We start from the raw sequence: 140,549 nt of genomic DNA on the forward strand, positions 1-140,549 counted from the left end.
GACACCCCATAGAGAAATTAATCAGAAAGAAGGGGAATGAATCTAAAGAGTGAAAATTACAGACCCCATGACATCTACATCCATCTACTACACCCAGATGAACCAGTGTCCCAAAATTCAAGGATGTATTAAGATCCTTCTGAGAGATGGAAGGGGTTACGGAATTCAGCATACTATTATCAACATAAAATATAGTTATTTAAAAGGAAAGACCTCTCTTTGTTCAGCACTGAAGCTCCACAGAGAACACAATGTCTTTTAGAAGAAAGTACATTTGTTTTGCTCTGCAAACTGATGAAAAAGACTTCAAGCTAAAAGACAGCTCATATAGAGGCAGTATCAGTGTAACTTCAGTAAAACCACGCTGCTTTACCTTCAATAAGGACACAGACTAAGTATCTACATTTCTTCCATAAAGGGAAATCTCAGGAACTGTCTATGTTCAAAAAAAACAAACAAAAAAAAAAACCAACAAAAAAAAACCAACAAAAAACACACACACAACAAAACAACCATAACTGTGTGCCCTCACGTGTCAGTTCTTCCCCATTTGGTCTAATGATCTCAAAGCTTTTCAAAGCCAGAAGTATTCCAACATAAGGAATCCCCAAAACTGCTTTAAGGACATCCTGATTTCTCTTTATCCTTTAACCAGATACTCATCTGTCAGAATCCCTGCAAAGACATTTGCAGCATCAAATGGTGCTCTATAAGGGAAGGATTCTAAATGGTTCAACTAACAAATTTGGCTGAAATGGATTAATCTGGATAGAATGTGAAAGAAATAATCTTGGCTCTAAGCACACATTAGCTACTCTAGCTTTCGTAGACTTGAGCTATTAGCATGGAAATGGATTTAACCAGCAAGGAAAATTGCAAGACATGTACAAAAGTGAATGGCTTCTTTTAAACCACCATGCAGGTGTGCAGGTTTGCAACATCCTAACTAAATACCAGGGTTTAATTTTATAATCCTTGAGCAAAAGGACATGCAAGAAGAACCTCATGAACTCTTACAGACATTACTACATTTATGAAGCAATGCTCAGATTACAGTTTCCTCAAAAAGGATTTAGTAGAATAGGGTTTGAATTGCTATTTTCAAATTGGTTAGGCTTGCTTCAGGTAGACCTGAACTTGGAGTGGGGATCAGGGAGAGAAACATCCCTCCACAACACAGCATACAAAGTAAATATATCACTTTTCCCATAAAGTTCTATCACTTCAGGTGTTTGCAGATTAATGACTGAATCAACCATGCAAGTCTACTTATTTTACCAAAATGAAAACTTAACTTCATTTTAAATTGAAGCCCACTCCTTCTAGAGAGACATAGCAACCTTAAATCACTTTAAGGTAGACAGCAAAAATGCCTACAGAATAAACTGCTTCTATTCTCAAAACACAGCATTACTCCAATCTTGGCACTTCTGGGTCAGAGATCAGAACTGGGCCTTGAAAGATTATTAAACAAGTATTAAAGTAGAAGAGGACTATATTGCATGTTCTTGCTAGGAAGACTCATAGCTTCTGTCTCTCAAATGCTGTTTCTCTGAAGCAAGTGGCTGCACACTAGAAGACAGGAAATTGTAAGTTTAGTCAGCTGAGCCAAACTACATCATTTATTCAGAGTGAAAATACCTTCTCCCCTCCTGCTGTTGCAGACTGCTGAGATGAGGAGAATACAATGATCTCTTCAGAAAGGATGGTAATATCATAGTGAAGGTGGGAAGGGTCTTGTCTCATATTAAAGAATCCTGTTCATAGCCACACTCCAGTAAAAAAACTTAAAAATTATATCATGATAGACACTGCAACCAAATAGCAAGACAGATAGTGCTCCCATTAGTTGCTATCCATGCAACCCCACTACTTGGCAGTAACAGCTTTGGTAGAGTCCTAACTAGTTCACCTTTCTCACTTTCTCTCTCCAAATTCTCCTTCTGTTTCCTTAATTTTCACAACAGTTTCCTTACCTTTCTGCCACTGCATATGTAAAAGAACGAAAAACTCCCTGTGTTTTCCAGAAAAGCCACTCTGAGCCTCAGCTCATAAGGAGCCCCCTGCCTAAAGCATCCCCTAGAATCATAGAATAGGCCAAGCTGGAAGGGACCCATCAGTATCACTGCTCACAATATCAACTCCAGCCCAGTGCCCAAGCAGTCTCTGGTAACAACGCTACAAACTTAATTTAACAAATTTGTCTAAATCATAGAATCATTCAGGTTGGAAAAGACTTTTAAGATCATTCAGTCCAACCATTATCCAGCACTGCCAAGCCATGTCCTTAAGCACAACACCCACACATCTTCTGAACACCTCCAGGGGTGGTTACTCCACCATTTCCTTCAGCAGCTTGTTCCAGCCCTTCCTGGAAGAAATTTTCCTGATATCAAATCTAAACCTTCCCTGGCATAGTTTGTGGCAGTTTCCTCTCATCCCATTGCTGGTTGGAAGAAGAGGCCACCTTGCTACACCCTCCTTTCAGGCAGCTTTAGAGGGCTGTGAGGTCCCCCCAAGTCTCACTTTCTGCAGGTTAAACACCCCCAGTTCCTTCAGCTGCTCCCCATAACAATGGTACTCCAGACCCTTCTCCAGCTCCATTGCCTTCCTCTGGACTTGTTCCAGCACCTCAATGTCTGCACTGAAATAAGGGGTCTGGAACTGGACACCGAAGTTGGGGTGTGGCCTCACCAGTGCTGTGTGCAGGGGGACAATCACTGTCCTGGTCCTGTGGCCACACTAACCCAGTATAGGCCAGGGTGCCACTGGCCTTTTTGGCCACCTGCACACACTGCTGGCTCTCTCAACAGCACCCCAGATCCTTTGCCACTGTGCCATTTTCCAGCCACTCTGTCCCAGCCTGTAGCAGTGCAGGGGTTGTTGTGACCCCAGGGCAGGACCTGGCACCTCACCTTGTTGAGCCTCCTACATCTGGCCTTGGGCCCATCAATTCAGCCTTTCCAGAACCCTCTGTAGAGCCTCCCTACCATCCAGCAGATGAACACTCCCACTCAATTTGGTGTCATCAACAAGTTGACTGAGGATGCCCTCAATCCCCTCATCCTGAGGGTTGATAAGATGTTAAACCAAACTGGATCACTACTTACTAATAGATGAGACCGTTGACAGTAAAAATTCCTTTCAGCATTACAATGTGATAGACTTCCAACACCACCACCACTAGAATAGGAAACCACGTGAAAGCACCATGACTATGACCAAGACTTAATTTTTGTCCCAGGACTTAATTTTTCAAGGTGATGAAATACATCTTGGGCTGTGAAAACACCTGTGAGATCAAGGTATCCCTTTCTACCACTGCAGGGATAGCAATGTGCTTCCTGGCTACATCAAAGAAAGGAACAAGTCAAAAGTAGTGTTCAAGCAACATCAGTTAGTAAAAATATTTATGCTACAACTTCTGGGAGTTAAGAAACATTCCAGCTACATCCTAGAAATGTTATTAGGCTGTTTCTGTAAAAGATAGGCGGGGAAAGGATGAGAACACTTGTAACAAATGTTCATGACATATTAAGCCAAGATTATTATCTATGCTTAAATATTCTTTGGAGAATGTTGGTTTATTTACCTTATAAAAGGCTTACATGGACTAGATCTTAGTTCAGATCAGCACCACACATGTGAACACTCTGCAAAACATTAACTAAGTGAAATAAAGCAAGCTGGAAGCTTTCATATGTTTCTGACTTTGTATAATGATAGGTTTTTCTACGTCTCACTGGCTTACTCTTGCCATTTCCCCTGATTATTTTCCACTACAGCCTTACAAACCAATAGGCATTAGCTCATTGCTATATTCAATACTATTTGTTTCCTCTTTTTATGTTACCATCACAAGGACAGTGAGAGGAGAGCTATTCTCTCTACCTTTAAAAAGAAGTTCTGGTACCATGGGCACTTGCTGAATTGAAGTGCTTTTTGCCCTCAGCACATTAAGTCATTCCCTAATACAGTAGGCAAACCATAATTAAGATAAAGACTTAGGTGTATGAATAACTTTCACTATGCATTAGACTTCACTCAAGGGTTAATAATCTGCCCAGAGTTGAGGTCTGTGTGAAATGTCAGGATTTATCTGAAGCTATAAGGGTGTGGGGGGGTCTGGCCTAGCTTTCAACACCAGCAAATAAAACATTTTATTTTAACAAGATCTCAAAGCAGAGCAATGCAATGTTGTTGCTACCACAATTTTCTGCCTGAATGTGTGTCTGTGTGTACAATAAAATTAATCATTTTGCCCACATCAACTTACTTCAGGAATGTGACAATACCCAATTGTAAAAATATCAGTGAATTCCTACCTGAGGCAAGTTGAGGAGAATTCAGATTTGTTAGTGTTACAGAGATAGGGACCCTTTTCTCAGAAATGCATTTTTGTCCTGTAAATAACATTACTGTATTTGATTCAAGAACTTTTGGGCAGGTCGAGGCAATAATTCACTGGAAGCTGTGGGATGTGGTGTAGCTTCCAACAGCCAGAGTGAGGAACAAGGAGCCAAGACATACTCGCCTTGCTAACTCGTGTGCCTTTGCTTTTCCTCAGTTTACCCTCAATAGCACTCTTCTAATAATAGCTTGCTTTAATATTTGCAAAACATACTGAGCACGTGTCCTGAGCATAGAAATACAGACATAAATGATTTCACAGCAGGGTGCTCAGCTCTCAAAAGTATTTTGGCATGGCATGCAAACATGAGAAAAGGCTTAACTGAAAACTTCTCCTCAGACTAAATACTTCAGTTCAAATTAGCAATTTGCATTAGAATACTTCACACCCACTTCAGGCTAAGCTGTATTTCAAACTAACATAACTTTTTGCACTATGATGAGAATCAGAGGACTACAGTAGAAAGTACACACATCAGCACTTTCTTCTCTCTTCAAACACAGTGCATGCTTTGAAATGGCAACAAATAAGAACAGGTGTATTTTGTAAACAAATTTCTATATCAACTTTAAGACTACCCTGCAAAGTGATTAAAATATTCATCTTAGTTATTGTAAAGAGTAACAAATAATTTTTTTTTCAAAGGTATTAGGTTGATCAATTAGGCCTATTGCAGAAAGACTTGAATTAGTGTGATTAGTCTCAGCTACTTAAATTCAGAAGCAGATGCCTCACTTTGCAAGAGTGGTGATTAAAGGCTGCATTCACCAAAAAAATTGGATTACGCACACTTAAGACAATACCTACCATTTTTCAGCTCTCCCCCTCACAGCAGATGGCCCATACAATTACTGACTTCAAAAAAATTCTCACTAGAAGTCGTCCAAAGCTCCCCTCACTTTTTGAGACAAAGGTATGTGCAAGTCAAGACTGTTTTCAAATGGTCCCCTCATATTAAGACTTATCATGCAGATCAAGAAAACCATTCACACAGGGCTGTAAGTCAAAATACAGTGCCTGCACATTCCCAGAAGAGTCACCCATATGGCTACTAGCAGCAAGGGAGAGGCAGAATAATAACATAAGAGCCTTGGCAGCAAATAAAACCCACGTCTCACCCTCCTAGCGCTCCAGCCAGCACAAGCAAGTGAGAAAGCCAGGACTGAGAGATACAAAATGGCTCATTATCTACCCCAGAAGGCACAGCACTGCCAAGCCGCTCTTTATCAAGTCCTTAACAGGTGTAAAATTAGCACTTGTTATTAAAGACAATGGAGTTACATGTATTGCCAGCAGCTGAAGAAATGTGCTAGAATTGTTTTCACCTCCAGTTAATTCGGTACCATTCAATAATGTGCACGAAGCCCGTAAATTAGAGAAGTGCCTCCTGAAGCATGGCAGGGAGCTGAGACAGTGTGTGAGCATCCTTTCTAAAACACAGGTGATTTCCTGAATGAAGGACCAAATCCTCTTTTCATCAATACTGATGTAAGTTTAAACAAACTGCATTTACCTGAGCGTACTCTCAGGTAAACCTGTGCCAGCATAATCTGAAACCAGAATCTAGGGCTGTCAGAAATCCTCATAAGCAAATGCCAGGAGTGCTATTTTCAGCTTTTCTAACCCCACAGAGCACAGTCCAACTGGCTGCACTGATATTCTCTCTCCTCAGCTACTTACAATTCATTCCTGGGAATAAAGCAGAGAAAGGTGTTACTTACTGAGAAAAGCAAAACCCTATTTCAGATGTATCTCATTATAGGCAGATCTCATTATAGGCAGATGACCTCAGGTTTAGGACAAGAAGTCACTGAATCACTCAGAACTGTGTAGCTGCATTGTGTATTTTTCTGTTCTAATACCATGCTCAGCCCTGAAAGCAAATTATTTAGATACATACTGCACATAGGAATGCATCTAACTGCTGAGCCAAATTATTCAATAGCACTGCACATCTCACCACTCTCGCAGTAACTGGGAGAAGGGTTGGCCAACATCAAACAAATCTGACCAAGGACAGAAATCTCAGTGATAATTACATTCCCACAGGGTTTCATGAAAGCTGGCAGTGAGATAGAGGAGGAAATTAACTCCTCCACCAAGGGGAGGCAAGTCAGGCATCTCACTATCCCTGTGGCAGCAATTGGCCAGGCAGCCAGAACACAATTTGCTCTGCACCAGCCAAGGCACACGCTGCCTTTTGTCTGCTGGGACTGTCACTGGGAGCATGTCAGGAGATCAACTTTAGTAGGAGGTGTGGGAACCCAGGGTATTCCCCTGGCTTCCCTGGAGCCTGTACAGGGGGCTCAGAAGCCTTGGCAAGGTGCCAGAAATCTCTGTGAGTTCGATCTAAGTCCCTGGGAGAAATTACCATCTTTATATACAGAATTACAGAGTCACAGAAATAAGTAGAGTGTAAATTGATGTGTTAAAAGGTAGAAAAATAAGGTTTTAAAGATTGTTTACATTAAGGGGTTTTTGGACACAAGATGGAGGATTTGTGGCGTAGTAAGAAATTCTTCTTCTTCTTCATGGCATCCATCTTCTGGGTCGGGATGCCAACTCGGGATTGGTGAAGGGAAAACTGCTCGGTGTAAAGTGGGTATAAAGTATTGGTGATTAATTGTAAATAAAGTAGACGTAAATTAGAGTATAAAAGATAAGTCCTGCCCCGGAGGGCAGGAGAACAGCCTTGGATGAGTTGCAGAGTGGACCGCTGTAAGGTAGACAGAAAATTCCTTAGATAAAGAAGAATAAACGACCTTGGAAACCTCAAAACAACAGCTCTCGAGTCTTCTTTCGTGCCCTGCTGCGCCCTGCCTGCAAAATAAGAACTCTTAGACCACCCTTTACTGTACAGGTAAGCGACCTCAGACCATAAAAGAGGTCGCCGCCTGTCACAGGAGGAGTTTTTAAGTCCTTTACAAACCATGCTACTCTGCTCCTCCTGCCAGACACCATGCACAGCCTGAAGTGCAAACCATGGGACAAAGCTCTCTTGCTTTAATATTAATATTGAGGCTATTACTGGCATGTGTGGGAACGGTGCTGGTCTAGTGCAGAACAATCAACTCAGACTAATAGCCGCAGGTTCTCTTCTGCTCCAGTGTTCTGCAGTTCTGCTGTCATTTTATGATGCAGTCAGAACATGTCTGAAACACCCAGCATAAAAAGCAAACTGTTTCTATTCAAAGGCCGCTGGACAAGTTCAGGTTTGGACAAAATGGGTGCCTGTTTGCTAAGGTAAGAAACATCTTACCACTGTCCTTGCCTCATCATGAATCTTAGAGGAGGCAAAAATCAACATAAAGCAAATAAAAAGAGCAGTTTCTTTTTATACAGAGCAAATCTCCAGCTCTTGTTGGATTGATAGGTGTGGTGAGTCACCAGCATGTTGCCAGGGCTGTCAAGTTGTCAGTTTAGCTGGCTGCAGTACAAAGCTGAGTCCTTCCACATGGTCACCACTCCCCTCTCTGCGTGCAAATAAAGACTACAGCCTTTTCACTCCTTTTTCCAAATGCACAGGGAAATCTGTTATTTCTTCATCAGTCTCACATCCCCCTGGGCAATGGGAGTTCTCTTCCTCTGATGCATGTAAATGCTAACAAAACTCCTATCTTGACATTAAACGGTTTAAAACCTAGAAAACGGCAAATGAAGTGTAGCAATGACAAAATCTGGCAGGTTTCAGGTGGCCTACAGGGTTCTGCATGCTGGCACTGACATCTGTGACATTGCTAAACTAGACCTGGACTTCCCAAAGACTGGGATCTAGCAGGAGAGCTTGAGTTCTAGCCTGATTGCCACAGATATTTCTGTCAACCAGTGGAGCTGCTCGGTCATGCACTGACGCTCCCCAGCCTACGTGGGTGCACTTCAGAAAGGAAAAGGAGCAGCAAGTTCCTTAGAAGAGTCTGTGCCAGTGTGCTGTAGGCTGGCAAAACTCATCACTCATTCACTCTGGTAAGATGATAGCACAACAAAGGCAAGGCTGATGCAACACCTTTGTAAACACAGAGCCATGCTGGCTTTGTTGAAGTATTGCCACATTTTAAACCTACATATACACAAACAGCAGAACTACTGCAGTGTGTTGCTGGGCAGGCTGCATCTAAACCCCCTGCAAAGCATCAGGGGCTCTGTGCAAGCAGCAGCACAAGTGGCAGCCACTTGAAATGCATGCAACAACTTGCTGGAGTGCTACCAGCAGCTTTGCACCTCAGTTACCATCAGCTGGAAAACTATTAACCAGCTGCAGCCGTGCAAAGAGCAGAGAGAGGCTTTTGCCAGGGACAGGGAGGTAGGGCACTAGTGTTTCCAGAGGTTCCCAGTTGGTTTGCATACAGTGCTGTCAGACTGCTGTGCTCCTTCCCAGCCTGATTATTAACACTGCTAATGGGGAGAGGCCTTGGAGGACCAGAGCTGTAGGGCTGCATGCCGGGTGCACACGGAGCCAAGATTCCTGGCCATGTTCCCAACATATACAGACCTATCTACTACATTAATGGATTTTATAACATCAGCAATTCAAACAGCACATCCACACCGTGGAGGGGTTAATTTTACAAAAACTTTCAATCTTGTATTTACAATTTGCACACCTGTTGCTGTGGTAAACTAGTCAATGTGTTGTCAATATATTGGAAGACCTTCGATAGATTTCTTAGTTCTGATTTTGGAGGAAAAATAAGTGAGACATGTCATTGAAGTTTAATGCTTTGATGCTATTTCAGAGCTTGGTTTGTGTTGGGTCACCTGAATATCAAGGACAACCCCATTAAGTAACTTCATTACCATTTCACAACACCTAATAGTAAACTGCATTTACAATAGGGTTATTAGTAAAGAAGAGAAGGAAGAAAAGGGACATAGAGTTTAAACACTAAAGAGCTGGTCAGAGACCAAGTGAGGCATCCAAAGAGGCAAAGAATTGACAATGTCCTGCCAAACAAAACTGGGAAAAGGAGAAAACAGGGAAACCTTGTGTTTGCAAAAGTGCTTTAGAAAATTTCTACATCAAAGCCTGATGAATACACAGGGGAGTTGCGAATGATTTGGTTGGTGTGGGGCTGAGCAGAAATGTCAGCAAGGATATAAACAGGGGAGCAGTACACAGCTGCCCTCAATCTTCTCCACTCCTTTGTGCTTGCCCAGAATGCACAGCTTTGCAAAAAAGTGCACAATCCATGTACTGCATTTTCTTCCATTGTGGACATATTTGTATACAGTATTACATTTTCCTCCTTCTGTTTTCCTCCCCAAAAGCCAAATCAAATCTCTCCCTCATTTCCTGTTGCATAAGTAAATAACATTATCTTCACTTTGAAAACTGAGCAGTTTGAAAATGGCATCCCATTGAAGCCTGTCTGCAGGGTTTCAGCCACCACAGTTGAATATTTTACTCTGCATTCAGCAAAGAACATTGGAAGAGATGTATTTTTAAGAACTTTTATGTGCTCAGTATGAAGGCAAACACAGTAGTCCACTTTGTCCTTCCCTCTCGTTCCCTGTCTTTTTAGGCTAAAAAATTGTGTTTGTACAGCACTTAGCCCCATGAGACTGAAGCCTTTAGGTACAAATGTAACTCATTTAAATGGTAATATACAACAAAATGAGTGGCACTCTTCAAAACAAGCAGCATTTGTAAGCGTATCTCTGCCAGGTGCTGACAAATGGAAGGTCATGGTTGCAGGCAAAGAGAAAGGTCTCAGTGAGACAATATTTAAAAGTCAGTTTTTCCAGTCAAAGGCCAAACTTTAAAATGTCTGCTTATTTCTCTACTGCCTCTGCCCTGAAGCACTGTGCCTGCCTCCCAGAGAGCAGCACATGAGGGCTCCAGAGGTATTTCCTATACAAGGTCAGATCAATTAAAATGTGCTTTAAATAGAGTCACGTGAACCATGCAGGAACTCCACAGCCTGATTAGATCCCTGACACACTGAAGGGCAGAGTCTGAGACAATCTGCTGACCTCGGATAGGAAAGCCAGATAACAAGGAGGCAGGACCTGCATTTTCCTTACCCTTTTGCTCCTTCTGGTCATCTAATATTGCTTTAAAATACCAGAGATGCCAGGAGTTAACTAGTGACCAGGTTCTTTCCCTACTGAAGTCAACAGCAGAACTCCAAAACCAAGTCTTTCAAAAGTCAGGGACAGCTGCTGCTGTCCTTCTCCAGGCCTGATAGGAAGCTCCCAAAGAAACATTTATATTAAAGAAATAAATGAAGCAAAACCTTGGCAGGGTGAAGTTGTACTGGTTCATGCCAGGACCTGGGCTGTCCACTTGGAAGACAAAGCAAGCAAATAAAACCTGTCTCAGAGAGACCTCCTTCCAACCAAGATTTGAAAGGTCCTAGCCTTAAGAGAGAATATTAATATAAAAGTGCACCAAGTGAATTATGCTGCTAAGTGTTGTTGCAGTGGAGAGATGGCAGAAATGTTATTTGTGTTTGCTGTAAGAGCATCCCCTTTATTCTCCACCCCTCAGTGGGATGGAGTCTAGTGATACTTGTCCTTCTTCTCACATGGGGATCCCAGGAAAATACTAAAACCAGGAATTACCTGTCTCAAGCTAAATTCAGAAGCAAAACACATATAAACAAGGTTAAAAACAGGCTGCTGAGGGAGTGCATCACCTGGAGTCCCTCTGTGGGTTGCTCTGAAATATTCCCCTCCTCTTGGCTCCATGCTCCAGCTGTCCCACCCACCCCCTGCTTGTGGGGAGGCTCTTGGGGAGGGGAAACAAGGAGTGAAGCCATTGGCTTCCCTGTAAGCTGCTCTAAGGTCACCGTCGTGCCAAACACACCCCACCAGCCAGCAGCTCCCCTCAGGTCTGATAATAAATCTCTGAGCATTTACACTGTCAAGGGTTATGTCTTATTCTGTGTATTCCACAAATGTATTTCTGCAAGTCAAATGCTGCATGAAGCCGTGAGATGCTACATACAGGAGCAGCCTGGAAGGCAGTTTTGCTTTCCAATTTGTGCTTGTGATATCATTGCACATCAATATCTTTCCTTTCTCCTAAATACCACTGATAAATAAAATGTTTTTAGCAGGATTTTCATCTGGTGAAAGTCAGGGTAGCTCGACTGAACCACTGCTAAAAGAATTTACACCATCTGGAGCCCTGGAGCAAAAAAAAAAAAAAAAAAAAAATCCAAGTCAATGGGATATAAGCCAAAATTTGAGTGTTTTGCTGGATACAAACCATATTTACTTGCTTGCTTAAACAGGTGCCTAAGTGCTATAGTGAACTGGGTCCCAAATATGAAAGCATTTTTTATTTATGTCCACTTCTGCCAGCTTGGACATCTGATACAGAGGTCATCTTATAGCTAACATTTTTGTCTTAAACCCTGCCTATAGCCACACTATAGAACAGCTGCCTGTGGAGTTATGTTCCACACATAACTTTAAAAATAAAATGCAAGTGACTGGAAAAGGTGGGTTTATAACTAGAAAGAGAATATAAGGGTACCTTAAAATAGAAATAAATGAAACATTTTCTGCATGCTGAGAAAAGAACTCCCAATCTTATATTTCTACTGTATTCTCTTTTGGTACTGATGTTTCAATAGTGCAGTTACAGTGTCCTAGAAATGCCTTAGCTAGAAGTGGTTAGACCAGAAGCAATATATGGAAAAGGGTTTATACATACATTAAACAAGTTTCTGTCTATAAACCATCTTATTTCTGTATAGGGAACTATGTTTGCACTATCTGCTATTCCAAACACTTGTAGCAATGTCCCCAGCTGAAATCCCATCTCCCAGGAGTTTTATGTATTGAACCATGACCATTAAATAGGAAAAGGCGAAAGTAAGCTGGGAGGCCATGTCCACATCTCAAGTTCCTCCTCACTTTCTCCAGTCCCTGGTTACCAGATGAGAATCCTGCTTTCTCACTTGATTTCTGTTCCAGTCCATATTTTATCTCCTATTGAAATAGGCCTGACCACGTGGGTGTCCCTCACCTCTAGCCTCCTTGTGAAATCCAGTGAGATGTGAAGTTTAAAGAAAAGGGAATTTGTGTCCCTTAAATTTAATCCTTAAGCTTTGAATCACCATAGTACTGGTTCCAAAACACCCAGCAGCTGTCAATACTTTTATTTCCTGTTGTTGGGAAATAGGTGTGATGTGAGCTACTTGATAAACTGGGTCATCAAGGGACCTAGAAAGTGTTGCCCCAGCAAGAAGAAGGTGAAGGATTTAATGGGAAGAACTGCAAGCAAAGGAGAAAGAATTCTAGTGTGAACTATCCCTGCCAGAAGTTATTCAGGCAGCTCTCCAAAGCCAGTAGATTTCTAAAGTTTTATTTGGTACCCTAACAAACTCAACACAATCAGGTGTTTAAGTGTGCAATTTAATGGCTATTTTAAATCATCAAATTAAAATAGACAAGGAAGAAAAAAAGCACCTAGTAAAATTTTGAAATTATCTTCTGTAATCTGATATGATTAAGTCTTTGTAAAATAGACTCAAATAATAAACTAAGTATATATTTGTATAATTTTTAGCTGGACAGAACTGCAACAGTAAATGAAAAGATTATCTCAGATCTTGAGATATGAAAGATAATTTACTATCCCCAACTACCAATAAAGAACAGTATTTGCATAGGGAGAACTCTGTATTTAATTCATCAGTGCCTCACCTTATTTTGCATCTCAGGCTTGCTTTGTGCCACCAAGCCAGAGGCTGAATGCATTTCATATGCATATTATTGCCATGCTGACATGGAACTCAGTAGCCCTGAAATGTCTCATTTGTTTCTTTGTGGCAAACATAACCATAGTTAGAAACAAACGAGAAAATATCACAGGATTCAAGTGTGATCAGCAAACACTGTACAGGGGAATATTTAAACAAATTATCATGCTTATGAAGACTGGGATGGATGATTAGCAGCTTGATTTTTATTTCAGAGGATGATAGTAGTGCCAGGGTGGGGGAGAAACAATTAAGACCTCCAAGAAGATGAGGTGGCTGGCAAATAAATAAGAGAAACAAAACCCCTTGGGTCCATTCAAGATGTTGTTAGAGGCTACCTTGAAGAAGAGAGTGTGCCCAGCCCTGCTGTGCCCAGGGCTCAGAGGTACCCCAGGTCAACTCATCCTGCCACAGCAGCATTGAGATGTGCTTCTCCAGAGGACAGAGCAATGGCACCAGTGCAGAACTCACCACCAAGTGCAGAGCTCCTCATGAATACATTCTCTTTTTGCCATCATGTTTGTGGAGGTTTTCCCTTTTGCTAATAAATATTTGCTCCTCAGCATGCTGCTCCTTTTTTTATTTTGGTTGTTTTTATTTAGCTAATCCTTGCTCTGAAAAACCCACAATGTATTGAATCACTACATGGTTTTGAGTCTATATTTGAAGAACTGTGACTTTCTGCACACAGAAAGTAAATTTAGATGGAATTTACAAGTTAGTAAATATAGCTGGTATTCAAGGGTATCAGCAAAGGGATCCTCCAGAAATTCTAGATGCCATATTCCCTTGCCTACAACCAGACACAGTGCCAAGTATCAGTAAACAAATATGGTGCACTCTTTTCCAGGGATAAATCTGAGGGATAAAGAAGGGCACTCGGTAACCCATGCAGTCAAAAAGCTATTTAAGCATCAAACTCTGACTCTCCCACTTCTTCAGCTGCAGAATGAGGAGGAGGGAATTTACCCCACCTCACAGGCCTCTTGTGAGGGTAAGAAAACAGTGCATGGATGCCATGCTGTTAGACCTACTAAGGAGAGAGAAAGAGGGAGGGGAAACCTTCCCATTTATTGGCCTTTTGGCCAAATGGCTGGAAAACACTGGAGGTGGTGTCAGAAGAAGCACAAGCTTTACATCAGCCCTGCCTGGGGAGGCTCCAGCCTGCAGCAGGAGCTGAGGACCAGGCACAGCTGCTGTCCAGCCACAAACAACCACAAACAGCATCACAAACAGTGTGCAAACACAGCAGTGCCACACACAAATTAATGCAGCAGGTTGCCATCATGGACCTATGCAGCCCAGGGCTTGATTCCCCTTCCTTGTTTTTTCTTGTGGTTTCAGACCTATTTTTAATTGCTTTTTCTCATCAGGGAAAACAAGTATGTGAGCCATATGTGAGCCACAGGTCTTTGTTCTGTAAACTATCAAGTGCTAAGAGAATATAAGTATTATCACTGCTATTTATTTCACCCTTTGGTGTTTTGTCTCCCTTTCCTGATTGGTTTAGGATGACGAATGTCAGAACTCTGTTCCCAGTTATACACCTCTTGGGCAAAGAGACAGTGCAATGTGACATTTAACACAGTGTACCGAAGAATTCCTCCCTCTTCTGAAAATTAAAATCACATACAAAGCAAAAAGCACTGGTAACAATAGATGTATCTTTTATTCACAGATAAAAACTGAAGCAAGCTGTTATAATACATATTTATACAAAGGATTTGAAAAAACCATAAAAAGGAAGATGATTAGAAAATATGATTCATTATGAAATGTGGTATTACATACACTATTAAACCTTTTCAAAAGTATTTGTTTGGCAACAATTTATCAATAGTTTCCACACTTAAGTGGCCTCCTTCAAAAAAGCACAAATCTCATGCAGCATGTATAAACTTGATCCTGAGGGTTTGCCTTCCTTAGAAAAACTGTAAAAAGATATACTATTTGTCTTAAAAGTTCAAAATGCAAATGCTATATTTATAGTCAAAACTATATAAAAATATGGACCTAACTTAACATTTACAAAAACTTTTTGCTCCTTTTTTTTGCTTGTTTTATGGTTTTGGTAATAAACATAATTCTCAATTCCTGCAGTCAGAGAGGAAAAAAGAAAACCAAAACTAACCACAGTGCCCTTTGTAGACTTCCTCACATTAAGTTTACAACTCCAAAAGAGACCAGGTCTGTGAAAAGTGAGGTTAGTAACCAAGGAAGTAGGTAAGCAGTTAATATATATCTATATATGTATATATCAAATGGAAAACAAACATTTATTTTGATCTGAAAAAGTAATAATACAAAACCTGAAGGTAAAACAATCATCTCAAAATGCCATAATACTCCTTTTCAATAGATAAATGTTCATAAAAATATCTTGAACCCTAACCAAGAAAACAATTATAATACAATTTTAATTCTGCTACATAAAACAGCTTTTCTATGAAACAAGAAGGCAAGTTCAGGTATGAAAACATAATTTACTTATTGCTTTTGCTACAATGTTGTTTGTTTTTTTACATATAGTCATAAATACACTATACAGTATAAAATATTTCGTAGGAATACATTTTGTGATCTCCTTAGGTTTGCTGGCTTTAATTCTAGCACCAAATACAAAAATGAAAATCAAATGAACTTTAAAGGCACTTCCATTTCATGTTTGTTTGTTTGTTTGTTTTTTTAATTAACATCAGGGTTTGTACTAAGCTTCTTCACTTCCCTCTGGTAGAAGCAAGACTTGATCCTACTTTTATCTTTGTACAGCTCAGGTCACGTTGAGGCACCAAATGATTTATGAACATTCCCATTCCTCAGCTGTTTCTTTCTCTTACAACATTCATTGTTGCTTTTTAGTCTTCACCTTTCCTCCTTCACTTCCCAGCTACTTTATCCCTTTACTACTCCAGCTTCACTTCCTTCAGTCCCTTGAAAAACCTCTCTTCAAACCTCCACTTCCCTCGCTCCATCCTGCACATCGGTTATCCCGATATCGAAACACGTCACGATCATGATATGTGACTTGCACAGATTAACACACTGCTCCAGTTCTTCTGTCACTTGTTCCAGTGCCTCCAGGTACTCCTGTGACTCCTTATCAAGATCAGGATCCACTTCAACTGTCAGACAAAAAAGAACTGAGTAAGAGAAACAGCTTATCATAAAACATTATTCTATCACAAAGGAGCCAATATGGTAAAGTGTATTTTCTCTTGAACTAAGATTTTTTTTCCCCCCTTTGTTCAGCAGATGCAAAACTCTGCCTTGAGGCTTCAGTTATGCACAGCACTCAGTTTGGGAACAAATCTCATGCCTCAATTTCCCAGCTATAGCATAGATATGGAAACAATTTTTTTCTTCTTTGGAAAGACAAATAATAAAAGAGTATATATTTAATATTAAAAAACATCATATTTAATATTAACAGCACTATTTTGATGTTCTGGCTGGTTTGGGTGGTTTTTCTGTTCAAACAGCGTATTACAGAAACATGATTGAGTCATAGAGTATTTTAGGACTCAATTCAGCAACATATCAAGTGATTAAATTTTGCAGTGGGACTGCTGACATACTGAAAATCTGTTAGAGGCTGATGATACCACTGTTATTGCAAAATACTTACAGTCTTCTTTCCACTTGTTCGGATCCATCATCAACCTGCACTTCGTCTCTTCCAACTCTTCCTTCAAAAATTCGTGCTTTGCCTTTATTTCTCTGATTCGCTGCTGGCGCCTCTCCAGTATCTTCAGCTTGGTATGGAAATACATCAGACCCTTTTAAGACACAGAAAGACCATTCCATGAATTTTCCTGTTGTGAGCTGGCCCATAAGAGTCTGACAAAAATTGCTCCCAGCTCACTACTTGTAAGGGTGAGCAGGTGGGTTATTTTACTTGGTTGTGGAGTTGGTGGGGTTTTTATGGGTTTTTGGGGGGTCTTTTTATTTGAAGTTTACATTAATGGATTCTAATCTAGAGGAACTGCAAGCTACATCACTTGAGCATTTGTTGCACTTCTCTGAATTGGCAAACATCTCTTAATAAATTCTGAAATTCCTACTGTTTGTAAATTTTTTTTCCACTAGTAAAAATCATAAACACAGCCTAATGATAATGTCAGCGTTACAGTTAATAGCAAAACATGAATTCTTATTTTCTAAAAAGCATTCCTACCTTCTCAACATCCTGGAAAGGCTATTACAAAAGAAAGGGGAAAAAGGCATCAGTAGAACATAGAATTCTGGTCTCTAAAATAGAATTAGCTGAAGTGTTTTCCAATTACAAGTAAGTTAAACTCAGTATATCCCTGATTTAATAGAATCCTGTCATTTACATAAAGAGTTAATGACCCTGTTGTTGAGGGGGGCTGTAAGGTTCCACCAGCCAGGCTGGGATTATGAAGTCTTCCCATAATGTGTTCATTGGTAACTTCCATTTACACCATCAGTCATGTTAGCCACGATTAATTTTAGACAGTAATCATTTTTTCTGTGTTAAGGGTACCCCAACATATGAATTGTAAAATTAATAATTATAGTACTTTAATTGCACTCAATTTCCTGAACACCATTCTGGCATTCAAGCAAGGACTTTGTCTGTATATTGTAATTTAAGTTGTCTACAGTTGTAAAATATGTGCTGACCTCAGTTTCCTCTTGTCTGTGTCGCTGTAATCGTTCCACATCATCAATCTCATAAACTTTAATTTCAAATGGCTCTTTCAAAGTGCCTGGCAAAGGTGGTAGATCAACCCATTGGCCAGTGACACTGGGTTTTCTTCCTAAGGAAGCAGCATCTGGCAGTGGTGCAGGAATCAGTCTGCGACGCTGGAGACCTAAAATACAAAAACAAACATTTCTCAGGCTCTAAGAGACTAACATGCTGCAGAACTTACTGCAGTGAATTAAGGAAAGATCTAGGTTCTCAGCATACTTAGCAAGAAATGCTTTTCTTGATCTTTTCCTTTTATTAAAATACCCTCAGGCTGCTAACTGAGTTACTGCCTTGACAAAGTAGGTTTCACTTGGTTCCCAGATGGGAACAACAGCAGTTCCTCTCCCAAAGCAGATGTCTGAACATCAGTGCTTTATTATCTCCTTGCAGAAATATTTTGTCTGGATTGATTTTTCTTTGGTGGACTACAATGGTATTCATTACCTTGAAAAGGCAGTGAGATAGCGAATAATCTAAGAACTAATACTGATAATGGCTTACTCATCTGGAAATCTGCTCTTCCAGTTAAAGCCAAGCAAGGCTATCTAGGATCTCTGTCACTGTATTACATCTTTGCAAAGCTCAATCATTTCCCTCCAGAACTACTACTGCTATTTTAGGGTGCTAAATACCAGCAGTTTTCAGTGACTCTGTGGGACTGACAGGCATTCAGAAGGCACCAACCAAGCTGCAACTTGAGCACCTCTAACGTTGAGACGTCTCACACCTTTACACTAGCACCCAGAAGCTCAGTGCATGACAAAACTCAGCAATTCTGGGAGCCTTCAATAGAATACTAAGAGATTTTCCAAGAAAATCATACTGCTCCATTATGCTTCTGCTAGGGTTCAAGTTTCATGAAGCAGAGACTGAGTTATAGCCTCCAAAAATGCTGATGCTTTTGATTGCAAGAGTTGGCACTCTGGGGCCCAGAGGGGTGTTTTTGTGATTATTAAGTCTCTTACCATTCTCTAAAAACCTGACCTTTACAGTACAGTATGTCTGAAGCATAAGTACATGCAAAGAACTGGTCAGGCAACATTAACAAGCCTGCATTAACAATTCCTAAGAAGAGGAGGGATGAAAGCCACCAGAAACAAGCTGAAGTAATACAAGGTAGCAGTAAGTATAAGAAGGGTTTAAGTGACTGGTGACAATAAATTTAGTACTTAATTGCCTCTTCTTATTAAAAACTAACTCAGAGGTGAAGAGTCTTGTTTCTTCTGCTCTTACTAAAGGGAGCACATCAAACAAAGAACACAGCTCTGCTCAAAAGACAACGCTGCCAAAATAACTTCTGGGCTGAGACCTCTACAGGAGAGGTAAGTGCAAGTTAATTAAGACTGTCAGATAAGTCCTGTCATGAACTTCAACACAAAATGAAGACAAAATCCCAGCAGGCACCCCCAAAGCAAAACACCTCCGCTGATACCCCAAAAGTTACCTGCTTTATATATTCTTAAGAAAAACATCCCTCATTCTTAATTACATCCTTGCTGCTTTTTAAGTAACACGAACAAAACAGGAATGTTTTCAAAAGGGGAAGACTTTACTTCTACAAAACCGTTCTCACAAGCCCAATCCATTCAGCCTGAAACACCACTACAGTCCTGTGGGATGAAGACACACTCTAACCCTGATCCTGTAACTGCTTTGGTGACAGGAGATCCCTCTGAGGAGGACACCAAACAGATGTGGCCAAACACATGCAATAAGCAGGCAAACTTCATCTCCTACTGCACAAGCCAGTCAATGTCATTTCTCCAAGAAAGAAGTTATAAGAAGGATAAGGGGACAGGTTTACAGTGACATACATGGGAGTAGGATCTGTCCTTAAATCCAGAGACTCCAACAGAGTCTGGTGTCATATAAACTACTCCAACAATATCAAATAATGTGCAAAGATTACAGTTATTTTAGAACAATAATAGGTCTGAACCAAACATTTCTCATAAGAAATATTCAATGTATTTCCTGGTAAAACCGCATTTCATGCATAAAACACATTATTTTCTCAAAGTCTACAGCACTCCAAAGAAGTAATACATAATTTACTGATATAGAGCAATTACAACTGGAAAAAGAAATAGTTTGTCATTTTTAAAGACCTTATAAGTATTTCCTGGGGCAAAAACAAATACAAATCCATCAGTGGGTAATGCCTTCTCAATATGTGTGCAACTTATACAGCTGTTAATATTGATTTGTAGGAAAGGTTTAAGAGGCTGATATGCTATGGAAAGAGAAGTACAGCAAATGTTGCACTAAGTTTCAAAAATAATTTATCACTTGCTGAAGCAACTCAGTTTCCTTGATCAGAAAGCAACATGAGATCAATGGATCAACTTCATTCATTTGGTTTTACTGCCTGAACTGATCATCGTGGGTATCCTCCAGGGATTGCAGTAATTGCCACTTTCCAACCAGAAGTTCAGATCCAGCAGATTGCTGATTTTAGTTCCTACTGTTATTTCCAGCAGTCAGTATGCCCAGGTTGCTGAAGGAGGCTGCTGGTCATGATCTACATGGCACTGGTTGCCATGGATTCTTTACAATATCAACTTAGATCTGAGATCTCAACTTAGATCTGAGAAATGAACACTGTAGACCCAATCCTATGAGCCAGATTTTGAAGCTGACTACAAACACGCTTGGTTGCAGCTGCACTTACATGAGCAGCAGCAGCGAAAGCAATAAGGAAAGGCACCAGAGGGAAGGAAAGGCAACCTGGCTCCCACATGCCCACCTCTGCTTGGTGTGGTCACACACAATGAGCCAGAGCCGCCTCTTCCAACCAACGCTCCCAGTTTCCTACTGCTTATAGTGCCCATACACACCCCCTAAAATTTCTTAATATAAATATTATTAGAGTGCAATACAATAATGTTGTGATTAGCTGGTAGCATTAGCCTAAGAGTCACTGCATCTCAGGCACGTGCCCTACTGCTCCAAGCCTTGCCTTTGGGTAATCTAATGCACATTTGGCAATCCTCATTAACTCACAAATGCTCTTCTCCCCTCCTGGCCCATTCCTTTGTTTCTAAACTACAGTCCTAGCTGGTCTCTCTGGCATTCCCTCACAGACAAATAGCAGCAGAGCTCCTCCTTCCCTCACTGCCCTTCTCTCACCATTCTTCCAGGATCACTCAATCCTCACAAAAACTCACCAGCACTCACCCAGCACCTCACTTTTCCCTATACACCCTCTTATTTGGGCCACCCTGGTCCAGGTCCTGTTGAGGGATGAAGGAATGTCCCCCACCTGCCGGCAGCCACCTGCTGCACCCCAGGGCACCCACACCTCTCCTGCCCTCTCCACCACAGCACCTGTGTCACACCTGCAGCTTTGAAGTTAAATAAATGACAAGTAGCTGCTGTCACAGCAGTACACATGCACACACAAGCACATGCAGTCAGTTCACCTCTCTGCTTTCAGTTCCTCCACTCCTGTCTGTCAAAGATGCCCCAAAACGCCTCCATCCTCAGGACGCACTGGAGTACCAGCGAACACTTGGCCATCTGCCCCTTCATGTCTTACCTGTCGATCGTTTCTTGGGGGATTTAAGGCTCCTCATCCGACCCGGTGACGACATGCCGCTCTCGCTCATGGAGTCGTGTGCCGAGGAGGCGCTGCCGGTGGCCTCGCTGTCCCGAATCATGCTCTCATAGCCGCTGCTGCCCCCGCTGTGGTAGAACAGAGCCGTCCTCCCCATGGCTGGGGGCAGCTCCCCGCTCAGGACGCTGCTGTTGTCACTGCCGTGCCCGCTGCTGTAGCGCTGCGGCCGCCGCGGTGCCGTGATCTTGCTGTAGGGAGACGGCAGCACCGGCACCTGTGACTTCTCGTCGCTGAGGTTGATGCCGCTGTCGTTGCCGCTGTCAGAGTCGGTGGAGCCTCGGAAATGTCCCGCCTTGGCGGAGCCGCCCGACACCAGCTCGTTGACGCGGCTGTTGGCCGCCCTCATGGCCTGCTTGGTGCCCATGATGGTCCCGCGGCCTGGTTTGCCGCTGACAGGCTGCACTGCTCGGGGGGCTGCCTTCCCACCGGGGGCCACGCCAGAGCCCTTCCCTGCAGGCTGCGCCAGGGACTTCACAGAGGAGCTGAGAGACTTTGACCCGCTGGCAGAGAGGCCCCGGTTTTTATTCCCACTGGCTTGCACCTTCTGGTTAGCTGTGGGTTTTGCCTGGCTGTTTTTACCAGGGGCAGGGGTGGTGAAGGGCAGTGGCAAACCCATACTGGAAGGAACAGGAGGGACCCCCAGCCTGGGGACAGAGCGCCCTGCCCGGCTGCTGCCAGTGCTCCCGCTGTCCCTCACCATGCTGGCTTTGGATCCAACTGATGTCAGGCTGTCACACCTCTCCAGAGACATGTGGCTCCCGTATCGGTGCACAGTTTCACTCTTTGATGCCTTCACCTTTAAGCTAGATGTCATCTTGGGCAAAGAGTGGTCACCCTTCAAGTTCATTTTGCTGCTGGCACTTTCACTAAAGTAAGAGCCAGCTTTCAATCGCAAATCTGCTTCGTCTTCAGCCTTTGGCGTGGCAGCTCTGGCAAAGTCCAGGCCAGAGGCTTTCCCCCCACCGTTACCCAGACCAACAGGTTTCTGCTCCAGGCTCGATTTACGTACAGGAGGTGTTGGAGGTGTTGGCCCACCTGGTCTGGGCAACATGGTTGATTTCTGTGGCGTGTTCTTCTTTCCCAGGGACGATTTCAAGCTGCCCGTGACCAAGGGAGCATCTGAATTCCCTCGGGTGACAGACTCCGGCAAAGTACTGTTAGCGTGTGACACCGGCATCACTCCCAGCGTGGTGGCTCCTCTCTTCAGCTGTGGCATCTTCATCACAACTTCTGATTTCTTTGCAGCTCCGCTGGAGGATTTGCAGGCCATTTCACAACCATCCACAACCCTCTGCGAACAGGCGAGCATAGTCTGTGACTTTGTTGGCCTGGATGCTGTGCCAAAACACTGGGCAGCTTTTTCTGGCTGCTTCTCAGTACCAAATGTGTGAGGTTTTGGAGGCAGCAGTGACTCTGCAGGTTTTGCTTCCAAGTGATAATCGGAGCGTAACAGCCAAGGATCTTCAAATATACCATGTGGATTCTGCAGCTCTTTATAGCTGAGGACAGTATTATTGTGGATTGGAGAAGAGGTAGTTTTTGTTTTCCTAGGAAGACTAGAATGTATTGTTTCTATCACAGGCGCATCACGAGAATTACTAAATTTAATTTTTACTGGCTGATCAGTGACACAAAAAGCACTTTTTATCTGAGATGCTTTGGTAGTTTCAGAGGTTTGAGGGCTTTTGCCTGAGGAAAGCTTGCTGGAACTCAAGCTCTCACTCTCCAGCTCAGAGAAGCAAAATCCACTGTCATTCAGAGCACTTTTCAGGGGGACACATAAATGGGATGAGTCCAAACTGAAGGGTTCCTCAGAGTTATTACAGTTGTAAGATGACTGTGCGACAAAACTGTCACTGGACTGGGCTCCATCACTTTCAATTGTACAAATGCTGACTTCACTAAGCCATGAACTGATGGAGGAACGTCTGCTGCTGGTAAAGGGATCCTTAGCAAAGGGCACAACAATGTCAATATTTACACCAGTAGAAGTCTCCTGTGAGGTATAAGCATCAAACTCATCGTTTATGCTGCTGATAATACTGACCGGCCTTGAACCTGATGCAAGGGCCTGAAGGGAGCAGTCACTGTTAAAGCTAATGATACTGGAAGGTCTCCCATTATCCATAATTCCACTAATAGAGAGCTCTTCCACCACTGTGAAAACAAGCTCATCCTCTCCATTCAGCTCAACAGGCTGCTGCAAAGTCACTGTGGTGGTCAGTATATCCCGATCAAAACATTTCCCTCGGAATGCTGACCTGAAGCTGTGTACCTCTATCGCACCTGATGGACTCTGGGTGTTGCCACCAAAAAGGAATGTGCTTCCTAAAGGGTTCTCCTCAGGTTTGTTTCCCATCTGTTTGCTCATTCCCACAGGAGGAGTCCGAACTGTGTTGCTATTGTCCAGCTCCAAATTCTCAGCTTTGGGGCTTGGGGAGTGTTCTCTCTGCTGTGGAGGGGGAGGTGCTGGGCTTGGCAGGGGTCTCTTCACATACAAGGACTTTTCCTTAGTGACACATTCAGCTGTGGCCTTATTCTGCTCTGGATTTCTCAAAGGGCTACACCTTGAAGTCTGCAGGGAATCAGTGATTGTCTCTCTCTCCCCCTCTAGGATAGAGTCCATTATTTTGTTGTCAGCTCTGCTCTGCAGCTTGGAAAGCTCTGCTTTCAAGTGAGGTGTGCCATTTTCTTGACAGTTGCCATTGCTACCCCTCGGTGTAACAGCCTGGAAAAGAAGGTTATGTCCTTTTTTGGGAGATGCAGTTTCTTGTGGAATCGGTTTCTTAAATCCTCCAGAAGGAGAGGATACTTTTTCCTTTATCAACTTAGACTGTGCATTTTCTGTACTTCCAGGAACAGGACTACAGTTGGACCCAACAGAGATTTCTCCACAAGCAAATTTCATGGGTTCCTCACTTCCATCAATGCACTCTAACCTTTCCTGCAGTTCAGCAAAAGTGTTGCATTTGAAATGGTCCTTGTCAGAACTCCTACCAATAGCAGAATTGTCTTTATTCCTCTTCTTATTTAGGGACGGGATAATGGGAACAAACTCTGGTGGACCTTCATTATCTGTCAATTCCCTGTCAGACAAAGCTGCACCGTTGGGACCAACATAGATGACAGTGTCACAAGACTGCTCACTGCTGGAGGAATAATCAGGATCACTGGATATATTCAGGACTGGAATGTCAGGGTCAAGGGCAACAGTTCGTGGGTGGAATGGTCGCAAATGGGGCGGTCTCCGGACGTGTCCTTCTTCACAAGAACTCTCTCCTCCAGATGAGCTGGATGCATACTGCAAATGACAAGAAAAGTTATTGGTATCAATTGTAAATAAGTATATACATGTACAGTAAGTGATTAAAAGGTCAGGTTGCAATATACTCTGTGCTTTGTGTATACTATCACAACTACATCTAGTGGGAAAATATTAGAGGGGAGGGTAAATTAAAATAACATGCTACATAGATTTTACTGTATTAGTAATAATATAACAATCACACCTTTTCAGATAATTTCCATTAAATATTATGCATTGTCTTTCTCCTCAATAGTTTTCTGTTCCTCCTCTATTGATCTTTAATTAATACTGATAGAAGCTTTTGAGATAGTTTCCACATGTAAGCAAAGAAAGAATACGTGTTTGAAACAAAAAGAAGGGAATTTCAGGATTAAGGACTGGGGGCAGGACGATGGCTCCATGCCAAGTCATTTGTCAATTCCTCTCCTGAGATTCTATGCATTTTGTATTACTTCCTACCATCAAGAAATCCCATGTTCCCCTACTGAGAGGTTAGGAAAACTAATTTTCAAATGAATTAATTTCTGCTTTTTTGTGAACCGACCTTGGATTTCTTCTTTCTCATGCGGTGGATTCGTGATGCAAGCTGAACTGTGGTGAGAGTCTCTGCATAATTGGCTGGGGAGTCAGAAATGTGTGCAATCATAGTAGTCCTGCAGTTGATGTTCCCAAGTGATTCCCTCAACAACATGGTCAACTTGTTGTCCCTGTGCAAAAAATGAAAACACAAGGATTATTTAAAGAAACCACCACCTTTTTTTGCAGAATTTTATACCACAAACTGTGCTTTCACTCTCATGCATGCATGGTACATGTAGATAAGAAATATGCTTCTGTTATTGACCACACTTATAATGTGTCTAAATGTACACATATACAAAGGTTTCAATATTTTATCTGCCTGTGTATTTACAGTATGGTCGGTCATTTTGCTGCTTCGGAAATTTTTAACCAATTGACTGATAATTAGTTTTCTCAGGTTTAGGTCATACTACCCGAAAGACCTTATGAGCGCCATATTTTTAGCTGAACAGACTTAGTACCTGGATAGTTACATTCTGTAAGCTCTATGCAAACACTTTTAATAATCAAAAATAAAAGAAGTCAACAGAAATGGTATGAAATCTCTAAACAGACATGTTAGATACCAGAAATACAAGTATCACCCCAACTAATGTACTTTCCATTCTGCCACCTGTGATCTTCTCTGACATAGCAAAAAGGAAGCAGAATTTATCCCTGGAGGCTTTCCTGGTGATGCAAAGCCTCCACTGTGGACAGTAAAGCTGACAAGACAAGTGACATTTTGTCCTCCGCTGGTCTCCAAGACATCTATCCCCACTGCTCCTTGGAGTAGAAGGCTCCTGGCTTCCTGCTGCCCTCACTGAGAAGTTCCAGCCTGAGGGAACTCCTGTCATGTCTGGTCACTAAACCACAGTAGCTAACCAAGTTGAGAATCTGCCCTTCCCTATTCTAACCCATCTATCCTCTACTCCACACACAAACCTAGCAAGTACCCTGAGGAAAATATCTCTCTGCCTAATACAGAAAGAAAAAACCACCTGCTTGAGATGCAGCACTAGATAAAATCCGTGAAATGACATGATTGATAATGCATTATAACTTTGTGCTGTTGTTAAGACAAGCAGCAATTAAGTTTAAGGACTGAAGGCCAAGTTCTGGTAAGTGTGCTTACAGTGTGACTGTTGTCTTTTAGCTGGACTCCCCACAGGTGTGTTTGACAAAAAATTGTCAGAGACACTCCACAAAGGAACACACCTAAATATTCACTTCCGCTAAACTTCTGCAACATGGTGATCTTTTTATTTTTTCTTTTAATTGAAAAGATGTATTATCCAAAAAGACATGTAGAAGTAACAACCCTTGATGACCCTACTTGATCAACACTCAATAATTTTCCAAAATTTCAGTACAGTTTCTACATTTGCAAAAATAAGAGAAAATTCTGCTAAATTTGAGTTCAATTATTCACTAATGTCCAGCCAGCTGAGCTCAGACAAAAATTCCAAATCCAGGAAACAAAGAGGAGAGAGAAGGAAAGAAAACATCTTAGTCATTTTCCCGTCACTTTTTTCAACAATCAAACCCTCCCCAACCCTTCACCTAAATTCAGTATAAACCAATACACCACTTTTGGCCATCTAACTAAGATTTTCACATTGGCTGAACATTTAAAAACCAGTGTGTATGTTAATACGGACAAAAAGATGAACAGATATGTGTACCTGTAGGAGTGACCTTAAAAGAAGACAGACCCCTCTCTGACAGAATTTTCTTAAACTTTGTATTAGGTAAACAGTACATTATTGATGCAATCCATTTCTCAGGTAACACCAGCCACAAATTTAAGATAATGCAGACTAGAATTCACTTACTTATATGGCACGTGCTTAGCACCATTAATTAAGGCCAAAATTACGTTGCCCAGGGCAGAGAGAGACAGACACAGAGAGCCTCCTCCATCTCGGCTCTTGCTCAGCACTTTTTCACAGCTCCCTAGATCAATGAGATGCAAACGACTGCGTCCTCCAGACACTAAAACAAAAAGGGGAAAAACAGTTGTACATCACGTTCTTGTGTGGACTCAAGCCAAATGTGGTATTCAAAAGGCATTCAAATGAGGAGAATAATGAATACAGCATGGGATAATGACCAAATTAATATTTAATTGTAAGGAAACCAGATATTAGTCACAGCTATGAAAGTTAAAGGTGACTCAACTGGCTTGAGAGTTCATTTTCTTCGTTTTAAGTTAATTGCAGATTATTATTAAAACTAAGACCACATCATTTAAAAATAAACAATATGGTAAGAACATTCATACTTCCTCCTTTGCCACTCTTCTCCATGCGATACTGGTATATGTGAAGAGTAAAGAGCATGTGTGAATTCCTCCTATCTTCCTCGTCACATTCAGGCTTGCTGGTGCTTCTGGCAGCAATTGCAGCATCAAGGAAAAAGGCAGCTTTCTCTGCTGTTGGAGCCCTTAGCTCACTTTGGTTTTGAAGCTTGAGTATAAACAAGAAAATGACAAATTAGCATGGGGGCATTTTTAAAATAATTTTTTGCTGAACATGCTAAATCTCCAGGGCGCTAAGAGAAACAAATATGTACACCATGGGAGAAGGGCTTATAAATTAAAAGCAATATTTTTTTTTACTGGCTTAAAAGTTGTCATAATTGTTATCAGATAAAAGGAAATAAAAGTAGAAGAAAGTCAGGCTCAGAAAAATCTATGTTGTGATATTCATTATACCTGGGTTCCACATATTGGGTCTTCTCTCAGATAAACCCCAGGAGACTGGCCATCCTGAAGGCTGCCAGTGGCTACTTCAGCTAACAAATCCTTAAGGTTTTCATCTTTGCCACTGATCTCTACAGCAGATACTCTAATAGAGAAACGAGTTCCAGTTTTTTCTTTACGTTCATTGATCAGTTTGAAGAGCCAAGAAATTGCACAGGGGATGATACCAAGGCTTTGTGTGGAGTTATCTTTCCCAATCATGGTAAAAGATTTTCCTAGAACGAAAAGACAAACATAAACACAATTAACCTTTCTTGTACAAGGCAGTATGTCTTCATATTGTCACCTGATATCACCATGGTACATTACATGTACCATGTGCTGCACAGATAAGGGAAAAAAATTCTAAGTATGTAATTAATAATCCATTACTATTTATTCAATTAGGTTTGTAAGTTTTGTAAGCCAGACCCACAGCAAATTAGTGTTAAAAACATCTCTGATCTTTTGATTTTCATCACAGTGCACCTACATAAACTTGCTCTTGAATAAGCTAATCTGATGCTACATTTTACCTTTTCAAATTAAAACTTACAATCACAGTGTAGAAATAAACCGTGATAAGTTTGCAAAGCTAATTAAAAAGAAATTCTAATCTATTCATATACTCCAGGTTTATTGTTCCAGGAGTTGACAGCATGTAATTACCAGACTGACATAGTAATTAACTGTAACGAATTTGGGAGCTCACCAAGCTTGACATGACCAAAGCAAAATATGCAACCATCTGCACCATTCACAACAGACTGGATTACTTCTGCTACTGTTCCAGAGCATACCTCAGCCTGAAAGAAAAATTGGAGACAAGTAAGTGAAAGAGCATATACTGCTGTGGTTTTTACTGTTCTTCTGCAATGAAATGAATTACTCAATATTTTTGAGGTGCAATATTCTCCCCATTCTTATGGCATCTGTCCTATTATTTCAGTAACCATGCTATCTTAAAAAAATAATAAAATACACTACTACAGCCTAAAATAGTTTTCAATTCTATTAAACCTATTCTCTTGGAATATTGATTCTATGACTAATGTAGCAAACTGAATGCTATCCAACCAGGCTTCCTGCTGGTATAATAGCTTAGCCAAGGCTATTCAGTAATAGTAGCAACTCCACTGAAATTAAGCTACTCAGGAGTGCTCACAGGAATTAAAAAGACATCCATACTGGAGAAAATGCATTAAGATCCCTGAATAAGATTTCATAGTATCACATTTTCCTCTTCCAGCAGAAACATCATCATGGATAAAGAGAACTTGCTAAAATATTTGATTGTGCTAAAACCAGTTTATCCACGTCAGGGAAGGTTTCAAATACACAATAAGATGATCTATTAAGTACAGCAACTGGGGGCAGGGGAGGGGGCTGCTGTAAATATGTAACTACAGTGAAATGATAAGGCTCTGTTTGCAGGTGCATGGCAGCAAGCTTGCCCCCAGCAATAATGCCTCCACAGAAGGAGCTGCAGTGGCCAACATCACCCAAAAACATCACAACAGGCCACCCAACAGGCCTGCTACAAGGAACTGAAAAGTCAGCCCAAACCAGGGCCAGGAGCCTGAAGGACTGGTGCCAAAACCAGCAGACATGCAGGCTGTGACCAGACACCTTGCAGCAGGGCTGGCAGCACAAGTGAAAAAACCTCACTTCCAGGTCTGGACGAATGCTGAGACTGCTGTTGCACACTTCTGCACAAAGACCCTGTTTGAACTTATGCAGGATCTAAAAACAGCTTTTGGATGTGGTTACCTGTGCTTTGGGCACTGATGTGTGTGGGAAGCTATTCTCCATCTTTAGTGCTTGTCTGGAACTTAGACTCAATAGGTATTTTCCTATCTACAGTCTGATATCCAAAAAAATAAACAAGGAGAAGAGGAGGGGATTATAAACTAGACCTTGTCATATTTTCTCAGCATTAACAGACTGCTTTCACCTTGGATGCTTTGTGCTGCATTTTTCACCCTAATTTTTTTTTCAGCAGTTCAAATTTGATGTAGTTCTTCAAATGCTGTTGAATTACTTCTTTTTTAAAGCTGTTCTAGGATTTTATTTCTGAACCAAAGATTTTTCACAGAAGGAATTATCAGATGTCCATGAGTGCAACCTCCCTGAATATACTGCAGACCCCAATCCTCTCAGACCAGCCATCCTGTCTGCACAGCAGATTTCAGGTCTGAGGCTACTACTGAATAAATGCTCCCTTTTGCAGGCCAAAAGAAAGACATGCATCACCATCAGCACAACCATCAACATAAAATAATCAGTCAAAATCACAGAATAAACAAACTGGAAAAGGTTCAGATAATGTAAAAGCTCCATGTTCCAGTATAACAATCCCAAGGGGTCAGCTTTACCTTTCCTCCTAACAGCATTTAGTTTAACATTAAGCACATGTTTATTCCCCATTGAAAGCTGTGGGGAAGGACATTAATTCAGTCCCATCAAATGGGTTAAAACCTAGCTGGATGGAAAACTGGATTTCAAGCTGGCTGTGTGCCTTTCTCTAACAAGAGAATGCACAAGAAGATGATTTAGTCAGCAAATCTATCTCTCCAGCTATTATTCCTTAATTTTACATCTCAACTAAACAGAAGATGTAAGAATTTACCCACTTGTCTATTAATTACCGTGCTTTTTCGAGGCATTAAGGCAACTCATTCAAATAAAATTCCCCAGAAACAGAAGGAACTCTTCAGGCAATCAAATGCAGTGGCCAAGAGAAGACTCAAGAGGTTTATGTGAGTGACTCCAGTACCTGTGAAGCATCCTGGGGGAAAACTGCATCAAAGGCAAACATCTTTGGGACAGCAACAACACCTCTTCTGTGACCTGCATTGGAAGGCCCAGTCGTTGCTGGATCATAAAATGTGATTTGCTTTTTTCTTGGGTCTACCTTTAGGAAGGACATGGATTCAGACGTTTCATGTGCTCCTTGAGAGGAACAAATCCTTACCATCACTTTCACCTGCAAGGATTCAGAAGAAAGCAACAACTTGAGTTCCCAGCTACAGATAAACACATGCAAAGCATTCCTCCCAAACCCACTCCCCTTCTTATGATGTGTTTGCAATGTTTAGGTGTGTCAGAATAACCATGGGACAAAAACAGAGCCAGATTTTCCAGCCTGGGGTCTTCACTGAACTAATTAGATTTCAAAGGTGCACTTTGTCTCTTCAGTTGATGCTATTCCAGTTTTACCAATTCAATTTATAAATGTCTCATCTGCAAATATGATCCACTGTACGTGTAACACGATGCCAAAGAAAAGAGAATTCTAGTCTCCTGCCTTTCAAGCACTCAGTGTGACCAAAAGGACACTTTGAAAACCAGTCTGAATAGCACAAGGCCCAGACAGCTACTGCATTTGAAGCAAGTCTAGAAACTTCCAATTTCTCACTCACATCACTCTAATAAAAAGGTGTTTCTCTTACAACTGTCCCAGGCAGTTGCCTTTATGCTGTCATTTCTAGGCTTTTCGGTGGTTAGTTCAGATTTAATGGGGGAAAAAAAAGGAAGGAAAAAAAGCCAAACCACAAACCACTAAAAGGTCAAAAAGTTTGAAAAGAAACCTCTCACAAGGTTCATTTCTGTTGCAGCACTACAAATTATGATATCCTACACACAGGTTTTTAAGACATCTTTAGAAAGCTCTGACATGTTAGCTGTGATTTCCAAAGCACCTTATGGGATGACTGGGTCTCAGGAAAATTCAGCAACAGCTGCACACCTGCTTCTTTTTAAGCTTCCTGGAAATCATGCTTTTTAAAAACCTGTGAAATACTGCCTCACACCCACTTACAATCATTTATCCTTATGAAATGCTCCCATGTCAGAACCAGCATGTTTTATACACTTTGCACTGAAGTAAATTACTATTACAGGTGCAGCTTCAACTCTGAACTGCCTCAAAGAACAGACTTCAGAGAAAAGCAATGTTCAGTGAGAATTACTTTTTCCAGGGTGTATGAAGTGTTTCAGTAACAAGCTGAACAACAGTATAATCTCCTTATTCAACTACCAGACAGCTCTCACAGCACCAGAGTTAACCAGGTGGTTGAAGAGCCTCCATGGTTGCAATACACCACTGCTGGGGCAATTTACAGGTGCACTGTCCACAGCACCCATCAGCACCTTCATCTTCTGCAGCTACTGAGCCATGAAACACCCACTCCTGTTAGAGCACATGGTTCAGTGGTGGGCTTGCCAGGGCTGGGTTAACACCTAGATTTGATCTGGAAGATCCTTTCCAACCTAGACAATTCTGTGGTTCTGTGAGTCAGGCTCACTTTTAGCCCTGAGCTGGATACTGCATGTAGAAGCGGGGTTCAAAAGCACTTGTCTCTGATAAAGAATGATTCTCCATTTCAGTAAGTTTTTTGTTAAATGTAACCTTAAATGGGCCAGGACAATTCGATTCCTACTTACTTTGTTTCAAGAACATTATGTCATTAAAATGGTGTGCACTTATTGCACGAACACATTGTGTCTTTACCAAAAAAAACCAGACTTTGCAGTCAGCACTTCCCTGTCACCTCTGTGTCCACAGAGGTACTGGCAAAGGAAGAACCAAAGCTGAAAACCTACTTTAGCAAAGCACAGCATGTGAAATGCAGGCAACAAGCACAAACTAGAGCAGAGCCACCCTCCAGGACTGCCCCTCGTACCAGACGAGATGAAAAGGTGACAGCAGACACATCTGCACCAGTGTGTGCAGTGAAATGCATTGGCCAAGCCAGGATGATCCACAGCAGATGTGGGAGCAGCAGGAAGCACCATGCTGAACTGTCCCTGCCTTTACCAGCTGGGGAGGGCAGGTAATTCTAGCATTGAAGTTCTCAACTGTCCCTTCTCCTCCTGTAAAGAGCTATCTCCTTCTCTCTGTGGGGGCTAAGCTGCACACAGGCATCCCTACACAACTCCTCAATGGAAATACTTTCCACAAAGCAACTCTAAAAGCTTTTCCCAAACATTTCTTCCAAACAAAGAGGTTAAGAAACAACCAACCCTTCCAACAAACACTGCAGGAGGCTCCACCAAACACAGCAGCAAATTCTTCCACCTATTGACTCAAGCTGTCCCCTGGTTCAACACTTTCTTTTCTTTCGCCTTTCACAGCAATAGAAATATGAAAATACAGTCCCAGAAAACAAACAAACCTTAGAATAAAGGAAACAGCTGCCTCAAAACCAAAGTGCATCAGAGGTGACACACTCAAGGCTGTTTCCCCATAAAAGCTGCATGAAGCCAGCTTTGTGTATTAGCCTGCTAGCTCAACCTTGACATGCTACCAAGGTGCTCATAAAAAATAACCTCCCTCAGGGCAACAAAAAAAGAAACAAAACCTAAATATATAAATATGTAAGTAAGTATAAATGCCCACTTCAGGGTCACTTGATTAAAATGAATTTTAAAATATATGCTGTTTTCAAACCACTTATCTAAACAGTCATTTCTGTTCTCTCTTCCATCTATTATTAGATTATAGCAGCCAGAGCTTGGATAAGAGGAAAATTGGTTTGTTCCTGACCTAAACAGCCAGTTACCCCTATCAGGGCATTGCTCCCCCTAAACACAGTGATGGCTTCACCCACAAAAAATCCTTGTGTGACAAATTAGGTTTTTAAGACCACCTCTCTGAATGAGATAAATACTAAAATAGCTTCCCATAATGGATCAGATCCCAAACTTAACAGGTCCCAAGGGTCATCTTCATTTTTACAATGGAAGTGAGCTTTCAAGACAAATGTGAGGGGGCAGAGAAAAGCAGCTTGAGGGACATCCTCTTTTTAGTGTATTGTGCATAAAAGCTGATTTGCAGAGTGGAAAAACAGTGATTTCACATTTAGTTTCCCTGCCCACTAAATATATCTGTATCTATCAGTAATGGCAGAGTTGTAATGTGCCACACTCATTCATGATGCTGAGCCAGACTGATCTCACTCAGAAATAAAGCAGAAATGCTCATGGAAGTACCATCAAGCACAAAGATTGCTCAAACATATCCCTTCACAAGAGAAAAAACTAAGAGCAGGCAGATGCTGGGTGCATGCACATGCTTTATACATGTGTATAAAGGAAAGGTTTGGTGTAATACTGTTTATTCTTCTCACACTTCCTGCATGCCTGTGGTTGAGGACCAATCTTAAGTGACAGGTTTATATTCTCAGCTCCGAAGTTCATCCCAGCATTCTTCTGGAGTTAATACTGCAGGAAAACAGTACAGCATGAGTACTACAGAGCCAGCCTGGCTCTTGCCTTAAGGATCAATTTAACTGCACCTTCTCCTGGGTCTCTTTATCTAGTTCTCATACAAAAGGCATGCTCACCTGCAGAGACAGCAATATGTGGTGCAGGAAATCATCCAGAAACAAGGGCTTGCAGGGAGGGGAGGATTCAGGATAACACAGGGCCTGTAAATTTGAAAGTAACTTTGGCCCTTAACTGGGGAGCAAATCAGCAATGACTGCACTCTAATGCTTTTATTTGCTTATGAAAATGAATTATTAGAATTAAGCACAATTAATTTCAGGCCCACTCAAGATTACAGTAATTTCACGATTATAAGCCGCACTGATTATAAGCCGCACTTCTGGGTTTCAGCAACTTTTTGGTTTTTGTCCATACATAAGCCGCACCTGATTATAAGCCGCATGTTACAATACAGAGTGTGATAAAAGGTATCTATTCTATCACCATCTGTTGAGGGTGGGGACAGTGATCCTTATCTCAATGGCAGATAATTTGCTAATGGGCCATCCATTGAAACCAGGCAAGGCATTGTTCTTTATCTTTTCACACCCCATCCTTCCTCCAGCCAGTCATTGTCTGCTAATGGCCCATTGAGTCCCACTGCGTGACTGATAAAATTACTGCATCCCATTGAAAGTTGCTCCAGCCAGAGGGAAGAGCCCAACATTTCTTACCAAGATAAAAACAGAGGTTTTGGGACAATAAGGGAGCCCCTTTCTCCACTGGACTCCAGAGGAAAACCGGATTTCTCCACATCACCACTGGACCTCCAGAGGGAAACTGCACCTTCTACAGGAGCACTGCTCCAACTGAGCCACATCTGTCACTGCAAGGGGACTGCAATCACCATTTAATGGGACTGCTACCAACACCCTGCCTGACGGTGTCAGGTTGTACTCTGACTGTGTCAGGGTTTGGAGTTTGTTTCTTTGTAGTACTGTATTTCTATTTTAATTTCCCTAGAAAAGAACTGTTATTCCCAATTCCCATATTTTTGCCTGAAAGCCCCTTGATTTCAAAATTATAATAATTTGGAGAGAGGGGGTTTACATTCTCCATTTCAAAGAGAAACTCCTGCCTTTCTCAGCAGACACCTGTCCTCCAAACTAAAACAGCAACTTTTTGTTCTTTGTCCATGTATAAGCCGCACCTGATTATAAGCCGCACTTTGGGTTCGGACCAAAATTTTAGTCAAAATGGTGCGGTTTATAATCGTGAAATTACTGTACACCCTTTAAGGGTGATTATTTGACAATATGTACAGGTTTGACAATATGTACTGGGGTCAACTCCAACTGCAGTGGTACCAGCCACTGCTAACATTTGTACAAAGCAAGGAAACACAAGAAAAGGAATTTAGAGGAGAATGAATAAAGAAAGGGAAGAATAAGACAGGTCTGAAGGAAAAAGAACAGGTCAGGGGGTGGGAACCAAAGAGACCTAAAAGGATTGGGGGTGAGGGTAGGGAGAGAGAGAACACAAAAAAGGAAAGACAATATTAATTTGGTGATCTCAGACTCAGGGCACCCCACATTGTTTATACTCCTTAAGGAGATCTAACACAGCTATCCATCTTGTGATGGGAATGACCCTTTTTGCTAGAAGTCAATGTTATTACTACTTTTCCCCCCGCCTTTTGTTGTTTCTCCTTCAACGCAGAGAATGACACCAAGTAAGAAAAAATTACAAGTGGAAGTTTATAATTATAGGATATACACAGACATTCATGCAGGCATTGAATACTGGAGAGAGGCTCTACTTTAATGAGGATGTTGATAGAAAGAGGCTATGTTTGTATTTGAGTTCAATTTCTGCAAATAAAAATAAAAAAACATAAATACCACAATATTTTTGCATTATTAACATTTTTCTCAGTGCCTGAAGACAGCCTAAATCATGGAAACAACTGAAGTATCTCATTAATTAACTGATTCTAATCTGGTGGGGTTTGTACACTGAGGGTTCACACTCCATTACTGAACTTTTCCAAATTTGTGTATATGCAGAAACCAGGAGGTCAGCAGAATTGCTGAAGGAAATGCTATTAAAATCAAAAGTGCTTAGGAAATAAAATGGTAAATATATCTTGAATATATCACTACAAGATAAAGAATTCCAAAAAATAAATAAACAAGCACCTAATTTGGAAAAGCTTTAGAAATGGATAGCATAAGGTCAGGGGCCCCTCACCCAGCACAACAATGGGTGTAGTTTTAACCTTCACTGGCAAGGATGAGAAAGTTTCCGAGCAATCAAAGAATTATTAATTTTTTAAAGTTTATCTGTCAGCTTACAGTGTAAGTCAGGGTAAAGAAAAGCAACAAAACAGCCACAAGAATTCATTTGCTCCAGCTATGGAAGGCCACACCTAAGGGATGGATGCTGAAGCATTAAAACAAAAATCACACCAGTTTAATCCCAAACATATGGGATTTTAAGAAGACTAATTGGGAAAAGGGTAGATTTCTGGAAAAAATAAATGAGGGGAATAAAAGAAAAGTCCTCTGTGTGGAAGACAAGGCTATGTGGAGGACTCTGGGGCCAAACCCCATAAAGTTTTAGAAACATCTGATGAGATCACCAGAGAATCACAGATCCATTGATATATCGGTAACCTGTTAGAGTCCTGAGACAAAACCCTAGACCCTGAGATCTTTACCCTTTATGAAAATCAACAAAATACCTCAGAAGCTGAAGGATGTACATTCTGGCTGGCACCAGCCCTTCCTCCCCTTTCAGTGCTCCTCCTCCTTTGATACTGGCTGCCCCATTTCACAAGGAGAGACCACAAGCCCCACTGCCATGTGGAGTCACTGTTCCCATGCTGTCACCTTCTCCAGCATTGCCACACGACCCGCTGGTGTGGGCTCATAGCTTCCAGATGTCCCCAACACTCTGAACCATCAGGGGTTGAGGAGAACAGGACAGAGGAGTCACACCAACCAAAATAATGGGCTGGTTTCAGGACTCAAGACAGTGCAGAGCATCGAGCATGTGCCAGTGCCAGAAAGCAGGGCTGGAAAAAGGAAGAGACAGACCAAAAACCTCTGAAACCCAAAATTTGAAGCAACTGACAGCTGAAGGTGAGACGGATGGTCAGAAGCAAGCTAGCAATTTTATCTTGTAAGGCCCATATATTTTGGATCTGAACTGAATGGAGCTATTGCAAAGAACACAAAATTCCAAGACCAGTGAGGCACGTGTTGTCCCAGAAGAAATCGCTTCCAAGAAATCATTAATTTGCAGAGAAAAGAGCCACTGATCAACAGAGAGAACGATACAACCCCACATAATTCTAGATAGAAACTGGAAACAGCCAGGAGATTGACAATCAGGTTCTCGTAGATTATTACCCCCTAAGCAAGAGAGATGGAAAGCTTTAAACTCTGAAACCAGAGAAAGGGGAAGGACCATCTCACACTTAAAGAACCAGATCATTTGAACTCTGTTCCTAAGACTATCATGGATCTCTACTACATGTTTTAAGCAACAAATACAAAAAATATTATATAGACACATATACATATATACTAGAAAATTGGTCATTCACCTTTCAGTGGAGGTGCCAAACACTCTACACAGTTTAATTAGGGACAGACATGCAGACAGAGAAGACTCCACTAATTCACTAGGTAATGACTAGACTCCATGGCATTTTGAATGTTGAGGAAGTTAGGATCCTGACCTATGTTAGCACAGGCTAACTATAACATATGGTACCTCTTTTGAAATCAATGGATGTGCAGTGTTTATGTTTTTATAGTGATGTTTTGTTAGCATTTCATGCTTATATACTTGTCAAGTTTCCTATTAGACATAATGAGAAGGAAAAAAGTAAAAGGAGTGGATTAAAAAGCATATACAATTTTAAAATACATGTGCTCAAGCCTTTTTTACTAAAATAAACTCTGTATTTTGGGAAGGTGCTGGCACTATACTGGAATCCATTTTAAAAATGCTGCTCATATTCTGCATTACAGCAGTATGATAATCCCTAAATGAACAAGCAATTTGGTCCTTAGCAATAAATGTCATTATAACAAATTTGAATGGACACTAAATATTCCCTAGAAACACACATCCTTGACAGGCATAGTGCAGCCAAGAAGTTAATTTTGTCCAATGTTCACAAAATGGCGTATAACAGCAGGTTAATTAAATAACTATGTTTAGACACCCACCATCCTGAATTAAGATTTCTCACCAAGAAATTACAAAGAATTCACATTCTGTTGAATAAAGACCATTTTCCAATGAAATCACTTATTTTTCAACTACAATGTAAATCAAATTACAAAAGTCCTAGTACAGAGCCAATATTTTTCATGGATTTAATTGCAACTGACAGATATATAACCCTTGCTAAATTGTTTTACTGTGGGTGGTTCTTACAAGCCTTTTATATACTGCCACTTCCAATGGATGGCAAATTTATATGCAAAAATTGCCACACTAGCATAGACCATCTAGCTCCCCTGGGATAATCTAAAACAAAAAGAAAAAAAAATCACTTCTAGATTGTACTCTGCTAAAAAAGAATTGATTCTGTACTCTCAGAAAACTTGATGGAAAACTATTTCATGTTTTCAAGGTGAAAACAAAATACAAGAACTCATGTATTTTTATCTCACTTTTCCACATTTTTGTTTAAGCAGTTCAAGGTGTTTTGGCAAGTACCTTGGATGATACAGTGCTACCTGCATGGATAGGTGAGTACTTACTGTGATACATGGCTTATATCAGAAATAATGCTTCAGTCATTAGGGAACAAGGAGCAGTAAAGATAACAAAATTAAGTACCTATTTGTTATCCATCATCAAACCATCGTAAGAACCAGTGAATGGGACACACAACACACTTAAAACAACCCTGCATGATCAGTAAATCATCTTAGCAGTACCTTAGCTATGGCTTAGTAAAGCATAAATGGAAGTAAATGTCTAAAACTCATAAATGGAGAGCAGTATGCATATACCTGTCCAAGAAACATGTCTGACAATTCAGGTTCACTTTAAATGTTCCATTTCAATTGTTTCACATAGGAGCATTCTGTCATTCTAACATTAAAAAAAATGACAGAATCCTTGGAAGAGACAAGCACTTAAAGTTGCTGTTGTAAGTGATGCAGTATTATAAAGAATGAGCTGAATAGAACCCCAGCAAATAACATTTTGCATGAAAAAGGCTTCCCACCATGCTAAAGAAAAATAGCACATTAGAATGCTATACAGCAGCCACTGTAAAAAGGATGTCTTTCTTAATACCACAATATGATAAATTATCTTAAGTAGCACATTAATGTCAGAAATTGAGCATAATCTAACTTCTTTCCAGTGACAATATTAAATGGCTTTCAGACATCTTTCCTACTATTCTGACATTAAATTTAATAACACCCAGAGAGACCACAAAAATGATTCAGTTGCAAGAATCATGGTGCACTGGATCATTGCCTTTTAAGTAAGATTTAACTAAATGGTTTGGACTCTGATGCTTTTGGCACATTCAAAAGAAAGGTTTGAATTTTGCCATGTAACATTTATCAGTAGTGTGCAAAATTCCTTTCAGTATCCAGTTGGAATTGATAGTGGGATCTTCCTTTTGCATGAGGTTGATTACAGTTGATTATATGAAACACAGGTCCCAGGCAGACCTAGTGTAATAAATTTTTGCTTTTTTCTTTTTCAACTTTTCCCTGCTTGGTATTCCTGTGTGTTGACAACCCCAGCAAGCACCTGTGAGAGTGTATAACACTTTGTAATCTTACTAAAGAAAATTAAGCAAAAGGCTTAATTAAAGATTTGTATCACAGGACAACTCCACACACTGCTGCTGAAATTATTACAGGCAGGAAAAAAATTGGTATTTCTGAAATGTAAAAGAAATTACTACAATTTATTTTCCACCTTACAGAAAAATATTTGAAACAGTGAGAAATTATAAATACAAATTGCAAAAGATATGTAAGGGCCCTTTGCTGCAGATAAGTATCTAATAACAAATCTATTCAAGCATAAAAGCCATATAGCAATTTCACTGCAGAAGAACTGGATGATACACATGGAGATGATGATGTGAAATTAAGAATAAATTTAGATCTTGGGCTCAAGTAATCAATAACTGAGTGCAAGGGCAAGAACTGGTCATCATGATCTCTCCACAGTCCTGCTCACCCAGCAGTGCTCACAAAGCACAGTAACTTCACTACCAAAAGCAAGGACTCAAGCCTCTTCCTTTCCCCAAATGTCTGTTGTGCTTAAATGTTCAAGATAAGGTCCGACAACAAGTGGCTGGACCTGTTCAGCTCTTGACACCCCAGAAGAACAGAAGATAGTCGAGATGCTACTTTCAGTCAGTTCCTTAGATTCAACTGTCCCATCACTCAGTTCAGAGTAACTCTTATTTCTTTGTTGGCCCCAAAAATTATGTCACATTTTCCACATTGTTTCTGTCTCTCTTAGAATATATTGAACCAACCTTGAGTATCAGTGGATGGAAAAAATGTTAAGAATACCATTGCAGAGACAATACAGAAAGCCAGTCATAGTTGCCACTGTAAATGCTTCAACATGCACTTTAAGCTTCCAGTGGATTTACAAGAGAAACGGGACTGCACAGAGTGTGTCAGTACAAACAATAATTAGTCACTGCAGTATTGAGGCACTTCTCACACAGAATAAATAGTATTCTGGCACAGTTGGTTTATCATTCATCTCTTCATTTATTTATAAAGGGAGGCAAATTCCTCTCATTGAAGCATCCTGGACACTGCATGGGTATCCAGTTTGTTACTTCTGTTTTTCATTCTTGCTCAACAACTCCTCAGAGGTGAGGGAGGCAAAGGCTGCTTAACCCACTGTAACCACCCAGTAACAGTGAGGGCCACTGCTGAAATGGGAATGATCACCCAAACCACATGGAGTACCAACCACAGCCACAGATGCTGTGGTAGGAAAAAGTGACTCCAGAATTCATCACTGATTCTGTTCCATATGTGTATCTTATATTCAGTATTGGACAGGCTGCAAGAAAAAGCTGAGGGAAATGATAAACAGCAGGAGTGTAGAGTAAAAAGCTGTTAGAAGAGAGTCTGATGTTAACACAGGACCACAGCACAACTGCCAGTGTTTACTGATTGTTCTCTCCATTGCTGTGATACTTAAAGCAGTGAGGAAGAAAAGTAATTACATTATTCCCATCACTCTCATCATGAGATACCAGCTGAGTAAATCTTGATCAGCAGAAGCTGTTGATAGGAAATAATGGAGAGTGCTAATGCACAGTGAGCTAAATGCTACCAAAAGTCATTTGATATTGCTCAGAAAAGGTGAAACTATGAATTTTTACTACTAAAGAACACCTATAGAGGAAGACACTTCTTGGATCACCAGTTCTAAGAATTCAAACACATGAAATTTCATTTGTGCTGACTCAAAATTTTTAGAAAAAGCTGTATTGCTGGAGGGTCTTTTTAAGGCAAACACTGATATTTATAAAGTTGCAAAAGAGAAATGGAGACATTTAGTAGGTACTGCATATCTTACACTGTGTTTCAGAGATGGCTACTTGGGGTTTTGAGGAGCATTAAAACTGATAAACTAGCCTCCCCCATCAGCATTTGGATGCTCTAAATCTCAACTAAAAGGCTGATTCAATTAGCAGCAGAGAGCTCTTATCCTCTCCAGCAAAGCACAGGGTTCTTCCAAATTGTGGTCAATAAGTATTTGGTGAGAAGAAACAGCTGGAATCCTCAGAGATTCACAGATGCTGAGCTGTAAGAAATCCACAAGGATCAAGTCCAACTCCTGGCCCTGAAGAGGACCATCCCCAAGAATCACAAAAAACAGAATGTTCAATACTCTATGATCCTTTTAGGTTCCTTCCAACTCGGGATATTCAGTCATTTTATGTTTTCAATATTTTTCAGCTGAGAGCTAAAGAACAGACATTTTGAGGGTCAACAGACAGACACATCCTGTGCTGGAGGAGAAGCTCCCACAGCTGAGCTGATCAGGGTCCTGCCACATCCTTGGAATTCTGGTGGAGCTTTTCCCTTGGAAAGTTCTCCGCTCTACTCACTAATGAAACAGTAGGTAGAGCACATGACCCAAGGCATATTATCTCCACCCCGCTGGAATCATGCACTTGATCACAGACTTGATAAATCTGTCTGAGTACACCAGATAAACCAGTGCTTTCCATGAGGTCATGCTGGGAAGTTCCACCAGCTGCCCTCAAAGCACAGGAAAAATGCTGTAGCCTCTTGGCTACACATAGCTGCAGGCACACAAATGCAGAGGCAGTTTCACTGAGCTGCAGGCACAAGGATATACAATCATACTTTAAAGGTCTCCCTAAGGCAAAGTGCCTCAGAGATGCCAGGCTCCCTGTTATTCCTGGTGCCATGGCCAAGTACTAAGTCTCACAGAAAAAAAAAAACCAAAAACAGGCACAACAAATGGGTTTTGTTAAAACTCACGCATAGAAAGGATATTGTTTAGCAAACCCTCCTCCACCTGGAAATGTCTAAATTACTGTGCAAGGTTTACTGTATTCCATCAGTACGTCTCCTTTTCTAAAAGACTAGAAAAGCAGTATAAAAAAAAAAATCCATTTTCCTCTGTGACTTTTCAACTGCTTAAAACAGCCCAAATTATCCCTTTATTTTCCAATAAGCACAAACTAAGGAAATACAGAGTATTCTCTGTGAGTAAGTGTCAGCTCCAGGTAGTTAGGCTGACAAACTCTTTATGTTAATGCTGATTTGTATAGTTACTCTAGGTGCATATTTTAGCTCTCCTGTGCACATTACATAGCTCAATTCTATCTTCAAACACTAGTCTCTTATAGCCTATGTAAATAAGTATTCAGACTCTGTTGTGTGGATGATTAAACAGTTATAAATATGAATAGATCTCCAAGTAATTGGGTTGTATTTTAATTAATTTTAGATAAACTTATCACGAATTTTTCAATTTCAAAGGTGCTGCATTTCCTAAGTTGGCGAGACTGCTACTCCATTTCCATTCTCTTACAATGACATGTGAAGCAGAGGGAAACAAAGCCCCCTGAGCACATCTCCTTAACCTCAGCAGAGAGACAGCACCAGTGCCTGAGTCCTGCTGCCAACACAGAGATTCCTCCTTCCAGCTGAAACCTGGGCTTGGACCAGTGGCTTTGGATGTCAAAGGAAATTTTGTCTCTTACTCTTTGCAGAGTCCACAGGAGGTAACAGCACCCAGGCACATTCAAATGGATGTGGTTCTCTCTCTCTATCCCAAGACCCTTTCTTGAGTCTACCCAGCTCTGTTCCAGGCCAGAAGTTTCCAGACCAGTTTAAATTCGTCTAGAAAAAATATTTTAAAATATTGAAATGCAAAGTTACCTTTCCAATGCCAGGGTTGTCCTTGATTTTGGACACAGCTCTCAGAAGGCATGGTGGTGCTGGGGGAGGACAGAGCTGCAGGATGCCACTAAAGTTAGTGGCATAAATAGAGAAGTCGTGTGTGTGTGGCAGGGGTGGATGGTATTTCTTTCTCTTCGAAGACAGGTTAAGCTTCTGTGCTGCTCTGTATGAAAGTAATAGCAAGAAAAGACAATGTTATTTAGGTGTTAACAGGAATCTGAACCAGACAAACAGATGCTCATTGTCATCACTGCCTGCTTTACAAATCAAGACATTGCATTCTAATCTGATTTCATAAGGACAAGCCATCAGGACACTAATAAAGGAAATATGAGTAGACAAATTACTGGCAAAATATTCAGTTATTTTCTCCACCAACAGAATTTCAATTATAATCTAACTTGCCCTTCTTTTCCCCAACAGTCTGACATCTGAATCCTAAAAAACTAACATCTCACTGATGTAATAAAAAGCTGAAATAATTCCCTTGTCACTGGCAGAACCAGATGGACTTTGCTGGTGATAACATTATGAAAGTGGTTCTTTGTACCCTACAAGTTACTCAAGGCAGAGAATAGCACTCCAAGTCAGCCAAGCTCAAGATCCTCTCCTGTTGACTGCACAGAAAATCCTTAGATAACAGAACATTTCCTTTGAGACAGATTGTTTTTTCCTCCCCAACTCCATTCTTTCACATTAAAATGGAAAGCTATTAAAAAGGCATGCTTTAATGTGCTGAATGATAATGATCCTGCTTTTGAAATGTAGAATTCCAAAACATAAAAGATGAAGAAGGAGGAAAAATTAGAACATACAATTAAAATTGTAACATTCTTCCTTGTGACTAAAAACAGGAACATAATCTATTTTTTCTGCTATTTCCCATCAGCAGCACCAAACAAGACAGCAAGAAACCAAAACAGAAACTCTTCCCTACGTAAAATCCTGCATAGGAAAATAAAATTCACCCTACAGAATGATCATTTTAAGTAGAATAAAATACATATATATTAGCAAGCACATGCTGGACAACTGGGCATAGCAATGAGGGTGAACTCTCAGCTCTCTCAAAGTCAAGGAGAGCTTTACCACTGGAAAAAGACACATGTGATGCAACCCTGAGACTGTCAGTAGACGGTCCACTGACAGATAAATAGCATAAAAGCATCCAAATTGTTACCTTTTAGCATTACTTTGAATGATTGTCAGGGCAGCAAAAGCACAAGGTGTCCCACTGCCAGCATCTGTGGACATGCTGAGACCACACTACTGATGCCAGCAGGTCTCTGGGGACAAACCACTATTCTGGTCCATGCTTGCAATACAAGGGCTTGTCACTTTGAACAAATTAATAAGCATCTTTATACAACGACTATTTTATATTTTCATCATGTCTGTCAACCCAAGTATTTTCAGTGAGATCAAACTGGCACTAGCATCTGGGAAGTATTATAAGCAACAGACCTGTGGAGAAACCAAGGCAGTGTTTTGCTGTCATAATGAATTAAGGGTAAATCTAGAACCCCAACCTTGCTACAAATCATGTCATCGTTGTCAGGCAGCTTTGGGCTTAGTCACCTTAGCAAGGTGATCAGAGAGGGAAACTGTTCCTTTGCTTATATTTATTGTAGGTTAGAAATAAAACATAACACCAAGAGCAGAAGGGATGCACAGTTTCTTCAGCTGCACTATTGGCTTCAAGTGAGCAACAGCACAAAGAACTGGCTTTGCCTGAGGAGCAAAACTGGACACTTGAGTCAAAATTAAACAGCTAGTTAGTACAACAGCAAGACTCTCAATACAGATCTCCAAAATTCCCAATCCTTTTCTCCATATTCCTAAACTTGTGTGTTAAACTCCTGAACTTTTTTACTTCAACTTCTAGAGATGCAGGCCCCCTACGTGCTTCCTTCTCCCTCTACAAACACTACAGTATACAGAAAAAGACAGACTCATGTGATGAAAAAATGAAGCTCTAGTTCCAAACTCAGAGGGAGCCCAATGCCACTGTCTTTTGAGGAACAAGTTGGACTTTTGCCTCTGAGGAAAGAAGCAGCTTTTGACTGCATCCTGAAACCAGCAGGAGCTGCAACCCACAGCGAAGCAAAATACCACAAGCGTGGGTTTATACAGAACCTCAAGGGTTTGGTGGCAATGAGAACTGATTTAACTGCCTAAATCTCAAATCCCCTTGCTAATACTTCATTCACTATGTAAACATATGCTGAAATAGGACACCAGGAACACAGTTGCACAACTTCACTGTGGTTGCAGCTGCACATTAAAACCCTAATGCCTCCTAAATTATATGCAGCTTTACTGTGCAGAGAAGAGTCTCTACCTGTTGGTACTGTCATTGTGGAACTCAAGACAGTCATTAGCATCTATCTCCAAGTACCAATTAACAATCCTGCTTATTATTTAATCGTCTTGTTGATTAATATGAAAGATAATGCTTATTTTCTTGTTTACATGCTATGATCCCTTGTTGAAATTATAAAAACTCCTCAAGAGAATGTCTTCAAAGTGCAATCAAGATATACATTAAATCCTGATGAAATAATTACTCCTACAACAGATCAGGCTGAAGGAGCTCCTCTGGGAAACATACATGAAAGGGAATGAGATACAAAGGACAAATTTACTCAGGAATTGTGTGTTCAAGGAGCTAAGCATTAACACCCAATGCGTAACTGCACCCAAAAAGGCCAAGCTAAGCAAAACATATAAACAATGAACAGAAAATGCCACTTTTTAGAAGTATAGAATTTCTCAAAATAACTCAGTAGCACTTTTCTGAGACGTTTGATAAGCAGATCCAAAATACTGAATCTGTTACTAATTGCTTCACTTCTGCACCAAGCCAGAACCACTTTCAAACTGGTTCACACTGACAGCGTGCATAACCTTCCTGCACCTCCACTGTTCCAAGAACAGTGGCACATGCTACCTAAAGCAATTAACTGCTGTAGTGCTGATAAATCCTCTTCCTGTGAGTCTGAAGGGTGATGATTTTACTAAGAAACTTGGCAAAGGGACTGTTGATGTCCATGTGAGATAACAGGAAACTGAAAGCAGAGGAACTGGAGTAGCTGTTGTAGAAAATAATCAGTGCTTTGATGGGCAACCAGCCAGCTGCACTAATAATGATGCATGTGGTTCACACTTAAAAAGCATCTCTTGTCAGGTAACAGTGCACAAAGCTTAATTACAACCTCTGTGTGTTTGAATACAAGAATGGCTTTGCCTGACATTCAAACAAGGTTATTTCTGGAGTTGGAACACCACAGACAACTTGCAAAAGAAGTATCAAACAGCTTGCTGGGCTTGATTTTGTTTGTTGTTTTGGGGTTTTTTTCTCAGAGGGAAAGGGTAAGGATCTAATTGAAAGCATAGGGCAATTTAGGCAAAACAAAACATCACTATCAAACTGCAGAGTCTAAATATGAATTCAAGTAATTGTCATCCTCATGTCCTGTAAAAAGCACAGTCAGTTCTTTAACAAAAAGTCAGTCAGGCAGCCCCTTTCACATGCTTTGCTTGGGCTCCTGGGCAGGTCCAGGCAAAGAGCACTCTCATCAATCCCTATGTGCTTCTTGCAGAACAAACAATACATTTGGTGGCATCCCAGCCACTTACTCATTAGGCCAAAATATGGCCAAGCTGGTCTGGACAGGGGCCCAAATAAATCAAACAATCTAACTTCAGAAAGCTCTTTACTTCAGTAAAATTCATGAGAGGATGCATTTACATGGAGCCAGCCCTGAGACACTCCAGAGTGCCAGGGTTTCCCCAGTCCTTATCCAACAACATATTTCTGAATTTACATTTAAGTTTTCAGTTGTGTCTTTTCTCCAGAATTCCTTTTCTCAGGGGGAATTTGTTCCATGGAGACAGGGTTGGAAAAGTTCTTCTAAACTGGGTCTTTTTGCCTGGCACCAGAAAGACAGAACTCAAGCTCATAGCAGATCACTTTCTGTGCCTAATTTGGTGCCATGTCCATTGCCTGACCTGCTTCTTTTTCTCAAATGTAATCTTGCACAGGAAGCCCTCACACACACCTTCAGCACCACAATGACCTTGTTCAACATCAACTTCTGCTTCTTCACAGGGAAAACGATGACCTTTAGAGAATTCTACACAAAACTTGAGCATTATTGTCATTTGTTTCTCTGGGCATGTCCCAAACATTTGTCACAGCTCTGACAGAGTTTTACATTTCCCCCCTATCTTCTCTTTCCCCACTTTTGTACAGAACTTCTCTTCCAGTTAAAGCCTGAGAGACATCCATGTATATTGCTTTTAGTTGTGAGATCTACTGTCTGCATTTTGCTTAACTCTGTCCCTCTTTAATAGAAGATATCTTTTAAGATGCTCTGGAGAGTTCTTTCCTCATAGCCAGGCATCAGGGTAGAAAATAAAACTAATATATGGCCCATGCAGGGGCACTCAAATATCAAATGACAAGGGACAGTCTCTAACCTGCTCTTTTCCCCACACAATTTACAGATTACTGGCTTTTCTGCCATGCATGGATGAGACCAGGGAGGAAAACCATGGCCAGATCAATTACATAATGTTCAGCACCTAGGGAACAAGAATGTGCAACGACAGCAGCTACAAAGCCTGCTCATTGAAAGAGTCATGCCATTTTTAATTTTAAATTCTGCCTATGTTGTTAGCATGACATTTCAGATATTCTGATGTACAGCAAGCTGCTTCTGGCTTACACTCCCTGCACACATTCTGCACATTATAGCTGTGAAAGTAAACAGCACAATTTAAATCCCTAAAGCACTCTTTCTGAGCATAATTTCTCCACAAAAAAAAGAAAATTATATTTGAAACTTTCATAACTATGCAAAGTTATAAATTTTTGCTTAAAACTTTGTGAATTGTATTAACCATCAGAAGGAAGAGAGCTATGAAATATACTTTGGGACACATATTATAAATTAGTCAACTGAGATAAAGGCAGAGGACTTAATGGACACAGTACATTTATGGACAAACTGCCAAAAGTCAGAAATAGAACTTGGAGTCCTGCTTCCCATTATTAAGCTCCACTGACAAGAATAATAAAATAAAACTTCTGCACATTCGATTCAACCTGACTCATTAAATATTAACAGTTCTAGTGTTATTAGCCAGCCTTATCTTTCAGAGATCACTATCATTATTCATATTGTGAGAATGCTAAAATGGTCAAGGCCAAAGGAGTGTACAGTCCAAGCCTTAAATATCCTGAACTTGGACTTTACACAAGAGGATGCTTACTCAAGACTTTTGGTTTGACCTTGACAGACATCACAGAAGTGATTTTTATCCTGATTCTGAGCCATCTCCCAAGTTTGAAAATTATGGATTCAGGCTTACACTGAGAACTAGTCAATTTTAAAGCAAAGCTTTCCCAAACTTTCCCAGTTCTCAGCTCAACAAGGCATAAATCCCCCCACATAACCAATATCCCAATCTTTTCCTGCTGCCAACCAGTTCCAAAGGAAGCAGTGGGAAAGTCACAGCCTGTCATCCTATCTGCAGTTCCAGTTATTGTTTCCTTAATCACTCATCAAAATAGGCAACAAATAGACGGATGTCCTACAATACATCCTCCAGCACCCTGTCCCAAGCCTTCCACAACTCACAGGATAAACTTGGTTGGCATTATTATTTTTATTATTCTATTGCTGTTTGATTTGTGGTTCAAAAATTAGGAAGGCAGCACAATGAAAAAAAAATGCAGTTGCTACCCAAAACCCCAAGTAAAAAATTAAAAAACAACAAGGTATCTGTTTCCACTAACAGCATTCACCTTGGAAAACAAAATGTGATTTAAAAAACACGTTTTTAAAGAGAAAACCAGGAATGTCTAAATACATCATGAAGGTTTGGAAAGGACAGGCATCATCCGTATTTCTAGAGTAAATTTTGTCCAAGGAGCCACTTAAAAAGCATATGATAAACCTTGAGGGTATGGTCTCTTCCTCCCTCAAGCTTACTCGGTTCCTGTAATGGATGTACAACTTGTAGAGGACATAGACACTTTCCCAACTTCATATCATTACACAAATTCTGCACCAAACCTTTGTTTGCTTAGTTGTCCCAGCAATGCTGCTGAGAATCACTGCCAGGAAGAACAAACAATTAATGTTTCTTATTTCTGTGTTTTGACTTCCTCAATAAATAATTAGTTCATCTGGATCACAATACACAGCCTCAAACAATGGCATTTTTATAATGGGTGAGGGTAATAAAGTTTCAATAGAAACTCATTATTCTGAAACATTCCAAAATGTCAAACCACATTTAGTATTTTGAGGATGTTACCTCACCAACACTGAGAGAGCAAATATCTCCAATTCGAGACAAAGTTCATGCCTTGCCTCGTGCACATAGCATAATCTTGAAATTCAGACTTGAATTTCAGCCTCTCACTTTGACCTTGTAATTTTCTCTTACTATCTCTTATTAAAATCAGCAAGGCAGAAATAAAAAATCAGCAGTGTTGACATATTAGGAACATCATCGTTTCACAGTTTTTTACTAGACAGTTTTTAACTACAGTTACTCTTAGAAAATTCACATCTCGTGTCTCCCATTCCGTATTTTCCCCCCACCTCACTAGCAGACATGCAGAGGAGGTTATTTCCTTCTCCTGCAGCAGCATGAAAAACCTGCATGAAAACCACTACTACAGCCCAGTCTTCTTTTTTCAAATTAAGAAGTCCCAATCCTTCCAACCTCTCCTCACAGGTCAGATTTCCTTAATTTCTGACCATTCTTATTGCTTGCCCCCAACTCTATTCACAACTTTATGAAGTATGGAATAAAAGCTTTGTGCATCAGTGAGCAATAATCAAGGCTCACCTGAATTCAGGCACAGTACAGAAATGCCAGGCAAAGCCACTCTGGGATAAACTCAAAACAATCTCCAGAAGATGAGAAGCTAAAACAAACCTGTAGGGTACTCCTGACATCAGAAGAGCTCCCCCATGCTGTAGAGACCCAAGAGCTGGTCCCTCCACTCAGCTGGTTATTAAATTAACAGAAGCAACCAATCTAGTCCATCTTCAAGCATTCAAGTAATTTGCATACAGGTATCCAATAAGAAATTTTCACCCCACTTCTCTGTAGTTTTTCCCCAAGTTTAAGAAACACAAAAGGGCAGATCCTCACAAGCACTGACAATTGCTATCCAACCATTTTTCCTGCTCTCCCAAACCAGCAGATTCTGAGGTTGCTGCTACAAAATTGTCACTTCCATATTCTCTTCAGCTTGCAGATTTAAGACATCTTTCTGGCCAAAGAACATTGCTTCAGCAGCCAGAAGCAGTGTTCAGGAACTGACTTTTACATATATATATATATATATATATATATACACACATCAGAATAACAGCTAGTCACAGCAGCCTGCCACATACCATTTCCAGCTCTGCTCACTAATGATGTTAAACAAAGCAAGAGCAGATGAACATATTGCTGCACTTCCACACTCGCTGTTTACAACTGTACCATATGACAAACTGCTGAAAACCTGTGTAGGTTAATCTTTAAGTTAGCAAGACTGTCAACACCTAATACAGAAATATGTCAGTTCCCAGGTTGCACACTGCATGGATAGCTATGTACTGAAAACACAGCTACCTGAATGCCAGCAATATTTCCCCACTCTGTCTCATGAGCTAACTGAGCTAAAGCAGGCAGAACCACATCAATCTAAGCTCACTCCTTAGGCAAAAAAAAGTTGGACTTATTTGCAAGCAAGAGACAGATGCATGAAACAGTCAGGTTGAGCAAAATAGAATTCTAGTCTCATTTGTATTCTGTCAAGAAAAAGTAAGAAAGACATTTTTAAAACTACAAAGTAATGCAACTGAAACAATGGTGCTAACTAGCCCTTCACTATTGAAGTAACACTTAAATCAATTACAGTAATTTCACTACTATAAGGCGCACCTTAAAGCCAAAAATTTTGATCAAAACCCGGAAGTGCGCCTTATAATCCGGTGTGCCTTATATATGGACAAAGTTCAGAAATTTGCCGACAACCCGGAAGCGCGAGCCACGACCCAAGCTGCACAGGTCAGCGGGGCTCGCGCGATTCCATTACTTGTTGGTTACTTTGTTGCACACAGATCTTCACTGCAAAAATAAAGTGCACCTTATAATCTGGTGCGCCTTATATATGGAAAAAGGTTGGAAATTTGCCAACCCGGAAGTGCGCCTTAAAATCCGGTACGCCTTATAGTCATGAAATGACTGTACTTAAAATTTTGCTTTCTAGTATCAGTTCCCAGTGTGCAAAAATCATTCTGCTCATTCAGGCTGCTCCAGGGAAGAGGTAGATATATTTGTAATTGGGAAAGATGAGAGATAAAACACATGACATGGTTAACAAGAGTTTTTCTGGAACGCCAGATTCAGACAAATATCTAACAGGAAAGAGAAGGACCAAAAGAGGGGGAAATTCAGTATTTCCATGTTCCTGATTGCATATAGCAGTCTGAATACAAGTTAGCATCTTTGAATATAATGCCTTCTTCACAACAAAAGCTCTGAGGTGGGTTACATTTTCCTGTTACCTTCCTTTGACCCAACACACCATCCCCACAGATACACCTTTCTCATCAATTCCAGCTCCCTCAGTACCATATTTTATTGCACATCTAGAAAATCCACATAGGATCCATTCCCACTTCAGCTGGGTTTTATTTCAGATGCTTAGTCAAAGGTTTGACACCTATACTGCCAAGCAAATAACTTCTCAGGGGGCCATTTACTTATTCCTACTGTTAGTGAGTTAAGTGGTCACTGACAGCACTAAATGATGCAGTGGAAATCATCCAAGTACAGAAGTGGTATGCCTACACAATGACTATTTTTAAACAGAGGAGGGACACATGGGCTACTAAACCCAGGGTTACTATGGTTAATTTAACTGACATCCGTTCTGAAGTGATAGTTCTCAGAGGTGTAACAGGCTTTAAAATAACACTTAGAAGTAAAATTTGAGATTCATGTTTTTCCATCACTGCAGATGGAGAGATCTGACTATTTCTGACCCAAAAATGGTAACTTCAAATTTCAGTAAAAAGAGCAACTCCTGAAGACCTGCTTGAGATGCATTATCAAAAAATATTCTGAAGCTTTCCCTAAAGTTCAGAAAGCATCACTAGTAACATTTAGATTATATTTATTATATGCTGATTAACATCCATTGAGTCCTTTTCTCCAGAGGGCAAGTGCTTCCTAATAAATGAGTTCCAACATTGAGGACACAAAAAAGCCAAAAATAAAGCAGAAAGCAAACCCAATAGCAGCACTAACTAATGATGAGTGAGATACTGGCTAAGCTCTTTGAAATGTCCTGCCAAAAGAAACATCTTCCATACTCCAGCAGGAAGGATGAACGAAGTTTTAGAAAGCCAAAATTCAGTATTTCATAGAGAATTAAAAAGTAGCATCAGAGTAATCCTGCAGTTGATCAAGCACTGCAGCTATAGTGCTGGTGCATTGTTTTGGCTTGACATTTTACTTTTGCAATAAATGATAATGTGGGATGTCTTGTTTTGCGACAAGCACAAGCAAGCAAAGCAGTTTAGCTCTGGAAAGAGACAGTGCACTTCAAAGTCCATCTGCCCTGCAAACCACATCCTGCACACCATAAACTAAATGTTAGAGTGACTCCAAGTTAGCCACAAAAGCTAAATATTCAATTAACTATCAGTCTGATTTAAAACTATTTCACCTGCTAAGTCTGTCTGTCTTAACAGTGGTATTAAAATAGTTAAATATGTTATTGGAAGAGTCTAAAAGTCACTAATAAAGTTGTAAAACAGGTGCAAACTGTCAAATTACATCCCCACAGGAAAGTCACCATTATCATTTTACCTATGGAATGCTCCGTTCCCACTGCAGAAAAACCACCAGTGCAGCTGCCACTGCTGCCAAGCTGAGGAGCCCCAAATAACGGAGTCAGAGCAAGCGCTGGTGTTCAGGAGTCCAGGAACCAAAAAAGCAGGCAGACTGGGAGGGCTGGGCTGAGGGGGAGGCAGAAGTGCTCCTCTTGACAAGCTAGGAAGGGCAGAAAGAAAGGAAAAATCCAAGGGGAAAGAGACACTCTGGTAGCTAGGCAGCAGTGAGATTCCATACACTCAGGAAAACAGAATAATCAAGTGCATTCAGCTAGGGAGGAAGGAGAAAATAAAGAAAGAGTCATATAGAAAAAAAATCAAAAAAGAAAAGTAAAATTAAGGGAGTAAATATTAAGTCCAGGCAAGCAGAAGATTCAAGAGAGGACAAAGTAAGAAGAAATATCTGCATGACTCCAGTCAGGTACTTCAGACTTTTTCCTACTTTAAAATCCATACAGAAGCTTAATTTTCCAAGGCAATGACTCACAGATGCCCAGTCCTGCTTCATCTGGTCACCACCCAGTTCTCCCTGAGACTCTGTCAAGCCCTCACCATGGGCTCTCCACCTTGGCTGATCATCAGTGCCTCGCCCCCTAAATCACCAGCACACCCTGACCACAGATCTGTTGGCCTCTGGGACCTTTTCATGCTTTGTGTAGTATTCTAACTCAGCACTATTCATTTCCAAACTCTACTCTTCTCTCAGCTACTCCAATTTCCTCACCTCTCCCTTTGCTGAACTAGAGCTCAGTGTCTCATCCCTGCCCCGTCAGTCTCACAGATGAGCTGTTCCTAGCAGGGAGCCTGACTCACCACACACCAACAATGCAGTGTGTAAATGCACGATGCTGTATTAGCAGTGATACCAGAAATGATGTTCTGCTGTTAAACACGCTGTCCTGAGAGTCATTTGTGCTTCCAAGAACAAAGCCTAATAAATTCAGGCTTATCTCTTAATTTATCCTCCTCACGGGCTAACGTGAAATGGGATATACCTAAAGCACACACTCTTTGTTTGTCCTTAATTACAGGCACTATTATGCTGCCACAGCAACTAGGAAAGCTTAAGCTGCCCTAAGTGATACAAGATACTGCACAAAGCCTCACACCCTCCCCATCTCCTGTCCCCACTGTGCTGTGAGACGTGCGGGTCACGTTTGCTCTCCGGGGACAGGGAGCAGCCACATTCCAGCAGCGTGGCATGGCACTGGGACAGGAGGCCAGCCCCCAGTGACACCTGTGACACCTGCTCCCTCTCCATTTGCACATCTGCATCAGGGCTGTCTTGCTCTCCCTGGATCCATGCAGAGGAAAAGAGGGATAGAGGGCATCCCCTCTCCAGCCCCACCACAGGAATCAGGCTGCTCCAGTCCTCCACTCTAAATCCAGAGTAGGATTCACTGAGGAGAAAACATTAATTATGTATGTGGCTGCCCCTGAAACAGCTGGGTGCTCCACTTCATCTGCATATCCACAGCTCTCCCTCAAGCTGCAGATTTCTCAGCCACCCTTCCTGAGCAGGGACCAAAGGGTAGCAGGAGAACTGGGGCTTTTGGGGGCGTTTCACAAAGAAGGGATGGCACTGAGGGGCTGCTGGGCATTAATGCCAGCACTGAGGAGCCCTGCAGCTCCTATCATATCACACTGTGAAATAGGGACAAACCATGCATGGGGTTTGAATGTACCTGCCAGCAAAGCAGCTCATCAGGAAGGACCTGTACCCCACTTTCTGAGGTAACTAGTTCAAATTGAATTTTCCTACATCACATCAACACAAGATTTCTTGGGTGGGGGTTATGCTTACTGAAGAAGCTTTAACAAGTGACTCTGCTTCTTCTCTTGACCCATGATTCATCAAGAATTTACTGTGGTAACCTGCAACTACAGCAGGGATTTCTGTTCCAGCCTCACAGACTAGCTTAACTATCACAGGTCAGCACAAAAATCTCTAACTCAGGATCCAATGAATCACAGATTTTCTTCACCTTTTGATGAACTACTAATTCATAACCCAGTTATTCATATTATCTGTCAAAGAGATTTAATTTGTCAGCTCTGCACAAAGCCAGGATACCCATGCACCCCAGCAGGGTACTGGGCAGAAGTTTACAGCTATTAAATACGGGAAACTGTGAACTACATTATGAGCTTAGCAGAAATATAATTCTTGCTTTTAACAGGGCAGAGGATGACAGGCTGAAGTGATTTACCTAGAAACATCTTAAACATGGCAACTTATTAAAAAAAATATGTTTCTCTTTTTTTTTTTTTCCCCTGAATTAAATTCTGAAAGTACTGATAGTCATGGAATAATCAGGTTTAACAGGTTAGCAGTAATATATGCCTCAAGTGTTCCTAATACATCATAATCTTCTTTCACAGAATTTGCATCACTGTCAAACTGAACTACTGATTTTCAGTTGATGCTTTTAACATGTTTCTATGGTTACTTTCCAAGGTCGCATCAGAGAAGCCTGAACAGAAAGACAAAAGGCATTTTGCATCCTTCACTACATTAAATAATTTATGAAAGTTAAGGCATCCTCGAGAAAAAATCATAAAAGAATAGGTTCTGAGGTTATTTTCTTTGCAACAATTTGAAGCACAGCAAAATCAATATCTCTACAAAAGCTTTCAAGATGAGAATATCTGACTAATGTTCCATATGGCACAAAATGCTAAAGAACACATTCAAAGTTTAGATCTATATGCACAAGCCTACATGAACTGCATGAATGGACTTTAAAGCAAAATGTAGATATCTAATGCTATCAGCTTCATCTTTTAAATCAGGCATGAGGCATTGTTTCAGTATTCTAAATTTAAAAGATGCAAAAACAAAACTGAAAATACATGAAGTAAAACCAGTAATGACAGGCTTTATTATTTCCAACATTTTCTATTCAAAACCACACAGATTTCATCTGTCCCCTAAATGTTACAAATTTTGACTAGTGTAATGAAAGCTTGTACAAAAAATATCTGAATTCTCTGCCTACCACTACACTAGATCAGAGTTTATTGGAACTAATTGAAGTGTCTAAGGCTTGGAACAAAAACACATTAGTCATTTAGTGGTTGTGCTAATATTGCTATGCCTTTCCTGCAGTTTCATTAGATACAGACTGCTTCAATACCCTAATCATATGCTCAGTCACAGCACAATCAGGACATAGAGTACTGACAAGCTGTCCCACCATGCCTAAAGCTGATAAGGTGTCTGCTCTATGAGTAACCTCAATTATTGACTATATTTTATGGTCAATCTAATGACCAAATGCTTATCAGTGAACCATCAGGTGCCTGTAATAGGATAGTGACCCTTAGTTTATATGTACCATTACTGCTCATTAGTGAATAATTAGATTCTTTAATCCAAATTCACAGGCATTAAAATATTATGGAATATCCTGACTCCATAAAAAGACAACTACGCTTATTTTAACTCTTCAGATGTTCAATTACATTACTCAGAGATTGTATATTTTGTTAAGAAAATCTGCTTGCAAAAGGCATATCATGTGCAATGTTTTATATCATGCCTAAATTGACACAGCTTTCCCAAACATGCAGGAGGATGACGAGAACAGAAAGATAATGGGTGTGATTCACCACTGTGATTCTCCAGATTTATTATCTTAAATGGTTTTAATCTAGCAAAGCCCAGCAACAGTGCAAATAATGTAGAAACCTGAAAACTAGTGAGTGCTATGTTTGGAAGATTAATTTTTCAAACAAAAGCAGGTGGATAAAAGGGAATGGAGTTGCACCTATATAGTTATTTCCCCACTTCAAAGGCTGCAGTAAATGCAACCCTGTAAGCAAACCATCTTGAAAAAGATCAACAACATCAAACAAGATGAGAATTTTAGACAAGGGCCTTAATGCAGTTTGTCTTCTGCTCAGTGCTGCTCAGGGTTGCTTGTGTAGATATAGATTGTCTTCTAAACCGTTTTAATTCCTCCTCTCTGCCCTGCCACTGCTCAAATCTTCCTTCCAGCTTGTGCACTGAGGGCAGGTATCCCTGCTCTCCAAACACCACACCCCCTGCCAGCTGCACAGCCACTGCTGCCACCGCTGTCACCAGCCACCAACAGGCGGAAATGGCACCTTAATGGTGACACCTTCGATTTATTGGGGGTCTTTGTTCTTCTCCCAAGGGAGTGATATTTTCTTTTTTGTCAGAGAGCCCATTAACCTCTTCCCAAGTGCATGCCCCTTCTCCTCCCTGCTGTCCTTCTCCTGCCTGATCTTGGAAACACCATTTCCTCTCTTCCCCCGCTGTTCGCGTGACAAGAAAACCCAACTTTGTTATAAACCTTATTATACCCTTATAACAAAATATGCCAATATTTACTTAGCTGCAAGAACAGCCCACAGAAGGTGAGATCCTACAACTATCTCACATATTTTCCCTTAGTAATATAAAGTTTGTTCAGGCTCCTTACACAAAAAACCCCCCTGGAAACTGGTATGAAGTGTGGAGCACTAGGCAAGGCACAGCTCATGCCACACTGAGGGACAAAGCCAGCTGCATTCTTCTTAAATCTGAAGAATGCAAGAACAAACTCCTCTTGAAATGTCAGGGTGAACTGGGAGTCTCTTCACAGCCATCCATGAACATAAGCTGTGATTTTTACCCTGGCTTTCTCATTCTGCCAGTGACCTACTGAGAAGCTCCATTTTCTGCTAAATCCTCTGGTCCTCTGGTAACACCACCACTGAGTAATGTCTGGCAATTTGCTTGCGTGACACAGTCAGATGTTAATCAAAGCTTTCCTCCTTCTGTGACAGATCACAGTGAGGAAAAAAGCTTAAAACTGATTTAATTTCTTAATACGCTTCTGTCTGCTGTCTTTAATATTTGGCTTTGATTTCGAATACTTAGCGCTTCTCTGCATTTCTTGGTAATGAATAAAATACTTTTTTTTTAAGAAGAACATAATTAAGCTTGAAGAAATTAAATATGACATTCAAATGAGAAAGAGCTTTGGATGAATATGTAGATTCAGGCTGCACATATGCTTAACAAAATCAATGCACTCCCTGCAAAGAGTATCTTAAAGATACTCATTTTAACCATAGGGACCTCTTATGACCAGGTATCCTTTTTGTTGCATCTCTTAGCTATTATTTTCCAGGTGAGGACATGAACTCTTCGTCCTGTCCTCAGACTTTGTGACCTTACAAACACAAAACTGATTCTCACCGGGAAACAAACTGGAGTTAAAAAACAAAAAGGAGTAAAAAACAAAACAACCAACCAAAAAATCTGACACAGATCTTCCTTCCCAGGCACAAAACAGTCCACAAGCAAGAGTGTAAGGGTGTTATTTCAGCAAATAAAAACTCCATTTTTAATGTGAAAAAGGCATTTATATGTGGCCAAGAAACCATGTCACAACCCAAAAGCTAATTGTGCTAGGACCTGTACAAACACAGTGAATGCTGCTTCATGAAAAATAAGATTGGAATACTTTATTCATTTGGAAAAAAGTTTGTATCTAGTGTTGCTGTAGGTCAGGAAATCACAGGTGCAGTTTCCACAAGCATATAGGCTTTGTTTTCCAAAGTAACTAACCCTGCACCCAAATACACTGGACATTAACATATATTCATATTTTTGCCTAGCTACTTTATTCCTAAGGTAAAACAGCCCTTTCAAGAAACCAAAGTTTCAACCACAGCTCCTCTTGCAAAAGGTTCATGTAAAAAGTTGAAGGTCTTCAGCAGACTTGGTCAAAGAGAGGCCAATTATTTGCAAATATGTATATATGTGTGTCTGTGTGATTGTCAATATATTAACTGCATTTATTCCAGTAGAGAACAAGAACAAAATCTGCCAGGCTCTGCATCAGGTGAGTCACACACTGGCCTTGCTATGAAGTACAGATTTTAAATGGCCAAGGAGTTTCATTATGGAAAAAAAAAATAAAATGAATGGGGACTACAGCATGACACTGCAGCCATGACTCTTTCATCTCCAGGTGCTTCCTGAGAGAGGATTAGCTGAACAGAGAGATGAAGCAGAGACAAGCAAATGCTGCTGCAAAAGAGTCCAGGCAGGGATGAACTTCTTCAACATGTTCAAAGCTGGATGGTGCAGAGGGAAGCAGACAGGAGTGGAAGGGTTGAAGCAAAGAAGCCTGAGAGCCCATTTAATGAACAAAACCCCCAAACTGGTGATATCCTAATATTTGTGGTTCCTGGATAAGCCATTTCTGCCAGTATCTGTGTCCTCTCTCACTCATCCTTGAGGATTTCCTCCTCTTCCTCTCCCCTCCTGCTGAGAGGACTGCATGGTTTGAGGATGGAGGACTCAGCATGGAAACTTTGATCCATTAAGGCCCAATGGCAGAAGAGTCAAAAGAGAAGGAGCAATGGGAGAGTGAGCCTCTCCTGAGGTTAATGCCAAAGTTGGGGGACCAGCCTGGCCACGCCTTTGTACCCACCTGAGGAACTGCTCAACCTATCTACAAGTGCCAGGGATCAGTGTTGGATCTCCATCCCCCCCAAAACCTTTGTGAGATTTCTTTTTTCTTACATTTCAATAACAACAGAATAAGAAACAAAAGTGCTTTGTGCACAAAAATTTCCATCAGCTCCATCCATCAGTTAAAAAATTCAAGAGAATCACTTTTGATTATAGGAAACATGGGTAGGGAATAAGCAATGTACTAATGGGGTTTTAAAATGTTTTAGCTAGCACAGAGCTGCTAAAGCTATAAAATTCTGATTCACTCAAGGTAAAGACAGATTCATGAGAAGCAATTAGGGCCTGATCCAACATACAATGATGTCATTTACAGTCTTGCTGCTGACTTCAAGAATCTTTGAATTAAGCCAATGACATTCACTTCACAATAAAAACAGAACTGAGTTTTGCTGACCAGTGACAAAAGCATCACTGAGAGAAAATATTTTGGGTCTTATTTTATATTATTAGGCACTGATTTCTTTCTCTCAGTTTCAAGGAAGGTATCTTATTTTCTGGCTTCCCCAGTGAAAGCGAAAAATCTTTGCATTTGCTTAGGACACAAAGATTAACACTGAAATAAATCCCAAAGAGATTAAGCTAAAATCACACCCACAATATGAAATATAGTAACAAAAGCTGCGCTGTAGTCCCATCTAAATACTTTGGAAAGGATGCATCTGTCCTTGCTTAGGTAACTAAACAAGAAAAGAGAAGTCTGAACTTCTCCCTTTACCTTTCCTCTCCATCCCCACTGATTATTTCAGATATCTATCTTTGAATGAAACAAATCATCCTCTGCATGCCACTGGTGTTGACTTTAAACCCACAGCAGAGAGACAATCCACTAACTTCTTACAGTTCTCTTGGGGCAGACATTTCCCAACCTCTTGTGCACAGACTGTGACACCCAGGCATTTGACACTTCAAATCATTGTACTATGTTCTTTTATAAAAACAGAATTTGGAAAGTTGAGCCCTTTCTGAGGTTAAGATTGCAACTTAGAGCAAAAATCATTTATTTAATGGTACAAAACACGTCAAAGACCAATGAAAAAGAAACAATACACAATTACCATTGTGATTACATTCAACAAGGGATTCTCGGTGCATAAGTTTTACTTTAGTGACATTCACAGACATACGCTTTTCAATATTGCCTCAAAATATGTTCAGCTCTGAATTAAAAAAAGAGTTGGAATGCAAGTACAAAGCCCTGAGTTTTGTTGTTTTAAATACCATCTGCTTGACAGCGTATTACATTTAATCAACATTGCTAATTACAACAAACATCCAAACAAAACCAACATATTTTTGTTAGAAGACACCAGAATGGAAAAAAAAGATTGTTTTAGACTATTGCTAAAAGAACAATATCAAACTGTTTTAACTGTTTCTACTAACCATGGAAACTTTTATTTGGACACATAGGTCATGCTACTGAAAAAAAATAAAAAAAACTTTTTTTAATCTAGATCTGATGGAAAAGACTTGTTACTTCAGCTTTTGCTCCAAGGAAACCTACAGAATAGCAGACTTGTGGTGAAGCTGGCCATTAAGGACTAGACAAAGCCCAAGGCATGTTTATTTGGGTTTTGGTCAATACAGATTCCAGAGAGAGAAGCAGGGTGTCCCCATCCCACCCTTGCTCTCCAGTGGCAGCAGAAAGTCACAGTGACCAACTCCAGCCACCAGCACCATGGCAAACACTGAACAGCGTTCCCCAACTGTTCGAAGAGCCAGGAGCAGTTATGGAAACCAGAAGGAAGAGACAGTACCTGATGAAGAAGGAAGCTGCAGCTGAGGTCCCTGCCGAGCTCTGGGAGGATGCAGTGCCGCCCGCGGGCTCCGAGCTGTGCTGCCCTGAGCTGCTCTGAGCGCTGCCAACATCTCGGCCGCTTTCCGGCACCGCTTCTGGCTGACAAAAACGAAAACACACCTGCAGGTTAGTACACTGCAATACACACCCACGACAGGGAAACATTTCACACAGCACTTCCAAAAAGAGGCTTTGCAAGGGTGAAGGAGAGGATCAGTGTAGTAGTTTAGCAACAGAGAAAGTGAAAAACCACGACCACAGCGGAGGAGCAGAAAAGCAGAGAACCTTTGTGAGGAGCAATGCACAGTTAAATAGTTTGACAGGCATGAAGAAATGGAAAACGATAAGCAGAACCCTTTTGTTTTACAGTGTTATTTGGAAGCTGGCAGAACTGTTTATCTAGTTCAGTTATGACTGTCAGGAATTATTTCTCAGTGGCACATCACCTACAAGACCTATCTGTTTAAGAGGAACTAACCAAACAGTCACACTTGTGATATGTTCCACATGAATAACCCCAAGAACTAAATAAAAGAAAATTGATTTTTTTAGAAACAGATATAAAGCCCTGTTTTCCAGTATTATTTTTCTCAGCAGCACAAATGTACAACACTTTTCTCCTTCAAACTGTTCCAGTGGAAGAACAGGAGAGACTGGAGATGCATCTTCTCCAGCATAAAGCATTTGCAGTGTCTGAGACACAATTTGGAAGAGGCAGTTGTTTTGAGATTTTGCCAAAATTTTAGACATCTGTATTGTGAATTGTGTCAGGTCTATATCTTCGTGTTTTGGCCACCAACTCTTTCAAGTACCGAGTTCAATTAAGCCCCATCAGTCAAATGCTCATTGACAGTGCTGGGAAGCCTCCTCTTTGGAAGAACCTGCTCTCTGTCTGGGAGTCCTAAAGATTTAATTAAAGATGACACCACAATAAATATTTGTCAAAAGAGTTAATTGCTTCATGTATGATAATATATGATGTTTCTGTCATCTGAAATACTACTTTGACATTTCCAACTAATTAGGTAAAATAGGCTCCAGGAAAGGAGACAGCCTGGTAATGAAGCACAAGCACAATTAGTTACTTCCTGGGATGCCACCAAATTTTAAATTTTGAGCTGCCATAGATCATGTTTTACAACTACAGATATGCAGACATGGCAATAGGGCACTCCCAGTTACATACACACCCTCAATTTTCTCATACACTGACAATACAAACAGAGATTTTCTCATGAGAACTGAGGCAACCCAGTTATTAGGTACCAAGGAAAAAAACTTTGCCAACCAAGCAGTGCTCGACTGGTGCATGAAAGCCTCTCTGGAGTGTCATCTGGACTCATTCCTGTAGGTTGAGGGCTATATTCCCAGTTCCCAACAAAGTTAACAAGAAGAAAGTGCACCCAGTTCTTTTGAAGGTCTGCTCTTTCAAGATTAGTACTATTATCAGTATTATGGAGTGGCTGACTAATGCTTTACCACAGAGTGCTACACAAAAAAATTACTTTTATAGAGTTCACCAAAGAGATCTGAGGCTGAGACACACAATAATATTCATGCAGATTAACTTAATCCTAGTGAAGCTGCTCACACTAGAAGCCAAACTGGAAACTTGGAACAACCGTCTGCAAAACCCTTCACTTTGTAATACAGAAATTTCATGACATCTGATTTCTCTGTGATGAAAGCAGAAAGACCAAGCACTGCTAGAGATCGAGACTGGCACAAAGAAATGGCGTGGCAGGAAAAAGTACTTTAAAAAAGGAGTTTGTCTGTCCTGTCCATGATCTACTGGCAATGACAGCCAGGAACAGAGAAGCCTGGAAAAGGATCAGATCCACTCATGTGGTTAATTGCTTATAACTAAGTGATGGAGTAATGAACCTTGAGGGGGTCGATAAGGCAGGTATTTGATCATTAATGCACTGAAGCAACAAACCTGTGGTCTTGACCTGTAGCAGTCACAAAAGAATATGGCATGTGGAACAACATGCAGATGGGTAAAATCCAGTGGGACAGCTGAACTTCAGAGTTACATGAACTGATGCAAAGCAAGTGGAGCTTATATGGATTCAACAGTTTACAGACTAAAAAATGTACACCACAGCCTCTGGAGCCAGCACATGGAGCCTACAGAGTGGCACACCAGGGACTGCCATGCCCAGCAGCCATGGCACGGATGGCCAGCAAGAGGAGGAGTCAACCTGCAACCACTGGCAGGATAACATCTGTGTCTGAAAACTCCCCAGGTTCTGTCAGGAAGACAACCATAATCCTCTGCCACAGCAACTGCTGTCTCAAATTAAAAATTACAGGCTCAAATCAAATTCCCAAGACATAATCTTTATCTCACTTTCAACAGGAGCTATACTAGACAAGAGACCTTGACACAAAGAAAATTGTGTTTAAGCAACATTTTGAAAAAAAGATGGGAGCAGCACATATTTCTTTCCAATCACACTAATTAATGTATAATCTAAATGATGGCATGATCTAAAGTCACATATGAAATTTTAGAGTTAGTAGAAAATTTCATTGAGTCTTACAGCAAAGTGTAACAGACTTGTAAGAACTGACTGGAATCTGTTAACAGATCAGTTCCTGTAAAAACTATTCACACTTAACAAAAATATAAGCCATGTGTAATACACATTCCTTTTACACTGCTTTTTTATTTCTGTAAGATGTTTAAAGCCTACATTTCTAAGAGACCTATGACGGTGTATCAGGCATGTAACTTCAAGTATTCAAACCAAGCCTGATTATTTCAGATGGCAGATGGTTAATATACTTTCCAAACCAGTATATCTAAGTTGGATAAATTGCTATTCCCACATTAAACACATTTGAAAACTCAAACTGTAATTTCTGTTTCCATAAGTTTTATTCTCAGTTCTGTGTGAATATATAAAGAGGATGAGGGGAAGCCACTGAGAAGGCACTGATTCTTGTAAAGGAACAAAAAGTGAAGATACACAAAATAAAATTACCAGAAGACAACTGCAGAAGACAACCCATATAATTTTCATTGTCTTCAACTACTCAATTAATATTAAACACAGAGGTAATATCAGTTTTGCTGCATGGTGAGAAGCGGAAAAGCAGTAAAAGTTCTTCCAAGTTTAGTATTAATCTCAAAGACTTTGCACCATCCAAAGTGTCAGGATTTTCCAGCACAGCCAAATGCAGCTCTCCCTGAGAAGCAGCATCTCTCAGGTGATGATGAAGGCTCAGGTATGAGGAAATTTGCCAGGTCCAGGTCACTTACCCTGAGGCAGAAAACCAAAGACAAGTAATGGGACCCTCCTGGGCCTGGACACTCCAGTTTGCCACACCACAGAAGAAGAAAGGGGTTATTTTGTTGTTGGTTTGGTTCTTGGGGCTTTTCTTTTTGTTTTTTTATTAAATGCACCCCTCTCATCTCAACAAATACTTTACTGAGGACTGTGTGAGGAAAACAGAATTCTTTAGAGGAATTTGAGTAACTTCTGACTTTTCCAAGTGTTCAAGTCTGCACAGAGAGAAGGCTCCAGACTGCAGATGAGAGGGAACTGTGCTTCTCCATTTAATGAATTTTCATAAATCATTAATGATCAAATGCAGAAAGCACAACCTTGTCATTATAAAGTGTTACTGACTGCACTGAATATTTAAAATGTCATAGGGCTCCACATCCAGAGAGTAATGCTTGTTTCAATTTTCTAAGAAAGTATATGCTGGACAAAAGCCATTGGAAAAAACCAAAAGCCCTCTGGAAAGAGACTAAACCTCAAAGGAAGGCTTTCCAAAACTGCTCTATAGGACCCCTTCCCTCTCCTCTCTCCAAAACCACATGAAAACTGGCATCAGTAAAAGCATATCAAGGACTACATTTGAAAATGCCACACCAAGCACTTTGCACACACAGGAATGATTGATGTTGTGTGCTTTGTGTCACAGTGCCTGTGCCATGGACAGGAGGGTTTGGGACCAGGTCCCAGCACTCATCCTGAGAACATGGGGGCAAGTCAGCCACGCTGCATCCCCAGCTGGCAGCATCCACACACACAGCTGAACTTGGCAGGGTCACAACAATTTCAACAATTTCAGTGTGAGTTGTTCCCAGTTCAGAGGGCCAAGGGGGAAAGGGCAGGATGAGATGCAGGTGACCTGACATCCTCAGGCTACAGAGGTGGAGGTGTGCTGGGCAGAACGGGGCACCCCCTGTCCTATCCCTGGTTCCCAGCACACAGGCTCACTGTTGTGACTACATGGCAGGAAACATCTGCCCAGGCTTAAGCAGTCAGACTAGTCCAAAATCACACTATAAAGAAGTTGGCCCCAGATGAAATTTCCAGATACACAGGACTCTGACAGGCCATTACTATCCAAAGGACAATTACAATTCTAACAAGCTCTTTACACATTTGAAGTGCAAAGCCAAAAACTAAGCCATTATGTTTCCAGTTTTCTGAGTATTTCCATTCTCTGGACATCGACCTTTGTCCAGAGAATGTACAGGAATCCAAAAAAGCCAAATGAGGTCATGCCACTTGGTCTCTGAAATGCATGCAAAATATGTATCTGGTGACAGGCAAGAAATCATGGGACTGTAAAAACCTATAGAAAAATAGATCAGTCCCAGGATAATCCTGTCATGGCAAAAGAAACCCAGCAGGTTGGATAGAAAATGGATAGAGAGAGTATCAAGAACAGAATCACTAACAGGGGAATGAAGAAAATTACAAGAGCCTCTACAAATCTGACATACATCTGTTTATCAGAATCACAATTCAGTAGAATTTATTTTACGTCAAAAAAATTGGTCCCATAATGAAAGCACTTAACAGAGGAGTGCAGGCGAAGCACTAAGTGCTTTGAGTCTGTACTGGTGATTTTTTCCCCTCTTCTAACTTTTTTTACCCCTTTCTGACTAGCAGGCAGACAGAGAATTTTGAGAATTTGCTCTAACTTACTATTTTCCCCTTTCTGACTAGAACATCACGGTCAATTAAACTGTAAAAACTGCTTGATGTAATGATTTTGCAAAATATTAAACCTACTGTTTATATATGATAAAACAATAATTTTCCACCTAAATGACTCATGCAAAGACTCTTAAGACCTACTACCACTGACTGGAACAAACATGACGTAAATCTGGAGCTGGATAATGCTCACACTATAAACCCTTCTTTCCCATAAGTTCTGCACGCGTCTCCAGTGAGAAATGTCTCCTCCTGACTGACGAGCATTACATAAAGTTAACAGGGCAGCATATGCCAGGCTGAAGTGAAACGTGTTCTGGATAAACTTCTTCCTGCCATTTGGCATTGTTTCTGCCAGGGCTCATTATAAAATAAGTAGGGCATTTTATAACTACAATACACCACTGTAGTCGTTTATAACCTGCAGCTGCGATGTGGTAACAAGAATGCCTAAACCTGTGGTTACAGACTTTTATATGCATCTCGTGTTCAACAGAAATCAAATGCAGAGCACAATATCCCTTCTCTCAAAAAAGGCTTTTCAGCTACAAGAGTTGCTAATGCCTGGCTTATGATCAATCTCTGAAGATGAGGCAGAAGGAGAAAAATTACAGAGAAGTAGAATTAAATAGAAATAGGAGGCCCATCTGCTGTCACAGACTGGAAAGCAATATAGGCAATCCAAAGGCAACCTCAGAACACTTGCTTTTTTGAAATAATATCTGGATTACTAAAGCAGGTTTAAGTTTTGGATCTTCAGCAGCAAGAATCATTAGCAGCCTGTGCTCCATGCAGAAAGGACCTCATCCTTTTGGGCAGGGCACACACCCAGCTACATCCAGGACTGGCATCCTTGGCAGTACCAGGATGGAGAATCTGCAGCTTCTCCCTTCTCACCAAGGGGTTTTGAGCTCAGTCTGACCCAGATCTCTCACAAATCATGCTTCTTGGTCCTTGAAAAATTTATTAGGGTTCTGGGCAGGCCTCTATCTACAAAAAGAAATGTCATCGTTTCCTTCCTTCAGATTGAGAGTGTGGGCAATTCCTGCAGGCAGGGTTCTGGTGGTGCAGAGATGTCAGCAGGGAGTGACAGACCAATTCCTTCTCATTTCAGATCTTCAGGACACCCATGCCAAAAGACACAGTAAGCAATTCTCTTTTTTCTTTCCTTCTTCACAGCAGTCTGACTGCCAGTGACACAACCAACATCCTCCTATCTGCACATGTAAACCCGCCCTGCACAGTCAGGAGGTCATGAAACGAGCTACCAACAAGGACAGAGATCCTGCTGTACATTAACACTCTCAAATCAGGACTGCCCATGTGCAGTGGATTTAAAACAGCCAGACTAGAGGAACTGTTTCTTCTAATGCCTCTAGGCAAGCATCAGAAAGCGTTGCCCAGAGCCCTCCCTGTTGACTTCTATTACAATAGCTACAACCTGCAAAGACAAAATACCCGAGGTATTTACTCAATGGACAAATATACAATAAAAATCCCTGCTTTTTGGGAAAGGCTGCTAAGAGCAAGCAAAGGAATTCATTAACAGGTTCATAATAATGCACATTTCTGTCATTTTAGGATTGGGTTTCCTACAAGAAGACAAATTATTTTCTTTTAGTACTGACTTGTACTGACTTCCACAGGCCAGAAGTGTTTCTAACAGCCACTAAACATAGGATACACGCAGAGCTTTGAACTGGGAGAACTTCTGTCACCTTCCTGACTCCACAACAGCATTTCTCAGTGATTTGGGCAACTGAATAAAAACCTCATCGTATCTTGATTAGTCTCTATTCAGCAAAAGAAATTACCATGTTCCAATTTGATTAAAATCACTGTATTGTTATAATGACTGACACACAATGTCATCAAATAAAGCAAAGGTGGACAGAGATTGTTATACCTAATTTCTATCTCAATCACACTTGAACTGCTTATATATTAGATGTAGCTGCTTTAAAAAGAGCATCCCTTGGGATCAATTTGCCTGACAACTACCACATGGAAGGCACCCATTGACTAGTAGCTCACTTGAAGAGGTACAAGCCCTCATTATCTGAAGGAAAACTCTTTATTACACCCATATTTAAAGACCAAGGTAAGCTCATGAAGCAGAATTAAGTTTGTAAAGACAAGGACAGCTGTGAGCATTGTTGAAGGACACCAAGGACCCAAATTAGGGATAGAGGTGTGCAGATGACACTCTTTTCTTGTCGGTGTTCCTGCTGACCTGCTGTTTTCTCCCAGTGCTGGGGCCAAGTAACCAGACATGATTCACCATGACTAGAGTGAAATCTGCAAGCCTGCAGATATCCCAAAGCTCCTTCAAGCAACCAAATGCCAATAATAAGGAATTCCAGAAGAAATTCCCAAGTGTGACCGTGCAAAGAAGTGTCAGGTGAGATTTGACATAGATGAGACCACATAAAAAAGGGAAAAACAACCTAAATGACTCCTCAACAATACTGAGCTCAAAACTTGCAGCTACAACTTGGAAAATCTAAGGATCATTGACAGTTCCTCTAAATCAAGATGTAGCAGTAACCAATAAATAAATAAATAAACAAGCAAATTTTGGACATCACAATGCAGGGTATAAAGAACAAGGAGAGTGTCCACATAATTGAGTCTAGTACTACATCTCAAGACAGAAATGACAGAGACAAGCAAGTAAATAGTCAAGAAGATAAAGCAGCTGCCCCAGGAGGAGAGATGAAAGAGGTTGGGACTCTTGCTTGGTGAAGGAAAGATTGAAGACAGCCTGAATGAGGATTACAAAGTCATGGAGGCACAGAATACATTGAATGAAAGTGAATACTTCCCTGCACTGGGGTAGTGAACTCATGGAACCTGCTGGCATACAGAAGGCTGTGGAGTTAGTGTTTCAGGGTCAGGGAGGGTTTGGATGAATTCCTGAACAGCAGGTCTCTAAACAGATCCTAAAGGGAACAGACAGGTATGTGTCCCTGTGAATTCTCCAACTGAGCATGCTGGGGAGTATGAGCTGACTGCAGAAAATAGCCAGGCTCCACAGCTCTCCCTAAATACCATTTCCAGCTTCACTGCTGGAGACAGCCCTGAGCTAGACAGGCTGCAGCTGAGACTCAGCAGGATATTACTAATGTTCTTATCATCCCCATTCAGTCTTTTCAAGAGAATCTTAGCATAACTAGCAACAGGAGGTAGCACTATTCCTGTATCCCTCATCAGTATTTCAGAGTCATCAGGAGAAGCTGACAAGACTTAAGGGGATGTCCACACAGCTACCTTGCATGAACAAATTAAACCTAGACCTTTCCCAAGCCAGGCATCACAAGGACCACTCTCCCCTTCTTTATCCTTTCACTGCCACCTGACCCCTAAACAGCCTTGTACAACTTCATCACTTTGCGCAACTTCATCACCTTCTTTTTTTGAGAAGCACAGCAGAGACAGTTCTGAATGGCAGATCCACTACCTTTGCCCAGCAGCACCAAAACACAGCAACAGACCCATGCATACAGCATCTTTCAAATTCTTCCTCCAGATAAGGTATCACAAAAGAACAAACTCATCCAGATTTGAAAGAGTAGCAGCTATACCAATCCAGAGGAATTAACTCAGTTGTCTCCCCCCCAAGCTAAACAAGCCCAGCTCTCTCAGCCTTTTCTCATAAGAGATGCTCCAGTCCTCTCATCATCTTCTCAGCCCCTCCATGGGACCCTCCCCAGGAACTCTGTGTCATTCTTGAACAGGGGAGCCTAGAACTGGACGTTCCTCCTCAGCAAACTTCCCAGGGCTGGGCTCTGTGCCTCCATCCAGGGCATTGATGAATAAGATGAACTAAACTGGAATCTGCACTGACCCCTGGGGAACACCCCTGGCTACAGGGCTCCAAAGAGACTCTGCATCACTGATCACAACTAAGGTCCAGCACAGCACCTCTCCACACTGGCTCTTCTGTCATTTGGAGAAGAAAATTATCAACACATTCCAGGAACATCCTTGATTGCTTATGCCCTGCCCTGTGTCTCTCCAACAGGTATCAGGGTGAAGTCCCTCACAAGGACCAGGAGTTCTGAACATGAGGTTGTTCCAATCTGTCTTTGCAGGACCTCACCCACTCACTCTTCCTGGTTGGGCAGCCCACTCTCTACAATGTCATTGTGAAATTATCTCATCGTAGTTTTAAAGTTCTATTTAGAAGTCTAACAATCCCATCATTGATTACAGTGACTGTATTCAAATTATAAATCCATTAGCTGCTCAACAATGAAATAAAATCAATAATGCACGTAAATGGGAAAAAAGGAATTTAAATGCATACATTAATGTCACTTGAGTAGTGCTATTTTATGCACCATCTCTAACAAAACTGTGTCACATCATTAGCAATAATGTGAAAAATCTTTTTCAATTAACAGAGCTGATTTGATGCTATGTTCACTAAAGTGGCAATCCATTCCATTAAACACACACATATGAAATGCTTGAAATATCTATGAACTCTATCCATACATCATAAATTCTCTCCTAAGTGCTGAAACACAAAAATAGATACATCATTTTCTATTGATGCTTTTTAAACCTCCTGTCAGAAGCTACCAGGCAGGGTGCTTTAGTGACTCTAGCTGCAAGTAACAAAGAGCACCAATTTTTGCCCCACGCTCAGCCCCTCGTGCCACAAAGCAACAGGAGATGCTTTCAGCACTGCTCATACTGTGCACAGCTGAAGGCTCACACCCTCAACATGCCATCATTCCAGTAAACAGCCTGGTGAGAAAATGTCAAATTCAAAGCACTATCCAAAAAAAAAAATAGATTATGTTCAAATACTATTCTACACAAGCAGGACAACTGGGCAATCCCACCTGCATACAGCTGTACAAATCAGTCTCTTTCATGTGCCATAAAGACACCACTGCAAGACTCTCCCCTCCACCAGCCTGAATACAACTAAGGTCTGAGCTCAGCCTGAATTTGGTTTCTCTGCTGCATTAACTTCTGAAGCCAAAGGGTATTATTCATCTGCAGCCCACCCTTAATCCATGTAGCCCATGCCACAGTAGCCTCATATCAGCTGTTCTTTCTCAAACCTTGGATGGCACCACTCCTGAGCTTCAGCCAAAAGGGAACACCTTCCTTTGTGGTGACTTCTAGTGCTGGGGTGGCATGGGATGCACTGATTATGTTCACTGGAGGATTTATAGTGGAGCAAATTCAGAGTATAAAGGGATCAGTAGGAAGCAAAAGTGAACAGAAAAGGCCAAAGAAACAAGTTGAAAGGCAAGAGCAGAAAATTTGAATATTTGGGGTATTTAGTGTAGCTTGTGATACACTTGCCACATGAGAGAATGAACTGTGGGCCAAAAGTCAATCCAGTGGATTATCATTTCCACATAATCTCCCAATTCTGCTTGTTTTAAATCTATCTCTGATGAGTTACAGGTGAAGTCTGGGCAAACATTTTCTTTATTATTGCCTGTTGACTTCAATTGTCAACAGAGGCAAGTATAGACTTGTTTCCTCATGAGAGCTGTAATAACAACTGCTTAGCCTGGAGGGGTGAAAGATCAAAAGAACTGGTTTCAGGTGGTAATTTGAGCCACAAGAGGGTCTGAGTCCTCAAACAGTTACCCTGGCCCACAACTGTGAAACCAATACTATGGTGGAAGTGTCAAACACAATATAAAGAAATGCAATCCACATCCTCACCCAAGAAAATGTTTGTTTCCATCTTGTAGCCAACAACCTTTCTGTTAACTTTTAATATTTTTCCGGTATCACTCTGATAGCTGGAAATACATTAAAAAGTAACCTCATTTTCACCTTCAGCACCCTGCACTGGGGACAATCTAGAACAAGAGAGTACAAAGGTCCCATCAACTTCACAAAACAGAGGGCTATGCCTTCAGCTGCACGTTTCAGGCTGGATTTCCAACCCACTCTTTCCAAGCCAGTCTGCTGGGCAGGGTCTCACTGGCAGTGGCAGGGCTGTCCTCCCACATCACACCCTCCCTCTGCATCTGCCAAGGCAGCAAAGCTCAAAGCAAAGCATGACTGCCCAGCTGATGAGCAGCAGTCACAGCAAAGCTCTTTTCCATGGGAACATAAATTAGGTTACTATGAGAAGGCATTTAGTAACTTGGATCAAAAGGTTTCTTCCCTCTGCTGTTGAGACTTGTTATGGAGGGTGACCAACACTAACTTTGAAAATTAGTCATTTTTGCCACCCCCTTTCCTTTATGTACTTCCTCTATAAGAGCAGTGACACCAGCACTGCTGGAGCTGAAGGGAAAACAGAAAAGCCTCTGTGCAGTCCCTGCCTCACCATCTGTCTAACACTGACTTCTTGAGGATCAAGATGTTATACGTGGAGTCTGAGAAATGTCCCAAAGCTCAAAAGACATCCATATGTCTCACGGACAAGATTTATGGTCAATGCACTGTATTGTAATTGTTTCATTACAAAATATATTTCCCACATTGTATTAATAAAAGGTCACTGAGAAAGCTATCAAGAAGGGTTTTAAAAATTAATTTAAAAATCCATTTGGCATGACATTTATCAAAGTAAAAAAAGTAAATGCTGGAAAGTAAATCTTGTCATTGTTCTGTTTTCCACAGTCAGCCTTTTATTGCATCTTTTAAACAAAATGTAAGTCACCCTGGCTATAAACAAACAAAGAGGCTTTAAGGAAAGTCAACAGAGGCTGAGCTACTCTCAGACAAATCCATCTGGTTTAGATTAGGGTAAGCAGAAGACTTATTCAAACTACAGGCAAGCTTGAATTTGTGACTAAAATAACTCACAAGTTTTTCACATAATACAAATAAACCTAAGTTCTTTAACTTTAGAGTCTATGCACCCATTTACATCTGCTGTGCTGTGGGTGAACCCTCCCTCTTTGAACCTCACAGACCCAAGCAATAAAGTCATACCTAAATTTAAATTTGTGAATACTCTCAAGAACATACATTGAACTTTAGATAATTTTACAATTTTGCACACATAGGCTTTAAAAGTTTTACTTAAGGCACTTCAAATTCTTCATTGCTCCAACTTTTTCAATTTCTTAATGGTGCATTTTTTAATATATTTTTAAATCCACTTACAAATTGGTAAGCATTCAAGGAGCCACAACACTTTGCCTTATAACCAGTACCAATTGTATATATTCAAGTAAGAAATACAGTGTGACCAGGATTTCATTTTGTGTAAGATGAAAGAAAAAGCAATTTGCAAATAAGCTCTATTTCACTGAGATGTCTTTATAGCACATGGCATGGCTACTTTAGCACTTTTATGCAGTACATAACACTGCATAATAATAACACAGTCAATTTAAAATATACAATAAGACCTCCTTTTTTCTACAATGCACAATAAATGCAAATACTTCTAATAGGCATACAAAGTATTTTCAGTGGTTTTCATGTTCTACCTCTCAGCCAGATTCCAACACATCTGGGAAGCCCAAACTCCCCTCAGTCCTCTCTTTTTGCATTAAACTGGTGGCAGTGCTGAGCACTGCTAATGGTTTTTTTTCATTTGAGCAGTAACCTTATATTCACTTGTCAGGTCTAGAACTAAAAACATCAATATAAAACTATTTATTAATTATAGTTGTCAGATGTCCAGCACAAATCACCTGCTTTACCCAGAGTTATACCAGCTCCCTCCCCTCCACTGTGTTCACTGTCTGCTCAGACAACTTATCACTGCTACTGGTGATTATTTTTTGTAATTTTTCACAACAGGCCACTTGGGTAAAGCAGCTGATTACATCTTCACCTTTTGCACCTTGGTTGCAATCCTGGTCTCCCCCTCCCTGAACCTTCCTCCAGATCCTTAATTACAGTTCCTCTTCACAGCTCCCAAAGCCCATGGTCATTATTTTGGTTTGAGCAGCACCCACACTACGCTTCAAACACACGTTCCTGTTCAAAAAATTTATAATCTATATAATGGATTTTTCACACTTGAACTCCAAACACGTATTAAAAATTTACGATGTCCTGCACTTCTGACCCCCAACGTTCAGCCCAGAAGTGTTTTCACAACCGTGACATTACAGGGTAATACATGCGAGTTTGGGGAGGGAGATGAGAGGAGCAGAAATCAAATCTCTTTTTTTTTTTTTTTCTCTCCACAGACAATTCCACTACCACCACTATTAGAACTAACCATGAATAAGAAATACGGATCCTGGAGAAACGTGTGCGGCTGCAAAGTCTCCTGAGGTTTGGCAGATGTACACTGGGGTGTCTTTTCACACTCAGAAGGCACTGGGGACACAGCAGCCTGCATCCAAAAAGGGATTTGCTCCACATTACCTACCTGGGCTCTACCAGCACCACCTGGAAGCCACAGGCACCACTGGTGGACAAGGCAGGCCAAGACAGACATCCAAGATGAGAGGGACAGAGAATCTCTTGGAAGTGCCTGTTGGTCTTCCACAGCCACAAAGGAAGCCTCAGTAATTGTTATAATGAACACCTGGGGTTCTGGCAATTAGAAATACTTGAGATTAACCCTAGCCTTTACCTTTGTATTCCCAAATTTGTAAAATTAATCATGCCCACTTCATATGCAGCAGTGAGTTAAATCACTGGGAGCATTGGTAGGTATTGGTAGGAGCTCCCATGAGGGAGTTCAGCATCTGTTTCAAGCACCCTTTGGCAAGAAAAAAAGGCACAAGTACAGATTCTCAGTGAAACAGGAGTCTTCACATGGTGGTCAAAATAACTTGTGTCACAACCAAGAGTGGGAAAAGAACCATCTTGTTTTTCTGCATTTGTGCAGTATGTTGCCTAAATGGGGGCTGAAGTCTTCAAAATGTAGTCACACACAGTAAATAGTACATTCAATGCTGTTCTTTCTACTGCAGTAGTTCTTGCTGCAGAATTCCTCTAGCCAGACCAGCTTTGCTCCACCAGACAGGAAGTATTACTAAAGATAGACATCACAGAAAGTATCTATATGCACAGTTCTCTTCTGGGTTAATCTGAAACCTAAACTCTGTCTCTAAGTTCTGGAAAGAAAAGACAAAATTATCTCTTTAACCAGTAAAAAAAAAAAAAGTAAATAAATCAAATAAACTTTTCTAATAGGGAAGGAAGTTCAGATGTGAGAATCAACAGAACTCAGAAAATCCCAGACTTTGAAAAACTATAAAATTATGTAAGGTAAGCATTGGACAAGAATGTCCTGCAGTGAATACTGTCCTAGACAAGGGCTAGACTAACTGTTTCCTGAAAGCTCTCCAATCCTATTTTCTTCAACACCTGTGATTCCTCAGGGGAAGAGCGTAGGGGAAACACTTTCTGCCTCACCCACCCAAACAACTTCATCAGACACAAGGCTCTTAACAATACAAAAGGCAGTGGAAGAATTCCGACAGACTCAAGAAGCACCATCTGGAAAGAGATGCACTCACAGTCTTCAGTAACTGCTTTTGGGTTTAAATGAATAAAATAAATAAAGAGGGAGGAGAGATAAAACAACTGAAGACTAGCTTCTCTCCAAAAATTGCTTATAAATCTAAATGATCCTTGCAGATGACTGGATCACATCCAAGCTGCCTCCAACACTCACAGTGTTTGTCCTTTCGTTAAAGGTCACTGTTTTCCAGGCTACTGAGTTTCTTTGCACATTTCTAAATCACACTTAAGCTCTGCTGCATTATACACATTTTTCCTTCACAGGGGTTAAATGAGGCAACAGTTTTGTCTTAGAATAGCATGGTGGTTAGGGAAGACCACATCTATCAGTCAGCATGGTTAAGCAGGAGGAAATCTGCAGCTGGCTGTTACTGAATTATTTAGGACAAGAATAAGGGCAGACAAAGAGTGAGCAGACAAATTGAAATACTTCTGCTTTCAGAGTGCAGGCTTCTTAGCCCACCACGTTTCCCATTTTTCCTTCCCTATTTCTGTGATATACAAAGAACTTAGAAGGCAATTTAAAGGTAACATCATACACCTTACATGGCCAAATTGATCCCTACTGCATGGAGCAACAATTTAGAGAAAAGCTCTCATAGCAGAAGTTCCTTATAAACTATGAAGAGCTGAATGGGACATTTTCCCTTTTCTCAGTGAATGACTTGATGTCAGTGGAGATTCACTGGATTTAAATGGGAACCCCTCAGAGGTGGAATGTATGTGGAATTCACAAATTCCCTTAAGAGAGAAAAGTATGGGAGGGAGGAATCAAGTCTCCAAGCCTTTTCTAGAAGGAAACACAAGTCAGCCTGAAAAAGTGATGTTACACAGCAGCACTCAAATATTTATCTCTGATGATCTTGGAGCTCAACCAGCTGAAGCTACCAAGCAATATTAGGTAGTGTTTACGTACAACAGCATGGAAGGCATTATGTTAAATTTAAAGCTGCTTGGCACCAAAATACCTCATGTCACAAGATCTGCTATGTCATCTTTAAGTGAAAACCATTACTTCAAATTGTGCACATTTCATTATTACATACACACCCCCATTCACTACCTGAAAACTGGTCAGGAATAAATCTTAGCCAAAATCAGCCACATACTGTATTCTTCTTCTTAGCACAGTTCCATAGCTGGCCACATAATGAACTTGCTTTAAAGGTAACATGCACCTCTATAAAGCTTTTCCATTTCCCACTAGAGTTTGTAAAATGCACGCAGAATACAAGAAATCAACATCAAGGCTTAAAATCCAAGTGCAGTGACATTTACAGGCATGTGGCTCTGAAGCAACCTCCTGAGCCCCTTCCTCAGCAGCAAACTGTTTTGCAACACATCTAAGCTGCAGATTAATGCTGTGCATCACAGTCCATCAACAGCAGCTGCTGAACTGCACACAGCATCAGAAGCTCAGCACTAGACTTCAGGGTGAAGTTCATCTTTGATATAATCCCATGAAGCTCCCAGAGCTTCAGGTGTGACAAACTTGGCCTTTTGTGTTCTTCTAAAGGGGTTACCAGGTATTTGACAGACAAATAATAATATCACCTGCATACATGAAGCTAAAATAGGTGCAAAAACATCTGTGGAAAGGATCTCACCATGTGAGATAAGAAAGCAAATTCCTCATGACATCTGACAGAACATCTTTCAAAGCTCTTCAACTCATGAAACATGGCTTAGAATACCATTAGCTGATCCCCACAAAGATAAATATGGCTAGATCTCAAACTTTATCTGTATGTCCACACACATGCAAACACAACTCAAGCAGCTGAATTATCACTACTTACTAGACAAGCCTGAGGCAGGAAGCTGTTCACCCTGGAGATACTCCACATGCCCTCAAGGTACTGCTGAGCTTGGATGGTGACAGAGCTCAGGGCACCACTGAGACCGCTGGGGGCCACCGTCACTTGAACGCTGGAGTTGGGAAAACTTCCCACGCCTTGAGACCATCCCAGTCCTTTCTTCCTCTCTGCAGAGAAGAGATTGGGCGACTTTCCAGGCTGCCTGCCCACCTGCCCAGCAAGGAGTGGCAGGTCTCTCTGGGAGGAGACAGTGACCATCCTGGGTACCATGCTGGTCACTGCCCCGGCGCCGGGCGGGAGGTCGGGCATCTCTGGGCAGCTGGTTTGGCTCAGGGTGTGCATCATCTGGATGGCTTCCTGCTTCAGCTGATTCAAGTGAGTGGCACAAGTTTCACATCTGCTCTCTCCTTCATTCCTGTTTTTCTGTAAATAGTCAGGCACTTGAAGCTTGTCAAAAATTAAAGCTGATAATCGTGGGTCCTAAAGAAGTGAAGAAAAAGGGGAAAAAAAACCATACTCAGTTACAGCAGTGCAGAAAGATAAAAAGAGGAGAAAAAATAAAGTTATCTGATTTGCTCTCCACTCACGGAAGTGCTTTAAATCTGTTCTGGTAACTCTCAGCATTTTTCCTGCTGAATACCCTAACAGGCTCGCAGTCGATTAATAAACCGTAAGTGAATTCATTTGTATTAGACCCAGCATGAAAATTATCATCAGAATTAAACAGTGGAGCTGTGGTGCTCTTAATAACTGCTCATTCTTCTAATTAACTCTCCTTTGGAGATATCTAAGGCACCCGTGTTTCCCCTGCTCAGGAACAATGTTAGTTGAGATGCTGAACCTACAAATATTGTAACTTGATTCAAAGGCATACCACCATTAAAGATCCAGGAAAAATAGACTTGAAAGGTTTTTTTTTAATTAATGCATGACCTGGTAAACATCTTGCAGCCCTTACCCTCAGAAATGATTAATCAAGTGGCATAAAAGCCAGTTTACATGGTGCTGCCCACAGGACTGTTATTTCTGATCTTTGCAACCCAGATGGTCGCAATATTCCCTTCCACTACAGTTGCTTTAATGAGAAATAGATTTGAGCCTACAGCCATGTGTGAAGGTGTGACAATGAGCACACTACCACGCTGATTTAAAACCAACACCTATTTTGTTTCCACAGAGCAATTCCCCACCACCCCTTGGCTAGCTCATTTTAAAGCTGCTAAGACATTTTAAAACCCAGCACCGTGTTTCCACTTCAGAGATCGAGTTACCTATCTCCTGAAACACACAAACGCCTTCCCATCCCAGGCCTGCTACTGTAAAGATTAGTCGAGAGATTAAATCCAGCCCTGTCGTAAATCTGCTATCGAGACTAACATCAGGCTGTAAAACTGACCCAACTTCACACACTCTCACAGAGCTCTCTAAACAATTAAGGTTTTATTGAAATCACAGCACAGCCAAAGGTTTATTCATATCATTATTTTAAATGAAAATATTTAATTTTCTTGCTAATAAGTAGGACACACATAGCTGGTAAATCAGCCATCCAACATATGCTGGGGATATCCCCAGATTGGCACTCGCTTTTAAAAATGTATTACTTTATGCCAAGCTGCAATTGCTCTCTAGGAAATGAATGTCCTATTAGAAAACTAATTCTGGTTTTAATTACAATGCACATCAATAAAACTCTTTAAAGAAGTCTTGGCACTGGTGCTTTGGCTTTGCTCTGAATCCACAAAGTACTAAAATACTGCTTAACTTCTGCAGCAGTAGCACAGAATTTCTCATGTTCAGCTGTTGGACTACTCCTGCAATAGTTTTAATCTCTCACGAGACACGGTACAGTGTTGATAGAAACCATTGTAAGTATATCTAGCACCACATTATTCCACAGCCAAAAGCAATTAACCAAAGTTGCTCTTTCCACAATAATCTAAATTATTGTTTATTGACTTAAAATAAAAAATACTTCTCAGGCTAATAAAAGCTACTCCTGCCACTGACTGAACAATAAATTGATTCACATTTGTGAACCAGCATAAAAAGTGAAGGGTAAGACACTGTTTCATTTTTGTCTCTTTATTGAGGTTCAGATCCTGCTAGAAATGCCTTTGAAGTTGCACCATTTGCTTACCCTCACGAGGAAGAACATTCTTTCCCACCAAACCTCCCAGAAGATGGTAATACTAAATTAAGAGATATTAGTCAGGGGGAAAAAAAAGTAATTAATATTTTAGAAACTTTTTTTCTACCCCTTCAGCAGAAAGTGCTATTTGTTAGACTTTAAAAAAACAGAGACTCAGCGCTGCAAGCACTATTTAGCCTCAGGCAAAACAAAGGCCATGCAGTCTATCTCCCAAGAAAAACAAACAGCACCGTGCTCAGTGCTCCTCAGAAACTTCTCCAAGGGAGAGCCCTCTGAGCCAGTGCTTGCTGAGCTGACACACAGCATCTATTCAGGCAGCCCCAGAACTCAGCATCTCCCAGCGCTGGGCTCCTGTCTGCGGCCAGGCACATCGCTGGGCTCGCTCCTTTGATCCAGCCTGGGCACACAGGGAAGCACCTGCACGTCCCAACTGCGTGAGCCTCATCTGGCAATGCTTAAATTGCTATCAAATGTCAAAAGTTTCAAATAAGCAATTAAAGCGAATTACTAGGTGAAACAGGCTTCTCATTTAAAAGAAATTACTTCTTTTGATGTAAAGAAAATTAATGACCCCAATTCTAGCTCCATAAACACAGTTTACAGCGTAAGGCAGATCAGAGTCAGGTCTGTCTTGCAGTTACAAAGAAATCAAGTGGATGTCATATTAAAGGGGGAACAAAAATACATTTAAAAAAAATATATATATATTCAGAAAATTACACAGAGCAAAGCTTATAGGCACATAGCATGCCAAATTTAAACCTCATAATTTATTTATAGTTTAAAAAAAAAAGCGGGGCGGGGGTGCATCTCATTTCTAATGCTTAAATTTTGCCAAGCTTTGCAAGGAACCTCTTAACCCACACATCCAGCCTCTGTAACCCCCAGTTCACATTGTGGTCAGCCTTCTCCAGCACCTCAGGAAGGGCCCTGCTGGATAGTTAGATTACTTTTATTTTTCCACTCTGAGAGACAAAAAAACCTGGCTAATGGTTGGGCGTGAAGGCCAGAGGAAACACAAGTTACTGTTAAAAACATTAACCATAGTTTAAAAGTTTAGCCAGCCCCATTAAAGAGGTTTTCCTGCCCGGTGACAATGCCTGCTCCTGGGGAGCCCCAGTTACACTCTGGTGTTTAACAGAGGGAAGAAATAAAACCTGAGTGACCAAATGTGTGACACACACGTGGGAGGGGTGAAGCAGCCAAAGCCATCCTTGCTGCAGCTCCACCAGCAGACAGGCAAGCCAAACAAAAGGGGTGTGCAAATAGCTGAGGGGAATGGCACAAAAATTAAACATACAACACACAAGCCTCTGTTCAAAACAGTGCTGTGCTACAAAGAACATGATTCGTTTGTTCCTCCACAGCATAAATAAACTGTGCTGTCTTTGTCACACCTACTTTCCAAACGCTCTTCTTTCCTCCTGAACAAGCAGGATAAGCAGAATACTATGATGCTGTAACATTCACAACTTCCCCACCCACTGCAGAAACGAAAACCCTGATTTCAGACTCAGCTTGTTAACTTTTGCATACAAGTTTTGGACATTCAAACATCACAGACTGTTAGAATTGTAAAATAAATGGTCCCCCTAGGAACTGAGGAACCCAGCAGCCCCCAGCAAGGTCAGGGCATGAGATAATTACAAGTTCTTATACGAGGACAAATTTTCTGAATGCTTGAATTTACCACTGCTTTTCAGCAAGCAGTTCTTACAGACACAAGCCAGCTTGCCAACTGCTGCTGGGAGATTAAACACACACATGGAAACTGCCCACATGAGAGGAGCTCACAGAAATGGTCTGCAAGTTCAGCTGCCAGGATGGCAAACTTGGAAAACCAGGATTGTGCTCCCGCTAGAACACACAGCAAAACACCCATTTCCTTCAGCACTGGAGCGTTTAGCCTGCAGCCTGCCTTCAGGCATTGCCTCTAAAGCAGGAGTAGGGAAAAGGAGCACAGGTCTGAAAGCACATCCAGGGAACAGTCTGTAATCCAGGCTGCTCAGCTCTGCTGCCTCCCCATGAAACCAAGGGGGGACCCAGCAGGGTCTCAGCTCTTGGGGTAACACCCCATGCTGCATGTGGGCACAAAACAAAACCCACAGCTCACAACTGTAGAAATACTACATCCCCAAACAATTGCCCTTGAAATTCAGACATAACTCAAAGCAACTGGGATATGGCTGAAGGCCAGTATCTCCAAAAATCCCTGATACAGCTTAGACACCAAAGTCATAGCCAGCATAGCCAAAGCATGAAGCACAAAATTACCTTCCTGGACCTGAACTATTCTGAGAACTTGATGCAATTTGTCAGTGATAAATGCATTTAAATTAAATTATTTTGAAATTATAGTTCAATCTGTCATTTCCCAAGTACGCAGAGTTTGCAGTTAGATTTTCTGTTCAAGTTACAAGAAAGAATAGAGAGCTTTTTTCCATTGCAAAAGAGAAACAAGATACAAGCTTTGAATCTTACCTGCAGCTACTGACTTCTAACTCCCAAACTAAGCAAGAGAAGAGGAGGCAGAAAAGCATCTGGATTCTCACTTAAGAAGTCCCTGAAGTAATACCCACCCATCTGTAACCTAATCCGTTCAGCGAGGAACTATGCACGGAGTGCGAACAAACGATGACGAACAAACGATGAAAAGTCAAATTGCCAACAACCATCCTAGTAATTACCCGCAATTCTGCCTGGCACTGCTCTCTGCAGCGCGACTGTATCCGGAGCAGTACTCTGAACTGAATTCAATTAAAGTCTTGATAGAAGTATAATTTAAGAGAAAGAAGAATCATTGGATGTCACACTGAAATATATAATTAAATACACACTGAGGTGAACAACATTTTAAAAGGATGCTTTTGGAGAAAGGAATGTACCATCCCAGTGCACAAGAATCAATGTTAATGATTTTTTGTCTTAATTGTCCTTCCAGATCTCTGCCACACTGCTTACAAATTAGTTTTTATCTTACATGACATTGTGAAATATCCCCCAATATCTTCTATATTGACAAATACCTTGAGGGTGATGCCTGTTTTCAACTATACAGCACATTGTGAAAACAAACAAAAAACTAAAAAAAATTTTAAAAGCGCAAGCAGTAAATTCAGCAAACCAAGAGAGTGCTCAATGTAATCAAGGAAAAAATAAAAAAAAACCCCAGTGCCAAAGATTTTTTTTAAGAAAAGTTTCCAATTATCTGATGAATCTCAAGGGAGTGAAAATATGAGCTTTAAGACTTCAAGTAACCTATGTTGTGAATTCATTCAGTCACTGACCTCATCTTATCTGAATATAAACAAACAAGGAAAAACAAACACATGAAGCTTTCACAAAAACAGAATTCACCTGAAGTCCCATCTCCTGCGGGTTAAGGGTATCTGGAACTCACAGTGTAACTTCACTGTCCTTGAAAACATTCCTCTGAACAAGCAGGACAGCAATCCACATTTCCAAAGTGAGCAAAATGTGCAGGCATTAGGAAAAAAGTAGATTTTTAAGGTTGAATTCCATTCGGCCTCTTTACAGTAATGTCTCACTACCTTTAGGTGGAAGGTTAATTTAAGCCAATGGACTGTGGCCCTCCTCCCAGTCTATCTCCTAGCAGGATTTCTTCAAATCTCCAATCCCATTATTCTGTTTCCAGCCACAACCTAAGGTGGTGCACACAGACACATCTCCCTGACTCTACCCAGCTGAGACTCAACCCAATTTCTTTTCATCTCTGGCATCTCAAAGACTTTGGGGGGGTGGGGTGGGGGGAAAAATCCAAGCACATTTTCTTACTTATAAAAAAAAATTACACAGTATCTCTTTTAAACAGTGCCCATCTTTCTAACAAAAGCCAAGCAATACGATAAATCTGCTCAAAACCGCATGGCCCCGCGCTAAAAACGACTGTGCCGTGTTTAGTTATTCGGCAGCTCCGCTGAACTCTATTTATTTCCATTTCCTGCCCACTTTAATGTACTTCAGCGGCCTGCAGTAAAGTTAAAGCAATAGGTGTCTGTCATAAAGATGAATTGTGCTATTGGAATGCATAATACAGTGGAAAGAGGAAATGAGAGCAATCTGGTTTATTTACATCTCAGGCTCCCATCAGCACCTCAACCCACCTCCCAATGGCTTCAGCTGCCTTTCCTGTTATCTTGCTGTATAGTCCCCTGCAATGAGTTGGCTTTTAACCTCTCAGAACCAGAGGGGATCAGCTGATCTCCCAGATTTGCTTTCATGAGCTGGCAGAGTACTGGAGCAAACAGCCATGCAGTGTGTTCAGTGCAAAGAAAACAAAATAAAGGTAGTGGTTGCCATTTAAATTAATTAAAAGACACAAACAAAACAAAAGACCCCAAAGAGATCTGCTATCACCGGTAAATTTAAATCAACACACAGGAACCTGACTACTTCTGAAAAACAGTAATTACTGTTTCACAAAATATTACTTTTAATCTTCTTTCTTTACAATCTAATTAAACAGATATTTTACTTGCCTTTGGAAAATGTTTTTCTTAATTTCATCCAATTTTAACATTTGGTGTGTTCTATAAACTACACATCCAAACTAGTATGCAATTTTATGCTTATTTTTAATAGCATATGACTTCATTTAAAATTTATGACTTTTAATTTGCATGTTTATTGTTGGTTTTAAGTAATCTTTTAATTTTCCCTCTTGGGTCTGAGGCTTACTATAACTTCACAATGTAAATTCAGTACTGATTTTGTTAATGCAAAAACACCATCTTCCAACACACGTTGTGTCTTTTTTAATTTCCCTCTTATTTCTTTTATAAACCTTCAGAAAAGTATTATCATTTGGAACAGCAGCAAGTATGTATAGAAATAGTTGCATATCTATTTTCACACAATGCTTGGTGTCTGAAAAGCCTTTGTTTGATTCTACTTTCAGAAATAGCCACTTGGATGAAGCTTTCAGAAATTCAGACAAAATCCTCTTACAGGAATCAGACATTTTTGTTTAAAAGATAAAGACCTTTCCATCCCTAATTATTTTTTCTTTGAAACCAGGGAATAAATTTTGGTTAGCCTATGAGCACAGTAAATCTTATCATAAAAACTCTTCCTATTAGAGTCACAACTTCTTTTTCCTCTTCAAAGCTAACCAAGTGCTCATGGGTTAGAACAGCTACTTGGGAAAACAATACTGTCTGATGTCATCACACTGAATGCCAACTCCACAAACAGTCTGAGTTCAGTGAGGCTGCCCAGGTAAATAGAATAGCTCTGACAGCACAGGGATGAAAATCAGAGCACAGCACCACTGCACAGAAACATGCTGCCTTGTCAAAATGCCTCAGAAACACCAACTCTTAATATCATTTCATGGGAAACAAAAGGCTGTTCCTGCTATTAGAATTCAGTCGACAGCCTGTGTTTCCAGAATTACAAATTGCACTGTGAGCCTGGTGAAATGGACTCCCTCACTGATGAACTCTGACCAGCAGCCCAGCCCAGCAGACTGGGAGTGGAGTCACACCCCAGATGAGATCTTCAGCACATTTAAATGATCATAACTTCATTTGTCCCAGCAGAACTGTGCCCATTTGTATCAGACAGACCTTTGATGAGAGAGTTCAAGAACAGCTGGACACCAGCCACAGTGAAAGCAATTCTAGCTTAGGAAGACTGCATAGAAAAAAAAAGTGCTTGGAACACTCCTCTGTATACGAACCCTGCCACTTTTTCAATCCAACCATCTGAATCCAATTAACAGAACGCTCAGCGGCAGAAGTTAGGGAGTGGACACATTTTCCAAATGAACATCATTAGCATAATGCAGATTTAAAATCAGCTATGGAAACCAGCACTTGGCATTGGATCACACTCTCTTAGTGTCTCATTCACTTGCTCATTTTATCAATTATTTGGTAGATGAATACTTGAAGACTGTACAGAAACGATTTAGCCTTCACAACCAAAAGGCTGCCCATTGTGCACTCCCTTGCATGCTACAAATTACTGCACACAGTGCACAGTTAGAACACCACGCAGTTTTTATTATTACAAAAGTGGATTTGACTTATTCTTCATCCTAATTAAGTTCCAGTGACTCAGTTTGACTGCCTCACAAAAAAAAAAAAAAAAAAAAAGAAACTCCTTAGTTGAAAAATTTCAGGTTTACATTAGATTTAGGGAGTACTGTAGTGGAGTTGAGTTTTAACTTCTTCTCCTTGCCTGGACTTAATCAAGGAAAAAAAAAAAAAAAGGGAAAAATAAACTAACAAGAGTGAACAGTCAAGGAATGATAGAGCATCTGTTAACTCCTCAACCACAAGCTGGCCACACTCTGCCTGGAGAGTCTGCTTCAGTTCCTTTGCTTACTAGGTGGCATGTATGAGACACCACCTCCCTCTCCAAACTATTCATCCAGCAGCTCTTTAAAGTGGATTCTTGGATGGCTTTTTTAATACCACTCTTCAGCAGCACAACTTCAGCAAATAAATTCACAAATCTGTTGGTCCTGTGTCTTCAGTATGTCTGGACTAGGATGGAAGTAAAGTCCATTGCTGTCCCTCAGTTTCAGGTAGGATAACAGGGCATAGAAGTAATTGATCTCATTCTGCTCACCCCAGCTTACACTAGAAAGAAAAGATAAATATGCAGATCCCAAGGGATATCTGCTGGTGGAGGACATTGCCTGAAGAATCAAGTGATCCTCCTATGGAATCTCATTAGGGTGAAGTATCCCAGCCCAGATAAAACACAGCTGGAGACAGACCATTTGAGAAGTGTCTACAGGACAAATAGCAGTTTAAAAAAAAAGGATGTTGAAGGAAGTTAAAGGGGTTTGGTTTGTTTAGTTTAGAGGAGTGAAAAGCAATCATAGTCCTCCAGTACAAAAAGTGGTTACAAAGAGACTGGTGACAAAATGTTTTCTTGATCCACCTGGGTAAGGAAAATAGGAAATCATTCTACTTTTAAGCAAAGGTAACTCAAGAAAAACTATCAAAGGTGAGTGAGCATTGACAATTGCTACAGAGTAGTGTTGAGAAATCTTCTTTTGAGAATTTCTGAAGAGCAGATGAAAAATATCTATGGGAGGTGATCAAGAGACAGATAACCCCATTCCAGTGGAGGAAGCTGGACTACTTTTTAAAGATCTGAAGAAGGTTCCCCAGCCTATGACACCAGTTTTGGAAAGATGGGTAACATATCTGTGCACAGACTTGCTGCTTCAGTCCCAGTGCCACAGACTTCAAAATACTCCTCTACTTAGATGACTGTTAGCTACTATTAGTAACCTACACTATCTTGCACACAGCAAGTCTTCCAAATTGCATCATTCCTATACTAATTTCATACCTCTTGTCCAAGTTGTGACCTTCTATACACTTTAAAGAATTCTGTCAAATACAGCCCATTATCACTGTACCCAAAACTTTTGTCATTAATCATGCTACATTTTATATCCCACTATCAATCTTCCTTTACAGACACAAAGTATGGAATTGCTACATTTTGTCCCTACAACTTCAGGGACCGATTTTAGGAATCCAAATGAGATGCCTAAATTAGAAGGTGCAAGTCCAGCTACTCCAATCTGCCCATCTCAATGGACATCAGGTACAGGTGGTGTCCCTCAGGGTCCATATGGGGACTGGTGTTATTTAACATCTTTATTAAGGTCAATTGAGTGCAGCCTCAGCAGATTTACAGATGACACCACACTGAGTGGTGCTGTTGACACACCTGAAGGATGGGATGCCATCCAGAGAGAGTTGGACGAGCTCCATTTGATGAGAATCCCATGAGGTTTAACAAGACCAAGTGCTGGTGCTGCACCTGGGTCGGGACAAGCCCCACTACCAATCCAGGCTGGGGATGAACAGGCTGAGAGCAGCTCCCAGAAGAAGGGCTTGGGTAAGAATTGCCTTTATCAGCCAAAAAAAATCACACGTGAGTGGAATGACAACAGTCATTCAATATCCACCTCCAGTCCTCTTGTTACGAAGCCCTGCAGTGGTCCTGTGAAAACTTCACGATGTGCCACCTCTCACCAACCAAAGGACTGGTGTAATCAAAGAGGAGCAGCTCCCTTTGCCTAAGGTCTGTCTTCTACAAACATAAATCCATGGGGCTTTGCCCACAGGCAGACAAAAACCAACTCTGCCGATGCTCAAAGCATCTCAAAGGCCATGTTACTGGGTTTATAAACTCTGCTGATTCATGAGATATAAACATATTAAACCCATGGGCAAAGTGAGCTTCTGTCTGCCTATAACACGTAGATGTGCCCACAGATGATTGGCAAAAATATCTCTGCAAACTCTTTCAGGCTCCTCACACACACAAAACAAACCTTGTCTCCCAAGACACAGAAGCAATCAAATACCTGGCAACAACTTTCAAAACCCTTCGAGCCAGATCCTATTAAAACCAGCAACTAAGAGATGAAAGGCACTAGCTCGTCCTACCAGTCACACTTAACAAGGCTCTTAAACATTTACTGTATCTAACACTACCTCTATAGAAATTCCACAACTGTAGACAATGCCTAACATCATAGGATACATTTATGTTTCCGTTCAATTGAAGGTACTACATAAAAGGATGTTTTTATTTTAATTTGTGTTCTTTGACCTTGGAAAAGAAGCTGCCTCATCACCTGCTGGGAAAGGCCAAGTACAGAGGAAGAAAGGGTTCTTTTAAGAATAGAAATTATAGCCCCAGAGTGAGACCTGGGCTCTAAAGAAATCCATGGCAACATTCATACTGAATGCAAAGTCATTATAACCCCCTCTAAACTGAAATATCCCTGTTCCTAATTTCAAATTAGCAGTGAACTCTTTCACCAAGCTGCCTCCCCATTTCATAAAATGTCCATGAAATGCACTTTTGCAGTTGTTGGGTGATGACTTAATTTACATCTTGGTTGAAAATTTCCCCATTCTTTTTAAAACAAAGGTTTCTGGCATTGTGTGTCAAATTTGCAGTGAATCATTAAAAATAAAGAAACCCTGCCACCCAAGTTGTCTTAGTATTATCATTACAGATGTAAACACACATTTACACATTTAAAACCAGTTGTGTAATCATGTCTTGCTAACATCCTTATAAAATCTGACAGCTTGTCAAATAGCCCCCATTGTGGACAGCACTGAAGCAATTCTAAACCATCAGATTTAAAGGGCAGTGAAGATAAGTACCTTGTCCCACCTCCTGCACATCACAGCTCTGTTAATTTCAGCCATGAGAAGTAGTGACCCTGATAGGCTTCTTTAATGAAAAGAGATGCTTTAATATTTTAAGAAACACCCACTTTTATTTAAGCCCATGTGTCTTCCAAACCCACAGTGCTTCTGAAAAAAATAATGTTTTTAAAGTATACAGTATATGAATAAAAAACACAATCAAGCAGGTAGGGACAGCAACTGAGGATATAAATCCCAAAGTGACACACACTACTCTTTGCTCCTGTGACAGTTTATATCAGAAGGGCCAGAAACTCTGCTCCCAATGGTCAACTTGAAAAATCCAAGTGGCTGATTCCAGGACTCTCAGCACCATTCCAGGCAATGACTGTGCACTGTTAATATTTGATGTATGCTTGCAGCACCGGTCTCAGAGAAAACCATTATGCAGGATATGCTCAAAGATGTGTGTTTTACTCCACATGCCTGATGCTGTGATTCACAGGGAAAACCTGCACAAAAGGCACAGGCTGAGATATTGCTGCTCCAAGCTCCATCAGCATTCACTGAAATAAATTAACATCAGCATCTCATAGAAGTCCCTGCATCAGAGTGTTATGCAAGATTTATTCAAGACTACAGTCTCTGGAGCAATCAGTCAGAATCAAAGGTAAGCCAAAATCTAAATAAATGAAAATGGGACCAGCTAGAATAACAAAGCAGCATGGCCAAGGCAGCAGCCACATGACAGCCAGAGGCATCTCCAGAGCAGTGAAAACAACTGTCCACAGAGCTTGCCAATGAGCCAGATGCTGCTGCTGGAAGAAGGGTAGTGTTGATGTAAACTCAGAGATACGAGATGCTTAACACCAAGAGCAATCAATCTTCATGATTCCCACACGGTTGCCAAGCTTTGCTATCATGCCACAAAGAGATGAAAACAAGCTTCATAAAACACATGTAGATCCTACATGAGAAACTCCCTCCACCCTCCCCTTACTACTCAGAAACAAACCCACAATTTGGGTGTAGCTGTAAATGACCTGATGCTTTTCCTGAGTTAACAACAGAATCAGGAAAGAATATCGTTGGCTAAACAGTGCACTGTACACACCCTGCCAGAAAACCAACGAACTTATCATACTGTATAGGAAATTCCTATCTTCCACATCAATTAGTGACCCAAGAGTGATTGATTTTATAATCCCAAACTTGACTTACAAAGTGACTTCCTCTGGGGCCAATTTTCCATTACCCAACATGTGGAAAATTGCATACGGTCAGTGCACTATGAAAACCAAGGAAAAATAAGTGCTATTTAAACACCAGTTCTACCATGCCTCCACATTCTTGCTTTCCTGAGGGAGATGCACTTTTGACAGTTACTTCCTTTCCCTGCCCCAACATCCTATCTGCACCACACACCAGCTGGGCACTCAATCAAAACAGAAACAACAACAGGAACTAGCAGCTATTCATTACAATAGGATCAAAACATTTCTAGGCACTAGAGCTTCGCCAAGTTACCATCCTTGAAGAGCAGCCACAACCCTCCTCTTCCACCACAGACACCATCACTGAAAGTGGCCCCACTTCACCCTGAAGCATCACGTTTTGAAGATCATGGCTTTTGAGTCAGAAGCCACATCTCAGAACTGCAGGAGGCAATGGAGCTGGCCAGCAGAAAGGTGAGAAAATTACTTGGTCAACTACACAGGCCAATGTTTGTCCTTTATTCCAATCAAGTTAACATTAGCTCCAGTCTATAAAACCAGGATTGCACTGCACACTAACTACCAGGGTAATCACAGAAACAGCACTGCAATATGATTACAGGGTGCTAATTATATCTTATAAAGAGTTAAAGACAATCAAGTACATGTAATAAAGATTTATGTGCACTTTTTCACTGACCTGAAACAGCTTCATACATTAGTAGGTTAACATTACTGCAGGAACAAAGCAAACATGACAAAATACATGAAACCCAAGAGCCAGATGTTGGGTCCTTTCATCCAGGAAGCAATTATTTAATTCCTGGGAAAAGATGATCTCTCTCATTGTTTCATCAATACATAATATATCTCAGAAGCAATCCTGGCATTCTGGTCTGGTTACAAACCTGCAGGACTGCACAGGGTCATGAATCAAGGGTCTCCTTTTCCTGCACTGCCATTGCTTCTGGGCAGTGAACACAGAGCCACTGGAGGTGTCCTCAGTCCATATCTGTATCTCCCCATTCATGCACAACAGCACAGATCCCAAGGAGGCTGTCAAGAAAGACTGTGCTTCCCCTCACACCCCTCCAGGAAGGCCAGCTCTCCACGGGTAAGCCCAACAGGGAGTGTCAAGGAGCTGCTCACCCTGTCCACCTCCAGCTCTGAGACACAAAGGGTCCCTCGGCCACCACGTAAGGGCTCCCTGCTCCAAGCACCACAAGAACTGCTGACCTTCATTGAGTCATTCTGGCCACACCATCCTCACCTATTGTCCATCCTCCCAGATAACACCACTCATCACCTCTGGAGAGGTGGACAGTCAACAGCCACCATTAGCACCCGCCCCAAGATCACTTGATCACACAGGACCCTACACCACGAGCAATTCAGCAGTTTTACTAACTGCACTACAAACAACAACACTGAAAAAGCACATCCCTCTGCAAGGCTACTGCAATGCTGCCACTGGATAAACCAGCCTGAGCACACCACATGTAAGGTACACTCCTGAACAAAGCACAACAGATAGGAGCTCTTAATAAACAAGCCATTAACTGGGAAACATCCCTGCAGCAATTAAAAGTTTGCAAAGTACTACAACGTACACCTGGTTATTACTCTGACATCTGCTTAGGTTTTTCTGTGTGTTTGTAAGTGGGACCAAACAGGAAGATAATTGAGTTTATGGGCATTTCATGACAAAAATAACAACAAAGTACTGCTAATTGTTCATGAAAAATGGCATAAAAACTCAAATGAAGCACATGTAGTGTTTGAAATGCTTATAAGTTACTACATTTTATAATGAACCATATATGACCAAATGGTGTTTCTCCTACTAAAGAATAAAATTATTCTAAACTAAGGATTTCTTCATAAAATGAGAGGAAATTCACAGTCTGAACAATTGCAGTTGTGTTGAGCATATTCTAAGACATATGGCAATTTTATAATGGTCATCAGGGATGAAGAGCTAAAATTCTGTTGCAGATTTTGAATTTAAGACATTTCACATAAAACTGCATATCTCAGGAAACAAATTGTTAAGTGTGCATCCTCATAATGCTACAGACAATATTTGGCATATGTAAATATGACTACCTCAAAATATGAATGCCATTTTCAGTACAATTACCCAGTTGTTTTAGAAGGGCTCCAAATAGGTTTTTAAAAAATTGTGTGAAGGCACCATTAAAAGTGAACAAATATAACAAGATCTGCCTTAACTTTATACAGAATTACTGCAATATTATTCAGCTACAATACATTATCCAGTGTTCACAAGTAAATGCCCCAATTACTATTGTAAGTCTGTCATTTAAATAGTTCCTTCCTGTTTAAAATGTGGAGAGCCAAATGCATTTTCCCACCACTAGGTATTGTGTAAGACTTCTTTCTCTTCCAGCAAGCTGGCTGAAGATGGATGAGCTTCCAAACTGATATCATTTTTAATTACGTGTTTTTCTCTCATTACTAATTTCCTAAACATCTCTAATCTGGCAGTGAAATCTCTGAGCACAGTAGGTGTATCCACATACATCATGCTCCTGAAAATTAAAATGAGATAATGATCAGGACTGCCATCACAACATAACGTGAAACAAGCAAGATACACGAGAGGTGATACAGACTCCTAAGACTCTGATCTCAAGTGTTTCTGGAAAGCAGGAGCAGTTGGATGGTTTCCATCCTTCCTGGAGCCCCTCCTGGAGCAGTAACACTGCTACTGGGGTCTAGGAGAGGGAGATGCTTCAAGCCACCTCCCACCAGGCTCGTGATGCCAAATGCATTTCCACCCCTTCAGTGCCCTCCCCTGAGCACTGCACCAAGAAGCACTGAGTGCATAAGGGAGCCAGACCAGCTGCTCCTCTACAGGAGAGATGCTCAGGTATCCCAGTTCCCTGCTGCCAGCAGGGCTCCAACAGCTCCTTCCACCTAGGCCAAGGTGTCCTGGAGGGGTTGCCTTGTCCAGGACGTGTTGGAGGCAGCCCCACCCACCAGGCAGGCAGGGAGGCACATGTCCACACATGCCCCAGGTACCAGGAGGGGTCACACCCCGGCTGCTGCATCAGATGCTCTCCTGGCAGGAGCTGGGACTATGTATAGACCCATCAGATTAGGTCAACCAAGTGCCAGCCAGTTACTCCCATGGGATCCCTCTCCTTCCTCAGACACCTCTCACTACCTGAAAGGCATTGCACAGCTGAACAGAGCTGCAGCATTCTTTAACCATTAAACCAGCAGGGCAAGACCAAAGCCTTTTTTTCTTTTTTTTTTTTTTGGGGGGGAGGAAGGAGAGAAAAAGCAAAAGAAAACAAAAACAAAAGGGTAACTGTCAGAGGGTTTTCTTCCCAGCTAAACACTTCACACACTAAATTCCTAAGGGAGTGATGCTTTCAGCACATCAGCTGCCTTCTCATCAACTGACACTTCCCAAATAAAGAAGGAAAATCCTACAACTGTTCAGAGTGGCTGACATTTAAGGAATCAAATAAAGTAAAACTAGATAAATCACAAGCACTTAAATAAGTTTACATCTTCTAAGCAGTCTTAAAACATGTCACAAGTATGATTCTGACTACTCACTCAAAGAAAAGGGGTTTCTGCTGGTTTGCAGCCAAAAAGATGAAGGTAGAGAAACAGAAATACAGTTGAAGTGCACACACCAGATTAATGCTCATAAAACCAGTGCATATCTAAGGAACACCAACACCAGGGCTCTGGTACATATGCATGCAAGTCACCACTCTGTAATCTCAGGCTGATCAAAATGCATGTGCTAAATGGGGTAAGCTTATCTAAAAATGTAATGCTAGCTGAATTGCCCTGGGCCCCTAGGGAGGCTGCAACACAGTGTGAGTGGGCTGGAGCTCAGATGTTTTGTTGTATTCACACATGCTGCTGTGGAAGCTGGATGGTGGAAAAACTACACAATTTCACAATTTCTTCTCAAAGAAAAACAGTCCACAAAAAATTCATCTTGTTTTTTACCTGCTATGCATCCACTGGCCAGGATCAAAAGCTCTAAATCCAGCTTTGACTTCCTCAAGAACTTGATGAACTTCCTACAAGAACCCTGGTTCCTCTTGAAAACAAACACTTCCCTAAGCTTCACTCAGCAGAGGGAAGGAAAAGCTGGGGATGCTCCCATTTTGTCCTTCCCACAGCATCTTGGGAGGATCATGGAGAGGACACCCACACACCCAGCCTTTGCTCTGCACCACCCAGCCCTTGCCTGGAAGCAGCGCCCACCCAGAGTCAGGGTGAGGCTGAACTGCACAACACAACCCTCAACCTCAGGTGGGAATTCACTGACCACCAAGGGCAGGGAGAGCCTTTCATGTGACTCCACTGGGTTATGACTGGCCTCCTACTCCTTTTTAATTCTCGTTAGCATTTGCTGACACCTCCTTTACAACCTGAGGGACAGGTTCTTCACCTGAAGCCGTTTCACCTTCCCCAGTTAATGTCTGAATCCTCACACTGAAGCAGGTCAGATTATCTACACTTATCAAAGACATCATTATGCTTCATAAGCTATTTTTCTGCTTCAGTAAGGAGCAAACACGTTTTATTTCTTGCTATGTTTACCCATTACCTCACTGAGCTGCATTATTGTTATTCTTTCTGAGGCTCCCCTAGAATAGGAACGCATAAAACAGGATTTCCTCCAGCTCTGCATACCTACTTATTCCAGAGTCATTAATGACATAGGACTGGATTGAACAAAGACTTAACATCAAATGAGCATTCAAAACAGCTGGGAACAAAAATATATCTGCCTGGAACACTGCATCTGTGTTTTGTCTTTTGAAAAATGCCAATGAGGCAAAAATTCGCTTTCAAGACCACTTTTACAAGGATGTTTTCATGAGAAAAGAAGGACTTGTGAAACACTTGCATGTGGGACAAGTATTCCAGTAGGCTCCAAATTAAGTTGATAGCAGTTTTTATACATAAATCTGGAAATCATGTCCTCTTTCTGGAGATCAGATGTAACTTAACTGATGTCAAAAGGGATTCTGCAGAAAAGACCCAAGAGCTGCACAAGAATCCTCCAAAAACCCAAATCCAAATTGTCTTTCACATAATAACAAGCAACAGCTGAAATACCCAAGGGTAGGCAACTGTCCTCAGAACTCAACTTTTTGAAATACCTCTAACCAATATTTTAAGGAAAACTTATACATGTAAGAGAAGTACAAGTGATACTGTTCCAGGATTTGTAGAAATTAAGGATACTGCTTGGGTTCAGTGTTTAGCATCCAAAATAACCTTGGCAATCTCTCAAAGACCTCTGTATGGGTGGTGCACACAAAAGCAGTGGCAGCCAGCAGGCAATGCAGGGATGCACGAGGAGAAACACTGTGTGTAATGCTGTCAGCTCCCACCTGCCCCAGGACATTTCCTACCTCTGTCTACAAACACAGCGATTCTCCAACCGCTAAGTAAACAGTCTTTGAAGATAACAAAGCTTATTCTAATCTCTCACTGATGTCACTCCTGTATTGTACTCAACTGAGCTTCAAAACTCCTGGGTTAACTGACTCTGTAAGATCAGGATTACCTTAACTCTGTTGTTGCACAGACTTTAGGAATCCTGTTCAGGTACAGAAAGAACTATGTTTTTCACTCAGTGAATCCATGTTTTTTCTCATTGAATAACCAGACATCTTTCAGCTCATTTCCTTAGCAGCAGGTGGACCATTTCTTACCCTTATGCTTAGTGAGACAGCTTTCCCAAAGAAAATACAAGCACAGCCTCTTGGAAGGACAGAATGCCATGGACAATTTTCTAACACTAGCAAACAGAACAGAAAAATCAGATTGAGCCTGGACCAGTGTGCTGTGATTCTTGCAGTGGTCCTGTCCTGGGCCTTGGACTTTTGGGTCCCTTCCAACTCAGGATATTCTATGACTCTAGCCAGAGAAATTAAAATAAAAACTGTAAAAAGAAAACAAAAAAGTAGAGACTTCCAATGAATCACCTTAGAGGACAATGCCTTTGTGTTTTCACTTGTGTTCACTTCCCAGGGTTAAGCAATTCTGCATTTCAGTTCTTTAACTATCTACTCCACACTTCTCACTGCACCAAATCCTCCAAGAGCCAAACCTTCCCACAGGAATAAAACAGTGAAGAACTCAGGGTGAGTCAGGAAAGCCAGCCCTGCATATAACACATCTTTCATGTCATCAAAAGACTTGGCAATGAGAAGCTGAAACCCAGCTAAATTCTTACAGCATAGAACTATTTTGCTTTTGAGCTGTATGTGCTTATGAGTAGCCATGACTAGAATAATAAAAGAACACACAGCACAAATCTGAGAACAGGAGTTCAAGTTGTGCCTGAATATTCATGCTCCTTGTCAGTCCCAAAAGCAAGTTTCTTTTGGAAAGCCTGAATATTGTCAGCCAGAGTTTTCTGCCTCTTCAATAAGCTATATCATAGTTATAAAAAATAGATCCTGGCACTACTTCCACACACATAGACATAAACAGGTAATTATGTACCCAGTGAACAGAAAAATGAAGAGGATGGGCTGGAGAAAAGCAGACAGAGGTAATGATACCAACACGGGTTTGGAATACACATTGACCAGTTCTGCAGTCTGGCTTCCTCTGCAATTCACCCATGTAAATCAACTGAAACTGCACAGAGCAAACAGACTTCATTTTCCACCTGTTAACACAGGTTATTGATTCCACTGCCAATAAAAGAACCACGATGCAAACTGCTATGAAATGAAAATCCAGCGTGGCGTGTAACCGGAGACAGAAGTAGGGAGATGTACATTCAGGATGATGCAGTGCTGAAAATACTCTTCCCTAAACCCAGCTATGACTCCCCAAAGGGTTGTTATCAAAGACATGACTACTTCCCACTGCCAAACTGCCCTCAGGGATCCAGTAAGACTGAGCCAGGGTGTTGCTCCTTGTGATCAAGTGAGCAAATGCTGAGCACAAACTCCACCTCCCACACAAAAATCAGAGAAACCCATTCACAGCCTGTGTTTCACAACATGACAGCAAGAGAAACTCTCTCAGCCACACAAATATTCTAATAATTTAGCTCTTTGTGGAAGTCTCAGATTTTAAACTTGAATAACAAGTAACTTCACCAGAGGTCAGCCAAGCTGCAGTAAGACTGCACGAGGTGGCAGGTTAAAGCATCTCATGTGTACAAGAGTACAAGTATGAAATTCAGAAAGGGCCCCCAGGGATCCCAATGCAAGACATGAAGATGTAATTAAAAACCATAAATCCATCAAATGAAAAATATGTAAACTTAATGTATTAACTCATATCTTTTTCTTCCTTGAACACATTTGTCTTACTCCACACTCCTTTGGAGCCTACAAATAAAAAATTAAAAGCATCAGAAAGAACATTTCTTTATATGTAAAAAGTGAATATCAATAATAAATGCTTTTTACTTTATTCTTACAGGTAATTGCTGAAAGAAGCTCTCTCAGCAGTCTGCTGAGCTTCTGTGTATATTATGAATTATTTCAACTGTATCTGTTCTTTACAAAATCCACAAAAGGATGATACCTTACAGTGTTTCCATGCCACTCAATCATCCACACAAAATTACCCTTGTGAGAGCTTGTTGGAGGAATGTCAAATGTATTTGCCTGCCTTTGCAACAAAATCTTCAGAGAAAGACAAACAAATAGGTCACAGCTTACAGTTACACAAGTTACACTAACACCTGAACATTTTAACAGCAGATTCTGGGTTAAACTTTGAATTTCAAGCTACAGACAAAACAGTTACAGGTCAAACCCTGCCCCATGTTTCGCCCACAGCATGGTTTTCAAGATAGCTTACAAAAGCTCTGCAGTACCTGTAGATCATACTAAGGTACATCTTCTAAAAATGGTGTTTTAGACAAACCAGCCCTTCCATCTTCTGCTCACTGATCAGAGAAGTAGCACCAACAACTGCCCAGAAATGACAGTGGCAAAGACATTTGTCCCTCACCTCCATCCTTCAAAGGCCAAACTTTGTAGAGCAAATTTGTTTCCCATCATTAATGAATGTTTCCTTGGAGGCAAGTTTCCCAGGGCCATGCAGCAGCATGGGAACACCATGGGTGACCCCAGAGGAGCAGAGTGACTGAAACAAGGATGACCAGATTTCCTGATTGTACAAGCCACTTGTTAGCCCTCAAGCTTCTGACAGTTGTTATGACTGTCACATTCCACAGTCTCTGGAGACAGCTCCTGCTTTGGGGTGGGAATTGGGCGCGTGCCACCAGTCTGGCATCGTGCCATTGATCTCAACCTCCTCCAAAACACTCAGCAGCAGCGCTCTGCTGAAGGCCATGGGATGTACCCTGGGCACAGACACCATCTCTAAACTCCTCAGGAGCCACACAACATGCAAAAGCACCAGGCAACCCCTGAGAAAAAATTTTTACTTCATAAAGCCAAATGCAAGCTGTAGTAAACTGCTGTATTCTGAGATCTAGGAGTAAGGCAGCAATGCCAAAAGGAGTAAACACATGCTACAACATACAATACAGTGAGAACAACAAGGTAATAAAACCAGAATACAATACAAACTGAGTACATCTAACATCCCAAATGAGTTCAAACAAAGCCAAACGCTGCCCATTTACAGTATAATCAGCACTGATGAATTTATGCACACAGACAGCAACACAAACCGTGTTGTAACAAATGGTATCTTGCAATAAAACAGGAAACACGTTTACACATAACCTTTTGAATGCTGTGAGAACCAGGACTAATGCTTCTCTTTCACCGTTCATGCTGAAAGCCAAGTCTATGCCCAGCCTAGCCAGAAGTATCTCATTTCAGTTTTGTACAGAAGGCCTCTCATCCCACTCACCCAGCAGTGTAAAATCCCTCAGCAGCATCAGGGGAAGGTTTGCTAAGAGTAAAAGAAAATTGATCATCTTCCCACAGCTGTGCAGTGCTCCAGTCAATCCTGCACAGGTACTGATGTTTGGGAATCGCAGCCCAGCCCCAGCCGAAACTCAGAGCAGCTTACAAACTCCAGGAATGCTGATCAAAGACACATTTCAAGACTTGACTCAAAGAAGGAGGGTTGTACTCACCTAAGCCTCTTTTTGTGAGCAAGAGCTGAGATTTCTCTGATTCACTACATTATTCACTACATTAGGGTAGTGTATAAAGCAGTCAGACTCTTGGTGATAAAACAAACAGGCAACAATGGCATTATGCTGCCTAAAATAGGTGGATATATTTATACTAACAATTTTTCTCCAACATGAGAATGAGCATCTGCCAGCTACGTCTTAAAGGCTCAAGCAGCTTCAAAGCAAAGTCAGTCCAAAGAACTATATGCCAAAGACATTCCCTTTAGTTTATCCTAGAAAACAATATATTACTCCTGCTAAGTGACATATTCTCACCATATTCCAAATGACAGCAATAATAATTTCAAGCTTTGCTCTTAAGTTCCTCTATAAAATTTAGCTTCCTTTCCATTTAAAAATAAAACATTTAAAATTAAAAACTAATAATTAATACACCTTGGCATAAAGTCCAACAGCAGCAGGAGGGACTGAAGCCACTGAGGGCCCCCAGCTCACAAGGCCACATCACATTTCCACAAGGCAGCTTTCCATTTCCATCACAGGGAGGCATCGTGCAGTATGCAGATAAAACATTTTTAGGTACCACCAGCACAGCTCTAAGCCCTGCTCCTGATCTGATAGGTGCTGCTGACTGAAGCTCCACTTCAACTGGACACACACCACAGACCTTCAGCCTCCTTCCACAGCCTCACCACTCCTCTCCTGGTGAACTAGCAGATTTTCAGGACATGTTACTACCTTTACAGTTTACCTAAAGTTCCTGGCTTTTTTAGCTCTTTCTGCTGTTACAGTGACCCCAGTTCCAAAAACCCCTCCCTGACACCTGACCTGAAAGTTCAGCCACAAGTCACAGAGGCCACTATTTTCTGTGTCCATGTGTTATACATGATTATGCACATTACAGGAGCAGTCAGTTCTACTAACAGCAGTTGATGATACTTAATGAGGCAAGAGAGTCCTCACCACAAAAAAAAAAAAAAAAGTTTTACTGGAAATGAACAAAAGATGGAAGCATTTTCTCTTGCTGAGCAAAGGAGAATTAAGCCCATGGATATTAAGCTGCTTGTCCAAATTCACAGACTCAGTGACAGGGATTAATTCAGATTTTGCATCCCTGCAGTGGGACAATTCCTGTTAATCATACCAGCAGGTATGATTCTCCTTGAAGTAAGGCCCAAGTTCTCTCCCAGAAGTCACTGTACAAAAGGAGTAGACACTTGTACAAGAAGTCAGGCAGGTCCCAATCACAAGCACAGCCAGCAATAGACAAGATTCCCACCTTCCTAATGATGCCTTCTACTTGGGGATGTACTGGACACGTAAATACAGAATAGTTATTCCAGGTCTGCAGTCAGAGGGCAAGAAGACAAATCCAGACAAGTTAAATTCCACTGATTTTCAGTAAATAATAAGGAGCAGATACAGTACTTCCTGCTGGACAGCTGTCTGCCATACTGTGTGACCAATACCCAAATAGATCTAGCTCCTGAAGGTAATCAAATTTTGAGAAACACAACAGCATTGGCATGGAAAAATATTCCTTAAGACATGGAGATGTTTTCAGAGAGATTCTCATCTCTCTAACCAGGTGAAGCAAAATCTCTGCTCACTTTTCATGACAAAATGTTCATATGCCAGCTGAAAACCCATGAACTAACTGGCTCTTTCCTACATCAGCATCTTCACTGTGGCAAGGACAACTCAAACCTACAGAGTGCAGCTATTTTGGGGTACCTGAACAGCAGGAGACACATGAAGCAACTGTGAACATGGTGGGTAATCCTGGTCTTGGGGAAAAAAAAAAACAAAAACAAAAACAAGAAAGAAAATCTTAATGGTTTCAGTCATCCCCACTCCTGTACCCTGCAGTGCCAGGTCCAGGGCAGCAGCCACTATCAGCTGCTGTGAGCCAGGGAAGAGGAGGAGGATGACTACTGCCTCCAACAACCTCACTGTTAACAAGTCAGAGGCTGGGATCACTGTAGGTGGAAACTCTTGGCAAAAACAATAAAGCAGCTACTACATATTTCAACAGGTTCAAAGTAACCTCAGATGTTAGGAGCAGATGCTCTTTTCCACCCCCTGGGATTTTGAAATGGTTTATGTGTTTCCTCCCTTTCCCCTAATAGGGCAGGGTGCTGAAGGAATTAGCCAGAGAAAGAGCCAGAGAAACACTAATTACCCTCAGCTACCCGGGAGACCACAGTACCTTCAGCTAATTGTGCAATCCCCACTCCCCCACTTCAGATCCCCCAGTGAGAAGGTCTCTTGCCTCCAGCATCCCAACTGCAAGATAATCCCTCTCACCTGTATTTTAAAAGGGCATGCTTGAAAATCCTAAGTGTCTAAAGCAAACTCATTACAATTAGTTTCCGCAGCCTGTGCTGTCACACGGGGAGCGACTGCGCGAGTCAAAGAAGGGAACTGCTCATGTCAACACATTTGACACAGTGCTGTCACTAACCCTGTTATTAGACTGCACACGTACCTGAAATCCACATCTGAGCTCATTGCCTGGAGCACTCCACAGCCAAGTCTCTGCAAGAGTCTCTCTCACAAAATTAAATATTAAATGTGCATCTTAAAAAAATGCCCCGTAGTTTCATATTTATTAACTAAGACATTACTTCTCCACTTACGCATTTTTGAAATGTTAAATATAGAACATTTTAAGGTACATTTAGTGCTTGTAAAGAGCCATGAAAATTGGATTCCTCTAGAGAGCAATCTGTAAAAGACAGCTCTCCCACTCAATTCCCCTTACCCATATCAACCCAGTTGCAGGAAGACCTCCCGTTACAATAAGAAGAGCCCCTAAGTAACAGAGGACCCCAAACTTAGCCAAGACTCAGCTATGTCACCATTGTGACTCCCAAATTCCAGGCAGTAAGGGTTACCCCAGTAGTAAGGGCTGACACACTAACAGAAAACAACGGGCACAGGCAGGAAAAATCAGTGAAGCCAGGGACTGCTCCTAAAAGCAATTCCACATGCACCTCAAGTGTTGCAAGAAGCCCCCTTATGTTCTTTCAGGGAAGCATGACGCTGCAGGCAAACACTCAGCACACAGAGCCCTCTCCCAGAGTCCTCCACACGCAGCACAGGCTCCTGGAACACCCAACAGTGCACAGTGAGGAGACAGCTACTGGCAGCCAGGGATCACATGAGCTCTCCTTGCCTCAATTCCAGGCCATCAGAGCGGCCAAGGTGGGAATTACAAAGCATTCCTGACTCACACATCAAGACTACAGTCCTCAATCCCATGCCTGGTTTTCCAAAGCAGTAAGAACTACTGCATGGTCCTTCTTCCCATCCTTCTTACTGACAGCCCTCTTTAAAATCTTTTGAACCCATCAAATGATTTGAAATTTAGGTAGAAGGCTCAGAACAAGTTCCTACAACTCCCACAAACTATGAGAGATATTGGGCAGTACCCCTGTGTTATTAGCTGTTTGGCAGAAGCCAGATGTCCAAGTACTAGCTTACTGTCAACCAAACTGTGCAGCTGCAGAGAAGATGCTCCCTCTTATGGAACCATCTGGGACAAGGAGAGAACAGCTGGGATTAATGCAGAAGGATGGGGAGAATAAATGCAGTGAACATCCATCCTACCAAACCCTCCTTCCCTAGGTTCTGCTGTGGGTAGAAATGTGGGGGAATTATTTAGCATACAGGAGAAACCCACAGAAAGAGCCTGCCATCCCAAAACTCTGTTCTTCATCTCCCCTTCAGGTGATGCAACCAGCAGCACACACAGACGTGCCACCAAGAGACAATCACTTTGACCAGGAGGAGGAGTGAGGGGAGCTCAGTCCAGCAGTGCTGCCTGGCATCTGCACAGGTAAGACACATCCACATAAACAGCACATCCAAAGCCAGTGCCATCCTCCCTTTTTTCCCAGAGCACCAGAGATTCCTCCAGCTCTGGCTGGTGTAACACTGAGCCCTGACAAGGATACAGCAGGCTAGGACTTGCTCAGCTCCCTCAAATGATTCATGGTTCATCAGCAGCAAAGTCATAACCTGTCCTGGTCACTGAGGCTCCCTGCAGACCAGGGCTGGCAGTGTGACCCTTTGTACCCAAATGCAGTTTACCTGGGCAGCTGGGAATGCAGGATTTTTTAGGTATTGAGGAATAAAAAATTGCCAACCCCGCCAGCAAAAGAGCCACACTCTCTTCTTTGTCCTTCAGGCCCTTGGAAGACATTCAGTGGTGTGCCTCATGTAACACAGTGCAGATACTGCAATAGGGGTAAAAATTTAAAACAACAGAAAAGGGAAGAAAAGAAGCTCTTAAAAAACTAAGACAGCAAGAACTTCCTGAACTCAAGGTAGAACACAAAATGTATGTTTCTGCCCTGTTTGATGTTGCCTTTAGCACCTGCTGCACTGGCAGTAGGTACAGTACAAACTGCTCAGGCAGGGGTGTCTGGGGGTGAGGGTGGATGGGGACAAGTGAAAGGTGGTGTCTGAATCCATGGGCTGGGAGAAACCTGATCATCAAAGCTAATCACTTTCAAAGTGAACTTCTGCTTGTCTTGGCCTCCTTTCACTACTGACAAAAAAAATTCTTCTAATACAGTATACCTGGGCACAAGCATTACTTTTCTACAACCAAAATACTTACACCAGTATAAATCCCTTCTGTGGATGTAGTTGTATCCATGTGTGTATTCCTAAAACCAGGAGAGCTTTTTTCCTCTGCATATAAGGGATTAGCTAAAACATTTTTACAGTAGCTGTATCCTAAAGGCTATTGCCTGTGCCAGAGGCAGCACAGAGTTTACCTCCAGAAATGCAGCTACAGGAGCACAGCTCTCATATTGAACAGTCCCTGCCTCTCCACTTCCTTCTGGAGACACACACCTCAGTCTGGCATACACCTCTTCAGAAATGACAGCATGTTTGTGTTTTACCTAACAGGGGCAATCACACAAATTGATTAATTAGCGTTTGTGAAGCACAATGAAGAATTTAGGTGCTAAGTAATATTACTAATTTAATCTACATCCCATTCAGTCCTCAGTGTCTCCCTGAAACTGCCAACAATGATGCCAATTAGTGGTAATTGTGGTTTGTGACAAGGCTATTTGCCAGCTGGGAGTGAAACACAGACCACCAACTCATTTCCCATGGATTGTCCCACAGCTGCCAACACCAACAACTTCCAGGCACAGCAACCTGCTCTCCAGTCCAGCCAGAACTCTGGCAGTAGGAGATCCTGTATGCCATTACCAACTCTCCAGGGACACAGCCTGCAAAACTTTCAATCAGGGATAAACCAAGACACCTTGTTTTTCCCTCCTACATTAGTTCAGTACATGACCCAGCAACTGATACCAACACTGCAATACCAAAATGTTAATCTGGGATAATTTCAGATTAAACTTTGCTTGGTTCCATCCACACTTGATGAAAATCACATTTTGATTCACACACAGGCCTCACTGTGGTGGAAAACTGTAAAGGCAGCAGCAGTTATATGAAGGGAATTGAGAGTGTAGGATGCAGTAAATCTTGTGCTTGGGAGACTGCTTAAAGAGTTTAAACATAATCAAAGAGGTGTATCTTTTTATCAGCTGTCCACAGAGATTTGGAGGACTTTGAAGAGACACAAACAACTAACAGTATTCTGTAATCAATGCACATCATCTGAGCACTGAAACTTTAAATTATTTATATATTTTAAATACATCTAATTGAAAGGATAGCAACACAAACTGTATGAATCATAGCCCTCTCAAGTAATTAGATTTGTTATCCCTGCAGACTGCAAACAGAATGTTGGTTTTCTATTCTAATGTGAATTCAATCCCTTGTCAGCTGCCCCACACATGAGAATACACCTCCACTCTTTCATCAGGAAAGATATCAACAGCAGGAAACTAGCCCTTCTTTCATCTCTGAGGCACCCACCCACCTTTCCAAAGGGTTTTCAACCAGGTGTAGAAACCTTTCTGAATCTGTGCTGAAAGATCTCTTAATTATTATGGCAAAGGAGGTAAATCCTTTGAGAGCAGCATGCTCCAAGCAGTAGCCTTCTGGTGTTTACTCATCCAGTAGCTGCTTAGTTTGACAGTGCATTACAAGAGCTTTGTAGGAAACTTTGGACTTGCATTGTATGGGCATGAAACTCTTACAGAGAGGAGCTGCTTTTTCAGATGTCTTGTTATATAATTAAACAAGAAAGGGAGGGGGGGAAATCGAGCAAGCTGCCTTTTTGGCACAAACATTACACAGTGCTCACCCTGCCAACATATTGCATCAGATTCCCACTGCAAGGCCAATTCACAGCAGCTGAGTAGCCGAACCCCTGACTGTTATCTCCCACTAACCTACTTCACACTCACAAGGCAGTAAGTGCAACTGTTTATTGCATCTTCCTTCCTGAGGAGCTGCTCACCACACCAGGATTAGAGGGAATCTGAGCTTGCAGTTAGGCTACAGGTCTCACAAGTGTCAGAGAATGCAATTTTCAAGAAACTTCAACCATCGAGCCTTACTGCAGGCTGCACAGTGAGTAAACACCAGGTATCTGCTACTCTGTGCTCAGGTCTGCTGAGGTTCTGACACTGTGATGATTCCCATTTCATTGCGTTCCTAGGCACGCTTTGAAACGCTGCAGAAAAGGGGGATTAATTTACCCATCATCGAGTTCTTATCAAGGAAGTCCCCTGAGACCTGCAGGAAGGAGACCACACAAACAGGCCTTTGCTCACAGGTCTCCTCACCTGAACACCTGGCTGAGGCCCCCGACTCTCCTACACTGGGATTTTTTATTCCCCATGGCAGAGATCCACTCACAGATAGGACCCAATTCTTTATGGCAGAGGCCCACCCCAACGACAGGAACAGGGGTTTCTGTGCCCCTCACTGAAGCAGCCTATCTCAGGCACTTCACAAGGGAAATTAAACTTCTTTCCACCATTTGCAGCAATCCAGAAAACAAAAGGTCCAGCAGTCCTGAATCTAATGAGGTATGTGACTTTTTACAGCACAGAAATAAGAGCCTGCTCCAAACCCAGCAAGTCAAAAGAGAGACTCCTGTCCTTTTCAAAAGGCTTTGGATCTGGCCTGAAAATGCAAACCTCCCTGTGCATTCGGACACTGCTCCACAATGCACTTCCAACAAAACTATATTTAGATTCAATGGGAATTCTGTAGATCATACAGGAACTCTTTGAATGAAAACGAAGGTCAGTAGGGCTTGGCTTCCTCTTCAGACCCTCCCCCCTATTCTTGCAAACATCCAGATAAGCATTGTTTAGAAAACAATACGTTACTTCCAAACGTTATCAAAACCCCAACACACATTTTGTGTGTCCTGAAACAGAATCTCAGGGTCTTCTGTTGCATTTTGCCCCATCAGCTAATTCTCAGGATCTTCAAATATTTAGGCAAGACTGTATGAAGACTGTCTTTTTACACCTTTCAAAAGCTTTGCTCTACCCACTCTGACAAATTAAAAGCTACAAGGATAATAAAGGCCTTTGATAGACAGAAAACAAACACGGAAAGGAAAAGCTGTGCATACAATTACAATACATGCTAATAAAGCTGCACCTGTGTTAGAGGGAACCTCTTGGCATCCTTATGCACTTTCTCCATTCTCTACCGGGTATTAAGTGCCACCGTGCAGCACAAACTGAAGGAAAATGACACAGCCAGTGCTTGCCTGAGGGACATTAAGGACAGGCAGGCAGGCACGTTCAAGCATCCTAAGGGCAAAATCACAGCCCACTCAAAAATCATCCCACTCAAAGTTTCCTCCAGCACCACAGACACAAGTGTTTGATTCTCAGCTGCACTTTATGGGCTTCTCGGAAGGAGGAGCTGAACGCCTGCCACCGGCAGCTTCTCTTACTAAGGATGAAGGCAAACCCCAGTCGCAACACGGAGCCGGCATCCCCGGGGCGGTGTCAGCAGGGCTGGGCAGCCCCGGCTCCTGCGGGGGCACAGGGGAGCTCCCCGGGCACTGGGGCAGCCGCACGGCACCTGCACAGCCGCTCCTGGGCTCCTCCGCTCCTCTTCCCAAACTCCCTATTTTATTATTTAACTGTTTCAGCCGGTGAGCGTGCAGCCGCACAGTTTCGCTTTTTGATACAAGTCCGGGACGGGAAATCCTTGAACTTTTGAAGAACCCTCCTCTGCCGGAAATCTCCGGCTTTGCAGTCGCGCTCACCTCCCAAATCCTTTGGGGATGTACCTGTGACCCCACGCTAGGCTCCACGCTCCCCCATTCCCCGCAACCCCCGGCGGTGCCGCCGCTGCACTTACCGGCGGGGCGTTGGGCGGGCAGCCGCCGGCAGCCAGCCGGGCCGCCTGCCTCCTCAGCTCGGCCAGCTGCGCCTGGCAGCTCCGGCACCAGCCCCCGGCCGCCGCCCGCTCCAGCGGCCGCGGCTCGGCCCCCGCGGCGGCTCCCGCTCCCTCGGGCGGCGGGCGGCTGGCGCAGCGCTCCTCCTCGGCGGCGGCCGGCGGCTTCTTCCGCGGGGAGAGCTCCCGCACCGCGCTCCCCTCCGCCACCTGCGGAGACAGCACAGCTCAGCAACGCGGGACGCGGAGGCAACGCTGCTCCCACCCTCCTCCTCGCGAGGAAAAAAAAAAAGTGAGGAAGAGTAAAAAAATAAATAAATAAACAAGGGAAAACCAAAGAAGAGCTCAGCCGGGGAGGAGAAGAGTGTTGGAGTGCTGTAGGAACTTACCCCCGGCGCCCGGGGATCAGCTCCCAGAGCCTTCCTGCCGGCGGCCGCGATCATGGTAGCGGGGATGCTCCCGTGCCCCGCTCCGCTAGTGCGGGCGCGGTGCCCGGCGGCGGGGCCGGCCCGGGGCGCCCATGGCGGGGCGGGGGTCAGGGCTGCCAACAGTGATCGCGCCGGGTCCCCAGCCCGGGCTGCCGCTCTAGGTGATGTTGCCTCCCATGCTGAGACGGGAACGAAGTTTGGGATGGGAGAGGGAGGCGGAGTGAGCTCCCCACGGCGGCACGGGGAAGGACCCAGAGCACGGGAGCACCTCGGCAAAAAAAGCTGGAAAAGTGCTCCGAGGGCAGGGGAGGAGGAGCTGGACGGGGGCGGGTGGGGTGGGGTAAGCGGGGCGGGGGAGGCTCGGCCGGGGCGGGCTGGGGTTTGGGTTTGGGTTTAGGTTTGGGACAGGCGGCGGGTGGAGAAAGATGCCATTTCATAATGACCCTACGGAATAGTGCCAAAATCAGTGTGACTTAAATCGTTGCTTCCTGCACACCCTAAAACCCAAGTTCCTCGGGAGCGGGGGGGAAAGGGCCGGGCGCGGGTGCGGTCCCGCCGCAGGGCGCGGAGTCAGAACGCGCCGGGGGTGCGGACCAGCTGCCAGCGGGGTCAGGGGTCCGGCCGGGCCCCGCTCCCCCCGCGCCTGCCGCTCTCCTGCGCGGGCCGGGTGCGGTGCCCCCTCCGCGGGCAGATGCGCGGTGCCGGGGGGCGCGGGGCCCGCGGGACCGACTCTCCCGCCGCTCGGCGGGCGCGACGGGATGCTCCTACACGCGAAAATTGACCTGACAGATGGAGAAATTAACGTTCGCAGCTAATTGTCTACTTGGCTGCCGCTCCGGCTCGTATATTTAGCACTTTTCTCCCTTTTTTAGTTTTTTTCCCCGCGGAGCGCGGAGCGCGCGCCGCTGTCAGTCACGGCGCGGCGGGGCCCGGACGCGCGCGCGCCCCGCGGGCTCGGCCCCGTCCCTGTGACCAGAGCGCCCCCTGCCGGCGCCGCCGCGCCGCGGTCCCGCCCGGGACGGAGCGGCCGAGCCCGGAGCCGGAGCCGGACCCGGAGCGGGAACCGCAGCCGAGCCCGGAGCTCCGCGGGGCCGCGCCGGGTGACGGCGGCCGCTCCCCCGGAGATGCCAACGCGGGTCCTGGCCCCTTCCCCGTCACCGCGCGAGTGGGTGCTGGCGACGCGTGGCGGAGTGGCTGTGGTGAAGTGGGCATCGCCGAGCACAAAGAGTGGGGAAATACGTTCATATGGGGGGAAAAAAATAATCCCGCCCCAGGAGGCACCTTTCCGCCGCCGCTTAAAGTTTTGTGGCTCTCCCGAGCACGAGTGTGTAGCGCCCCACCGGCCCCACCGCTAAGGGTGAATGCCCTGGGGCAGGGCTGGAGCCGTGGGTGACAATCACAGCCCCGAGGCGCGCCCCGCACGGCGGGCAGAGAGCCCCCGCTGCAATGGGATCGCCATCCCCCGCCTCCCGGACCGCCCGCCGGCAGTCCGGGAAAAGTTTGGGTGCGGGAGTAAAGCGGAGACACGCGGGACACGGGCTGGTCCCCGGGGGCTGCCGTGTGCCCTCTTGGGGCCGGCGGGGATCCGGGACTGGCACAGACACACGCACCAGGGCGCCGCGCCCCGGCTCCCTTTCTCTCTTTCTCCCGCCTGCTCGGGGCAATGCTGCTCTTCGGGAAGTCGCTCCGAAATTTCCCGTGCCCAAACAATCTCTGCAAAACCCTCCCGCGGCTCCAAGGCTCGGGTTGGACGGGGCGGGGGATAAAGGGGTGGGCTCCCCGGCCGACGCTGGGCTGAGCCGCGCTACGGGGCTGAGCAATCTCCTTTTCTTAGTAAGTACAAAACCCTGCTGGAAATAGCAGGACGCGGTGCCGGCACTCCCCGTCTGAAAGCGGGGTCACATAAGGTGCCGCGGTAGCCAGGGGAAGCCCCAGGAGGGGTCCGGCAGCGCGGTTCCCCCGCGCCGCTCCGCGGAGCCGCCAGGACTGTTCGTGGTGCTGAAACCTGCCCGGCACCGCCGCCCGAAACTTCGCACCGCCAAGTTTGCCACCCCCTTCCCGTGAGCCGGCCCTCGACCCCCTCCCGGGCCCCAGCTCCCCCGGACCGCGGCAAGATCCCCTTACCCGGGTTTTCCTCCGCAGGAGGTGGCTGGTGAAGCCAAAGATGATCTCCGAGTCCAAGCACAAGGCTCCTATCTCCAAGAGGCTGGGATTTTTCCTCGTGGTGTTGGAGGCATCGGGCGATTTTTGAAAAGCCATAGTTTGGGGTTTGAAATATCCAGCTCCCTGAGCGGAGGCGATATATTTGTATACACACACGCACACAGAAGGGAAAAAAATTTCAAAAAGGATAAAATAGCAGACACCTCCCACCCCTTAAAAAAAAAAGAAGGAAAAAAAAAAAAAAAAGCCAGACGCGGGTGAGTTACTCCGTCATCTGCCAGGATGCGCTGCCGGGGTGAGGTAGCCAGCAGCCGGGCAGACCCGCCAGCCTCCCTGCCTCTCTCTGCTGCTCTCCGCCGCTCTCCCTCCCGCTTTATCCCCCCTCAGCGCACCTTGCCTGACGAGCGAGCGCGGGCGCGGAGCCCTCAGCGCCCCGCAGGCGCCGGGGCCGGGGCCGCCGCTGCGCTGGGTGCGCGGGGCCGGCAGCGCCCTGCTCCCCCGCCGCCGGCCATCAGCGAGCCGAGCGAGGGGGCTCCCACCGCCCGCTGGCCACGAGCCCGCACTGCGAGCCTCCTGCCTCCCCCCATCCACTGCTGGGTGGGTTTAGTGGCTGGGTTGGTGGGTTGCTTTTTCCCTCCTCCTTCTCCTCCTCCTCCTCCGGGGTGAGCGCAAGGAGGGAAAAGCTGCCAGTGAAGTCAGTTTAGGAGGGAAGAAAGACACGCAGAAAAATAAAGAAAAAAATTAGGGGAAGGTAAAAAAAAAAAACAAAAAAAAAGAAAGAAAGCCTGAGGGAGCAGAGTAAAGCACTTTCCGGAAGGCACGCGGTCTTTCACTCCCCCAAAAAGCTTCCCCTTCTTTTCTCCCCACTGCTTAATTGTATCTGCAGTGGGTGCGGACGGCAGGAGGGAGCGAGCTCCTCCTCATCGAGGGGCCGAGACACAGGTGCCCGATGGCTGCTCCGGCTCGGGCAGCCCTCCCTGCAGGCTGCTCTCCTCCGCCGCGTGTCCCAGCCTGGGGGCCGGGCAGGGCTCGGGGGTCCCCGCTGAGGTGCGGCCCGTCGGGGCGGCGGGATGGATTGAAGTGGGGAGGGGGCCCCGGGCAAAGCGCTAATCCCTTCTCGCCTACTTTCCCGCTAAACAAATAATCCCACCCCCCTGACAAAAGCATTATCCAGCTTCATATGGCCTTCAGTGAAAGGGAGTTGAATAATCTCTTTATCCCGGCTCCGCCGCCCCGCCCGGACACCGGCTGCTGCTGCCAGGGGCAGGGCTGAGGTCCTGCCCCACAGCCTGGCCCCGGCCGGAGCCCGGCACCTCGGGAGGGAGCCACGGGACGGTGACGGCTGCTGGGGAGCGGGGAAGGGAGGAGGGATAGAGATGAGGAAGGGGAAATGAAGGAAGGGAGGAGGAGAGGAGGAAAAGGAAATAGAGAAAGAGAAGAGAAGGAGAAGAGAAGGAGAAGAGAAGGAGAAGAGAAGGAGAAGAGAAGGAGAAGAGAAGGAGAAGAGAAAAGAGAAATCTTAAGTCTGTATGGTCATGAAAGGACACTGTAGTTCATTCTGAATATAGTCAGTTGTCTGTTCTGGACTTTCCAGCTCATGATGATTCCATGTGTTAGATGAAGGAAGTGGGTTAAAGGGTGTCTCTGTAGGATGGAGGTGTTCAGATGTAACAGACAGGCACTAAAGCAGTGCTGAGAGGGAGGAGAGGAGGGTGAGAGTGGTGAGGTGCTTTCAGCAAAGGTGCAAGGATTTGTTTGGCTCCTTGCTGCATTCTTTCCTGATGTCCAGCTATCAGACCAGAGATGTGCCAATGTATTAGCTGGTCCCTGAGCCCCTCTGGGAATGGTGTCTGCAGGGACTCAGTCCCTGGGCCACCTCGTCCAGACTCACCCTCTCATGCCCCACCAACCCTGTCCAGCCTCCTGTCTTGCTGTGCACCACTCTGCATTCAAAGTCTTCCCCTACCCTCCCCTGCACAAGTGGAATGATCCCTGTGCTTGGAAGGCCTTACAATACCAAGGGAGTAGGAAGAATTTGGTGAAGAGGAATGCAGAAGGAAAAACTAAAAACTATTCAAGCGAAATGATAGTATGGACATCAACAATCCAGGTAAAAAGTGTCCTTCTCCACCCCCCCAGGCACTCAGTTCAGGTGTTCAGCATGAGGTAGAAGTGCCCATCACCAGAAGCATGAACTGTCATTTCCCATTCACTAGAGTCTTTCCCTTTTTGGCTTGGAAACATTCAACAGCAGAGAAAAACACAGCCAGGTCAGGAAGGCTTGTTGCCTGCTCTGGAGAAGGCCTGAGGCATCTGTCTCCATCCCCCACATTTTCAGACCAGCCAAATTTAAGCACTCAATCCATGCTCAAAGACAGCCCAAGCCTTCCCTGTCCTCATGCCACCTACAGCCCACCATGACTTCCTTCCCCAACACAGTTTATTCCTCATCCCTGACTCTTGGCAAAGTCCCTGGGAAGGTCTGGGTCTAAAATATGCCCTGACTGTCAGGCACTGAAGGGTCCCTGTGCAACCCCAACCTCACCCCTAATCCTAGAGAGTCTCCCTTTAATCACCCCTATTAAAGCAAATATCTCCCCACCTCACTGCCCTCAGGTGTCTTGCCGATAAACAAGCTGAAGGAAAAGTTATTACCTTTTATTCATGGTGTCTAAACTAAAGTAAAACATCAACAGGGTGACTGTACATAATAATATACTAGATAAAGTCCATTTTTCTTGGGCCCTCTGAAAGCGATCCCTGAGCATTAAAATGGGTCTCTTAATAAATATCTTATCTCCCTGCCACAGAGCCCTGGCTGCAGATAACCAGACAGCCATTACTGTACCTCTGAAATAACCCCATTTCCATCAGGGCCACTTCAAACAGGCTTCTCTTTAAAGACCCCCGCCTCTTCCCCGAGGGGAGGTGGGAAAAGGCTTGAACCTCCCTGGGTGGGGGATTTCAACCAAGTCCCCAAGCACGGTGTGAGGTTACTGCATTGCAATGCATTCCTTTCCCCAAATAACCATGGAGCAAGGCATTCTTCCTGCTAGCCACAAGCCCAAATCCATCCTCCTCGTGCCCTGCTTTGGGGTGAGCAGTGCTGGGCTCCCACAGTTCTGCTCCCCTGGGCCTGCTCTGCAAGCAGAGAGAAAGTTGGGCAGGAGAGGAGAGACACAGCAGGCAGCTGCCACCTCAAGGTGTGCCCAGTGTGTGCATCCCAGGCTGCAGGGTGATGCTGTACAGGTTGCACTAGATCCCTTTATTAATACACCATACAGGTGATAGTGGATTTATTAAGTATATTGCTGTGATTTCACATTTAATTTACTAAGAATACAATGGTTTGGGCTAGAGGACCCAAGGGAAATCTAGGCAAGAGTGAGCAAAAATCCATGAAATTCAATGTAGCACACTAATCATGGAGGCATTATAGTATTAATTGCTATAATGATATACTTCTAATCCTATCTTACACTGCACCACATAATTTCATTGGGTAAGAGAGGAAAGGAATTAAATTTAGTTCAATACGGGCAAGCATGTAACTTAATAGAGTAGTTTGACTCCAGCACACTCAGGGGTTTAGGGCTGATGTCACATAACATGGTCAGCAGCAGGGAAGAAGGATGGCACAAGACTTTTGACACCCTCAGTGAAATCTGGAAGCAATATGGAAAAGTGTTAGATATCTGCTTTTCAAGAGGCAACCTGGCCATATAAAGGATAATTAGAATTCGTTGCAAAGATGATTTATCATGTCTATCATTGTGCTTGAAAAGGCTAGGTCACCCATGAATGCTGATGAAATTTCAAAGATCTACTCCCCAAGGACTTTCTGCATCTGCTGCCCTCTGAGATGGGGAAATAGCCCAGGGCAAACTTCTCATTAATACTGCAGGAAAATATAAGCATTTTGTCCGACATAACATTTTTCTTCAGTATTATACCTGACACGATCAGACCTTTAAATAACGTGGTAATAGGGCTCACTTTAAAGTTCATGTACTTGATGTTGTGCCCCCCTTCCTGTTCTCCCCTCCCTCCCCCCGGTTTCAGCTGGGTAGTACCTCTCTCTAACAAGCCAGCGTTTTGACCCGAAACACACTTTCTCCCGTAGCAAATATTGTGTGAGGTGGGCGGAGGTGGTAAAAGTAGCTTTTGATCTTGTTTGTATAATATGCAAGAGGACATCAAAGCGAGGGAAGAGGAGGAGGGAGAGAAAGGAAAGCAGACCAGGAATAACCCTAGTCAGTGGAACACCAAATAGCTCATGAATAGCTAAATAAAACATAATTAGGAGAACACGATAAATGAGTGGCTCTTTAAAGAGAGCGATGGCGAAGCGGGCTGGGAGGGTAGGCAGGGGAGGCGGGCACAGCCCGACTCAAAGCCGGCCCCGAGGCAAACCAAGCGGGACCGGGAATTTAGAGGGGACAGCGGGACTCCTCGGGGACCCCCGGCCCCGTCCCTCTCGGGGAGCCGGGGGCAGCCGGGGGGCTCCGGGGGTGTCCGGACCCGCTCCCTGCGGCTGAAGGGGAGCTGCTTCCCCGCGGGGCGCTGCAGGTTTCGGGGCGTTCCCGGGCGCTCTCCACCGCGGGCTGCCCGGGGGGCGGGGGGGCCCTGGGAGCCGCGGGGGCGCCCGTTTGTTTTGGCTTGGTTTGTTTGTTTGCTGTGTGGCCTCCCCTTTATGTTGATCAGGCCGGCTCTGGATTTAATTGATCTGTGGGGCGGGCAGTTGAGACCATCAAGGGGAAACTTCAGCCCTTGCAGACTGCGGAGAAAATAACGATGGTATCGGTGAAACCGGCGTGAAAGGCAGACACGGCCCCCCGCCCTCCCCCGCGCCTGTTCACACGCAGGTGGGGACGCGGCTGCTGCCCCGGAGGAGCTGGGGATGCCCGGCTGAAGCTGCAGGGCTGGGCTGACTGCCTGGGCACCCCTGGAGCCCGGGGGAAGGCTTTTCGGAGAATCCCCCGGCCCTCTCCCGGTCACCAGTCAGGAGGATACCAGTACCAGCTCCGGGGTGACTCCGTAATGGCTCAGCAGTGACTTCTCAGGCGGGATATGCCTGCACCAGAAGGGACAGGGGGAACACATGGAGAAGTGTGGCTAAATTCACCCCCAGAGGCAGATTTCTTCTCTGTCCCCGAGGTGAGTCGGGCTAGCCAACTCCGTCCTGCCTCTGGGTAGCTCTCCTTCCAGTTCCGTGCTTGGGTGCCTCTCCTGGAGCTCTGCCCTCTGCTCACCTCAACAGTGCTTCCTCACCTCACCTGTTGTCCTGCGGGGCCCAGTCCAGCCTCCAGAGCCCCTTTTCAGTTCCCACCACAGTAAGGGGCTCCAAGATCATGTCCCGCCTGCACTTAGGGCAATGAGGCCACAACGTGGATCTCACCAATCTGGAGCAAAGCAGGGGCTTTAGTAATCCCCAGGTCGTGACGAGCCTCATAGGGAGGGCTGGGTAAAACAGCTCTGTCCAAGGGCTCTCTGACCCTGCCTGGGCTTGGCAACTCGGAGCTGATCTCAGGTCTGCTCTGTCCTGGTCTCTTGCTTCTTCGTGACACTGCTCTCCAACAGGAGATGGAAAACCCTCCTGTAAACAACTGGTGAAGGTCAGGGGAAGGAAAGCTTGACACCACTTAATGAAAGACAGTTACAGACAATCTTTTGCTCAGTTGTCCGTGTCTGGGAGGCGTGAGGATCTCTGTGTTGAAGCTTTTTAATTTCCATTCTAATTTGCAAGTCATAAAGAAAGATAGTATGCTGTCCATGGTCTCGTGTTTAATTTCTTGTCACTCTAATCATGCCAGTTTAACCCTCACTTGCTTGCCTACGTGTTTGTTATGCTCAGCCCTAGCTACCACCTCCTTCATGAAACAGCTTGCCCAGGCACATTAGTAATGTCCTGCTTGCACTGTAGATTTGGGGTTCTAATATTATTCCAATTACTTCTACCCAGATGCATTTGAGCCGCCACAGCCCGTAGGAAGAGTGGAAAACAAAGAAACAAACAAAAAACAAACAAAACGAAAAATCCCAAAGCCCACAACTGCCTCCTTTTAAATGTTTGGTTGGGTGGTTTTAAAATGGGAGGGTAGGAGTGAGGATTACTTTTTCCGTGCTCTGCCTGCCACTTCAGAACCGCCTCCGGTGCGGGGAGGAGTCCCGAGGAGTCCCGGCACGGCTGTGCAGTACAGGGGGTGGGCACAAAGGCTGGTCCCATTTCCGTGCTGCCGGCAGGGACGGGAAGCCCGCGGCGTCTCCCGGCGCTGGAGCGGGCGGGGTTCAGCACCCTGGAGAGCGGCCCCGCTCCGGCCCGGCGCCAGCGGCCGCTCCCTCTGCGGGGAACCGAGAGGATGCTCGCACGACTCCGCCTCAGCCAGGGGCAGATGCCAAAGAAAAAGATCTTTTGACAGCAGCTGGGCGCTGTGGCTCAGGTCCTTGTGGCTTTGGCAGAGGGATCGAGCAGGCTGCGAGGGATTGGTGGTGAAGGACTCTCCCGCAGAAGTGGAGCTCAGAGGATTGCTCTGCTCTCTGCCGTGGCAGGTTTGCGTTATCAAGTCCGCACAGACAGCGGGAGACGCAAGGAAAATCATCACCTGTCCTTTAAACAAGGCAGCAGCCCCACGCTTCCTGACTCCAGCGTGCCACGGGCTAACTCGGCTCTGCTGCAGGGGTGTGAACTGACCAGGTTCCTCTTGAAGAGATCCTCTTCTTCACATTAGCAGAGTGACTCTGGATGGTCGGGAAACCCTCCCGTGGGGCTGTGAGAATTCCAGGCAGCAAACGGGAACTAGAGAAGACTTCATGCAGAGGGGAGGGCAAAGAAAAAGAGAACACACCAGCTCTGACTTCTAGCCTCAATCAAAGAGTTCCCCATCTCCCCAGTAGGGCGCACATAGAGGCATTCCCAGGGACAGTCTGCTTTGTGACAAAAGGCTCGCTTTAAAAGCAAGCATCGACACAACCATATTTCCATCAAAGGTAAAATGGCATCACAACAAACATGAGAATATCCAAGGAGCTGCAGCAGAAAGATTCAGCTTTACTGGCCGTGCTTAGCTTGGAAGTGAAGCTTCATCCCTTTCCTTATCCTCTTCCATACAATGAAGATTATGTCCAAAGCAACAAAGTAAAAAATGTGCTACAGAGAGCTCGGTGTGGCCTCATCTTGTACCTCTTCTCAGTCCACATTAGTGGAGCTTACTTAATGAGAAATTGCTGGTTTTATTTCCTACACCACATCGTCTGGAGTGCATTTTTCTAACAGCCCCAAACAAAGCCAACATATTCCTTTAACCAAGCAGAGACATTCAATTTCCCAAATAAAATTTAAAAATATCTTTATTTGGAAAGAGAAAATTGTGTCTCTCAACTGAAAAGAGGCTGGTTTGCCACAGTGAGAGGTGCAGAACAGGGCAGGTGTTTATATTTCATCATCCGAGTGGCTCCTCCTCGCTGAAACAGGCAGGAACTTTTTGATTGAAAGACAGTGCTAATCCTGAGAGCTACACTGGAGGCACTGGAATCTGAAACCTGGGGAAAGACACATACCAGTCCATCCATCCATCCATCCATCCATCCATCCATCCATCCATCCATCCATCCATCCATCCATCCATCCATCCATCCATCCATCCATCCATCCATCCATCCATCCATCCATCCATCCATCCATCCATCCATCCATCCATCCAATCCATCCATCCATCCCTCCATCCATCCCTCCGTCCCTCCCTCCATCCCCGCGGGCTCCGGGCCGGCCGGTGCCGGGCGCTCCCGGCAGGTGGCGCTGCCCCGCCAGGAACCGGCCGGGACGCGCCGAGCGGGGCGCGGGCGCTCGGGGGCTCCGGGACGCGGCACCGGGACACCGGGAAAGGTCCTGCGGGAATGCGGCCGTGCGCTCTGCACCTTAGAAAAGGTCCCCACAAAAAGCACATTTTGCAGAACCACAGAACGGTTTGGGTTGGAAGCGGCTGGAGGCCATCTGGTCCAACCTCCCTGATCAAGCAGGGTTCCTTGGAGCAGGTTACTGAGGATTGTATCCAGACAGTTTTTGAATATGTCCAGTGAGGGGGATTCCACAACCTTTCTCGGAAGCCTGTTCCAGTGTTAAGTCACTTGCACAGTAAAGAAGTTACTCCTCAAGTTCAGGTGGCAGTTCCTGTGTTCAGTTTCTGCCCACTGCACCTCATCCTATGGTCCAGCAGTACTGAGAAGAGCCTTGCTACATTCTCCTGACACACCCCCTTCAGATATTTACATACACTGCTGAGGTCCCATCTCAGTAGTTTCTTCTTGAAGCTAAACAGGTCCAGCTCCCTCAGCCTTTCCTCTTAAGAGAGATGCTCCAGTCCTTTAGACATTGTCATTGCCTTCCATTGGATTCACTCCAGGAGCTCCATGTCTGCCCCTACTGAGAATCCAGAACTGGACACAGCAGCACATTCTGAGCCACTGATCACAATCCTCTGAGACCTGCCATTCAGTCAGTTCTCAATCCAAAATAAACAGCAGACCATCAATAGTTACTTCTCTCCCCACCTCACCCCACCCCATCCTGCATCCTGTGAAGGTGCTTTATAAAGGAAGTTTTAAAATTAAGTGTCTAGATTCATTAGTTAATCAATTAATTGATTTATCTTCTTCAGAAAAACCTTCTTTTTCTAGTCATTCATCTTTGGCACTGAATTTTTGGCTGCATATTGTCTTTTCTCTGTCCTAGAATAGAAAGGGTGAAGACCTGAATCACTGTCAGGGTGCTGACAGCCCAAGAAAGAAAAGGAGAATCGATGCAGTTTTCTGTGAAACAAGGCAGAAAAGGGGTGTGAGAGAATCAGTCTTGCACATGGAAAACATTGCTGGAGAGCCCATGACACAAAAAGTGATGACAGGTTCTTGCAAAATATGACAGTTCAAACTCCAAATGGTTTCCTAAACTGGAAAAGCATTCTGTCTGTACCCCTTCCGACCCAGACATTTTCAGCTACAAATACTCTACTGGCACATGAGGCTCCTATGGGCTCAGCAATGTATCTCTGGGCCATTCTGAGCCAGGAGTCAACATACATGGGGGAAATGAAGAGCAGGACCAGCTACAGCCCTGGCAAAGCAAGCAGTCGTCTAGAGCAGCAGGTAACCAGAAGTGACCAAATGACCACCAGCTCCAGCGCCTCTATTCCCTTTGCCAAAGGTCAAGAAAGCCAGGCCAGAAGGTGTGGATCCTGCTGTGCTAAAAGGAAGATCTTTTTGGCACATTTCCACCACAACTGTAGGAACACCAAGCCAGAATCTCCCCCCCAGTATTTTTCTTTTCTATTGCAGAAGACACCTGGCCAATACCCTTATTTATAGGAGAATGTGTCAAATTTTGGTTCTTTTTCCTGCATAGCTGAGAAGCTTTCAGCCAGCTCTGCTAAACACATCAGGACAAAGCAGTTCATCACATAACAGATGCAAATTGATCATTCAAACAAAGGAAAAGTTTGTTTCCAGTGGGGAAGGACAGAATTCAGACACATCTCCAGAAGACTAAAACAATAACTGGGAGAGGCAATCTCCCTGGTTCACTGAGTCTGCTAACTAAACCATAACTGCATCTAACCTGGAAAATCTAGCAAGAGGTTTGAGCAACAAAGATTACTTTTCCTCTGGTGATCCTTCTGGCAGGTGGGAGTAGAGGAAGAGGTTAGAGTGGAACAGGATTTGGGGGATGCAGTCAGGAAGAAGAGGCATGAAGATGAAAGGAGACAAGAGGGAAAAAAAGAAATAAACAGAGCAAGCAAAGATGAAGGGCAAAAAGTTACACAGAGGAAGATGCCTCATCAGGGGAGAGATAAACCTTCATTGAAAAAAGACCCCAAAATAAATTAATACCTAAGACACTTTCTTTTCTACCCCTTTCATAAGAGTTTCATCCTAAATCCCATACCAGGACATCCACCCCCTTCTTGCCTTCCTTTCACCTCTGTTATCAAGCAGACACAAGCACGAGCTGAGTACAGCACAATAAACACATTGCCTGGCTGCTTTCCTAGGCCAGCACCTCCCCACACCAATCCTGCAGGAGATACCCATCCACCCACTGCCAGGCCACCATTTATCTGCTCCACAAACAGCAAGAGCTTCCAGCTCCTCTGGCAACACAGCAGCTCTCCTGGCCCCACAATCACCTATTATTTTCAGCTCCTTAATAGATCAGATCTTGCTCAATTTCCAGTACCCAGTCAGGAACAACCCCAGTTTATACAAGGTTGCACGTACTCTCCCCAGACTCCCAACCACTCAGAAGTCATTCACACCTATCAGGATGGTGACAACAGTAAAGTCTTTGGTTATTCTGCTGATTTACTCTGGCAAAGATGATGATACTTTCCATTTTATTATCATCACTGACCCAAAAGTCATGCTTGACAGCACTCAAATGAAAGACCTAAGGCATCCAGATTAGACCCTACAGCACTGGGACTTCAATGGTTCCATTTTCTCTCCAGCTTGGACAAACAGGGTGACAGAGCACATGCTACCACCAAATGGCCATTTCTACCTTTTTTTTTAACCCTCATGTGAGAAGGAGAGGCACATGCATGGTTTGCCATTACAATTAGGTCAGCTCATAGTCTATTTTTTTTCCTTAACTGCCTCATCAATGACTGCTGGTACAGCTAAAAGTGGCAAAGCAGCTCCAGGGACACAGGGCCCACAGGTATCTCCTCTTGTCTCTGAGTGAACTTCTGTCCCAGGACAGAGCAGCTGCTACCAGCAGCAAAGGGTTTCTCTTGCATAATGCTCAGCCATGCTAAAAAGTCAGCTCTTAAAGGAAGATGGGCAGCAACTTACAATTGTTACCCTTATATTCAGAAGGTTTCTCAAGAGACATTATATTAAAAGCTGACTATAATATTTTTGTTCTTTCTGGAACTTGTGGTATATGGAAGACTATTGATAGATGCTCTCAGTAGAAAGCACCTGGTTAGTTCTCTCTTTCTGACAAAAAACAGTTATATGCAAACACATTCTGGATTTGTTTCTGTTGATCAATAAATAGTAAGTAATAATAATTAATAACTTCTTGGAGCCATATCCACAGGCTCTGTCATAGAAACACTGTTCACTCATCACTATAGCATCACTAAATATCTAAAGTTACAGTTGTAAGGGTTCAGACTGACACCAGCCCAGATGTGATGAGTATTGGACAGCCCATGAATACTGGCAATGTCTGTGTTCCTGGATGCTGACAGGCTGAAAGATGAAGTATCTTCCATGTTGACTTTCTAGACCACTTAAAATTAAGTCTAAATATGAATTTCGGAGCTAAGTTTAGTCGTTGAGTCTGGAAAGGCATGACTTTGCAGGAGACTGGCCTCTATTGGAATATTAGGTCCTTAACAGAGAGTGTGCACAAACATAAAAATCCAGTGCTTGTTTTCAAAGTAGTGTGGTCACTCTGTTTTTTTCTTTAAACCCTCATTACCAAATGGAATGCATAAGAAGAGCCAGGAAAAATATGTTTGTATTTACTAGGGAAAGAAAAATAGAGAGGGAAGACATGAACAACATTATTATATGTGATGAATCTCCTGTTTATTTTAGAGAATCTGGAAATTGCCTTATTTTTACAATTGGACCACATGTCCTTGTTAAAGATGCGTTCCACTCCAAACCATAAATATTCCAAGGACATCCTATTAACAGTGTTATGAAAGACAAGGAACTAGATTATCCCTATGGAAGGCATTCACACTTCTTCCTGATATGCATTACATCTTCTACACTCCTTCCATAGCAAAGGAGATTCTGTCCAGCAGCCTTCCTACAGCCCTCTGTCCTTCCTTTGGAAATGTCTGGGAAGATAAGCCTCTCACACATGCCATCTAAAATTGGTGTCATGTGAATATCCTCTTCTGGCCTTACAAAATTCGAGTCTATGAAAACAATAAAACACTATTCTTTAATTTGACATGAACACAAAACAGCCTTTTACCACTGTGCATCTGAATCTGGTTAGAGGGACCCTGGGATGGCACCACTTTGACCTTTAGTACTTGGCACTGCGCTGCTCAGGTACAAAGCCAAAAGTGCTCCCAAAAAAACCTGCACAGCTCTGCTGAGTCCACACCAAGCTGTGTAAATGTGGTACAGTAGAGTATGGCCTGATGAAGCAAGTTTACACACAGGCTACAGTGAGGGGAGAAGGAACAAAGTGAAATAAAAATCCTGTCTGACCTCCTGCTAATTCTAAATCACCTTTTAGAGCTTATCCATCTATTGGGGAGATTAAAGGGAATATGATCCACAAAATTCATCAGACTCCTAAGGAAACTGATCTTCAGGGGAGAAAAATCCAGAAGGAAGGTCTAGACATTGGAAAGAGAAAGGCTATGGTGCACAGAGCCACTTATTCCTGCTACAAATCCACCTTTGTCTGGAACCAGGTGCTTATAAATTCTGTCCCCAGCCAATAGAGTCATCAAGGGAATCTCTTTTCATATCTCTTGCTGCCAGAATTCAAACTGCCCCTCTCAATAGCTCACAAAAAAAAAAAAAATTCCATGTGTCAATCGAGCTTCACAAGCCTTCTGACCTGGCAATAGTTCAGCAAAACACAGACTGGGCAAGACAGAATTGGGGATTGGGAATCCCTGGTTTTACCTGAAATCACAAATCCAGAGATCATAGTAGCAGTTTTAGCATCTTCTGTCTGTTTATTCAGTTCCATCCACATACACAAATAACTGGTGTTTTTCTGGGTTTAAGCCCATGTGAAAGAGAAAAGATTTGGCTTTCTGCTTGGATGTCATAATATTAATAGAGAACATCTTTAGAGGCTTATTACAATGCAATATTGCCGATTCCAAGTGTTAGGAAAATGAAAGAAAAAAAGAGGACATAATGAATCATTCATCCCCACCCTTCAACAAAAATCACGAGAGTAAAAATGGCTTTAATTCCATTTGTTTACCAGTTTCTGAGCATTTCTGTGTCGTCAGATTACTATTTCAGACTCTTCTGCCACAATGGGAGCTAGGAACTGTCTTAAATAAAGATTCTCATTGTCTTTAGATCACACAAATCCTGAAGCTGCAGCCTTTGGGGAAAAAACATCTAACAAAATAAGCTAAGAAGGTAGTTGGGATGAAGATAGCAGAGCAATCAATGAACCATCAACACTGAACAGGTTCATAAGGTTGTCTGTGTTGCAAAACCCAGAAAAGATGACATTAGCTAGAACAGATTTAAAATGCCTGAAGTGAAAAAAAGGGGCAACATACTACATTTTGAGTATTTAACCCAAATCAACTATGCACAATGCTCCTAAGAAAAAAAATAATCAAACAAAACCCACCCCCAAAAAAACCACTGGGGCTTTGCTTTTATGCCAGCTCTCCCAGTCCAGATTATTTTACGGAGTCAGGAAAAAAGCTATGGCAGGAATAGCTCTGTGTGAGTCTCAAAATGTGGTAACTAAACATTATTATAAATTTGTTTCATCTTGACATGAAAGCCAGCTCTACAGCTGTTTTATGATACTGTGAAGGTTAAACTACTACAGAACAAGTACTCCTGCATGCGGCTACTATAAAAGTGTCACTGAATTATTTCTAATTTTAGTGCCTGTTGTTCTAAAAATTGCTTCCTGCTGCACTCCAAGAAGCAAGAAAAAAGGTGATTCACACAAACCTAGGCAGCTGAGGAACTAGATGGACACAGCTGATGGAGCAGAGCAGCTACAGGGTTTCTACTGGCATAAGGCTGGGGAGGGACTCTCAGGGGGTTTAAGCTGCCAAGGTCCACAATGTGTAAGTCTCATAACTGATGTAGTGATGCTGCCCCACTTTCTGGCAAACTAATAGAGACAGATACTTTTAGGGCAGAATGAGACTCCCTTAGTTCAGCCACCCAGCTTAAGATGATGAGTTGGATCACACCTGACAGTAGCCATTTGTCTGCACTAACCATATAATTAATTTGGGCAACTAGAAATTTTATTTACATTTTGTTTTCAGGTGAGTATTATCCAAGTGTCCAATAAAAGGTAAATTGGCAGAACACTACTCCACCTACAAATACAGCTACACCTCCACCTCACGGGACTCAAAATATGTCACAAAAAAAGGAGGGGAAAAAAACAAGCTCAAACAGCAGATATTACACCTTGCCAATATGCTTGGCAGAAATTAGTGCTTTCAAAAGCTATTTCCTTTACTGGTATTCCCAAATACCATTAAAAAAAGACAAAAACAAAAACCATTATCTATGAGCTGGATCTATCTAAGAACCTAACAAAGATGACAGGAAGCCATGTAAGCTAAAGGGAGATGGTCTTTGTTAGTGAGATGATCACCAGCACTCACAACATCACAGAATTGTTTAGGCTGGAAAAGACTTTGAGGCCATAAAGTCCAGCTGTTAACTCAGAACCACCTCTCTCACCCACCCTGGACTCCCACAAACACGGTAGAAAATTAATAATTTTATTCTCAGAACTTGCTGGATACGATGAATACCCTTAAAATGAGCACCATGCAAATTCTAAATAACAGGTTGTCAGTTTTTTAGTTAAAGAAAAGAACCAAAACCAAACCAGTTAGCAGAGAAATCATGCCTTCATTGTTACCAAACACAGACTTTGTCACCCCATTTATCTTATGGGGATGCTATTACTGTTGATATGGGCAATTAACTGTATTTGGAAAATACATTTTTCAAAAATTATCTGGATTTTCCATCATCAGTTTAAAGCAGAAAATTACTCACAGGGAGAAACAATTTCAAGACCTGCACCAGAGTTGGGGTAAGCTGTTACAGCTACACAGAAATAGAAGATCATACACCAATTTATGCAGGCTGAAAGAATGTCATTAATTCACACCTAGAGGACTGGAACCTTCCAGCAGTGAGTCTCTTGTGTCCCCCAGGTCAATAAAGCAAATGGTCACATAAGGCCTAAGAATTTTTGATACTTAAAAGTGGTAGATGTGTGGTCTCTCAGCCTGAAAATTATCGTGTGAACAACACTGCAAGTACAATTCCAGAAGTTAAAACAACCCCCCCATGAATGCTTACTACTGATATCTATATATACTGTTCATTTGGTATTAGTTTTTTCATAAAACAAATTTTACTGTTATTTTTAAAGAGTTATAGAAATGCAACTACCTTTTTCAGAGATGCAACTTGTCTTGTTCAAGAATATGAGTATGATGCCTAATAAGAGTGCCTAGGATGCCCTGAGTAGAGCATTACTCAATGGCTAGCAGCACCAGTATCTAGATTGCTTCTGTGCAGAGGGGTGTTATTCAGCAGATAACCAAGAAAGGTGTGTTCCCAGTTGCTCTTTCTTAATTCAAATGTGCATTTGATTTGAATGCATACTTTAGTCAGTGTTGCTACCTGAATCTCTGACCAATCAGCATCCCACCCAATGTATTTGTGTGTGCACTGAAACTCCTGGATGCTGCCAAAGCATTAAGCAGCCTACAGAAAAGGGTGGGGAGGGAGGAATGTGCTTCTACTTCCTCTTCTTGGGCAGAGCAGACAGTAAGAAAGATCTCCTAAGTCCAGAGGTTGGTCCAAAACCAGAAGGTTTAATCCACCTATCCTTCCAGTCTGGCCTTTGCTATTCATTTTAAAAGGGAGTAAAAAAATTAAATGTTATTATCCAAAGGCCAAGATTCCAGTGATAAGCAACTGAAATATTGTCTGGGACTTTAATAGTAAGAGCTAAAAGCATGCTCTGCAACTGCGGGGCAACATTTTACTAAGTTTGGCCGAAAAGTCTCCTCCCTTCATCCCCTCAGGCTTCTGCTTAGCTTAGACAATATCACAAGGAAGGGCTGTTTGCCCAGAGGTTTTCATTGCGAATTTGTTGGGGATTTTTGTTTGTTTGTTTGTTCATCTACATGGCTTACTGCCAGCTTATGAAAACTACAAGCCTGTCATCGGGAGTTCACCCAGTCTGAGAGAGGAAAAACAATGGTTAGAAGTCAACTTGATACCATACCTTAAAAATGTCACAGAATAAACCACATGAAGAGATGCTTCCGTAATGTTGTGACACTCCCCAGTTTCAGCAATGGACTACAATGAAACATCAATTTGTGTAAGCAGTCAGGAGAGGTTTGTCTTGACATGGACAACCCAGCAGAAGACATTAAGTCCTTACCCCCTGTCAAACAAGTTTCTTCCAAACTTTTTCAGGGCACACTGCACTTGGACACAGGAAAAAAAAACTTGAATCATGTTGAGCTGTACTAAAAGGAGCGAAGAGGATTCCCTCAAAACAGGAAATCCTACTTTGTACAGCTAGTATTCCTGCTGAAGCCAGTGGCCAACTTGGATAGAGCCAGCTGGGAGGAGGAGACTTATCAACTGCAGATAGGCAGGAGAGAAAAAGCACCGGGTCAAATCCCAGCTAGGGACAATCAGTGTAACTCCACGGAAGTTAAAGAGGGCAGTGCCGATTCAAGCCAGCTGTGGATCTAACTCACAGTGTGTTTTGCAAGTCTATTTTCAACTCTTCAGGGCTCTGCTCTGTTTAAACATCCACAACACCCACTGAAATTAATGAGAACTGTGTGTGCAGAACACTAGTATTACTTTTTAACTATTTGGGAGGTGCTCAGACACTGTGATAATGAGCACCATATATTAGAACCCAGACAGAATGGTATTGAATCATCAGACCCTTAAGTGGGACAGGTCATTAATCTTTTCCTTGGGAGAGCATTTCAATTTTTGCCTTGGCAAATGAGAATTCATCATTAATAGATGTGGGGGTTCTACGTTTGCCAAGTCCCAGACAAAGTGTGTTTTTCCATTTGCCTTGGGCTTGTGTAAGCTTGCCTAAGGAGGCCAGCCTTGCAGTTTGAGAAACACTGCTAGCAGCCACCATACCCTCATTCCCAGCTAAATTAAACCCTATTATGCTGTAATTAACCTTGCCTAACTTGTTCTGAGTTACAGCAGCAGGTAAAAAATCATGCTTTTCCTAGGCTGTACCCAAGAAGCATTTTTACGTATCAGACTTGTCTACTCTTCAAATATTTCCAGTTATTCTTGGAAGCTCTTCTCCTGAAGATCACAGCTCACCTGCAGACATCAGAATCTTCTTGAGTTCACTGAGGGCAGAATCCCCTGCAAATTTACTTGTGCACCTCATGCTCATACCAGATGGCAAATTTTTGGAGCACATGGAATTCCACGTAAGCGATGGCGAAAATACATGTACACAAATTGTTAGGTTTTAAGGTTTAAAACATACACATAGGCAGGCCTCTTAAGTTTTCTTGGTCAAATTTCAAGCAGTAAAATTCCATTTTATGAATTAGTCTATTGCTTTTTTTATTTAAATGCAAGTTAAGAAAAATAAAAATATACCTATTACATTTCTAGTTTCAATTCAGTCCTTGGGATATGGGTGAGAAGAATGAGCACAAGGTAGAAAGGACCTCTCATTTACAAAACTAGACTTCTACAAGAAAAATAAATTGTTGGCAGAATTGCAGTTTTCAGAGACTTCTACTTTTCCCTCCTCTTTTGAAAAAAAAAATCAGAATTCTTCAGCTGTATTTTGAAAGATCCAGGATTTTCGCTAAGGTCCATTTGATTAAGTCCACAGACCTTCAAGCCAGGCCATCATTGCCACAGTTCTAAAAGTAATTCAACCAAGTTAGGACAGAAAGTCCAGATGTCCTTTAGCTGCCTGCAATACGTGTACATACAGAAAATACAGTATAAAACAGCACAAGACAAAGGCTACGCTGCCCTAGGTAAAAGGGCAACCAAAAACAAAAGAAGTGCTATCAGTGAATACATCTTGCATATTATTACCAGGGGAAAGGTAGGAAGCCCCTGAAGAATGCAGCCTAGAGAGTCCATCTGATTTTTTTTTAATCTGTGCATCTGAGTGTATGGTGCGCATAAAGGAGAGAACAGATGGTTACGCAGTAAGTGATCAGCCTGCCTCTAGCACAGCCAGATGACAGCAGCTGCAGGATTTTCCTACCTGTTCCTTCTAAGTTATTAAACTCCTCGGTTCCCACAGGACATGCAATAACCTTTTTTTTTTTTTAAGCACTTGCACTGTCTTTGCTGTTTCCGCCATCCCCGGAGCGGGACCCGCGGCCGGCGGCGGGTGCTGGGCCCGGCCCATCCCGGGGCTGCGGGGCCGTGCCGTGCCGTGCCGTGCCGTGCCGGGCCGTGCCGTGCCGTGCCGGGCCGTGCCGTGCCGGGCCGCTCCCGCCGGGCCCCGGCTGCGGCTGCGGCTGCGGCTCCTCCTCCCGGGCCGGCCCCACGGCTCCCCCGCTCCGGCTCGCTCCGCCGCGGGCGCTGCAGGTCTCCGCCGCTGCCGGCCGATGACCGGGCCTCGCTGGTCAAGTGGTCCTAAACATTTCACAATTATGCTAGAGAACTGTTGAACTGTTAAGAACCACTGCACCAAGGAGGCTGAGGGTCCGCGGGGAGCGCCGCGGGGCGGGGGCGCGCTACCCGCCCGCTCCTGCCCCGGGCTCGGCTCTTCCTTTCGCCGCGGCGGACCTGGGGACGAGACAGAACACACGGGACTGGCGGGCTGGCGGGGACAGCGCCCGGGGACAGCGCCCGGCCCAGCCCGGCCCGGCGCCGCACGCCCGCCCCGCACTCCTCGCTCAGCGCCGCCACTTACTGATGGCACCGTCCCGCGAGCATCCCGGCCTTGCGCCGCGGCTGGGACAGCTTGACGGCAACACGCTCTCTTTACAAAGTGGAAAAAAAAAAGGGAAAAAAAAAAGAAAAAAAAAAAGGAAAAAAAGTTTTAAAATAACAAACGAAACAAAACCAGCCGTTCTCCTGAGGGGCCGCAGCTCGGCAGCAGCCCGGGCCAGGCGCCCGCAGCCGCTCCCCGCCAGCCGTGTGCCGCGGCCACCGCTCTGCCGCGCCTGGCCGTGCGGGGCCCCTTTATACCCGCGCGGTACCTCGCGGTGATGAGCCGTCCCCTGCGCGGCAGCCAGGAATGCTGCCCTCGCCCCTCACACGACCAGTTTTTCCAGGCTGCCTTCGCACTGACGGGGCGGTTTTGTTTCCAGCCATCATCTGGGGCGGCCGAACGTCAGCAGGTAGAGAAGGACAAACCTGTTCCGAGGCGGCGCGTTTCCTCCCTCCCTCTCTCCTCCCGCCGCCCTCCTGCCCTCCGCCCTGCCACCGGGGGAAACTGCTCGACAGGTTTCGCCGAAGCTGGAGGTGGCTCCGGGGGGTGAGTAAGAGACTCCACCCTGCGCCCTCCCGACAGGCGCTGCCGCTGCCGGGCCGCCTGCCCTCGCACCCTTGCCGGCCCCCCTCGCCTGGCTGGCAGCCCTGAAAAACAAAACAACAAAACAAAACAAAAAAAGCCTTAAACCGGCACGTCACGTTCTCCGGGGGATTTCACCGCCGCAGTGTGAACGCCCGGCCTGGCCCGGGCTCCGTGCTTGTGGCGTCGCGGCTGGCGAGCATGGCCGGCTCCCCGGCAGGCCTGAGCTCTGCTCTCCTGCCCTCCGCCGCGCTCGGAGCCGGCTTCCTCCTCTTTCCCCTCCGGCCACTGTTCTCTGAGATGGGAAGGCAATCTGTAAAAGCCCTCTGACATCCCTGGGTGAGCTGGCAGAATGGTCATGTGCTGCCCAGTCCTCCTGAGGCGTAGCACAGGTACCCATTTCTGATCGGGCAGTGTTCATTGTCAGGTTGATTGTCTTGAGTGTAGTTCAAGGGTTTTTTTGTAAATGACACGAGAAGCCACCTGCTGTGCACGAGTGGCTGGGTTTGCCCCGTGTTCCCCCAGTATCCCCTCGGCTCTGCTGCTGTTTCCTCAGGTGCCCTGAGGAGCCACCATTGGGGTGCACCAGACCTTTCCGGAGGTCGCTTTCTGCTCCTGGATGTTCCCAACCTTGGTTTCAGAAAGGAAGGACTAAGAAGCCAGAACAGAAGAGTGTGAAGAAGGTTCTGATATTCAGATGTGTAGGACAGCCAACAGGGAGGGGGAAGACACCCTGAACTTTGACAGACTAGCAGTGAAGTCTAATTCGCGGAGGTTTCCGAGCCGTGTTGTTGGGGTGAGCAGTAAGACCCTTGGAGTGGGGATTATGGTAACCCCACAGCTGGCTTCCCCATGGTGGCAGTGGGGATGCTGGTTGGTGGTGGTGCCAGGCTGCCTGCCCTGCCTGACCACATGCTGCTCTTGCCAGCCAGCCCAGGAGACACCATTGCAAATAGACGTGGATGGTAAACCTGGCTCTGCTGGTGACTCAGCCGCTGGCCTCAGCCAAGTCGCTTTACCACACCTTGAGAGGGAGATAATGCTTACCTGCCTCATCTTATGAGGCTTCACTAATGTTTATATAGTGCTTTGAATGTTTAAAGAACTGAGTGCTGTTTATGCATTTTGGTGTTCCAGATCCTATGATCTTTGGCCCTTTAAAAATAAATACGAGACTCAAGCGGTCCCAGAGGAAATGCCCATACGGGAGGCACCCCAGAGCAGCAGAGCAGGGAGAAGGTCTTGTGGCTGTGTACAGCTCGTGTGAACATGGTGCTGCACCACAAGCTGGAGTGCTGGAACCAGAACAGGTTGCTCTAGGAGCCTATGCAAACCTGATGCTGAGGAAGCTCCCTGGATCTAGGCTGGCGGCGTTTCAGTCTGCTTTGGTAAAGCCAGCTCCAGTTCTTCTGCTCTGCCCTCTCACACTCAAACCCAGGGCTTTGTTTTGTGCCTTTTTCTAGATAGCCCAAGCCTTAGAGGGTTTCTGAACCTTCTTATTCTCCCAAAAGAATATTTGCTTGCCTTGGATAGAGGAGGGTGCACTACTTGTTCACTCAAAGGACACCTCTGTCCTTGGCATCTGTGTTAATCTGTGGAAGCAGGACTGCTGTTTAGACCCTGTAAGAAGAGGCATTTGTGCTATGACGCAGTGTTCTAGGTCGTCCACTCCTGCCAGTGATGTGTACAGCATGTGCTGCATGACTGCATGGGCTGTATTTTATATATAATCCTTCACTGACTACACTGGCAACTCTCATCTGCCTCTGACAAACACGAACTCACACCCACACCCACAGCTCTGCAATACCACCCAGCTAAATAATAACCTGACTGTCCATACTAACTGGGTTCAAGAGCCCTTTCCAGCCAAACCAGTCAGAACCTGCTGCTGCACTGGTGAGATATATAATCCCCAGGGATCCCATTGCTGTTCTGGTCCTGGGTCAGACCCACATGGCAGATGGCCCCTAAAGGATTCTGAGCACTAAGGGGGGACCTGCCTGAGGCAGCCAGGGCTCTCTGAGGTACCAGAACCTGTATGGTGTTTAGGCAGGATGAACCATCTCCTGCTTTGGATTTCTTTTTAATAAGTGTCAGTGGTTTTACAGTGAATGGGTAAACATACCTTTCATTTAATTACCTAAGTATTTAGTAGGTGCTGTTTCTCACCCATATACACTCCATTATGAAAGAAAGAAAGTTAACATTGTGTTTCCTCCCTTCCCTAGGTAGAGTCTCAGAGAACAGGCTAAGGGCTTTGAAAGGTAGAAGAGTAGAGGTGCCCAGAAGTGGAAATGGACATGCAGCACTAGCTGAGGGATGAGCAATGTATTGTTCTTCCTCTGTGAAAGTATAAAAGGTGATTGAAGCATTAAAATAATAGAATTGGCTCTGAAATTATATACGGGGGGAAATGAGGAGTATTAGAAGGAATAGTAATTAGTCCGTTGTTTCTACTCATGGTTAAAGTGAGTATTGTTTGTATCAACGGGACCCGAATGAAAAGGACCGTGGTACCCCCAGCATGGCCTCGCCACACTGGATTCTGAGAGCTCTCTGACTGCACCTACACTCCTGAAACCTGGAGGAGCAGCACACTGTAATGTGGAACGTGATGGCTTGAGCCCCTTGTACAGCAGGCAGAGTTTTTTGGCTGGGGAAAGCAAAAACCAGTCACCTGATAGTGTCAAACAATGAGGGCAGCACAAAAGGAGACATAACGCCAGGGGTGGTTGTAGGAGACAAAGAGCTGGTCTGGGAGGAAGTGAAGATGAAGGGTAAGGTTGTGGGAGGACATAAAAGGCTGTGCTGTTTGCATGGCAGAATATGGAAGATCATGAATGCTTGGCAATGAGAAGAGGATTATATTTCAGGGAGGTTCTGCTTTGAAAAAATGGAGTTATGAAAAATGACTGGAAGGTGCTATCATTATTACCAATCAATATCCCCATGCTTCTTTGGCAAAAGCTCCTGGTACTTTCCTGCTAGTTCCTTATTCCACAGGTAACATTATGGAAGGGCATAGGACAACCCAAAGAACTACTCCTTGTTTGACGTGGTTTATCTGACAATTTTGGACTTAAACCCAGCTCTCAAACTAAGCATGGACATGGATTTTGCCACTTTTCTGCTTATAGTTTTTACACTCCTCATTATTTCCCTGCTGATTTCCTACTCTTGCTCATTAATGCTCACCTGAAATTAGGCTGGAAGTTTCTTAAAGAAAGACCCAGAATCTGACATGTTCTGTAGAGTACTTTTAGTATTCTTGGGTCTGATCAACAGGAAAAAAAAAAAAAATCTCTGCAAATGGATTTTCTACCTCCCTGGAAAATCAGCATTCCATATGTTCATAGCAAACAGTGATGGAGCAACTTCATGTTTACTTTAGTTGGTTTAAACTCATTTGTCAATACAGCAGCCCACTATGTGTCACATGTGAGCATAATAATAGCTTGATACTAACTTGATTTGCAGTAATAAACACCCTGAGAGATGGCCTAATGTTTCCTCATATAAATAGGAAGCCTTTTGAGATTACTGCCTAAATAACACAAAGTGATTTATAGATAAATGGGTGAGATGGGATGTTTTTCCAACCAAGAACTTTTAGAAAGATTGTGGTTTTGCCATTCAGTAGGTAGATTAATATAGAAGTGCTAGAAATTAAAATATGGCTAGCAGCTTCTTATGAAGCCAAGAATTCACATTTTATTATAAATACATTACATTGTATTTTATTGTAAAAAACACTACTATTGTGTGCACAAAATTTTGATTAAAACCAAAATTATCAATTTAGTGGGAGAGATATTTGTATCTCAAATGCTTTATCTAAGCATGCAGTTCAATGTCCCTGAGCACTACAGAGGTTACATACCAATTTAATGTGTAATACTGCTTTTCACCATTTTCCTCATTCTGGCTTAACATCTTGTTCATTTCAGAAGCTAACTGTGTAAATCACATTATACAAATTAATGTAGCTTTTCCCTTTTTGGGAGAATTTTTCAAGTCAAGCTCTGTCTGTATTCAGTAGCACAATAGCAAGCAGCAGATTACAAATTTTCTGGTTTCTATTTCAGATTTTCAGTTTAATTGTTAAACACATCAGTTCTTCTATAACAAGTCTAGAATAAGGAGACCTCAAGGCTTTGCACACTTCCAGACTAGTTCAGTACAATTTCCTGTGCATCAGCAGCTGCAAAAAGAAAAATGTGTGAAGAGCAATGTGTGTGCTGCAGAGATGGTGTGTGAGCTGTCAAGCAGACGTGTCCTGGGAGATCCATCCGTCCCTGCACTGAGACCCTGACAGTAAGGAGAAGCTTCAACTCTGGCCCTAAAAAACATTAGGACAAGCACGTTGCAAACAACAAGAAGGTACTTCTGCAGCCCTGATGTAGGTTTTACTTTGCCATGACTTTCCACTGTAAGCTCAGGAGCCCCAGCAGTGTGTTGAGATGACAGCTGGAGATGACAAAAGCACAGAATAGTCAGGGTTGGAAGGGACCTTTGAGATCATCCAGTCCACCCCCCGCCAAGGCAGGGTCACCTGGAGCAGGTGAGAGGGGAGCACATTCAGGTGGGTTTGGAATGTCTCTAGAGAGGGACAGTGCTCTGCCACCCTCAACACGAAGCAGTTCTTTCTCATGTTGAGGTGAAACTTTTGTGTTTTAGTTTATAGCCTTTGCTCCTGTTGCTGGGTACCACTGAAGAGAGTCTGGCACCATCCTCTTGTCACCACCTTTGAGACATTGATATGGGTTAATGAATCTCCTCTGAGTTTTCTCTAGACTAAACAACCCCAGCTTCCTCAGTTTCCTCAGAAAAGAGATGTTCCAGTCTTCTGATGTGGCCTCTGCTGGACCTTCTGCAGTAGCTCCTTGTCTGTCTTGTACTGCAGAGTACAGAACTGGACAGAGAGATGTGTGCATGAGAAAGGAATCCACCAAGTCCTCTTTTGCAATCAACTCTCCCTGTAGTATTTCAAATTTCAGGAAAGCATGGCGTCATGGTTACTTTTTTATCTCCTCACAAGCACCTCTCCTTTCTCCCACTTTCCATCTCTCCCTCCCTCATTTGTTTTTTAAATTGAAATAAAAATACAAATTAAATAGCCAGTGAACACAATTCTGACATGACCAGTTTTGAATGCCTCACTTCCAGATGCCTGACTCTACAGACCATAAGGACTGACTTTCATTAAATGCCAGCCACCTTCAACTCTACCATGAAGTTTCAGGTTAAATCCTGGAAGCTAATACTTGAAATCACTCGCTTTTTCTGAACATTTCAGCCAAGTAATTAATATTTAAGATTAGTTGCTATGCATTAAGTCTGCTTCAATAACTTTATAATTGATTGCAGTGCTTAATTGTGATAGCCATCAAGCTGTGTAGCAACTTGATTTTTCATGTTCACCAACAAGCTGTTTTTTCAGAGTTGGCAGGATTACATGTCCTGTCCCATAAAACCATGAGAAAGGAAGTAATTACTAATTATTTAACCATCTATCAAGATTTCCTAGGCTTTTGATGGTTCAAGCTATTGAACATACAGTCAGAGTGTGACTTTGCACTGACGTAGCATGGTAAGTATTAACATCTCATATTTCTGGTCCTTGGAATATAGAACTTTCCAAACAACAGTGGTGAATGGTGACATAGTTGTGGGCAGAGATCTTGGTCAAAGTGGTCCAAGTAAATAAACTGACTTATTTCACATCACACTCTTGTCAGACAGTAGAGATAATAGGCCAGTTGTCTTTGCCCTGAAGCCCTGGAACTCTACAGGATTCAACAAAGATCTTTGCTGGATGCCTCAAGGGAGGTGGAATTGTGTCATCCCAATGTGACCCTTCAGTGGGAGTAAAAAATTCGGATGTGCCACAGAAAGAATTTGATGCATTGAAATCCCAACTTTACTGGGCCCTGGTCACAAAGATCCACAACAAAACATTCTCAGGAAGGAAGCCACCACACCCCCTGGAAGATGCAAGTGTAATTGTACATGCACAGACAATCAGCATCAGAGAATCTCCCCAGCACAGCAGCTTCTTGCGTGTGACAGGATTGATTGACAACTGTCTGTTCTAATTGTGATAACTTCATATCACTCAGCAAACAATTGCCATTAAGATTCCTTTTTTCTCACCCTGAAATTCTTTTCTTTCTACTGAATTGCCAGGATTGTAATTTTGCTTCTATGCTAATAATTAATCATTTCATGTAGAAATAATCAGCTGGTGTAAACAAACATAATTGTCATTCTCTTGCCCCTTTCTTAGCACCTTTTGCTGTGTGGAGTCTCATCTAATTTCACTTTAAGCCCTTAAAACTGGGATTTGGGAGTGTTGAACACCAAACACAAGAGCCTAATGGGATCCACAACAGTGGCACTAGAGGAGAAACACATTAATTATGCACATAAACATGTAATAATGAGGCTTATCTGTACTCAGAAGTGCTGCAGAGGATACTTAGCAGGCAGCTTTGGCCAGGCAATATCTCCCCTGGCCACCATTCCTCTGATCCCATGTGGAAGCTGAGGAGATGTGAAGGAATACTGTGGCTTGAGAGAGTGGTTATTTATTGCTGTGGTATTTACTGCTGCTGCAAGGCAGGGAATGATATCTCAGCCTTTTCCTGCCTCGTTGTGCAACGTGCCATGCATCAGGTCGCGCAATGCCGAGGCCTGGCAGGGCCTGCGTACGGAGGAGGCTGCGGAGCAAAGCTGCAGGATGTTGTTGGTTGGCACCTTCCCATGGATTCCCTGTGATGTGCAGCATCCTGGAGTGGGAGGGAGGTGCTGGTGTGAAGCTCAAAACGCCAGTGGGAGTGCACAAGATATGCACCAGCTGAGCGTGTCCCAACAGGAGAGCCCTGGCAGGGAGGGCTGAGGGGGAAAGGGGCACAGCCTCTGCCCTGCCAGCCTGGCCCCCACTTGTTATAACCTCCTGATACACCAGGGCAGATTTGGACATCAAGGACCACATCTTTTGACCCTGAGATTTGAATCAATTCTTCCCAAATGGAGCCACGTTAAGTAGTGCTGTTTAGCGTGGTTCACACTAGACATTTTGCTGCCATGATTCAGGATTCCTGTCTCAGCTGCGCTTTTGAGACACAGGCTTCTACCTCTTCCCATTCAGCTGATCACAGGTAAACAAATGTATGTATAATGAAGTCTCTAAAGTAGTTTTCAGATAGACACTTTGCAAAATAATAAATCTGGTAGTGCAAGATTTTTTTCTGACTCATGGACTATCTAAGATGGCAACGTTTGTGTCCCACAGACTCATTTGTATGGTTCAGTAGAGTACTTTACATATCTTATAAGCTTTCTACATTAGTAGCTTTTCTAAAAGAGTCACTAAAATTAAAGTGCTGTTAGAAACACGCAATCAAACACTGCTGCATCATAAAACATTGTTAAAGAATCATGGGAAGACTAGTCTTACTAGTCTAGAAGATGATTATGCTGCTGATAGAGTCCACTTGGAAGAGACACAAACATATCAGCTATGCTTCTGATAATATATGCTGCACACATTTGATCAGTCCTTTATAAATTTCTTGTTTTCACCCACCATGCAATTACTTCAGGTTTATCTCAGTGATCTAACAAATTGTGTTGCTGGTAACTAAAAGGATTTTGTTTCTTAGCTGCTGTAATAGGTCCTGTGGAGGGATGAGCATAGGTACCTGGAGAAGGGGATTTACCCCCATGGCTGCATTTGATCCCTTAGTACTTTGTGTAAGTGGAACTGGGCTCACTTTGTCTTCTTGGCACCAGGGACACACTTCCCTCCTTACTCATCTCACTACTTGAACAAGCCTTAAAAATGGAGGAACTAGATCACAATCCCTTTGGAAGGATTCCAGCTGATCACACTATTCAGAAGACTGCAAATGAAGAAACTGATTCAAGGAGGGGTTTAGTTCCAGAAGAGAGATTTCATTACCCACTCACTGCTAAACAGCAAAATCCTTGTATGAGACAACTGAGATATGCTGCAGTATAGTAATTCTAAGTTAAAATGTGCAAAACTGAAGATACTGAAACCTTGCTGAGCATGATTTAATTCAGCAAGTACTGATCAGGCACAGTCAATCCGTCCGAGGGTCAGCCAGCCTCGTCAGATGTCAACAGTTTACAGTGTCAACATTCAATAGGAGAGCAAGCACATGCTGATTTTTCAAATAATTAAGGGTTCCATCCATGACAAAAGTTTTATAACAGAGTCTCCAAACAAAAACTTAATACTTTCAGCCATCAGTAGGAAAGAAAGTGGTTGCATTCAGGAAAGAAAAGCTGTAGCTCAAATCAGACAGGAACTTGGACATGTTAGTTGTACAAATCTCTGCCTTCTGCAGTGTTAAGAGAAGTGCTGACATAGGCCAAGTAGTCCCTATCCCTTGGCAGTATTAGCTGGATCATTAGGAAAAAGAAACAAAGTGGAAGCTGGGTGTTGTCTTTCAAGTGAAGAAAGCTGTAGAATTGATGTAATGTTTGACTTTTAGAGGAGGCATTCATAGTGTCTCCTCCGTGGAGAGGCAGCAGAAGTTCCAGCACCAGCACTCATTCCCAGAACGTCACTGCAACTTAAAACATTCAACGCTGAAATAAGCCCAACATTTGTGCAGCAGTTACAAGTGACAAATTGTTGATTATGCCTTTATGCTGTTCTACAGTCACTGCTGGAGCTTTGTACAACAGGATGGTCCAGACCCTCAGGAGCCTTTCTGACACTCACATAAGTGCAGGTTGGGAGCTTGTGCACTTTCCTACTGTGGCATTTGACCCAGTGGTGATTCTGCAGGGCAAGGAAAACTACAGCCTGACCACTTGCATTATTACACTGAGGCTGGAAAAGAATGGGAGCCACTACCATTTTCTAGCAGAAACTAAAATGCCACTTTATATTCCAACTAAAAACTGATAGTAAATAATATCACAACCTTTTCTGCACAAAACAAACAAACAAAAAAAAAAATCCACCAAAACAAAACCCAACCTAAACCCAACTTTATCCAGCTTCCACCATGCCATTTCACTGTGTACTGTGTGTAAAATACCAAGCACAGATCTGCAGATGATCCTCACAGTGTCAGATCTCCCTAAGTGCAGCTGGATGTAGCTATGGAAGGGTTGCATGCACATCGTGGATGTCTGAGCTAAAGCTGTTTGAGGAGTTATGAAACGGACCCACAGTTAGTCCTGGCAATGGAATGAGTGTGCTTGCAATACCCATAGCCCTGTATGGCTGCTTCATCTGCAACTCTTTACTGTGCAGAAGATTGCTGGATGAAAAGTGTATTAGATCTTTTCAGGAATCATCTGAAGGAGAAAAATTAGGATGTTTAAAAAAACTAAGCTGCCTCTGGGATGTCTAGCATACTTTAACTAATGAAAGACAATCTGCTGCTTGCAGTAACTGAAACAAATAGGTAGAAACAAATAGGAACAATTTTATTCCTTACTAATATTTAGATTTTACTTTTGAGCAATAGCTATGCAAAACTTAAGGTTACTACACACAAATAGATTCATCATAAGACTGGGAGTTATCACAGAGAGTATAATTATGATTATTAAATCACCAGTATGAAGCAAAGGGTGTAGTAGATGAACAAGACAACACAGGATCTCCAAAGTGTTACTGAAGTTTATCTCCAGCATTGAGTGAAGAGCTGAAGTTTCTGGCCTGGGTTGGGTGATTCTTGCCACAGCACCCTATACATTTAAGTTATGTTAAGTTTCTCTTAACACTTGTAGGCTGTTAACAGCTCCTGAATGAAATTCTGACATATATGAGAGAGATCCAGTTCTTTCTCAGATAAACATTAAATTTGCATTCATATGTCTGCCATTAAAACACACTAGGTTATTTATAAGGCAAATCACAAATTTTCTAGAAAGTTGCAGGAACTCTTGGGCAAGATGACATATTAATAGGATATATATTTCCATAAAGATTTGTCAGAAAGTAGCTAATACTGTTTTATTCTTACTTTAAAAATGACCCAAACCATTTCATTTTTGCTTTATGATCTTCTAACTAAAAGTCTTCTTACTGGATCACATCTCAAAATGTTGTACTTAGTTCTTTACCTGGCTTACAAGCAGGAGCAAAATGGTCGGCTGTTTTCTTCCCTCTCCTTCAATTTTACTGTTGAGACCTATTATTTCAGTAGTTCACACCAGAATATAACTTTTGTTTAAAATAAACAGTAAGTTTTGTACTATAGATGGATATTTTAGAAATATGTTACAATTTAGAAAGTTTTCTGTAGATCAGATGAGCCTTTATTGAAAAGCATGAAGAAAATATTGATGCTTCTGTCTATGCTACAGTCAGTCATTTTGGGACAGAAATAAAGAATGGGTGCTGTTGTAAACAAATGATGGCATCTGAGAATAATTAAAAAATAGAAAATATTCTAATGCCAAGAAAGTCACTTGTGGAGAAGTTTATCAAGGGATTGCCTGGTTCAGTGCATCAACACTTAGACTATTGATGAGGCAAGATAATAGTTCTGAACATCATAGGAAGAAGAGTCTGTGCATTATTTTACTTCTGATCAT

At 43.0% G+C, this 140,549-nt stretch overlaps 1 protein-coding gene across 4 annotated transcripts; it reads right to left on the reverse strand.

Annotated features, from left to right (window-relative positions):
* Positions 1-14,772: 14,772 nt before the first annotated feature.
* KIF26A (kinesin family member 26A) lies at positions 14,773-108,549 on the reverse strand. 4 transcript variants are annotated; one of them, XM_033062932.1, is made up of 17 exons: positions 108,485-108,549; positions 108,060-108,305; positions 78,144-78,641; positions 61,911-62,050; positions 53,635-53,817; positions 43,720-43,903; positions 30,840-31,049; positions 28,776-28,869; positions 28,037-28,299; positions 27,605-27,788; positions 27,156-27,315; positions 25,304-25,466; positions 21,375-24,753; positions 17,767-17,957; positions 17,297-17,317; positions 16,748-16,898; positions 14,773-16,244 (listed from the first exon to the last, which is right to left on the reverse strand). In XM_033062932.1, the coding sequence occupies exons 1-17, from the start codon at positions 108,536-108,538 to the stop codon at positions 16,069-16,071; spliced, it is 6,297 nt and encodes a 2,098-aa protein (XP_032918823.1). In that variant the 5' UTR covers positions 108,539-108,549; the 3' UTR covers positions 14,773-16,068. The 4 variants fall into 4 exon arrangements, with proteins under 4 accessions (XP_032918823.1, XP_032918826.1, XP_032918824.1 ...); XM_033062935.1 differs by lacking the exon at positions 53,635-53,817; XM_033062933.1 differs by lacking the exon at positions 17,297-17,317.
* Positions 108,550-140,549: the final 32,000 nt, after the last annotated feature.

Source organism: Catharus ustulatus, chromosome 6 (assembly GCF_009819885.2).
Source record: "Catharus ustulatus isolate bCatUst1 chromosome 6, bCatUst1.pri.v2, whole genome shotgun sequence".
In the NCBI taxonomy this organism is placed as follows: domain Eukaryota; kingdom Metazoa; phylum Chordata; class Aves; order Passeriformes; family Turdidae; genus Catharus; species Catharus ustulatus.

Coding starts and splice junctions, on each gene's coding strand:
- KIF26A (XM_033062932.1), bottom strand. CDS start 108,538: ATGATCGCGGCCGCCGGCAGGAAGGCTCTGGGAGCTGATCCCCGGGCG. Junction 108,306..108,484: donor CTGATCCCCGGGCGCCGGGG/GTAAGTTCCTAC, acceptor CTGTCTCCGCAG/GTGGCGGAGGGGAGCGCGGT. Junction 17,318..17,766: donor ACAGACAAGAGGAAACTGAG/GTCAGCACATAT, acceptor CTTTTGTAATAG/CCTTTCCAGGATGTTGAGAA.